The 144179-nt window shown below is 42.3% G+C and overlaps 1 non-coding gene across 1 annotated transcript; it reads right to left on the reverse strand.

The window, feature by feature from the left end:
- Positions 1–11601: 11601 nt before the first annotated feature.
- On the reverse strand, positions 11602–11676 carry Trnat-ugu (transfer RNA threonine (anticodon UGU)). The gene has a single exon. It is a non-coding gene; the product is annotated as a tRNA-Thr (tRNA).
- Positions 11677–144179: the final 132503 nt, after the last annotated feature.

Raw genomic sequence — 144179 nt, forward strand, 5'->3', positions numbered from 1 at the left:
GTGTGAATTTTGTAAACAGCCTCAAGAAAAGGATACGATTCATGAAAACTGTAGTTTGACAATAATACTCACTTTAAACTAAAAAAAATAACGAGCAAGCCAATATTTTCTGCATTTCGGATAATTTTATACGTTTTTGTAATCACTTGTATTTACCACCCCATTGTGACGCGTGCAAATGTTATAAATTTCTGTTTTTGAGTGAGAAAATATTGTTGTTTTATTTTATGGCAATGTTCTTGTATTTTTGTGATTAATACATCATAATGTGTTCATATAAAAAATTGTAACTCTCTTATTTATCAATTTTGTACATTTAATCAAAGTTTTCAACTGTGTACCCCATTATACCTTGGATTCCCCAACGTGTCGGATAAGAAAGATAAAAATACAATCACTACTCGTTTCTTCAACGACAATTTAAGCTGTGTTCTGTGGTTCCTCCCAGAGTTCATCACGATATATTCCGAAAAAAATCATAGTTAACGAACATTATAAATTGCTCTAGAAACGAAGGCAATCGCAGTTAACATTTAATAAGGCCACTGGTATCCTTCGAAATGCAACTAATCAACGTCATGCAGAACGTCGTGGGTCACAGCGGATGGGTGGAATCGAAATATGACATTTACCCACGATCGCTTCTTTTTGTCAATTTGTGCCATTAATTTCTCTGCTCCCTAATCTGATTTCGTATCTCCCCATCAGCTATTCGATCAAAACTTTTTTAGCATTCTTCTACACCACCACATTTCGGAAGTTTCTAGTCGTCTCCTGTTTGGGGAACCAGGCATGTTAACTACTGATTCGCAATATATTTATTCCGAAAGGCAAAAGGAACCCCGAAAACAATGAAAATAATTTTGTTTATTGGTGATTGTACCAGTTTTATTTACACTTAGTGTGAATATGAAAGTATTTTAGTCCAAATCCGTATTTGAAGGTTCTAAATGTCGGTTTAAATGGCAGCTTGCTATGTAAGACATGCCCACTTGTTTCTCTGTGCCATCTCTTCTTTGAGATGATAAGCCTAGGGACATTTTACCCGTAGCTTTGAGCTTTCACCTATTGAATACATTTTTTCTTGTCTCGTAGTCAGTTGTTTGCTAGAGTAATAACGTTTCTGAACAAAACAAATGCCAAGATCTACCCACAAAGTTTTCGAAAGAAGTTCTAAAAGACTTGCAAGAAATAAAAAAGTAAATATCATGAAACAAATGTTATGTTTATGTACAGCATGCGTACTATTGGAAAGTGAAAGAAACTATGAATTTAAATGAGTGCATGTACGACGGTAAGTGCAATACAACTTTAAATTTTCCGTAACTTTTCTAACTAAATGTACCTTTCCTCTCAAACCATTTATCCCAGAACCATGGAATTCTAACGACCAGTTTTCTTAATCGAGGGCATGAAGAGTCGAGGGATATGAAAGGGAAGCAGTGGTTGGGAAGAGAGTGAGACAGGGTTGTAGCCTATCCCCGATGTTATTCAATCTGTTTGCTGAGCAAGCAGTAAAGGAAACAAAAGAAAACTTCGGAGTAGGAATTAAAAACCATGGAGAAATTGTATTATAATGAACACTATGGTCTTTTAATTTTTGAAATTCGCCCGCAAAACCTGTCTTTCAAAATTTTTCTAAAAATTTCACTATTAATATATTATTCATGAAAAATTGTCAGCTTGTTGGAAAATAGTGGAAATGCATGTAAGAAATGTTTTGTGTTTTACCGTTAATATAACACAACTTAGGATAAGGATCATATAAGTAGATCAGTTAACATGGTGGAGATGGAAGATACGTTCTCCCCGAGAATATTGTGTTTAAAAACAAATGAATATTTTCAAATCAACAGCTCATTTCATGAAGTCATAACTAGAAGTGAATAATCTCCACAAAAATTGGTAAGTTAATTACTTTGGTGCAAGAAAGTCTCCATCATTAAGGAGAACGATGTTTTCAATAACTTGCCGGCAGCCATAAAAAGCTTTACTACTGACAGATTTCAGTTTACGAGGAGCCTAAAGGATTTCTTGCTAACCATCTCTTCCGACACCATTAATGAATTGAATTACTTAGTAGAACAAGCGCGCGCGCGCGATTGAGTGTGTGTGTGTGTGTGTGTGTGTGTGTGTGTGTGTGTGTGAGAGAGAGAGAGAGAGAGAGAGAGGTCAAATAATACGTGTACTATCAGAAGTGTGACCAAATTTTCATTCCTCGTTCATGATCAGTCCATTTGCGGTCTGTGGATAATAAATTAGCATATTATTTTCCCATTGAGTATCTCCCCATTATGGATCAATTTCAATGGAAAGTACATATAATCTAACCCTCTTGTCTGCCCCACTTCTGTTGAAGGTTACACATGAGACAAATACCTTGTTGTTGTTGTTGTTGTTGTTGTCTTCAGTCCACAAACTGGTTTGATGTAGCTCTCCATGCTACTGTATCGTGTGGAAGCTTCATCTCCCAGTACCAACTGCAACCTACATCCTTGTGAATCTGCTTAGTGTATTCATCTCCTGGTCTCCCTCCTCGATTTTTACCCTTCACGTTGCCCTCCAATATTAAATTGGTGATTCCTTAATGTCTCAGAACGTGTCCTACCATCCGACCCCATCTTCTAGTCAAGTTGTGCCACAAAGTTCTCTTCTCCAGTATCCTATTCAATACCTCCACATTAGTTATGTGATCTACCCATCTAATCTTCAGCATTCTTCTGTAGCACCACATTTCGAAAGCTTCTATTCTCTTCTTGTTCAAACTATTTATTGTCCATTATTCACTTCCATACGTGGCTACACTCCATACAAATACTCGGAGAAAAGACTTCCTGATACCTAAAGCTATACTCGATGTTAACAAATTTTTCTTCTTTAGAAACACTTTTCTTACCATTGACAGTCGACATTTTAAATCACTCCTAATGCGTACTCCCAGATAATTTATGGAATTAACTGCTTCCAGTTGCTGACCTGCTATTTTGTAGCTAAATGATAAGGGACCTATCGTTCTATGTATTCGCATCACATTACACTTGTCTACATTGAGATTCAATTGCCATTCCGTGCACCATGCGTAAATTCGCTGCAGATCCTCCTGCATATCAGTACAATTTTCCATTATTGCAACCTCTCGATACACCACAGCATCATCTGCAAAAAGCCTCAGAGACTTTCCGATGTCACTCACCAGGTCATTTATGAATATTGTGAATAGCAACGGCCCTATGACACTCCCGTGCGGCACACCTGAAATCACTCTTACTTCGGAAGATTTCTCTCCATTGAGAATGACATGCTGCGTTCTGTTATCTAGGAACTCCTCGATCCAAGCACACAACTGATCTGATAGTCCGTATGCTCCTACTTTGTTAATTAAACGACTGTGGGGTACTGTGTCAAACGCCTTGCGGAAGTCAAGAAACACGGCATCTACCTGTGAACACGTGTCTAAGACCCTCTGAGTCTCGTGGACGAATAGCGCGAGCTGGGTTTCACACGGCCGTCTTTTTCGAAACCCATGCTGATTCCTACAGAGTAGATTTCTAGTCTCCAGAAAAGTCATTATACTCGAACATAATACGTGTTCCAAAATTCTACAACTAATCGACGTTAGAGATATAGGTCTATAGTTCTGCACATCTGTTCGACGTCCCTTATTGAAAACGGGGATGACCTGTGCCCTTTTCCAATCCTTTGGAACGCTTCTCTATTCTAGAGACCTACGGTACACCGCTGCAAGAAAGGGGGCAAGATCCTTCGCGTACACTGTGTAAAACCGAACTGGTATCCCATCAGGACCAGCGGCCTTTCCTCTTTTGAGCGGTTTTAATTGTTTCTCTATTCCTCTGTCGTCTATTTCGATATCTACCATTTTGTCAACTATGCGACTTCAAGAGAAGGAAGCACAGTGCAGTCTTCCTCTGTGAAACAGCTTTGGAAGAAGACATTTAGTATTTCGGCCTTTAGTCTGTCATCCTCTGTTTCAGTACCATTTTGGCCACAGAGTGTCTGGACATTTTGTTTTGATCCACCTACCGCTTTGACATAGGACCAAAATTTCTTACGATTTTCTGCCAATTCAGTACATAGAACTTTACTTTCGAATTCGCTGAAAGCCTCTCGCATAGCCCTCCTCACACTACATTTCGCTTCGCGTAATTTTTGTTTGTCTGCAAGGCTTTGGCTATGTTTATGTTTGCTGTGAAGTTCCCTTTGCTTCCGCAGCAGTTTTCTAACTCGGTTGTTGTACCACGGTGGCTCTTTTCCATTTCTTACGATCTTGCTTGGCACATACTCATCTAACGCATATTGTACGATGGTTTTGAACTTTGTCCACTGATCCTCAACACTATCTGTACTTGAGACAAAACTTATGTGTTGAGCCGTCAGGTACTCTGTAATCTGCTTTTTGTCACTTTTGCTAAACAGAAAAATCTTATTACCTTTTTTAATATTTCTATTTACGGCTGAAATCGTCGTTGCAGTAACCGCTTTATGATCGCTGATTCCCTGTTCTGCATTAACTGATTCAAATAGTTCGGGTCTGTTTGTCACCAGAACGTCTAATATATTATCGCCACGAGTCGGTTCTCTGTTTAACTGCTCAAGGTAGTTTTCAGATAAAGCACTTAAAAATATTTCACTAGATTCTTTGTCCCTGCCACCCGTTATGAACGTTTGAGTCTCCCAGTCTATATCCAGCAAATTAAAATCTCCACCCAGAACTATAACTTGGTGGGGAAATCTACTCGAAATATTTTCCAAATTATTCTTCTGGTGCTGAGCCACAACAGCTGCTGAGCCTGGGGGCCTATACAGACATCCAATTACCATGTCTGAGCCTGCTTTAACCGTGACCTTCACCCAAATCATTTCACAATTAGAATCTCCGTCAATTTCCTTCGATACTATTGCACTTCTTATCGCTATAAACACGCCTCCCCCTTTACTGTCCAGCCTTTCTCTGCGATATACATTCTAATCGGAGTTTAGGATTTCATTACTGTTTACATGTGGTTTCAGCCAACTTTCTGTCCCTAGTACTATATGGGCGTTGTGACCGTTTATTAATGAGAGCAGTTCTGGGACCTTTCTATAGACGCTCCTGCAGTTTACTATTAGCACATTAATATTGTTATTCCCTGTCGCATTTTGCCTACTCCTGCCTTGCCGCGTCTCAGGAGGCGTCTTGTCGGGCCTAGGGAGGGAATTCTCTAACCTAATAAAAAGCCCATGTGCACTCCACACGTACTCCGCTACCCTCGTAGCCGCTTCCGGCGTGTAGTGCACGGCTGACCTATTCAGGGGGACCATACATTTCTCCACCCCATTGCGGAGGTCGAGAAATTTGCACCCCAGCTCTCCGAAGAATCGTCTGAGCCTCTGGTTTAAGCCTTCCTCTCGGATCCAAACCAGAGGACCGCGATCGGTTCTGGGAACGATACTACAAATAGTTAGCTCTGATTCCACCCCGCGAGCGAGGCTTTCCGCCTTCACCAACTCCGCCAACCGCCTGTACGAACTGAGGATGACCTCTGAACCCAGACGGCAGGAGTCATTGGTGCCGACATCAGCAACAATTTGCAGTCGGGTGCACCCAGTGCTCTCTATCGCCGCCGGTAGGGCCCCCTCCACATCTCGGATGAGACCCCCCGGCAAGCACACAGAGTGAACACTGGCCTTCTTCCCCGACCTTTCCGCTATTTCCCTAAGGGGCTCCATCACCAGCCTAACGTTGGAGCTCCCAATAACTAATAAACCCCTCCCCCCTGTGCCTGCTCGGACCTTGCTGAAGGAGCAGCCACATGTCCATTCACAGGCAGAGCGGGCGATGCCACACGGCCAGCCTCCACATTGACCCTCCGCCTCGTGCGCCGCGAACGCCGCTGAACCCGCCACTCCCCTTGGGGAGAGGGTGGCCAGCCGCGCCCGGTACCCGCGAAGATGTCTCGACAGCAGGGACAGTGGCTGAAGCATCTAACACCTGGGGTGCACCATGCGACGCACTAGACTCCCCACTGCCGCTACACTCCGAGGCAGCAAAAGCAAAAACACACGGAAGAAGAAGTGGCAAGTAAGAAAAATACAGTTAATACTTAAATTAAGGTAGCTCGCTGCACAGCAGACGTGAAGCAGACGGCGGTTAGGGCGACACATGAACTTACAACATAAAAGTAATAACAGATAAAAATACATGTTCATGAACCTGAGAGAAAATCAGTCCATAAGTTTAAGCAAACGCTATCAGCAGTACAATGAGAATCAGCTTAATTTTTCAATTAACTCCTCGACAGAATAGAAGGAGTGACCCATGAGGAAACACTCCAGTTTCGATTTGAAAGCGCGTGGATTACTGCTAAGATTTTTGAATTCGAGTGGCAGCAGTATACTGCACACATTTTTGCACAAGAGTTAAGGAAGTCCGATCCAAATGGAGGTTTGATTTCTCCCGAGTATTAACCGAGTGAAAGCTGCTTATTGTTGGAAATAAACTAATATTGGTAACAAGAAACGACAATAAGGAATATACATATTGAGAGGCCAATGTCAAAATACCCAGACTCCCTGAACAGAGGTCGACAAGAGGTTCGTGAACTCACACCACTTTTTGCCCGAACCTCTCGTTTCTGAGCCAAAAATATCCTTCTAGAATGGGAAGAGTTACCCAAAAACATAATACCATACGACATAAGTGAATGGAAATAAGCAAAGTAGACTAATTTACTTGGCGAAGTATCACTCACTTTCGGTACCGTTCGAATAGTGAAAATGGCAGTATTAAGTCTTTGAACAAGATCCTGAACGTGGGCTTTCCACAACACCTTACTATTTATTTGAACACCTAGGAATTTGAACCGTTCAGTTTCACTAATCATATGCCTATGCTGTGATATTAAAACGTCAGGTTTTGTTGAATTGTGTGTTAGAAACTGTAAAAACTGAATCTTACTGTGATTTAACGTTAGTTTATTTTCTACAAGCCATGGACTGAGGTCATGTACTGCACTACTTGAAACGGAGTCAATGTTGCACACAACATCCTTTACTACCAAGCTAGTGTCATCAGCAAACAAAAATATTTTAGAGTTACCCGTAATACTTGAGTGCATATCATTTATATAAATAAGGAACTATAGCGGCCCCAACACTGATCCCTGAGGAACCCCCTCCCCCTTGACAGTACACCACTCAGATCCCCATCACACTGTATTACGTTCCCCCATTCCTGTAGATCGTTCCCTAATGCTCTTCCTGAAACACTGTACAACTTCTGATTCTGTCAGTTCTTTCAGGTCCCATCTCCTTAAATTCCCACCTTTTTCCAGTTTCTTCAGTTTTAATCTACAGTTCATAATCAATATATTGTGATCAGAGTTCACATTTGCCCCTGGAAATGTCATACAATTTAAAATATGGTTCCTAAATCTCTGTCTTACCATTATATAATCTATATGAAATATTGCAGTATCTCCAGGTCTCTTCCACGTATACAACCTTCTTTCATGATTTTTGAACCAAGTGTTAGTTATGATTAAGTTATGCTCTGGGCAAAAGCCTACCAGGAGGCTTCCTCTAATTTTTTACCCCCATTCCATATTCACCTACTACGTTTCCTTTTCTTCCATTTCCTACTGTCGAATTCCAGTCACCCATTAATATTAAATTTTCATCTCCCATCACTATCTGAATGATTTCTTTTATCTCATCACACATTCCATCAATTTCTTCATCATCTGAGGACTACTTTTACGACTTTGGTAGGCGTGGGATTCGTGGCTATCTTGGCCACAACAATGCGTTCACTATGCTGTATGTAGTAGCTTACCCGCATTCCTATTTTTATTAATTATTAGACCTACTCATGCATTAGCTTCATATTAGCCTTCCTAATACTTAAATCTATATCCGATGTTAACAATGACGCCGGTGGATGGACTATCAGGAAATTACTGACCGTCGAGAAAGTCACAAATATAACCGACAAGCTAATGGGCCCTTCACAGGAAAAGGTTTTTTGCCATAAAACGGGGAAAACTGAAACCCAGCAAATGAGTAAAAAAGTGTATATTCACTAACAAAAAAAATAGTGTACGCACACAACTTACACAACAATAGTCTGGGATTACTCTATTACGTAATACAGTTTTTGTGATTGTATCTTGCAGCTTTAGTTATTTTTAATTAAAAGAGGCTTTAAAAGGACAGAAAGAACGTGTTGGACTACGCTAGAGATCGTTCTGTTAGCACAGTCTTTACTTTGTAATCACTTTCGTTGACTTCGGCAACTCTCAACTAAAATCTCCAACCTAACCGAGACAATGTGCTACGATACAGCCGAGATCATGACAAGAGAATGGGCTACATCACACTCGAAGTAAATGTATATAGGTAAGGATCCCCATGACCTGTATACGTCTGTTATAAAAAATCTCCAAGCCACTCTCCTCAAATAGACCGCAATCTTCTCTTGACCTTCAACTGTTACTATTTCAGAATTAAAAACCAGATTCAAAGAAAATTTGGCTACAAGGCACAAAACTAGAAAAATAAAAATAATAAAAGTGAGAACGTGAAACATGTTAGCAATAACCATAAACAGGAGATTTTACAGAAAATAAAATTGAGAATGGAAATTATTAATATTATCGACCGTTTAGGAACTCTAGGCTACGAAAGGGATGAAAACACATATCGAATAAGTGGTGGAAGAGTTAGTGTGTTTTAAGATTAAATCCAAACAAGAATTAGAGAAAAACATATCGACGGAAGGCCTCTATTACGAAAAATTGCTAAATCTCGAGACAAATTGTGTTCTTCTGTATTTGATGAAATGTTTTGGCCCCTAGTACGGATGAAACAGTATCTGCAATATCAACAGGAACTTCGGATATGTGTTTCATATTTCATCCAAGCCTGCAGTCTATAAATATTTAAACAAAATACCACTACAGGGGAATTACTTACGGAGTAGTTCTTGGTAAAGAAACACAGGACACAATTACGTATGTGGGCTTAATACGAACTACAACTGTGTTTATAAATCGCTATAGTTGCCTTGGACTAACGACGAGCAAATATCAATATAACCTGTACGCTTTTCAAAGCTGTTATCCATGAAAAAGCCAAACTACGTATCGTGAACAAAATACAATTTAACACCGAAACAATGACATTAGCTGACAATGGGCACAGACTTTAGTCAATGGGCACTGTTGAAAATTTGTGCCAGACCAGGATTAGCACCCGAGTCCCCTGGTTACTAGGGAGAGGCAATGATCACTGTGTCCGAATTACACAGTGGTCAACAGAATATCACGAACTGCCCGAGCATGCCGTTCGTTAGATCCAAATTCTCAATTTCTCCATAGACTGCTAATGCACTGCTCCTTGAACATAATCCTCCTCCCCCTAATTATACAGTACATGGCCAAAAAAACAGACACCGAATATATGCAAACTTGGCCTTACGAACATTGCAGACGTCGTCTATGTAACACACGTCAAACTTCAAAGAATTTACCAATTCGTTGCATTGTTTACTATAGACCACAAATCAAGTAACGTAAAAAAAGCACTGCGTCTATTGAGATCATGATTCAGAGTTTAAAAAAAACTAATAAGTCGCCTACATATTACAGTTGCTGCCAAAAGAGGAGAACCATTATTTTCCCACAAAAGGAAATATAGTTAAAATGACGCTTCTATTTCGGTTAGTTTATGCGGTTACTAAAATTTGCCGTGAAAGTTACATAGTGGACTCTACCCTCCCCCCACCAGAAACGTAGTTATCGTGGCTGTTGTGAGACTTTTGTACACAGTTAGAGAAAGTGTGTTAAATGTGGCGCGGACGGAAACACTAGGCTACGCTACAGGGCAATCTGCTCGCACAACGTTTAGTCGGCATTCATAATCGTTGGCGTAAACAACTCTCAATCAAATTAACACCTTCCAACCTAACTTAGATCTCGGGCTACACTACCAATCGGCCTGTCATCACAACCAAATATTCATTGAGTGGGGGTGGGGGGATATCCTGTATCTCTAGGAAAAACTGTCAGTTTTGTCAGACTCAACAGCAAGATTTACCAATGGTAAACACTTTTTAGACGGCTCGTAATTTTAGAATAGTCCTCTTCGTCTTACTTGGCATAAATTGTTCGCTGGCGTCCCAGCAGCTAGCTCCCTCAGTGTCTGCTTCTGCCATCGCACCACGCCAGTCTGCTGTTGTCCTAGCAGACCGAACGCACCGCACATCCGACACCTTCGGAACCACTCACTGGCCAGTTAGCAACTGAGCGGAACACTGTTTACATCGTGAAAGGAAAACTATGCAAAGATGTACACTTAAATGGCACGACTGAGTAGCACACACACAGTAATATCTGAGGAATGTCCTTCGACACGCGCAGAACGAAAGTCTTCTCGCGAACGTACAGCGTCTCTGAAAAAAAATCTAGTGACTATATTCCGGCGTTACGGCCAGGTTCTCATACAAATGAGCAAAAAAGGGTAAATTTGAAATTTTTTTTGAGACAATGAAAATACATTCGAACGATCTGTTTGGGAATTACGAGTGACAATACTATGAGCTTAATTTTAGATTTTCAATAAAAAATGGCGCCCGTAATTATGATTTGATCAAGGGCTTGCGAGACTGGAGTACGCAGAGTGCGTGCAGTGTGGCACCTCAGATGTTACCTGAATTCAATTTCTCTGAAATTGAAAATGGATTACATCAGTCGATAATACATAAAATTAATGGGAGCGCATACCTAACCGCAATGAAACAACCTTAAATTTAACGATACAGTGCTAATTCGAACTTTGAGTTCGATTTTGAGGGGTATGTTTCACTCCTTATGCCTACACAAAAATTAGTTAATATTAACAAATGTCATAATATAGCTATAAGTTCCTAAGAAAAGTGTTTACTTTTAGGGGTCAGAGGTAGAAGTTAAGAGATCGAACCACTTTTAATTTATGCTGCATGCCGTTCTGAGAAAATCGTTACTCGAAAAAAACAAGTGTTCAAAGTTTAGGGAAAACATTTAGTTATATTATTACTTCGATTTGCATGAACTGAGTGTTACACATATATTCTTAATGTCGCTGAAAACGAATCTGAAGTCAGATTTTCAATATTCAAAACAGCTAATCCAATACGGAGGGCAAACGATTATGTTTTGACCAATTTTTACCAAAAATGTATTTTCGTTATTTACGTTTAGTCTGCAATTCAAGGAGTATTTATCAGCCCTTCCTCTACCTCTGATTGTTCCTAGACAGCAACTTCCTGTTCTTCTTGGCAGGAAAAGCCGATCTGTCTAAGCTGGATATGCAGCACTCGGCAGCCTGCACTTGATATTCGTCCGTATTTTCGGTGAGTATGTTTGCATGCATTCTGCAGTATGAATCCTTTTGAGCACGTGCGACACGGGACGAGTTATCATCTACATCTATATGGATACCCTGCAAAACACATTTAAGTGCCTGGCAAAGGGTTCATCGAATCACCTACACAACTGATAATTAATTGAAACCCTCAGCTGCCGACAGGTGTTGTTGATATACTTCGATGGGGACAGCTGAAAAGTGTGCCGCTACTGGGACTCGAACCCAGGATCTCCTGCTTACAAGGCAGACGCTCAATCCATCTGAGCTATCGAGGGCACAAATGAACAGCACGACTGCAGGAATTTATCCCTCGCACGCTTCCCGTGAGACTCACACCCCGAACCGCCCACAATCCGATTACGTAATGTACTTAATAGGTATTTGTCCATCCACTCATTACTGGCTCACACTAAGGTGACGATTCCCGTAAGATTTCCGGTAGCCTGTGCGCATTCGCACAGACGAAGGTCAATGGCTGGGTGACGTTTAACCATAGATATGAAGATAGTAACTGTTCTAGAAAGAACAGGCGCCACTGACGACCGTGCAGCTCTTCTAGAATACATGATAGACCGGCCGATGTGGCCGAGCGGTTGTAGGCACTTCAGTCGGGAGCCACGCGACCGCTACGGTCGCAGGTTCAAATCCTGCCTCGAGCATGGATGTGTGTGATGTCCTTAATTTAGTTACGTTTAAGTCGTTCTAAGTTCTAGGAAACTGATGACCTCAGATGTTAAGTCCCAAAGTGCTCAGAGCCATTTGAACCATCAGTCCGTATGTTTGCACACTACTTACAGTAACTTATGCTAAGGACAACACACACACAACCATGCCCGAGGGAGGACTCGAACCTCCAACGGGGGGAGCCGCGCGAACCGTGACAAGGCGTTGGACACATGGCGGGTACCCCGCGCGGCTCATGGCAGCCGTGACACTGCTTCAAACAATGGACTGTAGAAACTTTTGTAAAGCACGAATTAAAAAAAAAACCTTTCCGTTTCAGGAGTCTAGACAAGTACACCTTTAAAAAATGCAACTACAAAGAAATTGAATTTTCGAACGGGGCAGGGCTTAAAACATTGAAGAGTTAAATTTTAATGGCCGTTCTCTTGTATGCAAATAGTTTCACAGTAGAAATTTCTCTAGTTTTATTTATTTATTTATTTTTTGCTGTAGGTAAAGAAGGATAGGATTGTGAGAAGGGGGAAGGGGGGGGGGAGGAATCTCGCCTCTCCCACCTTGGAATTCTCAGTACAGAATTTTTATTCATTACGAGATTCTCAGCCACTTGCAGAAGTGATTTCGCGTGATTCTGCAAAACTTTTCCTTTAGCCAATCGTAGCAACTATAGGATTCCGTTCCTGCTGCATGACATGTCTCGGAACTTAAACTGACCAACTTATTTGCATAAAGAGCTAGCTTATCATCCGCTTCTTTACTTACTTAGACCGTTCATGGTCTGCAAAGCATTTTTTCTTTAATCGTTTTTTTATGTCTTTTATAAACTGCAACACTTTCTAAACTTTTCTAAACTTAACGCCGTTGAAGCATGGTCTTTTGCTGAATGACCAAAAAGCAATGCTGACAGCTGGGGTCCAAGGTTTTTGTTAATCAAGCCGTTTGTATTCTTGTTTGTATAACGCATATTTCTTTATATCTAATTGAGAAGTGAAATACCGGTTTTCGTAGATGCAGATTTAAAATATTTTAATATAACGCAATAAATATTTCATTAAAATTTTCATCCCCTTATGCTCGAAGTTAAAAACCAGTGAAACACGTAGTTTTTAAAAATTGTAACAGATTAGCCGAATACGAATTGTCAGATATGCTTTCATAATGCTTTCATAATGAACCATTTTCAGAAACGTGGAGCCGGATCTGGGGGTGAATTTCCTTCTCTCCGAGACACCCGGCTTCTTCTTCGACTTAGCCGGCAAACAGGCCGAGGACGCCGGGTGGGGACCGAATATGCAGCAGTTTGTGGATGGCGACGTCGTCACTAGCTGTTGCCTTCGTGCGGGCCTCTTGTGTAAAGGGGGAGCCAACCGTGGCCAAGTGAAGGTCTGTATTCCACAGGAACGAGTTAGCATGGCACTGAGATATTTCCACGAGTCGGCGGACGGGGGTCATTTGGGGTTCTTCAAGACCTTGAACCGAGTTCAGGAATACATGTTTTGGCCCAACCTATATCGCGATGGCAGGCGATTTGTTGGCAACTGTGTCCAGTGTAAGCGTGGTAAGCCCGATGTTGGGCTGCACAGAGAACTACTACAGTCGCTTAGGGAGCAGTGTCCTCTGGACCGCGACTCAAAGATCGAAACAACGATCAACGGAAACTGGCGCCAGAAACGCACCAGCTCACTCTATTTCATCCCCTTAGGGGTTGAACTTCCAAAAACACCGAAACACGTATTTTCTTATTTGTAGCCTTGAAGTCAAATACCAATTTTCGTAGATGTAGCCTTAAAAATACTTTCATAGTTCTTCCATAATTATTTATCTCAAAATAAAATGTTCATCCACTATTTCACCTCATAGAGGTTAAATTCCCAAAGATACTGGAACACATATTTCTTTATTTCTGACCTAGAAACCAGATACAAATGTTCGTATGCCTAGCTTCAAAATTACCTTAATAGCTACATGATTCAGAAATCCTTTCATGTCCTGCGTCTCCCCCTTAGAGGTGGAATTTTGAAATATGCAGTATAAGCGGTATAAGATCAACACTCTTTCCAAATCTCAAGGTTTATTTTCATTGGCGGTCTGGACTGTGTGAGTTTCATAGTAATAGTCCTCCACACACACACACACACACACACACACACACACACACACACACACACACACACACACCACTACCAATGCCACCACCACCTCCTGGGGAAATTTCTGCAGACGCCCTTGTTCCACTGCAGTCATGTTTTGCCGACGACCTACATTTAGCAGCGTGGGAGGGATAGTGTCGTGCAACAGACAGTATACTCAGTAGACAACGAACTGTTCGTTGTGAAATCAGCGACATATTAACCGAGACTGACACAGAAGGTGCTGAAGGTGAAGCACACTAGACTCGTGTCTACCACGGCTTCAAATAGTATCGATTTACTATGAACGGAAGTTCCGAAAAGTGAGCAAGTAATTTTACAGTAAATTCAGTACCGATGGTGAGGATATACAACGAAAAACATTTCTATAAAATTTCAGAAATAATGAAATATTCCACTCAAGTCGCTTGACAGAAAACGCAATGGATATGCTTGCACTTAAGACGGAAGGCCCTACGTGCTTACGCAGGCTTACGACAGATCGCAAAATTCGGCAGTAGGCGTAAGGCAACCTCGTGTGCTGCCATCTGTTGTTGATGCCAGGCATCAAGGTCTCAGTAGTACGACCATCCACTGGAGAGTAGTTTGCTTTGTAAGCACTCCGTCTTCAGGCCACGAGTGACCTACTGGGACAGCACCATCCGACCGCCGTGTCATCATCCGTAGAGGATGCGAACAGGAGGGGCGGGGGTCAGCACACTGCTCTCCCGGTCGTTATGTTGGTATTTTTTGACCGGAGCCGCTACTATTGGGTCGAGTAGCTCCTCGATTGGCATCATGAGGCTGAGTGCACCCCGAGAAATGGCAAGAGCGCATGGCGGCCTGGATGATCACCCATCCAAGTGCCTTCAACGCCCGACAACGCACTTAACTTCGGTGATCCCACGTGAACCGATGCAACCTCCGCGGCAAGGCCGTTGCCGCAGATATTTTACAGTAGTTGCTTACGTTTCATAATTATCTAGTTTACGGGGAAAATGTAAAAAAGGCGATTGTCACCGAAGCTACAACTAATCTGAATTTCTGGTTAGTTATCAAGTGGTCTTGTGTGCGAGCCTGAATTTTTCATCCTTTGCGGTGGGAATGATTCAAACCCGTCATGTTCTTCTTATGAAGTGTTCTATTTATTTTGCACACAATGATCGTTTGTAGTTGTCTTGAGTTACTAGGTTGATAAATTTTTGTTTGGCGCACGTATCATAACTGAGATTTGCGCTTAATGGCTGAAGGTGAATTAGCGTAATGAGTAGTAGCGAATGTTACAGTAACATGTTTGTAAATTATTTCAGGTAAATTACGTTAGTCGTGTAATATTATCCGTATACCAGTACAGTATATGGGCCAATTACGTTAGTCATGGAATACTATCCGTATAAGACTATGTCACCTTGGTGTCCCGGAATTTGCTTCAATTTTGGAATCCACGAAAGAACTGGAAATTTTCCTTTACACAGCTTTCCATATAATTTCTATTACAGTGATTCAGTCTTGCCTGTCACTCGACTTTTCTGACTGTGAAATAAATTCTATCGCTCAGGTGCTTATTACCTCTTCGTGTTTCCATTTGCCGATATTGCGCATAAACACATATCTCAAAGTTGCTATGGACATTGATGGAGCGACACACTTTTCTATGGCGACACTGCAGTTTATAGATAGAAAAACCGATCAGTTAAAACGACATGGGTATTTTAGTTCTGAATAACCGATGTCTTTCAGTATTTGTTTGCTCTCGGTTATAACAAGTATCTTTTCATTTTTTCCTGATAACCACGTAAAAACAGATATATCAATTAGCCACAGATGTCGTAGTAAAATTTTTAGTTTTCAAATAAACCTTTTTAAAAAAAGACGAGTAATTTTTATTCGTAAGATTTCCATAGCACTGAAATACGGCGTTATTACAGAAAAAAATGGGAAAAGTTATGTATGCCACTTTAATAACACTGCTGATAGAAACGAGCAACAAATGGATTGGTCCAACATTGCCGAGACAATACTGTGCCTGTTATACAAGCAGAGCGCGAGACTGGACACAGTTTCTCGCTGTTGTCGAACGTCAGTTGTAACATAGAATGGCACCATCTGGAAGTCTGGAAGTATTTTACGATATGCGGTACGAGTGAAGAACAAAGTTAGATTTGGTCGACTTGCGACATCATACAAGGAAAAAAGTTAAAATTTAACAAATCATTCATAGTTCTGGATAAAAGTAGAAAGTGCCTGATCTGCTGCTGTGTCTACGTAGTATGCCGTTATCTGCTTTTAGCCCTTAAAAACAGAGAAATTAAAACGAAAAAGAGAGTTCTCCTGCCGCAGTTTTCACTCTTTATCGCTGGACTATACGTAATGCCTGCATAGTGCTGTGATAACCGATTACAATATAATTTTTGAGCAGAGCTTCTAAAAACTATAATCAGTAGGATAATATTGCCAGTTTTCTGTAGTATAGAAGCACTCGCCAGCAGCGAAGATCGGACAAAGTTTTATTTGACTATTTAATTTAAAGAAATTAGAATTATATTTTACCGTCAGTTGCTCGCGGGCGTTGATAACTATCAACGTGGACAAGTGAAAATGTGTGCCGCGACCGGGACTCGAACCCGGGATCTCTTGCTAAAATGACAGACGCTCTATCGATCTGAGGCACAGAGGACACAGTGTATGGTTCGACTGCAGGGACTATCTCGCGCACGCCTCCTGCGAGACTCACATTCTCACCTTGAATGTCCATACACTACAGTCGTAGAGTCCCACTCCAACACACTCATTCCTCGTGGAAGACATGTCCATATCAATATAAGTATATGGTTCTGGCAATACCAGCCATGACCTTCTTCTGTGAAGATGCACACGTATTCCCCGAACTGGACTTGGTAAGAATGTGTTCCACGAGTAATGAGTGTGTCGGTGTGGGACACTACGAATGTAGTGTGTGGACATGCAAGGTGAGAATGTGAGTCTCGCGGGAGGCGTGCGCGAGATAGTACCTGCAGTCACACTATCGTCTGTGCCCTCGGTGGCTCAGATGGGCAGAGCACCTGCCATGTAAGCAGGAGATCCCGGGTTCGAGTCCCAGACGTGCACACATTGTCACCTGTCGCCGTTGATATATATCGACACACGTGAGCAGCTGACGGTATTAATATAATTCTAATTTCGTTCTGAACGGCTGCAGGTCATCATAAGGGTATTTAATTTGACATTTTGGTGCCATTTATCAAGAAACTGAGAAAGTAAAAATTGTTTAATCTTTGTTTGATTTCTACGTTTACTAGAGAAAATAATGTAAATAAAAGACTGAAAATCGGTTATTACAAGAACTGGTATTGTGACGGGCTTTAACAATTAGCTTAAAGAAGGGTTGGGAAACTGATAAGAGCCGAAAACCAGTTATTTCAGCGATAACCAACATTCCCACTGGTGTTCTGAGTGGTAAGATTGACGCACAAGGACAACAAGAACAGTTTCTCAGAAAGGTTACTGGAGCTCTGATGTTCTCAAAATGAACGGGCCAGCCATTGGCGTCTGCGAGGGTGAAGGGGAGGGGGAGGGGAAGAGGTCGGGAGGGGAGGATAGGCAAAAGGGCACTTTCACCCATCGCCCCCAACCCTCCCTGGAATCTGGAGTAAAGAGTTTTTATTCGTTACAGTATACTCTTCCAGATAAGAATTCTCCACAATACTGATAAACCTTAGCTTTGGCCAGTTGTAGCGCTTATAGAGTTAGGGTCTTGTAGCTTGATGCACCTCGTAACTGACCAGCTGATTTGTACACAGAGTGCCAGTTTCAGAATCATGCACTCCAGCCCCGACGCGCCTTCCCCCCTCCCCACCACTGGAAATATTTCTGCAGACTCCAGTCTGCCACTGTGCATATATTTTGATAACATCCTGGTTTTAATAGCATCGAAGGAACAGCATTGTGCAGTAAAAGGGTAGACGTAGCACAGAACACACCATTCACAATGAAACGCATCACTTAGTAGATGGTGAAGTACTCTGAAGCTAGCCAGATAGAAACAGAACCTCCTGGCACTGCATCTAACCCAAATTCTAATCTTACACTAATCTCTTGTATGTACCTACCACGCCCTCAAAGAGCCAACGATTTACTATTATCAGAAGTTCCGAAAAATGAGGAAGAAATTGACCCACACTTTTTTGCGTTGTTTATTATTTCGATTACACCATAAAGGGAATGGACTTGTAGCCACAGGTTACACAAGCGATAGATGGTTTAAAATACATAAAAAGAGATGACAATAAGAAACGCTTTTTAAAAACACAATGATGCACGGCTTTTACGATTTTTACAGGAAAAAAATGGATGACAAAATAAAGGTTTTTCAAAAATACGCTGGTAGACAATATTGGGGATTTTTTATCTTTATAGATGACTAGCGGAAAAGCTTGGTGTTGACCAGGCATTTATTTAGAGCTGTGCGTCCACGTCCGTACTATGCAGCGTCTGGCCTTGTCCTGAGTTTTTATGACGTATCTCCCGAAATATGTGTCGTACAATGATATAATTTTGTAGGTACATTCAGCGTCATATGCGGATACTGTCTGCAAAATTTATTGCGAATATAGTAGCAAAGAAGTAACAAATTTAAATGTCACGAATGCTGTGATGCCCACACACTTGGGTGTAACTAATGTACACGGGATGCTTGGCACGATCATTATGGCTACCATCACCTGTGGTCGTAATTGGGCCAGCTGTGTCGACGTAGTGAAAATATAAATGTGCATAACATGGTAAACGTCCATTCTTCCCAGCCATCAGACCTGAACTACGATCAAAAATATCATAAAAAGTGGTAGAGGCAATGGCCTTGCCGCAGTGGATACACCGGTTCCCGTCAGATAACTGGAGTTTAGCACTTTCGGGCGTGGTCGGCACTTGGATGGGTGACCATATGGGCCGCTATGCGCTGTTGGCATTTCTCGGGTTGCACTCAGCCTTCCGATGCCAATTGAGGAACTACTCGTCCGAATAGTAGCGGCTCCAGTCAAAGGAAACTACCACAACGAGTGGGAGAGCCAGCTCCTCCTCCACCCTCAGTGAGAATGACGTGGCGGTCGGATGGTCCTGATTGGCCACTTGTGACCTGAACACGGAGTGCTTTTTTAAAGTAGTACTCCCTACATAAAACTGACAGTCTAGGCTCAGGGACTGTCCACGGTAAATGCTGCAATGGACCTACGAATACTATTAAAATAACGGTTTGAGTTCTCTTTAATTGTCCAATCATCTGAAGTGAGTCCTTATTGCAGTACGCTGAAAAATAGATTTTATGTTAATGGCGGATAAATTTTATGTGAATGGCGGCAAATTAACTTTACCCTAGTGACACACAAGGTCAATGCCGTACTATCACGTAAAGTATTCTCAGATCGAAATGTTTTGCATTACAAAATCTCCAATGTAGATTCATAATACCGCAATTATAATTCTCAAAATAATTTGGAGCTACGTTCAATGCATATTTAAATGCATCTTTCAAAACAATACCAGAATTCTCATTAGATCATCATTATCAATGGCTAGAGTATTCCTATTATTTCGTCTACCAAAAACCGCGTCTCACTATGGCTTCTTCAGTACGCTGTTTTGTTTTCCACTGTTGACAATAGAAACGATCTGGCAGATGTGACATTGTAGATGCGCAGTATGCGTGTCTTAATGCAAATAAACCGTCTGGAACATTTACCCTTGAACGTCCCTAGAATGGGATTTCATGGAACGTTATTACTTTCCTGTGTCCATTTCCATCACAAAAGCTGATCGCCACGACTGGGGAAGGGGAGGAGGGGGTGGGCTGAAAGTTGGCAGCAGTGGCAGAAAAACCGAAGAAAACCTCACGTTTTCGTCATTTGTTTTCATAATGAAGTAGTGCCAATTCATCACATCGCACGCTTTTCTCTCGGAAACGGTAAAATTCATCGTCTGGATATCAATGTCGCCTGCTGAGGTATGCAGTCGCACCACTCTGTCCGAAATAGGTTCTAAGCTGATGCAGTCGACAAGTAACATCGAAATATATCGTCACCTAGAAATACATCGACACCTCGAAATAAATCCACACCTCGAAATAAATCGCCACCTCGAAATAAATCGCCACCTCGAAATAAATCGCAACACTCGAAAAATCGCAACCTCGAAATAAATCGACACCGTGAAATAAATCGAAACCTCGAAATAAATCGACACCTCCAAACATCCGCTACACCGAAATGAGTCGATATCCCGAAGTATATCGACATCTAGACGCATTTCGGCTTACCATATAGACCGAAATCTCGATGCTAGTCGACATATCGAGATAAATTGAGGTACAGAAATAAATCGATATCTCGAAATATATTGGTACCACGTAATATAAAGATATCTCTCAAAATAGCGATATCTAGAAATTTATGGATTACTAGAGATATGGAGGTACCTTGAATTATATCGATATCTCGATAAAAATCGATATCTGTAGTACACCAATACATGGAAATATATCGATACCTGGAAATATATAGACAACCTTAATTGTGTCGGTATATCAAAATAAATCGATATCTCGATATAATCGTATACTCTAAATCAATCGATATCTCGAAATAAATAGACTCCTCAATATAGATAGATATCTCGAAATAAATCGATATCATGGTTTAATGTGCGCATCAACGTAAGTCGATATATCGAATTGAATCGATAATGGGAAAAGTATGGACGTCTCAAAATAAATCTGTACCCCTAAGAAAACGATTATCGAAATAAATAGATATAACGAAATATATCGCTATCTTGATAAATACCATTATCTAGTGGTCGGATAAATGTTTCAAGATGACATGACATAACAGTATAGTCTACATACATGAAAATACGTTGGATTTTCAATATATCGATAGATTTCTAGACCTCGGGAAAAAAAATCTTTGATCCGACCTCGGGGCAAAAACGCAGACCTCGGGAAAAAACGTCGACCTCGGGGAAAAACGCCGACCTTAGGGCAAAAACGCCGACCTCGGGGAAAAACGCCGCCCTCGGGGCAAAAACGCCGACCTCGGGGAAAAACGCCGACCTCGGGGGAAAACGCCGACCTCGGGGAAAAACGCCGACCTCGGGGAAAAACGCCTACCTTGGGAAAAACGACGACATCGTGGAAAAACGCCGACCTTGGGGAAAAACGACGACATCGTGGAAAAACGCCGACATCGGGGAAAAACGCCGACCTCGGGGAAAAACGCCGACCTTGGGAAAAACGACGACCTCGGGAAAAACGACGACCTCGGGAAAAACGACGACCTTCGGAAAACTGCTGACCTCAGGAAAAATCCAGTTCCATTAATTTACATAGACAATAATGTTAGTTACCATTAGGTTCTCAAAATGCAATCAAATTCCTGGTATTTATCACCTCACACAAAAAGTGGTCATGACAGAAAAGTCTCGTTCTTTAGAAAGTTTAGAATGAGATGTTCTAAATAATGCAGATAATCCATTTACAATAATCTACAAGCACTGCACAATGAGAAGAGACTGTCAACCAGAGCACTTTGAAATAGTGCACAGCCAGGAAGACAGAGGTTGCATTGCTGTTTATAATCCTCTGGTGCTTGAGATTCAGAATCCAGGATTGCCTCGAATGAGAACAGCACGAATGAATGTCCTGCACCAGTATAGAACTTACTCTGGAACTCCACAGAAAATCACAAGGCACAATTATATCACATCATTTTCAGCAAACTACAGAAGCCTCTAGTGGACATAACAACGTCGTCACCTCCTTCACTAGTGAAAGATCTTAGTAGCTATTGAGTCAAGAGTAGGTGGCCAATTAATAATTTGTTGTTCAAAGCTAACTTCAGTGTATATGGGAATACTCAGTGGACATCTTTAACCATCATATTTTACTGTCTAAGATATGTCAACTTCCCAGACTATAAGTATAAGCAGAGCTTGGTCTTTACCAATCCGAGATTGTTTAGAATAGGTATCAATGGAATCAGATCCACTGGGCATTTAGAGCAACCTGCTTTAAACAATATGAGCAGGCAATAGACACAGACACAGAATTTGAAATTTCTCTGTGAAGCGGTTACCTTCATCGTCTTCAAACTTACTTTGTGTGCTGCGGTATGCGGAGGCACTAATAGCAACACAGTAAAACACAGAAGAAACTTATAAGTTGATGTAATCAGCCAGTAAGAAGCAGTAAAATTCAAGTTTTAGTAATCGATTATTGACTTATTATCCGGCTTTGGTGCCTCAGACATGTCCGACGACCTTAAGATTTGGCATGAAACGAAGTCTGGAAGACACGTTACACGATAGAATTGGAAAAGTGTTCATGTGTTGTAAAAACCTAAGAAATCGTCCCGTTTTCGTCAATTGCCGTCGAATCGACGTAATGACATATCGTCACATTGGATGCTTTTCTCTATAAAACAGTTACATTTATCGTCTGGAAACTTATGTCCCTTGCTGCGGCATGCGGAGGCACTAATAGCAACTCCATAGAACACAGAAGAAGCTTCTAAGTTATTGGTTCAAATGGCTCTGAGCACTATGGGACTTAACATCTGTTTTCATCAGTCCCCTAGAGCGTAGAACTCCTTAAACCTAACTAACCTAAGGACATTAAACACATCCATGCCCGAGCAGGATTCGAACCTCCGAGCGTAGCAGTCCCGCGGTTCCGGACTGAGCGCCTGAACTTCTTGACCACCGCGGCCGGCTCTAAGTTGATGTAATCGGCCAGTAAGAAGCAGTACAATTCAAGTTTTAGCTATCGATTATTGACTTATTAGCCGCCTATGGCGCCAGGGATATGACTGACGACGTTACGATTTTGCATGAAAAGAGGTCTGGGAGCCACGTTACACGAGAATGTGTAAAAACTGATCATATGTAGTAAAAACTTAAGAAATCCTCCCGTTTTCGGCATCTACTATCGAATCGACGAAATACCAGATCGCCACACTGGCCGCTCTTCTCTCTGAAACGGTTACATTTATCGTGGGCAAAGCTATGTCGTGTGCTGCGATATGCGGAGACACTAAAAGCACCATAGTAGAACACAGAAGAAGCTTCTAAGTTGATGTAATAGCCAGTAAGAAGCAGTACAATTTAAGTTTATTTATCGATTTTTGACTTTTTAGCCTTCTTTGGTGCCTTGGATATCAGCTAGGTCCTTACCATTTTGCATGCAGGGACGACTAGCAGCCACGTTGCACGGGAGAATGTGAAAAGTGATCATATGTAGTAAAAACCTAAGAAGTCCGCCAGGTTTCGTCATTTGCTATCGAATCGACTTTATGTCAGTTCGTCACATTGGCCGCTCTACACTTTGAAACGGTTACATTTATCGTGTGGAAGGCTATGTCGCGTGCTGCGATATGCGGAGACACTAATAGCACCATAGTAGAACACAGAAGAAGCTACTAAGTAGATGTAATAGCCTGTATGCAGCAGTAAAATTCAAGTATAGTTATCGATTTTTTTACTTTTTAGCCTTCTCTGGAGCCTTGGACATGAGCTAGGACATTAAGATTTTGCATGCAGGGAGGTCTAGCAGCCACGTTGCAGGGGACAATGAGAAAAGAGTTCATATGTAGTAAAAACCTAACAAATCCGACCGTTTTCGTCATTTGCGATCGAATCGATTTAATGTCAGATGGTCACATTGGCCGCTCTTCTCTCTGAAACGGTTACATTTATCGAGTGCAAAGCTATGTCGCGTACTGCGATATGCGGAGACACTAAAAGCACCATAGTAGAACACAGAACAAGCTTCTAAGTTGATGTAATATCTAGTAAGAAGCAGTACAATTCAAGTTATCGATTTTGACTCTTTAGTCGGCTTTGGGGCTTGGACATGAACTACGAACTTAAGATTTTGCATGCAGGGAGGACTAGCAGCCACGTCGCACGGGAGTATTTGAAACCTATTTATATGTAGAAAAAACCTAAGAAATCCGCCCGTTTTCGTCATTTGCTATCGAATCGACTTAATGTCAGATGGTCACATTGGCCGCTCTTCTCTCTGAAACGGTTACATTTATCGAGTGCAAAGCTATGTCGCGTACTGCGATATGCGGAGACACTAAAAGCACCATAGTAGAACACAGAAGAAGCTTCTAAGTTGATGTAATATCCAGTAAGAAGCAGTACAATTCAAGTTATCGATTTTGACTCTTTAGTCGGCTTTGGGGCTTGGACATGAACTACGAACTCAAGATTTTGCATGCAGGGAGGACTAGCAGCCACGTCGCACGGGAGTATTTGAAACCTATTTATATGTAGAAAAAACCTAAGAAATCCGCCCGTTTTCGTCATATGCTATTGAATCGATTTAATGACACAACGTCACATTGGCAGCTCTACTCTCTGAAACGGTTACATTTATCGTGTAGAAGGCTATGACGCGTGCTGCGATATTCGGAGACACTAAAAGCACTATAGTAGAACACAAGAAGATTCTTAGTTGATGTAATAGCCAGTAAGAAGCAGGACAATTCTAGATTAGTTATCGATTTTTTACTTTTTAGCCTTCTTTGGAGCCTTGGACCTGAGCTAGGACCTTAAGATTTTGCATGCAGGGTCTAGCAGCCACGTTCCAGGGGACAATGAGAAAAGTGTTCATATGTAGTACAAACCTAACAAATCCGCCCCTTTTCGTCATTTGCTATCGAATCGACTTAATGTCAAATGGTCACATTGGCCGCTCTTCTCTCTGAAACGGTTACATTTATCGTGTGCAAAGCTATGTCGTGTACTGCGGAATGCGGGGACACTAAAAGCACCATAGTAGAACACAGAAGAAACTTCTAAGTTGATGTACTAGCCAGTAAGAAGCAGTGCAATTCAAGTTATCGATTTTGTACTTTTTAGCCGGCTTTGGGGCACTGGACATGAGCTAGGAACTTAAGATTTTGCATGCAGGGAGGACTAGCAGCCACGTTGCACGGTAGTATGTGAAAAATATTCATATGTAGTAAAAACATAAGAAATCGGCCCGTTTTCGTCATTTGCTATCGAATCGAGTTTATGTCAGATCGTCGCATTGGCTGCTCTACACTCTGAAACGGTTACATTTATCTTGTGCAACGCTATGTCGCGTGCTGCGATATGCGGAGACACAAAAAGCACCATAGTAGAATACAGAAGAAGATTCTACGTTGATGTAACAGCCAGTAAGGAGCAGTACAATTCAAATTTATTTATCGATTTTTGACTTTACGCGTTACATAACTTGTAGGAACATGAAAAGTATTGACCTTGACGCTCTAACAGCCGATTGCTCAGAAATCTCATGGCATCAAATAATCAGAGAACCTTCAATCGACGGCAAAATTAATGAACTTGGTGATAAACTCTTTGCCCTCTATGACAAACATGCACCTGCGCACACAGTCCGTGTAAGAAAATCTCCTGCTCCATGGCTGACAGCTGAATTACGTCAAAGGATGACTAATAATGATGCTGCCCACAGGCGTTTCAAGGCAGATCCGAAAACCGAGCGTTTCGAAGAATATAGAAAGCTACGGAACAGAGTGAAACAATGCATTCGCAATGCCAAAATCAGGCACGCTCGCTCCCTTGTATGCAGCGATCTGAAACCCACGACTCTATGGAAGAATCTCCGTAGCTTGGGGGTCGGAAAGGCAAAATCGGAAACTACTTTTCATGTGTCAGCTAACGAATTAAATGAATTCTTCTCTGCACCTCTGATTACCAGCACGGCTGATAATTACCGTCCACAAGAATCCCAAAACAGGATAACTAACAACGATGCCTTCCATCTAAAACATGTAACAACAAATACGGCAAGAATAGCAATAATGAGAATCTCTTCTGATGCAATAGGCAACGACATTATCGGTATAACCATGATTAAGAATGTTGCCGATATCTTAGTACCTGTCTTAACTGACATATTTAATTTTTCCCTCGTGAACAGAATATACCCCACTGCATGGAAAAGAAGCATAATTCGACCCATCCCTAAGATCGAAAACCCGCAACTGCCTTGTGATTACCGACCAATTAGCATACAGCGAGCTGTTTCCAAAGCACTTGAATATATTGTTCATGACCAAATCACTGAACACTTGCATGAATTCAGTCTATATGACAAATTTCAATCTGGTTTCCGTAAACATCACAGCACAAACACTGCTCTAATTAAAGTAACTGATGACCTGAAATATGCCATCGACAATCGAAAGGCAACAATATTGACGCTACTGGACTTCAGCAAAGCTTTTGACACTGTTAACTTTGACATATTACTCAGAAAAGTGCAACAGCTTAATTTCTCTGATAGTGCAATGAGATGGTTTGAAAGCTACTTAAAAGACAGACAGCAATGTGTTGTCTGCGCAAATGAAAAATCTTCCTCGAAACATGTTTCTTCGGGAGTGCCACAAGGATCAGTCTTAGGACCACTGTTGTTTTCGTCGGTTTTGTCCTCCTGTAAACATATGCCGACGACCTCCAGCTCTACCTAAGCGTCAGACCTGAAGACGTAAACACTGCAATCGCTCTGATGAATGATGATCTGTCTTCAGTAGTGACATGGGCGAAAAACCAGGGGCTTAAATTAAACGCAAAAAAGACGCAAGTAATCTTAATAGCCCATCAGAAATTAATAAGTTCAGATTTCCGCGAACGGCTACCTCCTATTCTGCTCGAAGGTACTCCAATACCATATCAGAAAACAGTGAAAAACTTGGGTGTAACTTTGGACGAGCATCTCAACTGGGCGGAGAATACAGTCGCAGTGTGCCGAAAGACGTCTGCTTCTCTCTATGCTCTCAAAAAGTTTCGGAACATATTCCCACAGAACTTGAAACGCCAGCTCGTGCAAGCACTCGTTCTACTGAACCTCCACTATTGTGATGTGATTCAACAAGGCATGAGTAGTGAAAACAAAAGACGGCTAGAGCTAACCATGAATGCCTGTGTGCGTTACACCTGCAACATTCGCCGATATGATCATGTTAGTGCTTCATACTCCGAGCTAGGGTGGCTGCGGCCGGACAAACTGCGTGACTACCACACTATATGTCTACTTCACCGACTCCTCGTCGCGCAAGCACCCCAGTACCTAGCTTCAGAGATTAAAAACGTGTAATGCCATCATAATCGAAACACGAGGTCACTCTTATCTGGTATCCTAGCTGTGCCCACTCACAAAACAAAAACTTTTGCAAACTCCTTCTCAGTTGCCGCTGTTCGCCTCTGGAACAAACTGCCCCTCACCTTGAGGAAAATTCAATCTCCTGTTGCTTTTAAGAAGAAGTTGAAGCATTTCCTACTATCATCCGCATGAAAATTCTCCACAAAATTAATGTGCAAGGCCAATCCTCTCATATGTCAAATAGCAAAGCTAGCGTCTCCTATCTTGCTTCTGAGATGCCTTCCTCTTCATCTATCTCTATTAGCCACGCAGTCTTCTTTTCCTTTATATTTTCCTTAATTATGTTTCATCATGTCCCTCTATTCCTCTCCTCCCTTCACCATGAGTTCCCCCCACACTCCCTGCTGCCAGCACTCCTATCTGAAACCTTTCTCTTCAATAATGTATTTTTCGAGGTGAACCTTTCTAATTGTTTATCTCACTTTTTGTATTAGATGTAGTTTAACATGCCTACTACAACATATGACTGTAAAATAAGTAGAATGCCTGGTTAGATGTAAGAGAGGGACTGATGGCCCTAATCTTGTCAGGTTAAATAAAAAAATAAATAAATAAATAAATAAATTTGCTATCGAATCGACTTAAAGTCAGATCGTCACATTGGCCGCTCTTCGCTCTGAAACGGTTACATTTATCTTGTGCAAAGCTATGTCGCGAGCTGCGAAATGCGGAGACACTAAAAGAACCATAGTAGAACAGAGAAGAAGCTTCTAAGTTGAAGTAATAGCCAGTATAAAGCAGTACAATTAAAGTTTAGTTTTCGATTTTTGGATTTTTAGCCGGCTTTGGCGCCTTGCAAATGAGGTAGGACCATAAGATTTTGCATGAAGGGAGGACTAGCACCAACGTTGCACGAAAGAATGTGAAAAGTGTTCATATGTAGAAAAACCTAAGAAATCCGCCCGTTTTCGTCATTTGTTATCGAATCAACTTAATGTCATATAGTCACATTGGCCGCTCTTCTCTGTGAAACGGTTACATTTATCGCGTGCAAAGCTATGTCGCGTGCTGCGATATACGGAGACACTAAAAGCACCATAGTAGAACACAGAAGAAGCTTCTAAGTTGATGTAATGGCCAGTAAGAAGCAGTACAAATAAAACTTAGTTATCGATTTTTGACTTTTTAGCCGGCTTCGGTGCCTTGGACATGAGCTAGGACCTTACGATTTTGCATGAAGGGAGGACTAGCAGAAACGTTGCACAGCAGAATGTGAAAATTGTTCATATGTAGTAAAAACCTGAGAAATCTGCCCGTTTTCGTCATTTGCTATCGAATCGACTTAATGTGAGATCGTCAAATTAGCAGCTTTTCTCTCTGAAACAGTTACATTTATCGTGTGCAAATCTTTGTCGCGTGCTGTGATATGCGGAGACACTAAAAGCACCTTAGTAGAGCACAGAAGAAGCTTCGAAGTTGATGTAATTGCCTGTAAGAAGCAGTACAATTAAAGTTTAGTTATCGATTTTTGCCTTTTTAGGGGGCTTTGGTGACTTTGACATGAGCTAGGACCTTAAGAATTTGCATGAAGGGAGGACTAGCTAACATCTTGCATGGGAGAATGTGGAGAGTGTTCATATGTAGTAAAAACCAAAGAAATCCGACCGTTTTCGTCATTTGCTTTCGAATCGAGTTAATGTCTGATCGTCACATTGGCCGCTCTTCTCTCTGAAACGGTTACATTTACCGTGTGCAAAGCTATGTCGCGTGCTTCCGAATGCGGAGACACTAAAAGCACCATAGTAGAACACAGAAGAAGCTTCTAAGTTGATGTAATAGCCAGTAAGAAGCAGTACCATTCAAGTTTACTTACCGATTTTTGACTTTTTAGCCGGCTTTGGTGCGTTGGACTTGAGCAAGGGCCTTAAGATTTTGCATGAAGCGAGGACTAGCCGCCACGTTGCATGGGAGAATTTGAAAAGATTTCATATGTAGTAAAAACCTAAGAAATCAGCCCGTTATCTTCATTTGCTATCGAGTCGACTTAATGTCAGATCGTCACATTGGCCGCTCTTCTCTCTGAAACGGTTACATTTAACGTGTGCAAAGCTATGTCTCTTGCTGCGAAATGCGGAGACACTAAAAGCACCATAATAGAACACAGAAGAATCTTCTAAGTTAATGTAATAGACAGTAAGAAGCAGTACAATTCAAGTTTTAGTTACAGGTTATAGAATATTTAGCCGTGTTCGGTGCCTTGGACATGAGCTAGTACCTTAAGATTTTGCATAAAGGGAGGACTAGCAACCCCGTTGCACGGGAGTATTTCATAAGTGTGCATATGTAGTAATAACCTAAGAAATCAGCTCGTTTTCGTCATTAGCTATCTATTCGGCTTCATGTTAGATGGTCACATTGGCCCCTCTTCTCTCTGAAACGGTCGCGTGCTGCGGAATGCGGAGACACTAAAAGCACCATAGTAGAACACAGAAGAAGCTTCTAAGTCGATGTAATAGCCAGTAAGACGCAGTAAAATATTAGTTTTAGCTACCGATTATTGACTTTTTAGCAGGCTTTGGTGCATTGGACATGAGCTAGGACGTTACGATTTTGCATGAAGTTAAGAATTACAGCCACGTTGCACGGGACAATGTGAAAAATGTTCATATGTAGTAAAAACCAAAGAAATCCGACCGTTTTCGTCATTTGCTTTCGAATCGAGTTAATGTCATATCGTCACATTAGCCGCACTTCTCCCTGAAACGGTTACATTTATCGTGTGCAAAGCTATGTCGCGTGCTGCGGAATGCGGAGACACCAAAAGCCCCGTAGTAGAACACAGAAGAAGCTTCTAAGTTGATGTAATAGCGAGTAAGAAGCAGTTTTATTTAAGTTTTAGTGATCGATTTTTAAATTTTTAGCCGTCTTTGGTGCCTTGGACATGACCTAGGACCTTACGATTTTGCAATTATGGAAGACTAGCTGCCACGTTGCACAGGAGAATGTGAAAAGTGTTCATATGTAATACAAACCACAGATATCCAACCGTTTTCGTCATTTGCTATCGAATCGACTTAATGTCAGATCGTCACATTGGCCGCTCTTCTCTCTGAAACGGATACATTTATCGTGTGCAAAACTATGTGGCGTGCTGCGATATGTGGAGACACTAAAAGCCCAATAGTAGTACACAGAATAAGCTTCTAAGTTGATGTAATAGCCAGTAAATAGCAGTACAATTTAAGTTTTAGTGATCGATTTTTTAATTTTTAGCCAGCTTTGGTGCCTTGGACATGAGCTAGGACCTTACGATTTTGCATGAAGGGAGGACTAGCAGCCACGTTGCACGGGAGAATGTGAAAAGTGTTCATATGTAGTAAAAACCTAAGAAATTCGTCCGTTCTCAACATTTGCTCTCGAATTGACTTAATGTCAGATCGTCACATTGGCCGCTCTTCTCTTTGAAACGGCTACATTTATCGTGTGCAAAGCTATGTCGCGTGATGCCATATGCGGGGACACTAAAGGCACCACAGTAGAACACAGAAGAAGCTTTTAAGTTGATGTAATAGCCAGTAAGCAGCAGTGCAATTCAAGTTCAGTTATCGATTTTTGACTTTTTAGCCGGCTTTGGTGATCTGGACTGAGCTAGGACTTTACGATTTTGCATGAAGGGAGCACTAGCAGCCACGTGGCGCAGGGGAATGTGAAAAGTGTTCATATGTAGTAAAAACCTAAGAAATCCGCACGTTTTCGTCATTTGCTATCGAATCGACTTAATGTCAGATCGTCACATTGGCCGCTCTTCACTCTGAAACGGATACATTTATCGTGTGCAAAGCTATGTTGCGAGCTGCGATATGCGGAGACACTAAAAGCACCATAGTAGAACACAGAAGTAGCTTCTAAGTTGATGTAATAACCAGTAAGAAGCAGTACCATTCAAGTTTTAGTTATCGATTTTTGACTTTTTAGCCGGCTTTGGTGCCTTGGACATGAGCTACGACTTTAAGATTTTGCATGAAGGGAGGACTAGCCGCCACGTTGCACGGGAGAATGTGAAAAGTGTTCATATGTAGTAAAAACCTAAGAAATCCGCCCGTTTTCGTCATTTGCTATCGATTCAACTTTATATCAGATCGTCAAATTGACCGCTCTTGTCTCTGAAACGGTTGCATTTATCGTGTGCAAAGCTATGTTGCGTGCTGCAATATGCAGAGACACAAAAAGCACCATAGTAGAACACAGTAAAGCTTCTAAGTTGATGTAATAGCCAGTAAGTCGCAGTAGAACTCAAATTTAGATATCGATTTTTGAATTTTTAGGCGGCTTTGGTGCCTTCGACATGAGGTAGGACCTTAAGAATTTGTATGAAGGGAGGACTAGCAGCCACGTTGCTCGGGAGAAGGTGAAATGTGTTCAAATGTAGTAAAAACATAAGAAATCCGCCCGTTTTCGTCAGTTGCTATCGAATCGACTTAATGTCAGATCGTCACATTGGAATCTCTTCTCTCTGAAACGGTTACATTTATCGTGTGCAAAGCTATGTCGCGTGCTGCGATATGCGGAAACACTACAAGCACCATAGTAGAACAAAGAAGAAGCTTCTAAGTTGAAGTAATAGCCAGTAAGAAGCGGTAAAATAATACACTCCTGGAAATTGAAATAAGAACACCGTGAAATCATTGTCCCAGGAAGGGGAAACTTTATTGACACATTACTGGGGGTCAGGTACATCACATGATCACACTGACAGAACCACAGGCACATAGACACAGGCAACAGATCATGCACAATGTCGGCACTAGTACATTGTATATCCACCTTTCGCAGCAATGCAGGCTGCTATTCTCCCATGGAGACGATCGTAGAGATGCTGGATGTAGTCCTGTGGAACGGCTTGCCATGCCATTTCCACCTGGCGCCTCAGTTGGACCAGCGTTCGTGCTGGACGTGCAGACCGCGTGAGACGACGCTTCATCCAGTCTCAAACATGCTCAATGGGGGACAGATCCGGAGATCTTGCTGGCCAGGGTAGTTGACTTACACCTTCTAGAGCACGTAGGGTGGTATGGGATTCATGCGGACGTGCATTGTCCTGTTGGAACAGCTGGTTCCCTTGCCGGTCTAGGAGTGGTAGAACGATGGGTTCGATGACGGTTTGGATGTAGCGTGCACTATTCAGTGTCCCCTCGACGATCACAGAGGTGTACGGCCAGTGTAGGAGATCGCTCCCCACACCATGTTGCCGGGTGTTGGCCCTGTGTGCCTCGGTCATATGCAGTCCTGATTGTGGCGCTCACCTGCACGGCGCCAAACACGTATACGACCATCATTGGCACCAAGGCAGAAGCGACTCTCATCGCTGTAGACGACACGTCTCCATTCGTCCCTCTATTCACGCCTGTCGCGACACCACTGGAGGCGGGCTGCACGATGTTGGGGCGTGAGCGGAAGACGGCCTAACGGTGTGCGGGACCGTAGCCCAGCTTCATGGAGACGGTTGCGAATGGTGCTCGCCGATACCCCAGGAGCAACAGTGTCCCTAATTTGCTGGGAATTTTCGGTGCGGTCCCCTACGGCACTGCGTAGGATCCTACGGTCTTGGCGTGCATCCGTGCGTCGCTGCGGTCCGGTCCCAGGTCGACGGGCACGTGCACCTTCCGCCGACCACTGGCGACAACATCGATGTACTGTGGAGACCTCACGCCCCACGTGTTGAGCAATTCGGCGGTACGGCCACCCGGCCTCCCTCATGCCCACTATACGCCCTCGCTCAAAGTCCGTCAACTGCACATACGGTTCACGTCCACGCTGTCGCGGCATGCTACCAGTGTTAAAGACTGCGATGGAGCTCCGTATGCCACGGCAAACTGGCTGACACTGACGGCGGCGGTGCACAAATGCTGCGCAGCTAGCGCCATTCGACGGCCAACACCGCAATTCCTGGTGTGTCCGCTGTGCCGTGCGTGTGATCATTGCTTGTACAGCCGTCTCGCAATGTCAGGAGCACGTATGGTGGGTCTGACACATTGGTGTCAATGTGTTCTTTTTTCCATTTCCAGGAATGTAGTTTTAGCTATCGATTATTAACTTTTTAGCCGGCTTTGGTGCCTTGGGCATGAGCTAGGACCTTAAGAATTTGTATAAAAGGAGGACTAGCAGCCACGTTGCACGTGAGAATGTGAAAAGTGTTCATATGCAGAAAAAACTTAAGAAATCCCCCCGTCTTCGTCATTTGCTGTCGATTTGTCTTAATGTCAGATCGTCACATTGGCAGCTCTTTTCTCTGAAACGGTTACATTTATCGTGTGCAAAGCTATGTTGCGTGCTGCGATATGCGGAGACACTAAAAGCCCCATAGTAGAACACAGAAGACCCTTCTAAGTTGGTGTAATAGCCAGTAAGGAGGAGTACAATTGAAGCTTTAGTGATAGATTTTTAAATTTTTAGGCGGCTTTGGTGCCTTGTGCATCAGCTAGGACCTTACGATTTTGCATGAAGGGAAGATTAGCAGCCACGTTGCACGAAAGTATGTGCAAAGTGTTCATATGTAGTAAAAACCTAAGAAATCCGCCCGTTTTCGTCGTTTGCTATGGATTCGACTTTATATCAGATCGTCACATTGGCCGCTATTCTCTCTGAAACGGTTACTTTTATCGTGTGCAAAGCTATATTGAGTGCTGCAAAATTCGGAGACACTAAAAGCACCATAGTAGAACACAGAAGGAGCTTCTAAGTTGACGTAATAACCAGTAAGAAGCAGTATAATTCAAGTTTTAGTTATCAATCTTTGACTTTTTATCCGGCTTTGGTGCCTTGGACATGAGCTAGGAGCTTAAGATTTTGCATGAAGGAAGGACTAGCAGCCACGTTGCACGGGAGAATGTGAAATGTGATCGAATATAGTAAAAACCTAAGAAATCCGCTCGTTTTCGTCATTTGATATCGAATCGACCTAGTGTCAGGTCGTCACATTGGACGCTCTTCTCAATGAAACGGTTACATTTATCGTGTTCAAAGCTATATCGCGTGCTGAGGAATGCGGAGACACAAAAAGCCCCATAGTAGAACACAGAAGACCCTTCTAAGTTGGTGTAATAGCCAGTAAGGAGGAGTACAATTGAAGCTTTAGTGATAGATTTTTAAATTTTTAGGCGGCTTTGGTGCCTTGTGCATCAGCTAGGACCTTACGATTTTGCATGAAGGGAAGATTAGCAGCCACGTTGCACGAAAGTATGTGCAAAGTGTTCATATGTAGTAAAAACCTAAGAAATCCGCCCGTTTTCGTCGTTTGCTATGGATTCGACTTTATATCAGATCGTCACATTGGCCGCTCTTCTCTCTGAAACGGTTACTTTTATCGTGTGCAAAGCTATATTGAGTGCTGCAAAATTCGGAGACACTAAAAGCACCATAGTAGAACACAGAAGAAGCTTCTAAGTTGACGTAATAGCCAGTAAGAAGACGTAAAATAATAGTTTTAGCTATCGATTAATGACTTTTTAGCCGGCTTTGGTGCCTTGAACATGAGCTAGGACCTTAAGAATGTCTATAAAGGGAGGACTAGCAGCCACGTTGCACGGGAGAATGTGGAAAGTTATCGAATGTAGTAAAAAACTAAGTAATCCGCTTGTTTTCGTCATTTGCCATCGATTCGACTTTATATCAGATCGTCACATTGGCCGCTCTTCTCTCTGAAACGGTTACATTTATCGTGTGCAAAGATATGTTGCGTGCTGCGATATGCGGAGACACTAAAAGCACCATAGTAGAACACAGAAAAAGCTTCTAAGTTGATGTAATAGCCAGTAAGAAGCAGAAGAACTCAAATTTAGCTATCGATTTTTGAATTTTTAGCCGGCTTTGGTGCCTTGGACATGAGGTAGGATCTTAATATTTCGCATGAAGGGAGGACTAACAGCCACGTTGCACTGGAGAATGTGAAAAGAGATCGCATGTAGTAAAAACCTAAGAAATCCGCTCGTTTTCGTCATTTGCTATCGAATCGACTTAATGTCAGATCGTCACACTGGCCACTCTTCTCTCTGAAACGGTTAAATTTAACGACTGCAAAGCTATGTCGCGTGCTGCGGAATGCGGAGACAGTACAAGAACCATAGTAGAACACAGAAGAAGCTTCTAAGTTGATGTAATAGGCAGAAAGAAGCAGTAAAATAATAGTTTTAGCTATCGATTATTGACTTTTTAGCCGTCTTTGGTGCCTTGGACATTAGCTAGGACCCTAAGATTTTGCATGAAGGGACGCCTAGCTGCCACGTTGCACGGGAGAATGTAAAAAGCGTTCATATGTAGTAAAAAACCTAAGAAATCCGCCTGTTTTCGTCATCTGCTATCAAATCGACTCAATGTCATATCGTCACGTTAACCGCTCTTCTCTCTGAGACGGTTACATTTATCGTGTGCAAAGCTATGTCGCGTGCTGCGGAATGGGGAGAATCTAAAAGCACCATAGTAGAACACAGAAGAAGCTTCTAAGTTGATGTAATAGGCAGAAAGAAGCAGTAAAATAATAGTTTTAGCTATCGATTATTGAATTTTTAGCCGGCTTTGGTTACTTGGACATGAGCTAGGACCTTTAGAATTTCTACGAACGGAGGACTAGCAGCTACGTTGCACGGGTGAATGTGAGAAGTTTTCATATGTAATAACAACCTAATAAATCCGCCCGTTTTCGTCATTTGCTATTGAATCAACTTAATGTCAGATGGTCACATTGGCCGCTCTTTTCTCTGAAACGGTTACATTTAACGTGTGCAAAGCTATGTCGCTTGCTGTGGAAAGCGGAGACACTAAAAGCACCATAGTAGACCACAGAAGAAGCTTCTATGTTGATGTAATAGCCAATAAGAAGCAGTACATTTCAAGTTTTAGTTAACGATTTTTGACTTTTTAGCCAGCTTTGGTGCCTTGGACATTAGCTAGGACCTTAAGATTTTGCATGAAGGGAGGACTAGCAGCCACGTTGCACGGGAGAATGTGGAGAGTGTTCATATGTAGTAAAAACCTAGGAAATCCGCCCGTTTTCGTCATTTGCTATCGAATCGTCTTAATGTCAGATGGTCACATTGGCCGCTCTTCTCTCTGATACGGTTACATTTATCGTGTGCAAAACTATGTGGCGTGATGCGGAATTCGGAGACACTAAGAGCACCATAGTAGAACACAGAATAAGATTATAAGTTGATGTAATAACCAATAAGAAACGGTACAATTCAAGTTTTATCTATCGATTTTTGACTTTTAAGCAGGCTTTGGTGCCTTGGACGTGAGCTAGGTCCTTACGATTTTGCATGAAGGGAGGACTAACAGCCACGTTGCACGGTAGAATCTGAAAAGTGTTCATATGTAGTAAAAACCTGAGAAATTCGTCCGTTTTCGTCATTTGCTATTGAATTGACTTAATGTCAGGTCGTCACATTGGCCGCTCCTCCCTGTGAAACAGTGACATTAATCATGTGCAAAGCTATGTCGCCTGCTGCGGTTGCGGAGACACTAAAATCCCCATAAAAGAACACAGATGAAGTTTCTAATTTGATGTAAATGCCAGTAAGAAGCAGTACAATTCAAGTTTAGTTATCGATTTTTGACTTTTGAGCTGGCTTTGGTGCCTTGGACATGAGCTAGGACCTTAAGATTTTGCATGAAGGGACACCTAGCTGCCACGTTGCACGGGAAAATGTGAAAAGTGTTCATATGTAGTAACAACCTAATAAATCTGCCTGTTTTCGTCATTTCCTATCGAATCGACTTAATGTCAGATGGCCACGTTGGCCGCTCTTATCTCTGAAACGGTTACATTTAACGTGTGCAAAGCTATGTCGCGTGCTACGGAATGCGGAGACGCTAAAGGCACCATACTAGACCACAAAAGAAGCTTCTAAGTTGATGTAATAGCCAATAAGAATCAGTACAATTCAAGTTTTAGTGAACGATTTTTGACTTTTTAGCCGGCTTTGGTGCCTTGGACATGAGCTAGGATCTTACGATTTTTCATGAAGGGAGGTCTAGCAGCCGCGTTGCATGGGAGAATGTGAAAAGTGTTAATATGTAGTGAAAACTTGTGAAATCCGCCCGTTTGCGTCATTTGCTATCGAATCGACTTAATGGCAGATGGTCACATTGGCCGCTATTCTCTCTAAAACGGTTACATTTAACGTGTGAAAAGCTATGTCGCGTGCTGCGGAATGCGGAGACACTAAAAGCACCATAGTAGAACACAGAAGAAGCTTCTACGTTGATGTAATAGCCAATATGAAGCTTTACAATTCAAGTTTTAGTTATTGATTTTTGACTTTTTAGCCGGCTTTGGTGCCTTGGACATTAGCTAGGACCTTAAAATTTTGTATGAATGGAGGAATAGCAGCCACGTTGCAAGGGAGAATGTGAAAGGTGTTCATATGTAGTAAAAACCTGAAAAATTTGCCAGTTTTCGTCATTAGCTTTCCAAACGACTTAATGTCACATCGTCACAGTGGCCGCTCTTCTCTCGGAAATGCGGAATGCGGAGACAATGAAAGCACCATAGTAGAACACAGAAGAAACTTCTAAGTTGATGTAATAGCCAGTAAGAAGCAGTAAAATACAAGTTTTAGTTATCGATTACTGACGTTTTTCCCTTCTTCGGTGCCTTGGAAATGAGCTAGGACCTTAAGATTTTGCATGAAGGGAGGACTAGCATCCGCGTTGCACGGGTGAATGTGAAATGTGTTCATATGTTGTAAAACCCACAGAAATCCTCCCGTTTTCTTCATTTGCTATCGAATCGACTTAATGAACGATCGAATCATTGGAGGCTCATATCTCTGAAACGGTTTCATTTATCGTCTTCCAAACTATTTAGCGTTTTGAAGTATGCGGAGACACTAAATGAATCATGGTCGTACACAGAAAAAGTTTCTAAGTTGATATAATCGGGTAGTAAGGAGTACTACAATTCTAGTTTTAGTTACCGATTATTGACTCACTAGCCTGGTTTGGTGACTTGGACATGAGTTAGTACCTTAAGATGTTGCATGAAGGGAGGACTAGCAGCCACGTTGCGCGTGGGAATGTGAAAAGTGTTCATATGTAGAAACAACCTAATAAATCTGCCCGTTTCGTCATTTGCTATCGAATCGAGTTAATGTCAGATGGTCACATTGGCCGCTATTCTCTCTGAAACGGTTACATTTATCGTGTGCAAAGCTATGTTGCGTGCTGCGATATGCGAAGACACTAAAAGCACCATAGTAGAACACAGAATAAGATTATAAGTTGATGTAATAGCAAGTAAGAAGCAGTACAACTCAAGTTTAGTTATCGATTTTTGACTTTTTAGCCGGCTTTATTGCCTTGGACATGAGCTTGGACATTAAGATTTTTCATGAATGGAGGACTAGCAGCCACGTTGCACGGGAGAATGTGAAACGTGTTCATATGTAGTAAAAACCTAAGAAATCCGAACGCTTTCGTCATTTGCTATCGAATCGACTTAATGTCAGATGGTCACATTGGAGGCTGTTCTATATGAAACGGTTACATTTATCGTGTGCAAAGCTACGTCGCGTGCTGCGATATGCGGAGACACTACAAGCACCATAGTAGAACACAGAAGAAGCTTCCAAGTTGACGTAATAGCCAGTAAGAAGCCGTAAAATAATCGTTTTAGTTATCGTTTATTAACTTTTTAGCCGGCTTTGGTGCCTTGAACATGAGCTAGGACCTTAAGAATGTCTATAAAGGGAGGACTAGCAGCCACGTTGCACGGGAGAATGTGAAAAGTGATCGAATGTAGTAAAAAACTAAGTAATCCGCTTGTTTTCGTCATTTGCCATCGATTCGACTTGATATCAGATCGTCACATTGGCCGCTCTTCTCTCTGAAACGGTTACATTTATCGTGTGCAAAGCTATGTTGCGTGCTGCAATATGCGGAGACACTAAAAGCACCATAGTAGAACACAGAAAAAGCTTCTAAGTTGATGTAATAGCCAGTAAGAAGCAGAAGAACTCAAATTTAGCTATCGATTTTTGAATTTTTAGCCGGCTTTGGTTCCTTGGACATGAGGTAGGATCTTAATATTTCGCATGAAGGGAGGACTAACAGCCACGTTGCACTGGAGAATGTGGAAAGAGATCGCATGTAGTAAAAACCTAAGAAATCCGCTCGTTTTCGTCATTTGCTATCGAATCGACTTAATGTCAGATCGTCACACTGGCCACTCTTCTCTCTGAAACGGTTAAATTTAACGACTGCAAAGCTATGTCGCGTGCTGCGGAATGCGGAGACACTACAAGAACCATAGTAGAACACAGAAGAAGCTTCTAAGTTTATGTAATAGCCAATAAGAAGCAGTACAATTATAAGTTTTAGTTAACGATTTTTGACTTTTTAGCCGGCTTTGGTGCCCTGGACATGAGCTAGGACCCTAAGACTTTGCATGAAGGTACGCCTAGCTGCCACGTTGCACGGGAGAATGTAAAAAGCGTTCATATGTAGTAAAAACCTAAGAAATCCGCCTGTTTTCGTCATCTGCTATCAAATCGACTCAATGTCATATCGTCACGTTAACCGCTCTTCTCTCTGAGACGGTTACATTTATCGTGTGCAAAGCTATGTCGCGTGCTGCGGAATGCGGAGAATCTAAAAGCACCATAGTAGAACACAGAAGAAGCTTCTAAGTTGATGTAATAGGCAGTAAGAAGCAGTAAAATAATAGTTTTAGCTATCGATTATTGAATTTTTAGCCGGCTTTGGTTACTTGGACATGAGCTAGGACCTTTAGAATTTCTACGAACGGAGGACTAGCAGCTACGTTGCACGGGTGAATGTGAAAAGTTTTCATATGTAATAACAACCTAATAAATCCGCCCGTTTTCGTCATTTGCTATTGAATCGACTTAATGTCAGATGGTCACATTGGCCGCTCTTTTCTCTGAAACGGTTACATTTAACGTGTGCAAAGCTATGTCGCTAGCTGTGGAAAGCGGAGACACTAAAAGCACCATAGTAGACCACAGAAGAAGCTTCTATTTTGATGTAATAGCCAATAAGAAGCAGTACATTTCAAGTTTTAGTTAACGATTTTTAACTTTTTAGCCAGGTTTGGTGCCTTGGACATTAGCTAGGACCTTAAGATTTTGCATGAAGGGAGGACTAGCAGCCACGTTGCACGGGAGAATGTGGAGAGTGTTCATATGTAGTAAAAACCTAGGAAATCCGCCCGTTTTCGTCATTTGCTATCGAATCGTCTTAATGTCAGATGGTCACATTGGCCGCTCTTCTCTCTGATACGGTTACATTTATCGTGTGCAAAACTATGTGGCGTGATGCGGAATTCGGAGACACTAAAAGCACCATAGTAGAACACAGAAGGAGCTCCTAAGTTGATGTAATGACCAGTAAGAAACGGTACAATTCAAGTTTTATTTATCGATTTTTGACTTTTAAGCAGGCTTTGGTGCCTTGGACGTGAGCTAGGTCCTTACGATTTTGCATGAAGGGAGGACTAGCAGCCACGTTGCACGGGAGAATCTGAAAAGTGTTCATATGTAGTAAAAACCTGAGAAATTCGTCCGTTTTCGTCATTTGCTATTGAATTGACTTAATGTCAGGTCGTCACATTGGCCGCTCTTCCCTGTGAAACAGTGACATTAATCATGTGTAAAGCTATGTCGCCTGCTGCGGTTGCGGAGACACTAAAATCCCCATAAAAGAACACAGATGAAGTTTCTAATTTGATGTAAATGCCAGTAAGAATCAGTACAATTCAAGTTTTAGTGAACGATTTTTGACTTTTTAGCCGGCTTTGGTGCCTTGGACATGAGCTAGGACCTTACGATTTATCATGAAGGGAGGTCTAGCAGCCGCGTTGCATGGGAGAATGTGAAAAGTGTTAATATGTAGTGAAAACTTGTGAAATCCGCCCGTTTTCGTCATTTGCCTTCGAATCGACTTAATGGCAAATGGTCACATTGGCCGCTATTCTCTCTAAAACGGTTACATTTAACGTGTGAAAAGCTATGTCGCGTGCTGCGGAATGCGGAGACACTAAAAGCACCATAGTAGACCGCAGAAGAAGCTTCTACGTTGATGTAATAGCCAATATGAAGCAGTACAATTCAAGTTTTAGTTAACGATTTTTTACTTTTAAGGCGGCTTTGGTGCCTTGGACATGAGCTAGGGCCTTAATATTATGCATGAAGGGAGGACCAGCAGCAACGTTGCACGGGAGAATGTGAAAATTGTTCATATGAAGTAAAAACCTAAGAAATCCGCCCGTTTTCTTCACTTGCTATCGAATCGTCTTAATGTCAGATCGTCACATTGGCTCCTCTTCTCCATGAAACGGTTACATTTATCGTGTGCAAAGCTATGTCGCGTGCTGCGGAATGCGGAGACACTAAAAGCCCCATAGTAGAACACAGAAGAAGCTTCTAAGATGATGTAATAGCCAGTAAGAAGCTTTACAATTCAAGTTTTAGTTATTGATTTTTGACTTTTTAGCCGGCTTTGGTGCCTTGGACATTAGCTAGGACCTTAAAATTTTGTATGAATGGAGGAATAGCAGCCACGTAGCAAGGGAGAATGTGAAAGGTGTTCATATGTAGTAAAAACCTGAAAAATTTGCCAGTTTTCGTCATTAGCTTTCCAAACGACTTAATGTCACATCGTCACAGTGGCCGCTCTTCTCTCGGAAATGCGGAATGCGGAGACAATGAAAGCACCATAGTAGAACACAGAAGAAACTTCTAAGTTGATGTAATAGCCAGTAAGAAGCAGTAAAATACAAGTTTTAGTTATCGATTACTGACGTTTTTCCCTTCTTCGGTGCCTTGGAAATGAGCTAGGACCTTAAGATTTTGCATGAAGGGAGGACTAGCATCCGCGTTGCACGGGTGAATGTGAAATGTGTTCATATGTTGTAAAACCCTCAGAAATCCTCCCGTTTTCTTCATTTGCTATCGAATCGACTTAATGAACGATCGAATCATTGGAGGCTCATATCTCTGAAACGGTTTCATTTATCGTTTTCCAAACTATGTAGCGTTTTGAAGTATGCGGAGACACTAAATGAATCATGGTCGTACACAGAAAAAGTTTCTAAGTTGATATAATTGGGTAGTAAGGAGTACTACAATTCTAGTTTTAGTTACCGATTATTGACTCACTAGCCTGGTTTGGTGACTTGGACATGAGTTAGTACCTTAAGATGTTGCATGAAGGGAGGACTAGCAGCCACGTTGCGCGTGGGAATGTGAAAAGTGTTCATATGTAGAAACAACCTAATAAATCTGCCCGTTTCGTCATTTGCTATCGAATCGAGTTAATGTCAGATGGTCACATTGGCCGCTATTCTCTCTGAAACGGTTACATTTATCGTGTGCAAAGCTATGTTGCGTGCTGCGATATGCGGAGACACTAAAAGCACCATAGTAGAACACAGAATAAGATTATAAGTTGATGTAATAGCAAGTAAGAAGCAGTACAACTCAAGTTTAGTTATCGATTTTTGACTTTTTAGCCGGCTTTGGTGCCTTGGACATGAGCTTGGACATTAAGATTTTTCATGAATGGAGGACTAGCAGCCACGTTGCACGGGACAATGTGAAGAGTGTTCATATGTAGTAAAAACCTGAGAAATCCGCCCGTTTTCGTCATTTGCTATTGAATCGACTTAATGTCAGATCCTTACTTTGGCCACACTTCTCTCTGAAACGGTTACATGTATCGTGTGCAAAGCTATGTCGCGTGCTGCGATATGCGGATACACTGAATGCACAGTAGTGGAACACAGAAGAAACTTCTAAGTTTATGTAATAGACAGTAAGAAGCAGTACAATTTAAGTTTTAGTTATCGATTTTGGATTTTTTAGCCGGTTTTGGTGCCTTGGACATGAGCAAGAACCTTAAGATGTTGCATGAAGGGAGGACTATCAGCCCGTTGTACGGGAGAATGTGAAAAGAATTCATATGTAGTAAAAACGTAAGAGATCCGCCCGTTTTCGTCATTTGCTATCGAATCGACTTAGTGTCAGATAGTCACATTTGCCGCTCTTCTGTATGAAACGGTTACATTTATCGTGTGCAAAACTATGTCGCGTGCTGCGGAATGCGGAGACACTAAAAGTACCATAGTAGAACACAGAAGAAGCTTTTAAGTTGAATTAATAACCAGTAAGAAGCAGTACGACTCAAAATCAGTTATCGACTTGTGATATTTTAGCCGGCTTTGGTGCCTTAGACATGAGCTAGAACTTTAAGATTTTGTATGAAGGGAGGACTAGCAGCCACGTTGCATGGGAGAATGTGAAGAGTGTTCATATGTAGTAAAAACCAGAGAAATTCGTTCGTTTTCGTCATTTGCTATCGAATCTACTTTATGCCAGATCGTCACATTGGCTGCTCTTCTCTCTGAAACGGTTACATTTATCGTGTGCAAAGCTATGTTGCGTTCTGAGGTATGCGGAGACACTAAAAGCACCATAGTAGAACACAGAAGAAGCTTCTAAGTTGATGTAGTAGCCGGCAAGAAGCAATACAATTCAAGTTTTAATTACCGAAAATTGAATATTTAGCCGACTTTGGTGCCTTGTACATGAGTTAGTACCTTAAGATTTTGCATGAGGGGAGGTCTAGCAGACGCGTTGCATATGAAAATGTGAAAAGTGTTCATATGTAGTAAAGACATTCATCGTCTGCAAAGATATGTCGCTTGCCGCAGTATGTGGAGACACAAAAGCAACATAGTATAATACAGAAGCACATTCTACGAAGATGTAATCGCCAATAAGAAGCAGCACTATTCAAGATTTAGTTGTCGGTTATTCACATATTTGCCACCTTTGGTACATTGGACATGACCGAAGACCTAAAGATTTTGCATGAAACGACGTCTGGAAACCACATTGCACGGGGGAATGTGGAAACTGTTCATATGTAGTAAAAACTAGAGAAAAATGCCTGCGTTCGTCATTTGCAACTGAATCTATTTTATTGCAACATCTTCACATTGGCCGCTTTTGTTTCTGAAACGGTTACATTTATCATCTGCAAAATTTTGACGTGTTTTCCGGTATGAGGAAAAAACTGAAAACATCATATTAGAACACAGTAAAAGCTTCTAAGAAGATGTAATCGCAAGTAAGAAGCAGTACTATTCAAGTTTTAGCTATCGGTTATTCACTTATTTTCCGCCTTTGGTACATTGGACATGACCGACGATCTAAAGTTTTGCATGAAACGACGTCTGGAAACCACTTTGCACGGGGGAATGTGGAAACTGTTCATATGTAGTAAAAACTACAGAAAACCGCCAGCTTTCGTCATTTGCTACCGAATCTATTATATTGCCACATCTTCACATTGGCAGCTTTTCTCTCTGACACAATTACATTTATCGTCTGGAAATGTATGTCGCGTATTGCAATATGAGGAAAAAACTGAAAAAATCATATTAGATCACGAAAAAAGCTTCTAAGAAGATGTAATCGAATGTAGGAAGCAGTACTATTCACGTTTTAGCTATCGGTTATTTACTAATTTGCCGGCTTTGGTGCATTGGACATCAGTTTAAATGGCTCTGAGCACAATGGGACTCAACTGCTGAGATCATTAGTCCCCTACAACTTACAACTACTTCAACCTAACGCACCTAAGGAGATCACACACATCCATGCCCCAGGCAGGATTCGAACCTGCGACCTTAGCAGTCGCACGGTTGGACATGAACTAGGACCTTAAGATTTTGCATGAAAGTACGTCTGTACGCCACGTTGCACGGGAGAATGTGGAAAGTGTTCATACGTAGTAATAACCTGAGGAATTCAATCGCTTTCGTCGTTTGCTATCGAATCGAAAGTATTACCAGATCTTCACATTGGCCGCTTTTCTCTCTGAAACAGTTACATTTATCGCCTGGAAATTTATGTCGCTTATTGCAATATGCGGAAAAAACTGAAAACATTATATTAGAACACAGAAAAAGCTTCAAAGAAGATGTAATCGAAAGTAGGAAGCAGTAATATACAAGCTTTAGTTATCGGTTATTCACTTATTTCCCGCCTTGGTGCATTGGACATGAGCAAGGACCTTAAGATTTTGCATGAGAGTACGTCTGTACGCCACGTTGCACGGGTGAATGTAAAAGATGTTCATATGTAGTAACAACATGAGAAATCCGACCGTTTTCGACATTATCCTTCGAATCGACTTAATGCCAGATCGTCACATTGGCCGCTATTCTCTTTAAAACTGTTACATTCATCGTCTGCAAAGTTACGTCGATTGCCGCGGTATGCGCAGACACTAAAGGCAAAATAGTAGAACACAGAGGATGCTTCTAAGAAAATGTAATCGGCCAGTAACAAGCAGTGTTATTCAAGTGTTAGTTATCAGTTATTCACATATTTGCCGGCTTTGGTACATTGGACATGACCGACGACCTAATGATTTTGCATGAAACGACGTCTGGAAACCACGATGCACAGGAGGATGTGAAAAGTGTTCACATGTAGTAACCACATGAAAAATCCGCCCGTTTTCGACATTTGCCATCGAATCGAATTAATGATAGAGCGTCATATTGGCCGCTTTTCTCACTGAAAAGGTTACATTTACCGTCTGGAAATTTATGTCGTGTGTTGCAATATGCGGAAAAGAACTGAAAACATCATATTAGAACACAGAAAAAGCTTCTAAGAAGATGTAATCGCCAATAAGAAGCAGTACTATTCAAGTTTTAGTTATCGGTTATTCACTTATTTGCCGCCTTTGGTACATTGGACATGACCGACGACGTAAAGATTTTGCATGAAACGACGTCTGGAAACCACATTGCACGGGGGAATGTGGAAACTGTTCATATGTAGTAAAAACTGGAGAAAACCGCCCGCTTTCTTCATTTGCTACCGAATCTATTTTATTGCAACATCTTCACATTGGCTGCTTTTCTCTCTGAAACAGTTACATTTATCGTCTGGAAATGTATGTCGCGTATTGCAATATGCGGAAAAAACTGAAAACATCTTATTAGAACACAAAAAAAGCTTCTAAGAAGATGTAATCGAAAGTAGGAAGCAGTACTATTCAAGTTTAAGCGATCGGTTATTCACTTATTTGCGGCTTTATTGCATTGGACATGAGCTAGGACCTTAGGATTTTGCATGAAAGTACGTCTGTACGCCACGTTGCACGGGAGAATGTAGAAAGTGTTCATATGTAGTAAAAACCTGAGAAATCCATCGCTTTCGTCATTTGCTAACGAATCGAATGTATTGCCAGATCGTCCCATTGGCCGCTTTTCTCTCTGAAACGGTTACATTTATCGTCTGGAAATTTCTGCCACGTGTTTGCAATATGTGGAAAAAACTGAAAACATCATATCAGAACACAAAAAAGCTTCTAAGAAGATGTAATCGAAAGTAGGAAGCAGTACTTTCAAGTTTTTGCTATCGGTTATTCACTTATTTGCAAGCTTTGGTGCATTGGACGTGAGCTATAACCTTAAGATTTTGCATGAAATTACGTCTGTACGCCACGTTGCACGGGAGAATGACAAAGTTGTACATAATAGTAACAACATGAGAAATCCGCCCGTTTTCGTCATTTGCGTTCGAATCGACTTAATGCCAGATCGTAACATTGGCCGCTTTTCTCTCTGAAACGGTTACATTTATCGTATGCAAAATTATGTCGCGTCTTGCGGTATGCGGAAAAAACTGAAAACATTATATTAGAATACAGAAAAAGCTTCAAAGAAGATGTAATTTCCAGTAAGAAGCAGTACTATTCAAGTTTCAGTTATCGGTTTATTCACTTATTTGCCAGCTTTGGTGCATTGGACATGAGCTACGACCTTAAGATTTTGCATGAAAGTACGTCTGTACGCCACGTTGCACGGGAGAATGAGAAAAGTTTTCATATGTAGTAACACCATGAGAAATCCGCCCGTTTTCGTCATTTGCCGTCGAATCGACTTAATGACAGATCGTCACACTGGTGGCTTTTCTCTCTGAAACGGTTACATTCATCGTATGCAAAGTTATGTCGCTTGCCGCGGTATGCGCAGATACTAAAATCACTATAGTAGTCACAGAAGAAGCTTCTAAGAAGATGTAATTGGCCAGTAACAAGCAGTACTAGTCAAGTTCTAGTTATCGGTTACTCACTTATTTTCCGGCTTTTGTGCATTGGACATGAGCTAGGACCTTAAGATTTTGCAAGAAAGTACGTCTGTGCGACATGTTGCACGGGAGAATGTGGAAAGCGTTCATATGTAGTAAAAACCTGAGAAACCCGATCGCTTTCGTCATTTGCTATAGAATCGAATGTATTGCCAGATCGTCCCATTGGCCGCTTTTCTCTCAGAACAGGTTACATCCATCGTCTGCAAAATTATGTCGCGTTTTGCGGTATGGAAAAAAACTGAAAACATTATATTAGAACACAGAAAAAGCTTCGAAGAAGATGTAATCGCCAATAAGAAGCAGTACTATTCTAGATTTAGTTATCGGTAATTCACTTATTTGCCGGGTTTGGTATATTGGACATGACCGACGACCTATAGATTTCGCATGAAACGACGTCTGGAAATCACATTGCGCGGGGGAATGTGAAAACTGTTCATATGTAGTAAAAATTTGAGAGATCCGCTCGCTTTCGTCATTTGCCATCGAATCGACTTGATGCCAGATCGTCACATTGGCCGCTTTTCTCTCTGAAACAGTTACATTTATCGTCTGGAAATGTATGTCGCGTATTGCAATATGCGGAAGAAACTGAAAACATCATATTAGAACACAAAAAAAGATTCTAAGAAGATGTAATCGAAAGTAGCAAGCAGAACTATACTATTGACTTATTTGCCGGCTTTGGTGCATTAAACATCAGTTCAAATGGCTCTGAGCACAATGGGACTCAACTGCTGAGGTCGTTAGTCCCCTAGAACTTAGAACTACTTAAACCTAACTCACCCAAGGAGATCACACACATCCATGCCCCAGGCAGGATTCGAACCTGCGACCTTAGCAGTCGCACGGTTGGACATGAGCTAGGAGCTTAAGATTTTGCATGAAAGTACGTATGTACGCCACGTTGCACGGGAGAATGTGAAAAGTGTTCATATGTACTAACAACATGAGAAATCCGCCCGTTTTCGACATTTGCCATTGAATCGCCTTATTGTCAGATCGTCAAATTGGCTACTTTTCTCTCTGAAACGGTTACATTTATCGTCTGTAAAGTTATGTCGCGTGTTGGGGTATGCGGAAAAAACTGAAAACATTATATTAGAACAAAGAAAAAGCTTCAAAGAAGATATAATCGAAAGTAGGAAGCAGTAATATACATGCTTTAGTTATCGGTTATTCACTTATTTGCCGCCTTGGTGCATTGGACATGAACTAGGACCTTAAGATTATGCATGAGAGTACGTCTGTACGCCACGTTGCACGGGAGAATGAGAAAAGCTTTCATATGTAGTAACACCATGAGAAATCCGCCCGTTTTCGTCATTTGCCAAAAGAATCGACTTAACGCCAGATCGTCATATTGGTCGATTTTCTCTCTGAATCGGTCACATACATCGTCTGCAAAGTTATGTCTCTTGCCGCTGTATGCGGAGACACTAAAAGCACCATAGTAGAACACAGAAGAAGCTTCTAAGAAAATGTTATCGGCCAGTAACAAGCAGTAGTAGTCAAGTTTTAGTTATTGGTTATTCACTTATTTGCCGGCTTTGGTACATTGCACATGACCGACGACCTAAAGATTCAGCATGAAACCACGTCTGGAAACCACGTTGCACGGGAGAATGTGGAAACTTTTCATACGTAGTAAAAACTTGAAATCCGCCCGCTTTCGTCATTTGCTATCGAATCGACTTTATTGCCACATCTTCACATTGGCCGCTTTTCTCTCTGAAACGGTTACATTTATCGTCTGCAAAATTATGTCGCGTGTTGCGGTATGCGGAGAAAACTGAAAACATCATATTATAACACAAAAATATCTTCTAAGAAGATATAGTAGCCAGTAAGAAGCAGTACTATTCAAGTTTTAGTTATCGGTTATTCCCTTATTTGTCGGCTTTGGTGCATTGGACAAGAGCTAGGACCTTACGATTTTGCATAAAAGTACGTCTGTACGCCAGAATACAGCATTTTCAGTTGTCAGACGGCTTCTAAAACCGAACTGTTCATTTGACAGCAAATTGTGTGATATCAAGTGATCAATTAACCTTACATGCACAGCCTTTTCGGTAACTTTTGCAAACACTGATGGCATAGAAGTAGGTCTAAAATTATCTATATTATCCCTTTCTCCCTTTTCATAAAGCGGCTTTACTGATGAGTACTTTAATCGGTCAGGAAACTGACCAACTCTAAAGGAAAAATTGCAAATATGGCTAAATACAGGGCTAACATGTGCAGCACAGTACTTTAATATGCTTCTAGGCACTCCATCATATCCATGAGAGTCCTTAGTCTTCAGTGATATAGTTATTGACTCAATCTCTCTCTTGTTTGTATCACAGAGGAGTATTTCAGACGTCAATCTCAGAAAGGTATTTGCGAAGAAATTTGTATGATTTCCTGTTGAAACTAAATTTTTATTTAGCTTGATTGTGACTACTTCTAACATTTTGATATAATTCGCCCTATGTTCTACATGAAATCATTATCCCACTAGTCAGCCAACTGTGCTGTCTATTACTGCTAGTACCCCATTCAGAATGTTCTAATGGAAAACAACTCTCAAAGAGCATGAGAAATGTGCCATGGAAAGCATTGTATTTATCATCTGTATTATTGGCACTATAAACATCTTGCCACTCTTGTTCCTTGACAAGTTTTAAAAACACTCTATTGCTGTTGGATTGACTTTCCTACGTTCTTTGTAACTAAATATGACATTGGGTTGAGTACAAAAACCTTTTAGTGTTAAAATTTGTGCATTATGGTCTGAAAGGCCATTCCCTTTTTTACTAACAGGATGCCCATCTAGTATTGAAGAACGAATAAAAATATTGTCTATAATTGTGCTACTATTCGCCTGCACCCTAGTTTGAAAAAAAAAACAAAACACAGTTGGCATCAGGTCATATGAATTTAGGAGATCTACCAACATCATTTTTCTTGGGACCGAGCGAGGTGGCGCAGTGGTTAAGGCACTGGACTCACATTCGGGAGGACGACGGTTCAGTCCCGCGTTCAGCCATCTTGATTCAGGTTTTCCGTGATTTCCCTAAATCACTCCCGGCAAATTCTGGGTTAGTTCCTCTCAAAGGGCATGGCCGACTTCCTTCCCCATCCTTCCCTAATCCGATGAGACCAATGACATCGCTTTCTGGTCTCCTTCCCCAAACAACCCAACCCCCCTTTTTCTTGCACAATCATATACAAAATTAATATTGAAGTCCCCACATATAACTACTTTCTGGTACTTCCTACAAAGTGAATCAAGAACCCTCTCTAGCTTAAGCAAAAATGCTCTGAAGTTTGAGTTAGAGGCCCTATAAACACCAGCAATTAGAAGTTGAGTTTCACTAAATTCAACAAATGCTGCACAACTTTCAAATATCTGTTCAGTGCAGTGTCGTGATAAGTCTATGGACTCAAATAACGTACTGTTTTTTATGTACGGAGACACCTCCCCACCCCGCAAGGAACTCCTTGAGAAACAGCCAGGTAATATGTAGCCTGGTAAAGGAAGCCTATAAATTATCAATTTATTGAAGTGGTGCTCTGATATACAAATAATTTCAGCGTTAACATCTGTTAGCAGTTCACTAACTTTATCTCTAATAACTCTTATATTCTGATGAAATATGCCAATTCCTTCTCTACTTGGAAACATTACATCCTCTGGAGGAGAGCCCTTAGAGGCACGCCGGCCGCGGTGGTCTTGCGGTTCTAAGCGCTCAGTTCGGAACCGCGCGACTGCTACGGTCGCAGGTTCGAATCCTGCCTCGGGCATGGATGTGTGTGACGTCCTTAGGTTAGTTAGGTTTAATTAGTTCTAAGTTCTAGGCGACTGATGACCCCATATGTTAATTTGCATAGTGCTCAGAGCCATTAGAACCATTTTTGAACCTTAGAGGCACTTCCTTTAAGCTGGTATACCAATCAGCTGACTTCAGTATTAAAAAGGTGCAGCTCTAACACCAAATACTACAGGAATTTTTCCATGAGTGACACCACTACCGCCACCACCACCCACTACACTGTCACCTATAAGCTTAGGTAGCCTCTCCTTCGCATACCTATTGAGGTGCAGGCCATGCCTAGTGAAACCCCATCTACTGATAGACCCAACTGGCACCACTGAGATGTGATCCATGCCCTCTCCCATCACTGCACTCCCCAGCCCCACAATTACGCCCCCAACAGCCGCATTAAGGTGTGGCCGATCATTATGCTGAAACAGTTGCACGAAAAGCACATTAGTGCCACCAGTTTGAGTAGCTATCTTAACCAAGTCACCACTGACATCATACCCCCTGTCCCTATTGCGACTGCTCCCAGCACCACCCACTATCACTACCTGATCCTCCTTTGTAAAATTCTTACATAACTCCCCTATGCTTTCAGCCACCTGAGCCAACCCTGCATTAGGCTTCACAATGCTTGTGACCTGGCACTCACTCCACAAAACTTCTTGCAAATGCTGGCCCACACCTCTACCCGGTAACTACCTAGCGGCAGAACCTAGGCCTCATAATTGCTGAGGACGGCTGCAAGTTACCTCCATATACAGCTACACGAGGCTCCTCTCCGCTCAACTTTGACAGTTTGTCGTATCTATTGCATGTATGCAAAGTAAAACTGTCTGACTACCTCCTTTTCCTATCTATCTTCTTGTCAACTACCAGTTCCCATTCCCCAGCACCCTTCTCCCTCCTCAACTTATCTAGTTCCTCCTTTGCGCATTGTAACTGCACCTGAAGGGCACAGATCTTACGCTCCTGCTCCTCTATTAACTTGTTTCTATTACAGATTCTACATTCCCAGGACAGGATCACCCTCAAATGACCACTGGCTTCCCCACCGCATTCCCCCCAATGAAAATACTTTGAACAAATCCCACAGCTTAATCCACTACTCACAAACCTACGACATAGCAATCACTTCTCACTCACGATAAAATTTTACAGTTACTAAAAAAAACTATACGTCTACGTTACCAAAGTTCAGTTACAAAAGCAGCACTATTTAAGAACTAACAACTATGGTCTCGAAATTCTCTGCCTACTAAGAAAGCAGCTACTTGTATTAATACTACTACAACACAGCCGATACCAATACCAGCAAAACTTCACAAAATTATTGGCTAAAACCAAAAAATTTAAACTAAACGCCAGTTGAAAACTAAAGCACGAAATTTACTAAACGACTTCAACACACTGAAAACTCTATAAAACACAGCGAGCGAACGATTACAAGAGTTTATTAAGTCATTATTTCGCCAAAAATGGCAAGCAACACCACTGCAATCTATTCAGTTTAATAACGTATTACAGAGCACAAACAAGTTCGTCAGTACTTAGCTTATAACCGCTGCAGATGCAGTGCACGCCGCAAAATGTAAACACGCTGATGAGGCGCGAGGCTTAGACGAACCATGGAAGCACACTTACACATAATAGACCACTCGAGTCAATACCACAGGAAGAAACACTGAGATAAATGAATATCCACTAATAATTTGCTTTTACGGCAAAAATAATAACACAAAAAAACTTTAAAATACGTAAATGAAGTCTAAAATTTATAAAACATTAACAAGCTATTTCAACAGCAGTGCAGCTCACGTGACGTCACACCCATGATGATCTGCCCCCCCCCCCCCCCCTGGGAAGGTGGCTATCTACCACACCTTCGAAATATGCCTATCTATCCCCCTCAGAAGATATCTACCGAGCTACCCATCCATGGAAGATCTCTGTCAACCTGCACCGCCCCACCCCCCTCAGATGATGTCTGTGTACCTACCCACACCCTTGGAATATGTCTGTCTACCTAAATCCCCCCCCCCCTTAGAATATGTATGACTACCTACCCCTCCCCACAGAATATGAATGTCTACCTACCCCACCCCTCGGGAGATGTCTGTGTACCTACCCCTCTCAGATGATATCTACCTACACCTCCCACATCGGAAGATTTCATACTACCTCTACCCCATCGAAAGCTGTCTGTCTCTCATCGCCCCACCACCTAATATGTAATTCTACCTACTTGCTCCTTATAAAATGTCAGTCTACGTAACTCTCCACAGGAGATGTCTGTCTACCTGCCCCCTCGTCAGATGTCTGCCTACCTCACCCCCTTAAGGAAGATGTTTGTCCACCTACCTCACCCTGTGAAGATGTCTATCCATACCCCCACAAAAACTCTCTCCCCACCTCGTAAGATGTCTATCACCCTGAAAGATGTCTCTCAACACCCCCCCCCCCCCACACTAAGGAGAAGTCTATCTACCTACCTGCCCTCTCGGAATTTGTCTGTCTACCTATCCCAACCCCTACTCAGCCCCCCCACTCGGAAGTTGTTTACCCCTGTCTCGGAAGATGTCTAGAGACCCCCAAACTTTGGAAGGTGTCTTCCAGCCCCTCAGGCGATGTCTGTCTACCCCCCCCCCCCCCTCAGAAGATGTCTGTCAGCATACCAACCACCCTGGAATTAGTCTGTCTACCTACCAACTGCCTCGGAATATATCTGTCTACCTCCCACCTCGGAAAATGTCTTCCAAACACAGTCTCAGAAAAGCCCAGTCTACCAAATGCCAAATTTCAACCCCCAGAAGATTTCTATCCAACCCCCCCCCCCCACTCGGAATATGTCTATCTACCTCCACTCTTGGTAGCTGTCTACACCTCCCTCTCAGAGAATCTCTAACCCCACTCTCATAGGATGTCTACCTACCCTCACCACCATTCGAAGATGTCTACCCCTTGGAGGATGTCTACTCCACCTGGAATATGTCTGTCTACCCACGTTGGATGATGTCTGTCTATCTACTCAGCCCCCCTGGGAAGATGTCTGTTAAACTACCACCCCTTGGAATTTGTTTATCTATCATTACCTGCACAAAATATGTCCATCAACCTACAATCTCCTTCTGAAGATGTCTGTCTACCTACAGCTCCCGCTTGGAAGATGTCTGTCTACCTACAACCCCTCAGAAGACGTCTGTCTACCTATCTCCACATCAGAAAATGTCTCTCATCTCCCCACCCTTAGAATATGTCTGTCTACCTACACTCCCCATCGGAAATGTTTGTCTACCTAAGCTCCCTCAAACCATGTCCGATTAGCTGTCCACCCCGGAAGATGTCTGTCTACCTACCCAACCATCAGAAGATGTCTGTCTACCTACCCCTCCCCCTCGGAAAATGTCTGTCTCTCATCCCCCTACCCTGAGTATATGTCTGTCTACTTACCTGCCCCCCCTTGTAAAGATCTCTGTATACCTAAACCCAGCCCTCAGAAGATGTATGACTACCTACCCCTTCCATTGGAAGATGTATGTTTTCCAACCCTCCCTTCGGAATATTTCTGCCTACCTACCATCTATCACAAAGGATGTCTGTCAGCCTACAATTCCTTACTGGTGTCTGTCTACATACCCACCCACACTCGGAAGAAGTTTGTCTACCTGCCACTCCTTAGGAAATGTTGGTCTACCAAACCCCTTAGAAGATGTCTGTCTACCTATACACCTCTGATAAGACTGTCTACCTAACCCCCTCTGTAGATGCCTGTCTACCTACCCCCTTGGAATATGTCCGTCCTCCTACAACTCTTCAGAATATGTCTGCCTAACTACCCCCCTCTCGTAAGATATCTGTCTACATATCCCCCCCCCCCCATGATCTGTCTACCTACCCCCTTCCCCTGTCATAAGATGAATGTCTACCTAAACCCCTCAGAAGATGTATGCCTATCTACCCCCTTCAAATGATTCGATTTTATCCCTCCTGTGGGAGATATCTGTCTCCCTACCCCTACCTCTGAGGATATCTGTCTGCCTACCCAACCCCCCCCTCTCGGAAGTTGTTAAACTACCACTCCTCTAGGAAGATATCTACTCCCACATCAGAGAATGTCCACACCCCTCTTGGAGGATGTCTGTATACCAAAACGCATACTTTGGAAGATGTCTCCCCCCCTTTGAAAGATGTCTGTCTACCATGAACACCCCTCAGAAGATGTCTGAGTACTGAACTCACCCTCAGAATATATCTCCTCCTTACCTACCCCCCCTCCCTTGGAATATGTCTGTCTACCTACCCATTTCCCATAAGAAGATGACTGTCTACCTTATTCCCCTCAGAAGGTGTATGTCTACATGCCACACCTCGGAACATGTCTGCCTACCTAAAACCCTCGGAAGAGGTCCATCTACCTAGCATCTTGGAAGATATTTATTTACACCCCTCTTGGAAGATATCTACCCCTGTGTTGGAGGATGACTACCTCCCTCTCGGATGATGTCTACCCTCTCTCTGAAATGTCTGTCTACATACCCTCCTCTCAAAAGATATTTCTCCTCCCTCAGATGATGTAAGTCTATCAACCCTCAAATGGAAAATGTCTGTCCTCCTAATCCCCCTCGGAAGATGTCTGTATACCTACCCACCTGTCTGTCTACGTACCCCCACTCCCTTGATGTCTGTCTACCTCCCCCTTAGGTATATGTCTGTATACCTACACCCGTTCGGAAGATGTCTGTATACCAAACACTCCTCCGAAGATGACTATCTACCTACCCTGCCTCAGAAGGTGTCAGTCTACCTAACCCCTCGTTGGAAGATGTCTGTCTACAAAACTTCACTGGGAAGATGTCTGCCTACCTACAAATCCCACAACAGAAGAGGTCTGTCTACCTACTTACACCCCTTGGAAGATGTCTCTCTACATCCCTCCAGTCATAAAGTATTGTCTACCAACCCATACTTCTGAATATATCTGTCAGCCTACCCCAGAAGATGATTGTCTAATTACCCCCTCATCTGAAGATGTCTGTCTACCTAGACCCCACGTGGAAAATGTATGTCTATGTACACCCCTTGGAAAATGTCTGTCTCCCTACACCCCCTCAGAAGATGTGTGTCTACCTACATGAACTTTTGTATGATATCTGTCTACGACGCCCGCACTTGGAAGATGTTTGTCTACCTACCGCACCCATTGGAATATGTCTGTCTATGTACCCACCAACCATCGGAAGATGTATGTCCACCTACACATCCCCCTCGGAAGATGTCTGTCTACCTACACTCATCAGAAGATGTTGTCTACTTTCCACCATCGGAAAATGTCTCTCTACCTACCCCTCTTGGCAAATGTCATTCTACGCCACCCCTCTGAAGAGGTCAGTTTACCTACAACCCCCCAGAAGAAGTCTGTCTAACTACCCCCCCTCTCGAAAAATGTCTATAGTCACCCTGCCTCGGACAATGTCTCTCTGCCTACGCCCCATCATGGAAGATGTCAGTCTACCCACCCACCCATCAGAAGAAGGCTGTCTAAACCATCCCCTCACATGATATGTCTGCCTACCAACCCCCTATTGGAAGATGTCTGGCTACCTACCCCACCTCACATCTGAAGATGTCTGTCTACCAACCCTCCACTTGGAAGATATCTGTCCTCCTACAACCCCTCAGAAGATGCCAGTCTACATAAACCCTCTCAGACATTATCTGCCTAAATACCCCTCCTCGGATGGTTTCTGTCTACCTACACCCACAACCCATCATAATATGAATGTTTACCTAAACCCCTCAGAATATGTATATTTATCTACCACACCTTGAATGATTTGTCTCTATCTTATCCCTATCTCGGAAGATGTCTGTCTCCCAACCCACCCCCTCTGAGGATGTCTGTATACCTACCCCCCTTCTCGAAAGTTGTCTGTGTACATTCACCACACATTTAAACATGTCTATCTATGTACCTCCTCTCGGAAGATATCTATCTATTGCCGCCATGGAAGAAAATTATCTCCCCCCTCTCGGAAGATGTCAATCTACCACTCCTCTCAGAAGATATACACTCCCCATCTGAGAATGTCTACATCCTCTCTCGTAGGATGTCTGTCTACCAAACTGCATCCTTTAGAAGGTGCTTCCCACCCCTTGGAAGATGTCTGGCTTCCAACACCCCCCTCCACCCCTTGGAAGATGTCTTTCTACCGCACCCAGGCTCAGAAGATGTCTCCATACCTAACACTCCTCGGAAGATGTCTTTCTACCTACCCCCCCCCCCCAATCAGAAGATGACTGTCGACGTTATCCCCCTCACAGAATGTCTAGACCCCTCTCGGAGGATACTGCTTACCAAACTGCATCCTTTAGAAGATGTTTCCCACCCCTTGAAAAATATCTGTCTTCCAACACCCCCCCTTGGAAGTTGCCTGTCTACCGAATCCAGCCTCAGAAGATGTCTCCATACCTACCACCACTCGGAAGATGTCTGTCTACCCACCCACCCCGATCAGAAGATGACTGTCGACGTTATCTTCCTCAGAAGATGTCTGTCTACATACCCTCCCTCAGAAGATGTCTGCCTAGCTAAGACCAGTGGAAGATGTACAACTGCCTCCCATCTCGGAAGACATCTACTCCCCCTCTCGGAGGATGACTATCTCCCTCTCCGAGGATGACTACCTCCTCTCTGAAGATGTCCGTCTATGTACCCTCCCCTCAAAAGATGTCTCTCCCCCCTCAGGTGATTTATGTCTACCAACCCCCACATGGAAAATGTCTGTCCTTCTAACCTCCTTGGATGATGTCTGTGTACCTACCCAACTGGAAGATGGCTGTCTACCTACCACCACTCGGGACATGTCTGTCTACCTTCCCCCTAGGTATATGTCTGTATACCTACACCCCTTCGGAAAATGTCTGTCTACCTACCCCATCACTTCAGAAGATGTAATTCTACTTACCACACATCGGAAAGTGTCAGTCTACCTATGCCCCACCCTCAGAAACTATATGTCTACCTTGCCCCTTTGGAAGATGTCAGTTTACCAACCCCACTCAAAAGATGTCTGCTTACCTACTCTCCCATCAAAAGATGTCTTTCTACCTACCCCCTCTCGGAAGATTTTGTCTACCCCCTCTCTGAGATGTCATTCTACACCCACTTGGAAGATGCCTATCTAAACCCCTGGGAAGAAATCCCTCCCTCTAAAAATGCCTACCTAAACCCTTCCACATCGGAAGATGCCAATCTAGCCCCCTTCAGCTGATGCCTACCAACACCCACCTCATAAGATTATCTATCCATACCTTCCTCGGAAGAGGTGTATCTACCCCCTCAGAAGATGTGTATCTGCCCCCATCCTTGGAAAATGTCTATCTACCCCCCTCAGAAGCTGTCTCTCTACCCCCCCTTGGAAGACGTCTACCCCCCTTCAGAAGATTATCTACCCAGCCCAGGCGGAAAATATCTGTATCCCTCCACTAGGAAGGTGACTATCAACCAACACCTCAGAAGATGTCTATCTACCCCACCCACAGATATCTACACCCACTGGAAGATACCTATCCCCACCTCAGAAGATGTCTATCCCCCAGGCGGATGTCTATAGCTCACCTCATGAAAGATGCCTGTCTATCAACCCCCTCCTCTCAGAATATGTCTGACTACCTACCTTACCCCTGTTAAGATTTCCATCTAGCCCCTCCTCTCAGAGAACATTTATCCTAGACTCAGAAGATTTCTACAGCCTCCCTTCATTTGGAATGTGTCTACTGCCCATTCTGAATATGTTTGTCTACCTCCAAATTCTAGGAAGATGTCTGTATGTCTGTCTACCTCACAAACTCGGGACAAGTCTATCTATCCCCGCTATGGAAGAAATCTATCTAACCCCCTCTCGGAATATGTCTATCTACCCTCCTTGCCAAAGACATCTACACCCCATCTTCGAGGAGCTCTATCCCCCCGTCATGAAAGATGCCTGTTTATCTACCCGAACCCATCAGAAGATGTAAGTGTACATACCATCACTTCCCACAGAAGATGTCTGTCTACTTACCGACATTTCTTGGAAGATGTCTGTCTACCGACACCCCCCCCCCCCCAACCTTTGAAGATGTCTGACAACTCACCTCCCCCCATGGAAGAATACTATCTCCCCCCTCCCAGAAGATGTCAATCTACTCTCCCCCTCGAAAATATCTCCCCCCCCCCCCCCGGAAAATGTCTACCTCCCTCTCAAAGGATATCTGTTTACCTATTTGGCCCCAATCGAAAAATGTCTCCCCCCTTGGAAACTGTCGGTCTACCAATCCTCCCCCTTGAAGATGTCTGACTAAGAAACAACCACTCAGAAGATGACTGTCTAACTACCCCTCCTTGGAATTGTTTGTCTACCATTATCACCACAGAAAATGTCTCCCCCCCCTCTTGGAGGATGTCTGTCTACCTACCACCCTTCAGAAGATGTCTGACCATGTACCCTGCTTTGGAATATGTCTGTCTACCTACCCCTCGCGGAAGATGTGTGTCTTCCTACCTCCCCACAGAAGATGTAGGTAAACAGATATCTTTCAAGAGGGAGTAGGTACACAGACATCTTGCAAGGGAGTGGTATGTAGACAGAAATTACCAAGGGGTGGGGAATAATTAGACAGACTTCTTCCGAGGGGGGGGGGGGGGGTAGGTATACATACATTTACTGAGTGTTCGTAGGTAGACAATCTTCTGAGGGGGTAGGCACAAAGGCACCTTTCGAGGGGGTTGGTAGACAGATATCTCCCATTGGTGGATTGGTAGACAGCCATCTTCTGAGGGGCGTACGTAGACAGACATCATCTAGAGGGGTAAGTAGACCAACATCTTCCAAGGGGGGTAGGTAGACAGACATCTTCTGAGGGTGTAGGAAGACAGACATCCTCGGAGGATGGGGGCAGGGGGTAGGTAGATAGACATCGTCTGTGGAGGTGTGGATAAACAGACATCTTCTGAGGGGTAGGTAGACAGACATTTACCGAGTTGTGTTGTAGGTAGACACATATCTCCCAAAGGGGGGGGGGAGGGATAGGTAGACAGAGACTTTCCTGGTGGGTGGTTTGAGAATCTCCTGAAGGGGGGTTGGTAAACAGACTTCTTCTTAAGGGGGTAGGTACACAGACATCTACTGTTGGTGCGGGACAAATAGACATAATTCTTCTGAGGCTGGGGATGATAGACATCTTCCGAAGGAGGGCACGTAGACAGACATTTTCCAAGTTGGGCAGACTGACAGACATCTTCCGGGGAGTAGAAAGACATAGATGTTCCAAGGGTGGTAGGTAGACAGACATCTTCTGTGGGGGAGTAGATTGCCAGACATCATCTTAGTTTGGGTATGTAGACAGACATCTTCCAAGGGGAGGGAGTATATAGGAAGATACCTTCTGAGGGGGATGATAGACATCTTATGGGAGTAGGTAAACAGACATAGTTGATAGACATATACATTCAGAGGGGGTAGTTAGACAGACATCTTCTGGGTGGTGGAAAATAGACCACTTCCAAGGGGGAGGTAGGCATCTTCCTAAGTGAGCGGGCAGGTTGCCTGACATCTTCCATGGGGTAGGTAGCCAATCATCTTCCAAAGATGGGTTGGGTAGGCAGATATATTCAATGGGGGGTAGGTAGACAGACATCTTCTGAGATGGTAGTAGATAGACATTTCTGAGTTGGGGTAGAAAGGCATTGTCCAAAGTGGGTAGATAGGAATCTTCCGTGTGTGGATGGGGTAGGTAGACAGACATTTTCTGAAAGGGGTGCATCTTCTGTATGGGGGTAGGTAGACAATCATCTTCTGAGGGGAAGATGGGTACAGAGACATTTTACTGGGGGTAGGTAGACAGACATCTTCAAGGGGGTAGGTAGACAGACAACTGGGGGGGGGGGGGTTGTTAGACAGACATGTTCTGAGGGGTTTTTAAGTAGACAGACATCTTCTGAGCAGGGGTAGTAGACATACAGCTTCAGAGGATGAGGGATATGTAGACAGATATCTTCTAAGGTAGCTTAGGTAGAGAGACAATTAGTGAGGGGGTAGGTAGACAGACATTATCCGAGGCTGGGTTGTAGGTAGACAGAAATAATCTGGGGGGTGTAGTTAGACAAGTATTTTCTGAGGCTAGGGGTATGTAGACAGACATTGTCCATGGGGATAGTTAGACACACCTTCTGAGGTATGGGGAGTAGGAAGACTGACATTTCCTGAGGATGGTAGGTAGGGTGTCACTTTCGAAGGGGGGGGGGGGGTAGTGAGAGAGACTTCATAAGAGGTGGGGGATGTTGGTAGATAGACATGTTCTGAGGGAGGTAGGTAGATAGACATGTTCAGAGGGAGGGGTGGTAGAAAGCAATATTCCGAATGAGTGTAGGTAGACATACATATTCCGAGGGGTGGTTGGTAGGCAGACATCTTTTGAGGTGGGGTAGGTAGGCAGTCGTTTTCTGAATTTGGGTCCGTTGACAGACATCTTCCAAGAGAAGTGGGTATGAAGGCAGATATCTTTGTGGGGGGGAGCTAGGTAGCCAGACGTCTTCCGAGGGTGTTGGGTATGTAGGCATACATCTTCAAGGGCAGTTGGTAGACCGATATTTTCCAATGGGGGTAGGTAGACACACATACTACGAGTGGTGGTAGGTAAACACATCTTCCATGGGGTAGGTAGACAAACATCTTCCGAGGTGGGGTTGGTAGACATTCATTATCTGGGGTGTAGGTAGACTAACATTTTCGAGAGGGGTAGGACAGATATCTTCTGAGGGTGGTGTATTGGACAGACATCTTCCGAGGGGGTGTAGATAGACAACTTATGTAGGTGGTGGACAGACAACTGCTGACTGGGAGGGGGGGGTAGGTAGACATGTTCCAAGGGTACGGTAGATAGATATACTACTTCTGAGGGGGTGGTAGGTAGACAGACATCTTCTGAGAGGGGGCTGGTAGACAGATATTTTCCGTGAGGTGTTATAGGTAGACAGAAATCTTCCAAGGGGGGGTAGGTCGACTGACATTTTCTGAGGGGGCAGGTAGACAGACAACTTCTGGGGGGTAGATAGACATACATGTTCAGTTTGTGTGCATAAACAGAGACCTTCTGAGGTGGGTTAGGTTGGCAGCTATCTTATTAGTTTTGGCATGTAGAGGGAAGAGTATTGGTAGACAGGTATCTTCCGAGGGGGGTATGTAGACTGACATTGTCTAAGGGAGTTAGGTAGACATACACATTCCACAGGCAGATAGATAGACAGACGTCTTCTGAGGGGGGTTAGGTAGCCATACATCTTCCGACAGGAGAGTTGGTGGACAGACACCTTCCGAGGATGGGGGGTAGGTAGACAGATATTTTCCAAGCGAGATTTAGGTAGACAGGCATTTTCCAAGGAGGGGTAGGTAGACAAACATCTTCCGAGGATGGTTGGGGTAGGAAGACAGACAGTGTGGGGTATGTAGACAGACATCTTATTAGAGGGTGTATGTAGACAGACAGTATCCGAGGGCAGGTTGTAGGTAGACAGATATCTTACAGGGGGTGGGGTAGGTAGGCACGTATTTTCCAAGGCTGAGAGTATGTAGATAGACATAGTCCCGGTGGGCAATTAGACCGATATCTCCTGAGGGAGGGTAGGTACACAGACATCTTCAGAGTGGGAGGACAGGTAGACAGACACCTTCTAAGAGTGGGATGATAGACATCTTTCCAACTGGGAAAGATAGACATTTTACGAGGGGGGGGGAGTAGACATACATCCTCCATGAGGTGGTAGACACACATATTATGAGGGGGGGGGGGGTAGGTAGAAAGATTTCTTATAAGGTGGGGTAGGTTGGTAGACATCTTCTGAGGTTGAGTATGTAGGCACCAAGGGTAGAGGATATGAAGACATATATCTTCCGAGGGGGGGGCAAGGTAGACAGAAATTCTCTAACAGAGGGATGATAGACTTCTTCCGAGGGGGGTAGGTATGCAGACATCGTATGAGGGGGTGTAGGAAGACATACATATACCAAGGCAGGGTAGGTAGACAAAAATCTTCTGAGGGGGGTTGGAAGATAGACCTCTTCTGAGGGGCGAATGGAATACATACATCTTCCGAGGGGGTAGGAAGACAAAGTCCTCCAAGGGGGGGGGGGGAAATGAACAGACATCCACCAAGGGGGTTAGATGGATGGTCATCTTCTGTTGTAGTGGGAGGGGGCAGGTAGGCTTCCATCTTCTGGGTGGTCAGTAGACAATCATCTTCTGAGTTGTGGTTCAGTAGGCAATCATGTTCAGAGGGGGGTAGGTAGACAGACATCTTCCGAGGTGGGATGATAGACATCTTCCAAAGGGGTGGAAAGTAGACAGGCATTTTACAAAGTGGGGTGCAGGTGGACTGACATCTCCCATGCATTAGGTGGAAAATCATATTCCGAGGTCGGGTTCGATATACAGACATATTCCGAGGGAGGTGGTAGGTAGACTGCCATCTTCCGAGTGGGGATAGGTAGACATACTTTTCCCGAGAGGGGGTTGGGTAGACAGGCATTTACCGAGGGGATGGGGGGTAGGTAGATAGACATCTTCTGAAGGGGGGTAGGTAGACAGACATCTCCCGAGGAGGGGTGGTAGACATATAACTTTCGAGGGGCGGTAGGTAGACAGACATTTTCTGTTGGAGGGGTTGATTGACAGGCATCTTTCAGAAGTGAGGGGGTGCAGGTAGACTGAAATCTTCCGGGGGTAGGTAGACAATCATCTTCTGAGGGGGTGTTGGGTAGACAGACATCCTCCGGGTTTTGGTAGACATAAATATTCCAAGGTGGGCAGGTAGACAGACATTTTCTGAGGGAGGGCCAGGTTGACAGACATCTTCAAATGGCGGGTTGGTAGACACACAACTTATGAGTGGGGGCGTAGGTAGAGAGACATGTCCGGAGGTGGGGTAGGTAGACATACATGTTCCGAGGGGAGTGGTGGCTAGTCATACATATTCCGAGTGTGTGTTTATGTGGGCAGACATCTTCCAAGAGGGGCTAGGTAGACAAACATCTTCCAAGGGGGGGGGGGGGGGGGGTAAGTAGACAGACATCTTCCATGTGGGGTATGTAGACAGACATATTCTGACAGGGTGAGGCAGGCATATACCGTGGTTCGGTAGATAGACAGGCATCTTCGAGGGGGTGCTAGGTAGACATACACCTTCCGAGGGTAGTGGTAGGAAGTCATACATCTTCCAAAGCGGTTTTTTCGGTTGTCAAATGTCTTCCAAGAGGGGGGTCTGCACACATACATCCTCCAGGGATGGGAGGAGGGTTTGACAGAGATCTTCGGAGGTGGGGTAGTCAGTTACACATCTTTTGAAGTGGGTGTAGGTAGGCAGACACCTTCTAAATGGCGGTACCTAGGAAAATATGCAGACATCTTCGGGGGGGGGGGGAGGTAGGTAGACAGACAGTTTCTGATTGTGAGAATGGTGGTGGTGGTGGTTAGTGTTTAATGTCTCGTCAACAACGAGGTCATTAGAGACGGAGCGCAAGCTCGGGTTAGGGAAGGATTGGGAAAGAAATTGGCCGTGCCCTTTCAGAGGAACCATCCTGGCATTTGCCTGAAACGATTTAGGGTAATCACGAAAAACCTAAATCAGGATGGCCGGAGACGGGATTGAACCGTCGTCCTCCCGAATGCGAGTCCAGTGTGCTAACCACTGTACCACCTCTCTCGATGTGTGAGAATGGTATACAGACAGATAGGGTGGGAGATCAGAGACAGTCATATTCTGAGGGTGGGGTATGTAGACAGCCATCTTCTGAGGGGGTAGATAAGAGTCTTCTGAAGGTGATGGAGAGATAGTCATCTTCCAAGTGCAGGTAGATAGGAATCTTCTGAGTTGGGGTAGCTTCCAAGCTAGGCGATAGATAGGCATCTTCACAGGGGGGGATGTTAGATTGGCATGTTATGGGGTGGGGGGGGGGGGCGAATAGACAAACATCACCCGATAGGTGGTATGTATAGAGACATCTTCCATGGAGTAGAAGGTAGGCAGACATCTTCTGAAGGGTGGGGTAGGGAGACAGACATCATCAGAGCAGTAGTAGGTAGACAGACATTTTCCGAAGGGGGTGTATGTAGACAAATATTTTCTTAGATGGAGGGTAGCTGGGCAGACATCTTCCAAGGGGTGGGGAGGGGGTAGGTAGACAGGCCTCTTCCAAAGGTGTGTAGGTAGACAGACATCTTCCAAGAAGGGGTATGTAGGCAAACATCTTCTGAAGGGTGGGTTAGGGAGACAGGCATCATCCACGTGCGGAGTAGGTAGAGAGTGATCTTCTGAGGGGGGTGGGGGATGTAGATAGAAAGACATATTTTGAGAGGCTGGTAGGTAGGCAGACATGCTCCAAACGAGGGGGGGGGGGTTAAGTAGACAGGTATCTTCCGAGGGTGTGTAGGTAGACAGTCATCTTCTGAGGGGGGAGGGGGTGGGAAAACTGACGTTTTCCGGTTGGGGGGATAAGTAGAGAGTCATCTTCTGAGGGGGAAGTGGGTAGACACACATTTTCAGAAGGCGTGAGTAGGTAGGCAGACATATTACGAGGGGGGGGGGGGTGGCGGGTGTACGTAGACAGTCATCTTACGAGGGGGGAGGGGGGTAAAAAGACAGGCATGTTCCAAGGTCCTCTATCAACTGCAAGACACCAGAACCGGCCTACAGTTGAATTTTCGATACCTAAAACTTGAGTAGTACTACTTCTTACCTGCCGATTGCATCAAATGAGAAGCTCCTATTTTGTTGTTTGTGGTGCGACCGCATACCTCAGCACATGACGTAAGTTTCCAGATGTATATGTAAACAGTTCCGTGAGCAAAGCTGCCACTGCGACGATCTGGCATTACGATTAGGCGCGTGAGTGCGTGTGAAATCGCTCTCTAAGTTTTCATACATTTATAGGTTTCAGATACATATTTTAACGGTTTTTGTGATAATATTTACTATATAAGATACTTATTAATGGTTTCTTCATTCACCTCCGCCTTTCTTGGGTTGTGACCTGATATTTGCGAGTGTTTCGTATCGAGCAACTTAACTTCTTACCTGTGTTTACATTCCGCGCTGACCAGTTGCAGCTGTAGCGGCGCATCCAAAGCTAAGTACTAATTAGTTGTTTGTGTATAGTGGTTTATTTTGGAACTTTAGTAGTCTTCAATCGGTGTTCTTGTTGTTTCCTGGTGAAATAATTTCAGAAGAAATTGTCGCGAACTGTTTTCAGTTTCGTTACTGTGCCATTAGACGTTTGATAATCTTTCTGTTTTACCTTTTGTTTTATTTGCTGTTGATAAATACTGTTAATAATAGTAGCTACTTCCCTTGTACAGCAAGATTATGATTATTGTAGTCAGTTTTTTAACAGATTCTTATTGTACTAAAGGAACTTAAATAAATGCGAAAGGTTTTCTTAGGTTTTTAATATATATTAACACGTTTCACATTTCCCCGTGCAACGTGACGTTCAGACCTCGTTTGATGCAAAAGCTTGAGGTCCTCGATCATGTCCAAGGCACCAAAGCCGGCTAATAAGTCAGTAATCTATAACTAAAACTTGAATTGTACTGCTTCTTACTGGCCGAATACATCTTCTTAACACCTTCTTCTGTCTTCTACTGTGGTGCTTTTAGTGTCTCCGCAAACCGCAGCAGGCGACATAAGTTTGCAGACTATAAATTTAACCGTCTCAGAGCGTAAAGCGGCCGATGTGACGATCTGCCAATAAGTCGATTCGACAGCAAATGAAGAAAACGGTCGGATTTGTCAGGTTTTTACTACAAATGGACACTTTTCACATCATCCCGTGCAACGTGGCGTCCAGACCGCGTTTCATGCAAAATCTTAAGGCCCTAGCTCATGTCCAAGGCACCAAAGCAGGCTAATAAGTCAATAAATGATAACTAAAATTTGAATTGTACAACTTATTACTGGTTCTTTCTCGCTGATTACACCAACAGAGAAGCTTCATCTGTGTTCTACTGTGATTCTTTGACTGTCTCCGCATAACGCAGCACGCGACATAAGCTTGCAGATCTGGCAATTAGTCGATTACATAGAAAATGACGAAAACGGGAGGATTTCTCAGGTTTTTACTACATATGAAAACTTTTCACATTCTCCCGCGCAACGTGGCAGACAGACCTCGTTTCATGAACAATCTCAAGGTCATAGCTCATGTACAAATAACCAAAGCCGGTTAATAAGTCAATAATAGATAAGTAAAATGTGAATTGTAATGCTTCGTACTGGCCGATTAAATCTTCTGAGAGTCTTCTTCTGTGTTCTACTATGGTTCTTTTAGTGTCTAAGCATAGCGAAGGACACGATATAGTTTAGCAGAAGATAAATATAACCATTGCAGAGAGAAAAGCGGCCAATATGACGATCTGGCATTAAGTCGATTCGATATCAAATGACGAAAACGGACGAATTTGTCAGGTTTTCACTACATATGAACACATTTCACATTCCCCCGTGCAACACGGCTGCTCGACCTCCCTTCATGCCAAATCTTAAGGTCCTAGCTCATGTCCAAGGCACCAAAGCCGGCTAAAAAGTCAATAATCGATAACTAAAACTTGAATTGTACTACTTCTTACTGGCTATTACATCAATTTAGAAGCCTCTTATGTGTTCTGCTATGCTGCATTTAGTGTCTCCGCATACCGCAGCACGCGACATAGATTTGCAGTCCATAAATGTAACCGTTTCAGAGAGAAGACCGGCCAATGTGACGATCTAGCTAAAAGCCGATTCGATAACAAATGACGAAAACGGACTGATTTCTCTGTTTTTTACTACAAATTAACACTTTTCACATTCTCTCGTGCAACGCGGCTGCTAGACCTCCCATCATGCAAAATCGTAAGGTCCTAGCTCATGTCAAAGGCACCAAAGGCTAAAAACACAATAATCGATATCTAAAACTTGTATTGTATTACTTCTTACTGGCTATTACATCAACTTAGAAGCTTCTTCAGTGTTCTACTATGGTGCATTTAGTGTCTCCGCGTACCGCAGCACGCGACATAGCTTTACAGACGATAAATGTAACCGTTTTAGAGAGAAGAGCGGCCAATGTGACGATTAGACTTTAACTCGAATCGATAACAAATGACGATAACGGACGGATTGCTCAGGTTTTTACTACATATGAACACTTTTCACATTCTCCCGTGCAATGCGGCTGCTAGGCCTCCTTTCATGCAAAATCTTGAGGTCCTAGCTCATTTCTAAGGCACCTAAGATGGGTAAAAAGTCAATAATCGATAGCTAAAACTTGAGTTGTACTGGTTCTTACTGGCTATTACATCATTTTAGAAGCTTCATCTGTGTTCTACTATGGTGCTTTTAGTATTTCCGCATACGCAGCACGCGCCATAGCTTTGCAGACGATAAATTTAACCGTATCAGAGAGAAGAGCGTCTAATCTGACGATCTGGCATAAGTCGATTCGATAGCAAATGACGAAAACGGGCGGGTTTCTCAGGTTTTCACTACATATGAACACTTTTGCACATTCCCCCGATCAACGCGGCTACTAGAGCTCCCTTCATGCAAAATCTGAAGGTCCTAGTTCATGCCCAACGCAACAAAGCCGTCTATAAAATCAATAATCGATAACTAAATTTGAATTGTACTGCTACATACTAGCTATCACATGAACTTAGAAGCTTCTTCTGTATTCTATTATGGTGCTTTTAGTTTCTCCGCATACCGCAGCACGCGACATATCTTTGCACACGATAAATGTAACGGTTTCAGAGAGAAAAGCGGGCTATATGACGATCTTGCATTAACCTGATTCGATAGCAAATGAAGCAAACGGGCGGATTTCTCATTTTTTCACTACATATGAACACTTTTCACATTCCCCAGTGCAACACAGCTCCTAGACCTCCCTTCATGCAATATCTTAAGATCCTAGCTCATGTCAAAGGCACCAAAGCCGTGTAAAAGGTCAATAATCGATAACTAAAACAAAAATTGTAATGCTTAGTACAGGCTATCACATCATCTTTGAAGCTTCTTCTGTGTCCTATTATGGCGCTTTTATTGTCTCCGCATACCTCAGCACGCGACATAGCTTTGCACACGATAATTGTAACCGTTTCATTGAGAAGAGCGGCCAATATGACGATCTGGCAAAAGTCGAATCGATAGCAAATGACGAAAACGAGCGGATTTCTCCGGTTTTCACTACATATGAACACTTTTCACATTCCCCCGTCCAACGCGGCTGCTAGACCTCCCTTCATGCAAAATCTTAAGGTCCTAGCTCATGTGCAAGGCACCAAAGCCGTCTAAAAAATCAATAATCGATAACTTAATCTAGAATTGTACTGCTTCGTTTTGGGTATCACACCAACTTAGAAACTTCTTCTGTGTTCTATTGTGGTGCTTTTAGTGTCTACGCATACCGCAGTACGCGACATAGCTTTGAACACGATACATGTAACCGTTTCAGAGAGAAGAGTGGCCAATATAACGATCTGGCAAAAGTCGATTCGATAGCAAATGACGAAATCGGCGGTTTTCTCAGGTTTTCACTAAATATGAACACTTGGCACTTTCCCCCGTGGAACGCGGCTGCTAGAACTCCCTCATGCAAAATCTTAAGGTCCTAGCTCATGTCCTAGGCACCAAAGCCGCCTAAAAAGTCAATAATCGATAACAAAAACTTGAATTGTACTGCTTCGTACTGGTTATCACATCAACTTAGAGGCTTATTCTCTGTTCTATTATGGTGCTTTTAGTGTCTACGCATACCGGAGCACGCAACTTAGCTTTGCACACGATAAATGTAACGGTTTCAGACAGAAATGCGGGTAATATGACGATCTGGCATTAAGTCGATTCGACAGCAAATGATGAAAACGGGCGGATTTCTCAGCTTTTCACTACATATGAACACTTTTCACATTCCCCAGTGCATGACGGCTGCTAGACCTCCCTTCATGCAAAATCTTATGGTCCTACCTCGCGTCAGAGGCAACAAAGAGGTCTAAAAAGTCAATAATCAAAAATTAAAACTTGAATTGTACTGCGTCGTAGTGGCTATCACATCAACTTAGAAGCTTCTTCTTTGATCTATTATGGTGCTTTTAGTGACTCTGCATACCGCACCACGTGACATAGCTTTGCACACTATAAATGTAACCGTTTCAGAGAGAAGTACGTCCAATATGACGATCTGGCATTAAGTCGATTCGATAGCAAATGAAGAAAACGGGCGGGTTTATCAGGTTTTCACTACATATGAACACTTTTCACATTACCCCGTGTAACGCGGCTGCTGGATCTCCCTTCATGCAAAATTTTAAGGTCCTAGCTCATGTCCAAGGCACCTAAGCCGTCTAAAAAGTCAATAATCGATAGCTAAAACTGGAATTGTACTGCATCTAACTGGCTATCACATCAACTTAGAAGCTTCTTCTGTGTTCTATTATGAAGGTTTTAGTGTCTCCGCATACCGCAGCACGCGACATAGCTTTGCACACGATAAATGTAACCGTTTCAGTGAGAAGAGCCGCCAATACGACGATCTTTCAAACGTCGATTCGATAGCAAATGAGGAGAACGGGCGGAATTCCCAGGTTTTCACTACATATGAACACTTCTCACATTCCCCCGTCAAACGCGGCTGCTAGACCTCCCTAATGCAAAATCTTAAGGACCTACCTCATGTCCAAGCCACGAAAGCCGTCTAAAAAGTCAATAATCGATAGTTAAAACTTGAATTGGACTGCTTCGAACTGGATATCACATCAACTTAGAAGCTTCTTCTTTGATCTATTATGGTGCTTTTAGTGACTCCGCATACCGCAGCACGTGACATAGCTTTCCTAACGATAAATGTAACCTTCTCAGGGTGAAAGCCGGCCAATATGACGATCTGGCAAAACTCGAATCGACAGCAAATGACGAAGACGGGCGGATTTCTCAGGTTTTCGCTACATAAGAACACTTTTCACATTCCCCCGTGCAACGCGGCTGCTAGATCTCCATTCATGCAAAATTTTAAGGTCCTAGCTCATGTCGAAGGCACCAACGCCGTCTAAAAAGTCAATAATCGATAGGTAAAACCTGAATTGTACTGCTTCTTTTTAGCTATCACATCCACTTAGAAGCTTAATCTGTGTTCTTTTATGGTGCTTTTAGTGTCTCCACATACCGCAGCACGCGATATAGCTTTGCACACGATATATGTAACGGTTTCAGAGAGAATAGCGGGCAATATGACGATCTGGCATTAAGTCGATTCGATTACAAATGACGAAAACGGGCGGATTTCTCAGGTTTTCACTACATATGAACACTTTTCACATTCCCCCGTGCAACGCGGTCGCTAGACCTCCCTTAATGCAAAATGGTAATGTCCTAGCTCATGTCCAAGGCACCGAAGCCGTCTAAAAAGTTAATAATCGATAACTAAAACTTGAATTGTACTGCATCGTACTGATTATCACATTAACTTTGAAGCTTCATCTGTGTTCTATTATGGTGCATTTAGTGTCTCCACATACCGCAGCACGCCATATAGCTTTGCACACGATAAATGTAACAGTTTCATAGCGATGAGCGGCCAATACGAAGATCTGGCATTAAGTCGATTCGATAGCAAATGACGAAAACGGGCGGATTTCTCCGGTTTCCACTACATATGAACACTTTTCAAATTCCGTCGTGCAACGCGGCTGCTAGACCTCCATTCATGCAAATTCTCAAGGTCCTAGCTCATGTCCAAGGCACCAAAGCTGTCTAAAATTCAATAATCGATAACTAAAACCTGAATTGTACCGCTTCGTACTGGCTATCACATCAACATAGAAGCTTCCTCTGTGTTCTATTATGGTGCTTTTAGTATCTACGCATACCGCAGCACGCAACTTAGCTTTGCACACCATAAATGTAACGGATTCAGAGTTAATTGCGGGTAATATGTCGATCTGGCTTTAAGTCGATTCGTTAACAAATGACGAAAACGGACGGATTTCTAGGTTTTTACTACATATGAACACTTTTCACATTGCCCCGTGCAACTCTGCTGCTAGTCCTCCTTTCATGCAGAATCTTAAGGTCCTAGCTCATGTCCAAGGCACCAAAGCCAGCTACAAAGTCAATAATTGATACCTAAAACTTGAATTGGACTACTTCTTACTGGCTATTACATCAACTTAGAACCTTCATCTGTGTTCTACTATGGTGCTTTTAGTGTCTCCGGATACCGCAGCACGTGACATAGCTTTGCAGTCGATAAGTACAATCGTTTCAGAGAGAAGAGCGACCAATGTGACGATCTGGCTTTAAGTCGATTCGGTAACAAATGACGAAAACGGACGGATTTCTAGGTTTTTACTACATATGAACACATTCCACATTCTCGCATGCAACTCGGCTGCTAGTCCTCCTTTCATGCAGAATCGGCCGGCCGCGGTGGTCTCGTGGTTCTAGGCGCGCAGTCCGGAACCGTGCGACAGCTACGGTCGCAGGTTCGAATCCTGCCTCGGGCATGGATGTGTGTGATTTCCTTAGGTTAGTTAGGTTTAAGTAGTTCTAAGTTCTAGGGGACTGATGACCACAGCAGTTGAGTCCCATAGTGCTCAGAGCCATTTGAACCATTTGAACCATGCAGAATCTTAAGGTCCTAGCTCATGTCCAAGGCACCAAAGCCAGCTAAAAAGTCAATAATCGAAACCTAAAACTTGAAATGTACTATATCTTACTGGCTATTACATCAACTTAGAAGCTTCATCTGTTTTCTACTATGGTGCTTTTAGTGTCTCCGCATACCGGAGCACGAGACATTGCTTTGCAGACGATAATTAGGACCGTTTCAGAGAGAAGAGCGGCCAATGTGAAGATCTGGCTTTAAGTCGAGTCGATAACAAATGACGAAAACGGACGGATTTCTCAGGTTTTTACTACATATGAACACTTTTCACATTCTCCCGTGCAACTCGGCAGCTAGTCCTCCTTTCATGCAGAGTCTTAAGGTCCTAGCTCATGTCCAAGGAACCAAAGCCAGCTAAAAAGTCAATAATCGATACCTAAAACTTGAATTGGTCTACTTCTTACTGGCTATTACATCAACTTAGAAGCTTCATCTGTTTTCTACTATGGTGCTGTTAGTGTCTCCGCATACTGGAGCACGAGACATAGCTTTGCAGACGATAATTACGACCGTTTCAGAGAGAAGAGCGGCCAATGTGATGATCTGGCTTTAAGTTGAGTCGATAACAAATGACGAATACGGACGGATTTCTCAGGTTTTTACTACATATGAACACTTTTCACATTCTCCCGTGCAACTCCGGTGCTAGTTCTCCTTTCATGCAGAATCTTAAGGTCCTAGCTCATGTCTAAGGCACCAAAGCCAGCTAGAAAGTCAATAATCGATACCTAAAACTTAAATTGTACTACTTCTTACTGGCTATTACATCAACTTAGAAGCTTCCTCTGTGTTCTACTATAGTGCTTTGAGAGTCTCCGCATACCGCAGCATGCGACATAGCTTTGCAGACGATAAGTACAACCGTTTCAGAGAGAAGAGCGGCCAATGTGACGATCTGGCTTTTAAGTCGATTCGATAACAAATGACGAAAACGGACGGATTACTCAGGTTTTTACTACATATGAACACTTTTCACATTGTCCCGTGCAACTCAGCTGCTAGTCCTCCTTTCATGCAGAATCTTAACGTCCTAGCTCATGTCCAAGGCACCAAAGCCAGATAAAAAGTCAATAATCACTACCTAAAACTTGAATTGTACTACTTCTTACTGGCTATTACATCAACTTAGAAGCTTCATCTGTGTTCTACTATGGTGCATTTAGTGTCTCCGCAAACCGCAGCACGCGACATAGCTTTGCAGACGATAAGTACAATCGTTTCAGAGAGAAGAGCGGCCAATGTGACGATCTGGCTTTAAGTCGATTCGGTAACAAATGACGAAAACGGACGGATTTCTAGGTTTTTACTACATATGAACACATTCCACATTCTCCCATGCAACTCGGCTGCTAGTCCTCCTTTCATGCAGAATCTTAAGGTCCTAGCTCATGTCCAAGGAACCAAAGCCAGCTAAAAAGTCAATAATCGATACCTAAAACTTGAATTGGTCTACTTCTTACTGGCTATTACATCAACTTAGAAGGTTCCTCTGTGTTCTACTATAGTGCTTTGAGAGTCTCCGCATACCGCAGCATGCGACAGAGCTTTGCAGTCGATAAGTACAATCGTTTCAGAGAGAAGAGCGACCAATGTGACGATCTGGCTTTAATTCGATTCGGTAACAAATGACGAATACGGACGGATTTCTCAGGTTTTTACTACATATGAACACTTTTCACATTCTCCCGTGCAACTCGGCTGCTAGTCCTCCTTTCATGCAGATTCTTAAGGTCCTAGCTCATGTCCAAGGCACCAAAGCCAGCTAAAAATCCATAATCGATACCTAAAACTTGAATTGTACTACTTCTTACTGGCTATTACATTAAATTAGATGCTTCATCTGTGTTTTACTATGGTGGTTTTAGTGTCTCCGCATACCGCAGCACACGTCATATCTTTGCAGACGATAAGTACAACCATTTCAGAGAGAAGAGCGGCCAATGTGACGATCTGGCCTTATGTCGATTCGATAAAAAAATGACGATAACGAACGTATTTTTCGGGTTTTTACTGCATATGAACACTTTTCACATTCTCCCGTGCAACTCGGCTGCTAGTCCTCCTTTCATGCAGACTCTTAAGGTCCTAGCTCAAGTCCAAGGCACCAAAGCCAGCTAAAAAGTCAATAATCGATACCTAAAACTTGTATTGTACTACTTCTTACTGGCTATTACATCAACTTAGAAGCTTCATCTGTGTTCTACTATGGTGCTTTTAGTGTCTCCACATACCGCAGCCCGCGACATAGCTTTGCAGACGATAAGTACAACCGTTTCAGAGAGAAGAGCGGCCAATGTGACGATCTGGCTTAAGTCGATTAGGTAACAAATGACGAAAACGGACGGATTTCTAGGTTTTTACTACATATGAACACAATCCACATTCTCCTGTGCAACTCGGTTGCTAGTCCTCCTTTCATGCAGAATCTTAAGGTCCTAGCTCATGTCCAAGGCACCAAAGCCAGCTAAAAAGTCAATAATCGAAACCTAAAACTTGAATTGTACTATATCTTACTGGCTATTACATCAACTTAGAAGCTTCATCTGTTTTCTACTATGGTGATTTTAGTGTCTCCGCATACCGCAGCACGCGACATAGCTTTGCAGACGATAAGTACAACCGTTTCAGAGAGAAGAGCGGCCAATGTGACGATCTGGCTTTATGTCGATTCGGTAACAAATGACGCAAACGGACGAATTCTAGGTTTTTACTACATATGAACACTTTTCACATTCTCCCGTGCAACTCTTCAGCTAGGCCTCCTTTCATGCAGAATCTTAAGGTCCTAGCTCATGTCCAAGGAACCAAAGCCAGCTAAAAAGTCAATAATCGATACCTAAAACTTGAATTGGACTACTTCTTACAGGCTATTACATCAACTTAGAAGCTTCATCTGTGTTCTATTATGGTGCTTTTAGTGTCTCCACATACCGCAGCACGCTACATAGCTTTGCAGACGATAAGTACAACCGGTTCAGAGAGAAGAGCGGCCAATGTAACGATCTGGCTTTAAGTCGATTCGATAACAAATGACGAAAACGGACGGATTTCTAATGTTTTTGCTACATGTGAACACTTTTCACATTCACGCGTGCAACTCGGCTGATAGTCCTCCTTTCATGCAGAATATCAAGGTCCTAGCTCATGTCCAAAGCACCAAAGCCAGCTAAAAAGTCAATTATCGATACCTAAAACTTGAGTTGTACTACTTCTTACTGGCTATTACTTCAACTTAGAAGCTTCATCTGTTTTCTACTATGGTGCTTTTAGTGTCTGCGCAAACCGCAGCACGCGACATAGCTTTGCAGACGATAAGTACAACCGTTTCAGAGAGAAGAGCGGCCAATGTGACGATCTGGCTTTAAGTCGATTCGATAACAAATGACGAAAACGGACGGATTTCTCAGGTTTTTACTACATATGAACACTTTTCACATTCTCCCGTGCAATTCGGCTGCTAGTCCTCCTTTCATGCAGATTCTTAAGGTCCTAGCTCATGTCCAAGGCAACAAAGCCAGCTAAAAAGTCCATAATCGATACCTAAAACTTGAATTGTACTACTTCTTACTGGCTATTACATTAAATTAGATGCTTCATCTGTGTTTTACTATGGTGGTTGTAGTGTCTCCGCATACCGCAGCACACGTCATATCTTTCCAGACGATAAGTACAACCATTTCAGAGAGAAGAGCGGCCAATGTGACGATCTGGCCTTATGTCGATTCGATATAAAATGACGATAACGAACGGATTTTTCGGGTTTTTACTGCATATGAACACTTTTCACATTCTCCCGTCCAACTCGGCTGCTAGTCCTCCTTTCATGCAGAATGTTAAGGTCCTAGCTCATGTCCAAGGCACCAAAGCCAGCTAAAAAGTCAATAATCGATACCTAAAACTTGAGTTGTACTACTTCTTACTGGCTATTACTTCAACTTAGAAGCTTCATCTGTTTTCTACTATGGTGCTTTTAGTGTCTGCGCATACCGCAGCACGCGACATAGCTTTGCAGACGATAAGTACAACCGTTTCAGAGAGAAGAGCGGCCAATGTGACGATCTGGCTTTATGTCGATTCGGTAACAAATGACGCAAACGGACGAATTCTAGGTTTTTACTACATATGAACACTTTTCACATTCTCCCGTGCAACTCTTCAGCTAGGCCTCCTTTCATGCAGAATCTTAAGGTCCTAGCTCATGTCCAAGGAACCAAAGCCAGCTAAAAAGTCAATAATCGATACCTAAAACTTGAATTGGACTACTTCTTACAGGCTATTACATCAACTTAGAAGCTTCATCTGTGTTCTATTATGGTGCTTTTAGTGTCTCCACATACCGCAGCACGCTACATAGCTTTGCAGACGATAAGTACAACCGGTTCAGAGAGAAGAGCGGCCAATGTAACGATCTGGCTTTAAGTCGATTCGATAACAAATGACGAAAACGGACGGATTTCTAATGTTTTTGCTACATGTGAACACTTTTCACATTCACGCGTGCAACTCGGCTGATAGTCCTCCTTTCATGCAGAATATCAAGGTCCTAGCTCATGTCCAAAGCACCAAAGCCAGCTAAAAAGTCAATTATCGATACCTAAAACTTGAGTTGTACTACTTCTTACTGGCTATTACTTCAACTTAGAAGCTTCATCTGTTTTCTACTATGGTGCTTTTAGTGTCTGCGCATACCGCAGCACGCGACATAGCTTTGCAGACGATAAGTACAACCGTTTCAGAGAGAAGAGCGGCCAATGTGACGATCTGGCTTTAAGTCGATTCGATAACAAATGACGAAAACGGACGGATTTCTCAGGTTTTTACTACATATGAACACTTTTCACATTCTCCCGTGCAATTCGGCTGCTAGTCCTCCTTTCATGCAGATTCTTAAGGTCCTAGCTCTTGCCCAATTCACCAAAGCCAGCTAAAAAGTCCATAATCGATACCTAAAACTTGAATTGTACTACTTCTTACTTTCTATTACATTAAATTAGATGCTTCATCTGTGTTTTACTATGGTGGTTTTAGTGTCTCCGCATACCGCAGCACGCGTCATAGCTTTGCAGACGATAAGTACAACCGTTTCAGAGAGAAGAGCGGCCAATGTAACGATCTGGCTATAAGTCGATTCGATAACAAATGACAAAAACGGACGGATTTCTAATGTTTTTGCTACATGTGAACACTTTTCACATTCTCCCGTGCAACTCGGCTGATAGTCCTCCTTTCATGCAGAATCTCAAGGTCCTAGCTCATGTCCAAGGCACCAAAGCCAGCTAAAAAGTCAATAATCGATACCTAAAACTTGAATTGTACTACATCATACTGGCAATTACATCATCTTAGAGGCTTCATCTGTGTTCTACTATGGTGCTTTTAGTGTCTCCGCATACCGCAGCACGCGACATAGCTTTGCAGACGATAAGTACAACCGTTTCAGAGAGAAGAGCGGCCAATGTGACGATCTGGCTTTAAGTCGATTCGATAACAAATGACGTAAACGGACGGATTTTTCGGGTTTTTACTGCAAATGAACACTTTTCACACTCTCCCGTGCAACTCGGCTGCTAGTCCTCCTTTCATGCAGAATCTCAAGGTCCTAGCTCATATCCAAGGCACCAAAGCCAGCTAAAAAGTCAATAATCGATACCTAAAACTTGAATTGTACTACATCATACTGGCAATTACATCATCTTAGAGGCTTCATCTGTGTTCTACTATGGTCCTTTTAGTGTCTCCGCATACCGCAGCACGCGACATAGCTTTGCAGACGATAAGTACAACCGTTTCAGAGAGAAGAGCGGCCAATGTGACGATCTGGCTTTAAGTCGATTCGATAACAAATGACGAAAACGGACGGATTTCTCAGGTTTTTACTACATATGAACACTTTTCACATTGTCTCGTGCAACTCTGCTGCTAGTCCTCCTTTCATGCAGAATCTTAAGGTCCTAGCTTATGTCCAAGGCACCAAAGCCAGCTAAAAAGTCAATAATCAGTACCAAAACATAGAATTGTACTACTTCTTACTTGCTATTACATCAACTTAGAAGCTTCATCTGTATTCTACTATGGTGCTTTTTGTGTCTCCGCATGCCGCAGCACGCGACATAGCTTGGCAGACGATAAGTACAATTGTTTCACAGAGAAGAGCGACCAATTTGACGATCTGGCTTTAAGTCGATTCGATAACAAATGACGAATACGGACGGATTTCTCAGGTTTTTACTACATATGAACACTTTTCACATTCTCCCGTGCAAATCAGCTGCTAGTCCTCCTTTCATGCAGAATCTTAAGGTCCTAGCTCATGTCCAAGGCACCAAAGATAGCTATAAAGTCAATAATCGATACCTAAAACTTGAATTGTGCTACTTCTTACTGGCTATTACATCAACTTTGAAGCTTCATCTGTGTTCTACTATGGATCTTTTAGTGTCTCCGCATACCGCAGCACGCGACGTAGCTTTGCAGACGATAAGTACAACCGTTTCAGAGAGAAGAGCGGCCAATGTGACGATCTGGCTTTAAGTCGATTCGATAACAAATGACGAAAACGGACGGATTTCTAGGTTTTTACTACATATGAACACATTCCACATTCTTCCGTGCAACTCGGCTGCTAGTCCTCCTTTCATGCAGCATCTTAAGGTCCTAGCTCATGTCCAAGGAACCAAAGCCAGCTAAAAAGTCAATAATCGATACCTAAAACTTGAATTGGACTACTTCTTACAGGCTATTACATCAACTTAGAAGCTTCATCTGTGTTCTATTATGGTGCTTTTAGTGTCTCCACATACCGCAGCACGCTACATAGCTTTGCAGACGATAAGTACAACCGTTTCAGAGAGAAGAGCGGCCAATGTAACGATCTGGCTTTAAGTCGATTCGATAACAAATGACGAAAACGGACGGATTTCTAATGTTTTTGCTACATGTGAACACTTTTCACATTCACCCGTGCAACTCGGCTGATAGTCCTCCTTTCATGCAGAATATCAAGGTCCTAGCTCATGTCCAAGGCACAAAAGCAAGCTAAAAAGTCAATTATCGATACCTAAAACTTGAGTTGTACTACTTCTTACTGGCTATTACATCAACTTAGAAGCTTCATCTGTTTTCTACTATGGTGCTTTTAGTGTCTGCGCATACTGGAGCACGAGACATAGCTTTGCAGACGATAATTACGACCGTTTCAGAGAGAAGAGCGGCCAGTGTGACGATCTGGCTTTAAGTCGATTCGATAACAAATGACGAAAACGGAAGGATTTCTAGGTTTTTACTACATATGAACACATTCCACATTCTCCCGTGCAACTCGGCAGCTAGTCCTTCTTTCATGCAGAACCTTAAGGTCCTAGCTTATGTCCAAGGCACCAAAGCCAGCTAAAAGGTCAATAATCGATACCTAAAACTTAAATTGTACTATATCTTACTGGCTATTACATCAACTTAGAAGCTTCATCTGTTTTCTACTATGGTGCTTTTAGTGTCTCCGCATACTGGAGCACGAGACATAGCTTTGCAAACGATAATTTCGACCGTTTCAGAGAGAAGAGCGGCCAATGTGATGATCTGGCTTTAAAATGAGTCGATAACAAATGACGAAAACGGACGGATTTCTCAGGTTTTTACTACATATGAACACTTTTCACATTCTCCCAGGCAACTCCGGTGCTAGTTCTCCTTTCATGCAGAATCTTAAGGTCCTAGCTCATGTCCAAGGCACCAAAGCCAGCTAAAAAGTCAATAATCGATACCTAAAACTTAAATTGTACTACTTCTTACTGGCTATTACATCAACTTAGAAGCTTCATCTGTGTTCTACTATAGTGCTTTGAGAGTCTCCGCATACCGCAGCACGCGACATAGCTTTGAAGACGATAAGTACAACCGTTTCAGAGAGAAGAGCGGCCAATGTGACGATCTGGCTTTAAGTCGATTCGGTAACAAATGACGAAAACGGACGGATTTCTAGGTTTTTACTACATATGAACACTTTTCAAATTGGCCCGTGCAACTCTGCTGCTAGTCCTCGTTTCATGCAGAATCTTAAGGTCCTAGCTCATGTCCAAGGCAACAAAGCCAGCTAAAAAGTCCATAATCGATACCTAAAACTTGAATTGTACTACTTCTTACTGGCTATTACATTAAATTAGATGCTTCATCTGTGTTTTACTATGGTGGTTGTAGTGTCTCCGCATACCGCAGCACACGTCATATCTTTCCAGACGATAAGTACAACCATTTCAGAGAGAAGAGCGGCCAATGTGACGATCTGGCCTTATGTCGATTCGATATAAAATGACGATAACGAACGGATTTTTCGGGTTTTTACTGCATATGAACACTTTTCACATTCTCCCGTCCAACTCGGCTGCTAGTCCTCCTTTCATGCAGAATGTTAAGGTCCTAGCTCATGTCCAAGGCACCAAAGCCAGCTAAAAAGTCAATAATCGATACCTAAAACTTAAATTGTACTACTTCTTCCTGGCTATTACATCAACTTAGAAGCTTCATCTGTTTTCTACTATGGTGCTTTTAGTGTCTGCGCATACCGCAGCACGCGACTTCGCTTTGCAGACGATAAGTACAACCGTTTCAGAGAGAAGAGCGGCCAATGTGTCGATCTGGCTTTAAGTTGAGTCGATAACAAATGACGAAAACGGCCGGATTTCTCAGGTTTTTACTACATATGAACACTTTTCACATTCTCCCGTGCAACTCGGCTGCTAGTCCTCCGTTATTGCAGATTCTTAAGGTCCTAGCTCTTGCCCAAGGCACCAAAGCCAGCTAAAAAGTATATAATCGATACCTCAAACTTGAATTGTACTACTTCTTACTTTCTATTACATTAAATTAGATGTTTCATCTGTGTTTTACTATGGTGGTTTTAGTGTCTCCGCATACCGCAGCACGCGTCATAGCTTTGCAGACGATAAGTACAGCCATTTCAGAGAGAAGAGCGGCCAATGTGGCGATCTGGCTTTAAGTCGATTCGATAACAAATGACGAAAACGGACGGATTCCTAAGGTTTTTACTACAAATGAACACTTTTCACATTCTCCCGTGCAACGCGGCTGCTAGTCCTCCTTTCATGCAGAATCTTAAGGTCCTAGCTCATGTCTAAGGCGCCAAAGCCAGCTAAAAAGCCAATAATCGATACCTAAAACTTGAATTGTACTACTTCTTACTGGCTATTACATCAACTTAGAAGCTTCATCTGTGTTCTACTATGGTGCTTTTAGTGTCTCCGCATACCGCAGCACGCGACATAGCTTTGCAGACGATAAGTACAACCGTTTCAGAGAGAAGAGCGGCCAATGTGACGATCTGGCTTTAAGTCGATTCGATAACAAATGACGTAAACGGACGGATTTTTCGGGTTTTTACTGCAAATGAACACTTTTCACACTCTCCCGTGCAACTCGGCTGCTAGTCCTCCTTTCATGCAGAATCTCAAGGTCCTAGCTCATGTCCAAGGCACCAAAGCCAGCTAAAAAGTCAATAATCGATACCTAAAACTTGAATTGTACTACATCATACTGGCAATTACATCATCTTAGAGGCTTCATCTGTGTTCTACTATGGTCCTTTTAGTGTCTCCGCATACCGCAGCACGCGACATAGCTTTGCAGACGATAAGTACAACCGTTTCAGAGAGAAGAGCGGCCAATGTGACGATCTGGCTTTAAGTCGATTCGATAACAAATGACGAAAACGGACGGATTTCTCAGGTTTTTACTACATATGAACACTTTTCACATTGTCCCGTGCAACTCTGCTGCTAGTCCTCCTTTCATGCACAATCTTAAGGTCCTAGCTTATGTCCAAGGCACCAAAGCCAGCTAAAAAGTCAATAATCAGTACCAAAACATAGAATTGTACTACTTCTTACTTGCTATTACATCAACTTAGAAGCTTCATCTGTATTCTACTATGGTGCTTTTTGTGTCTCCGCATGCCGCAGCACGCGACATAGCTTGGCAGACGATAAGTACAATTGTTTCACAGAGAAGAGCGACCAATTTGACGATCTGGCTTTAAGTCGATTCGATAACAAATGACGAATACGGACGGATTTCTCAGGTTTTTACTACATATGAACACTTTTCACATTCTCCCGTGCAAATCAGCTGCTAGTCCTCCTTTCATGCAGAATCTTAAGGTCCTAGCTCATGTCCAAGGCACCAAAGATAGCTATAAAGTCAATAATCGATACCTAAAACTTGAATTGTGCTACTTCTTACTGGCTATTACATCAACTTTGAAGCTTCATCTGTGTTCTACTATGGATCTTTTAGTGTCTCCGCATACCGCAGCACGCGACGTAGCTTTGCAGACGATAAGTACAACCGTTTCAGAGAGAAGAGCGGCCAATGTGACGATTTGGCTTTAAGTCGATTCGATAACAAATGACGAAAACGGACGGATTTCTAGGTTTTTACTACATATGAACACATTCCACATTCTTCCGTGCAACTCGGCTGCTAGTCCTCCTTTCATGCAGCATCTTAAGGTCCTAGCTCATGTCCAAGGAACCAAAGCCAGCTAAAAAGTCAATAATCGATACCTAAAACTTGAATTGGACTACTTCTTACAGGCTATTACATCAACTTAGAAGCTTCATCTGTGTTCTATTATGGTGCTTTTAGTGTCTCCACATACCGCAGCACGCTACATAGCTTTGCAGACGATAAGTACAACCGTTTCAGAGAGAAGAGCGGCCAATGTAACGATCTGGCTTTAAGTCGATTCGATAACAAATGACGAAAACGGACGGAATTCTAATGTTTTTGCTACATGTGAACACTTTTCACATTCACCCGTGCAACTCGGCTGATAGTCCTCCTTTCATGCAGAATATCAAGGTCCTAGCTCATGTCCAAGGCACAAAAGCAAGCTAAAAAGTCAATTATCGATACCTAAAACTTGAGTTGTACTACTTCTTACTGGCTATTACATCAACTTAGAAGCTTCATCTGTTTTCTACTATGGTGCTTTTAGTGTCTGCGCATACTGGAGCACGAGACATAGCTTTGCAGAAGATAATTACGACCGTTTCAGAGAGAAGAGCGGCCAGTGTGACGATCTGGCTTTAAGTCGATTCGATAACAAATGACGAAAACGGAAGGATTTCTAGGTTTTTACTACATATGAACACATTCCACATTCTCCCGTGCAACTCGGCAGCTAGTCCTTCTTTCATGCAGAACCTTAAGGTCCTAGCTTATGTCCAAGGCACCAAAGCCAGCTAAAAGGTCAATAATCGATACCTAAAACTTGAATTGTACTATATCTTACTGGCTATTACATCAACTTAGAAGCTTCATCTGTTTTCTACTATGGTGCTTTTAGTGTCTCCGCATACTGGAGCACGAGACATAGCTTTGCAAACGATAATTTCGACCGTTTCAGAGAGAAGAGCGGCCAATGTGATGATCTGGCTTTAAGATGAGTCGATAACAAATGACGAAAACGGACGGATTTCTCAGGTTTTTACTACATATGAACACTTTTCACATTCTCCCGTGCAACTCCGGTGCTAGTTCTCCTTTCATGCAGAATCTTAAGGTCCTAGCTCATGTCCAAGGCACCAAAGCCAGCTAAAAAGTCAATAATCGATACCTAAAACTTAAATTGTACTACTTCTTACTGGCTATTACATCAACTTAGAAGCTTCATCTGTGTTCTACTATAGTGCTTTGAGAGTCTCCGCATACCGCAGCACGCGACATAGCTTTGAAGACGATAAGTACAACCGTTTCAGAGAGAAGAGCGGCCAATGTGACGATCTGGCTTTAAGTCGATTCGGTAACAAATGACGAAAACGGACGGATTTCTAGGTTTTTACTACATATGAACACTTTTCACATTGGCCCGTGCAACTCTGCTGCTAGTCCTCGTTTCATGCAGAATCTTAAGGTCCTAGCTCATGTCCAAGGCAACAAAGCCAGCTAAAAAGTCCATAATCGATACCTAAAACTTGAATTGTACTACTTCTTACTGGCTATTACATTAAATTAGATGCTTCATCTGTGTTTTACTATGGTGGTTGTAGTGTCTCCGCATACCGCAGCACACGTCATATCTTTCCAGACGATAAGTACAACCATTTCAGAGAGAAGAGCGGCCAATGTGACGATCTGGCCTTATGTCGATTCGATATAAAATGACGATAACGAACGGATTTTTCGGGTTTTTACTGCATATGAACACTTTTCACATTCTCCCGTCCAACTCGGCTGCTAGTCCTCCTTTCATGCAGAATGTTAAGGTCCTAGCGCATGTCCAAGGCACCAAAGCCAGCTAAAAAGTCAATAATCGATACCTAAAACTTAAATTGTACTACTTCTTCCTGGCTATTACATCAACTTAGAAGCTTCATCTGTTTTCTACTATGGTGCTTTTAGTGTCTGCGCATACCGCAGCACGCGACTTCGCTTTGCAGACGATAAGTACAACCGTTTCAGAGAGAAGAGCGGCCAATGTGACGATCTGGCTTTAAGTCGATTCGATAACAAATGACGAATACGGACGGATTTCTCAGGTTTTTACTACATATGAACACTTTTCACATTCTCCCGTGCAAATGAGCTGCTAGTCCTCCTTTCATGCGGAATCTTAAGGTCCTACCTCATGTCCAAGGCACCAAAGATAGCTATAAAGTCAATAATCGATACCTAAAACTTGAATTGTGCTACTTCTTACTGGCTATTACATCAACTTTGAAGCTTCATCTGTGTTCTACTATGGATCTTTTAGTGTCTCCGCATACCGCAGCACGCGACGTAGCTTTGCAGACGATAAGTACAACCGTTTCAGAGAGAAGAGCGGCCAATGTGACGATCTGGCTTTAAGTCGATTCGATAACAAATGACGAAAACGGACGGATTTCTAGGTTTTTACTACATATGAACACATTCCACATTCTTCCGTGCAACTCGGCTGCTAGTCCTCCTTTCATGCAGCATCTTAAGGTCCTAGCTCATGTCCAAGGAACCAAAGCCAGCTAAAAAGTCAATAATCGATACCTAAAACTTGAATTGGACTATATCTTACTGGCTATTACATCAACTTAGAAGCTTCATCTGTGTTCTATTATGGTGCTTTTAGTGTCTCCACATACCGCAGCACGCTACATAGCTTTGCAGACGATAAGTAGAACCGTTTCAGAGAGAAGAGCGGCCAATGTAACGATCTGGCTTTAAGTCGATTCGATAACAAATGACGAAAACGGACGGATTTCTAATGTTTTTGCTACATGTGAACACTTTTCACATTCACCCGTGCAACTCGGCTGATAGTCCTCCTTTCATGCAGAATATCAAGGTCCTAGCTCATGTGCAAGGCACAAAAGCAAGCTAAAAAGTCAATAATCGATACCTAAAACTTGAATTGGACTATATCTTACTGGCTATTACATCAACTTAGAAGCTTCATCTGTTTTCTACTATGGTGCTTTTAGTGTCTCCGCATACTGGAGCACGAGACATAGCTTTGCAAACGATAATTTCGACCGTTTCAGAGAGAAGAGCGGCCAATGTGATGATCTGGCTTTAAGTTGAGTCGATAACAAATGAAGAAAACGGACGGATTTCTCAGGTTTTTACTACATATGAACACTTTTCACATTCTCCCGTGCAACGCCGGTGCTAGTTCTCCTTTCATGCAGAATCTTAAGGTCCTAGCTCATGTCCAAGGCACCAAAGCCAGCTAAAAAGTCAATAATCGATACCTAAAACTTAAATTGTACTACTTCTTACTGGCTATTACATCAACTTAGAAGCTTCATCTGTGTTCTACTATAGTGCTTTGAGAGTCTCCGCATACCGCAGCACGCGACATAGCTTTGAAGACGATAAGTACAACCGTTTCAGAGAGAAGAGCGGCCAATGTGACGATCTGGCTTTAAGTCGATTCGGTAACAAATGACGAAAACGGACGGATTTCTAGGTTTTTACTACATATGAACACTTTTCACATTGGCCCGTGCAAATCTGCTGCTAGTCCTCCTGTCATGCAGAATCTTAAGGTCCTAGCTCATGTCCAAGGCACCAAAGCCAGCTAAAAAGTCAATAATCGATACCTAAAACTTGAATTGTACTACTTCTTACTGGCTATTAAATCAACTTAGAAGCTTCATCTGTGTTCTACTATGGTGCTTTTAGTGTCTCCGCATACCGCAGCACGCGACATAGCTTTGCAGACGATAAGTACAACCGTTTCAGAGAGAAGAGCGGCCAATGTGACGATCTGGCTTTAAGTCGATTCGATAACAAATGACGTAAACGGACGGATTTTTCGGGTTTTTACTGCAAATGAACACTTTTCACACTCTCCCGTGCAACTCGGCTGCTAGTCCTCCTTTCATGCAGAATCTCAAGGTCCTAGCTCATGTCCAAGGCACCAAAGCCAGCTAAAAAGTCAATAATCGATACCTAAAACTTGAATTGTACTACATCTTACTGGCAATTACATCATCTTAGAGGCTTCATCTGTGTTCTACTATGGTCCTTTTAGTGTCTCCGCATACCGCAGCACGCGACATAGCTTTGCAGACGATAAGTACAACCGTTTCAGAGAGAAGAGCGGCCAATGTGACGATCTGGCTTTAAGTCGATTCGATAACAAATGACGAAAACGGACGGATTTCTCAGGTTTTTACTACATATGAACACTTTTCACATTGTCCCGTGCAACTCTGCTGCTAGTCCTCCTTTCATGCAGAATCTTAAGGTCCTAGCTTACGTCCAAGGCACCAAAGCCAGCTAAAAAGTCAATAATCAGTACCAAAACATAGAATTGTACTACTTCTTACTTGCTATTACATCAACTTAGAAGCTTCATCTGTATTCTACTATGGTGCTTTTAGTGTCTGCGCATACTGGAACACGAGACATAGCTTTGCAGACGATAATTACGACCGTTTCAGAGAGAAGAGCGGCCAGTGTGACGATCTGGCTTTAAGTCGATTCGATAACAAATGACGAAAACGGAAGGATTTCTAGGTTTTTACTACATATGAACACATTCCACATTCTCCCGTGCAATTCGGCTGCTAGTCCTCCTTTCATGCAGATTCTTAAGGTCCTAGCTCATGTCCAAGCCAACAAAGCCAGCTAAAAAGTGTATAATCGATACCTAAAACTTGAATTGTACTACTTCTTACTGGCTATTACATTAAATTAGATGCTTCATCTGTGTTTTACTACGGTGGTTGTAGTGTCTCCGCATACCGCAGCACACGTCATATCTTTCCAGACGATAAGTACAACCATTTCAGAGAGAAGAGCGGCCAATGTGACGATCTGGCCTTATGTCGATTCGATAAAAAATGACGATAACGAACGGATTTTTCGGGTTTTTACTGCATATGAACACTTTTCACATTCTCCCGTCCAACTCGGCTGCTAGTCCTCCTTTCATGCAGAATGTTAAGGTCCTAGCTCATGTCCAAGGCACCAAAGCCAGCTAAAAAGTCAATAATCGATACCTAAAACTTGAATTGTACTATATCTTACTGGCTATTACATCAAATTAGAAGCTTCATCTGTTTTCTACTATGGTGCTTATAGTGTCTCCGCATACAGGAGAACGAGACATAGCTTTGCAGACGATAATTACGACCGTTTCAGAGAGAAGAGCGGCCAATGCGATGATCTGGCTTTAAGTTGAGTCGATAACAAATGACGAAAACGGACGGATATCTCAGGTTTTTACTACATATGAACACTTTTCACATTCTCCCGTCTAACTCCGGTGCTAGTTCTCCTTTCATGCAGAATCTTAAGGTCCTAGCTCATGTCCAAGGCACCAAAGCCAGCTAAAAAGTCAATAATCGATACCTAAAACTTAAATTGTACTACTTCTTACTGGCTATTACATCAACTTAGAAGCTTCATCTGTTTTCTACTATGGTGCTTTTAGTGTCTGCGCATACCGCAGCACGCGACATCGCTTTGCAGACGATAAGTACAACCGTTTCAGAGAGAAGAGCGGCCAATGTGACGATCTGGCCTTAAGTCGATTCGATAACAAATGACGAAAACGGACGGATTTCTCAGGTTTTTACTACATATGAACACTTTTCACATTCTCCCGTGCAACTCGGCTGCTAGTCCTCCTTTCATGCAGATTCTTAAGGTCCTAGCTCTTGCCCAAGGCACCAAAGCCAGCTAAAAAGTCCATAATCGATACCTAAAACTTGAATTGTACTACTTCTTACTTTCTATTACATTAAAGTAGATGCTTCATCTGTGTTTTACTATGGTGGTTTTAGTGTCTCCGCATACCGCGGCACGCGTCATAGCTTTGCAGACGATAAGTACAACCGTTTCAGAGAGAAGAGCGGCCAATGTAACGATCTGGCTATAAGTCGATTCGATAACAAATGACGAAAACGGACGGATTTCTAATGTTTTTGCTACATGTGAACACTTTTCACATTCTCCCGTGCAACTCGGCTGATAGTCCTCCTTTCATGCAGAATATCAAGGTCCTAGCTCATGTCCAAGGCACAAAAGCAAGCTAAAAAGTCAATAATCGATACCTAAAACTTGAGTTGTACTACTTCTTACTGGCTATTACATTAACTTAGAAGCTTCATCTGTTTTCTACTATGGTGCTTTTAGTGTCTGCGCATACCGCAGCACGCGACATCGCTTTGCTGACGATGAGTACAACCGTTTCAGAGAGAAGAGCGGCCAATGTGACGTTTTGGCTTTAAGTCGATTCGATAACAAATGACGAAAACGGAAGGATTTCTAGGTTTTTACTACATATGAACACATTCCACATTCTCCCGTGCAACTCGGCTGCTAGTCCTCCTTTCATGCAGAATCTTAAGGTCCTAGCTCATGTCCAAGGCACCAAAGCCAGCTAAAAAGTCAATAATCGATACCTAAAACTTGAATTGTACTATATCTTACTGGCTATTACATCAACTTAGAAGCTTCATCTGTTTTCTACTATGGTGCTTTTAGTGTCTCCGCATACTGGAGCACGAGACATAGCTTTGCAGACGATAATTACGACCGTTTCAGAGAGAAGAGCGGCCAATGTGATAATCTGGCTTTAAGTTGAGTCGATAACAAATGACGAAAACGGCCGGATTTCTCAGGTTTTTACTACATATGAACACTTTTCACATTCTCCCGTGCAACTCCGGTGCTAGTTCACCTTTCATGCAGAATCTTAAGGTCCTAGCTCATGTCCAAGGCACCAAAGCCAGCTAAAAAGTCAATAATCGATACCTAAAACTTAAATTGTACTACTTCTTACTGGCTATTACATCAACTTAGAAGCTTCATCTGTTTTCTACTATGGTGCTTTTAGTGTCTGCGCATACCGCAGCACGCGACATCGCTTTGCTGACGATAAGTACAACCGTTTCAGAGAGAAGAGCGGCCAATGTGACGTTTTGGCTTTAAGTCGATTCGATAACAAATGACGAAAACGGAAGGATTTCTAGGTTTTTACTACATATGAACACATTCCACATTCTCCCGTGCAACTCGGCTGCTAGTCCTCCTTTCATGCAGAATCTTAAGGTCCTAGCTCATGTCCAAGGCACCAAAGCCAGCTAAAAAGTCAATAATCGATACCTAAAACTTGAATTGTACTATATCTTACTGGCTATTACATCAACTTAGAAGCTTCATCTGTTTTCTACTATGGTGCTTTTAGTGTCTCCGCATACTGGAGCACGAGACATAGCTTTGCAGACGATAATTACGACCGTTTCAGAGAGAAGAGCGGCCAATGTGATAATCTGGCTTTAAGTTGAGTCGATAACAAATGACGAAAACGGCCGGATTTCTCAGGTTTTTACTACATATGAACACTTTTCACATTCTCCCGTGCAACTCCGGTGCTAGTTCTCCTTTCATGCAGAATCTTAAGGTCCTAGCTCATGTCCAAGGCACCAAAGCCAGCTAAAAAGTCAATAATCGATACCTAAAACTTAAATTGTACTACTTCTTACTGGCTATTACATCAACTTAGAAGCTTCATCTGTTTTCTACTATGGTGCTTTTAGTGTCTGCGCATACCGCAGCACGCGACATCGCTTTGCAGACGATAAGTACAACCGTTTCAGAGAGAAGAGCGGCCAATGTGACGATCTGGCTTTAAGTCGATTCGATAACAAATGACGAAAACGGACGGATTTCTCAGGTTTTTACTACATATGAACACTTTTCACATTCTCCCGTGCAACTCGGCTGCTAGTCCTCCTTTCATGCAGATTCTTAAGGTCCTAGCTCTTGCCCAAGGCACCAAAGCCAGCTAATAAGTATATAATCGATACCTAAAACTTGAATTGTACTACTTCTTACTTTCTATTACATTAAATTAGATGCTTCATCTGTGTTTTACTATGGTGGTTTTAGTGTCTCCGCATACCGCAGCACGCGTCATAGCTTTGCAGACGATAAGTACAACCGTTTCAGAGAGAAGAGCGGCCAATGTGACGATCTGGCTTTAAGTCGATTCGATAACAAATGACGAAAACGGACGGATTTCTCAGGTTTTTACTACATATGAACACTTTTCACATTGTCCCGTGCAACTCTGCTGCTAGTCCTCCTTTCATGCAGAATCTTAAGGTCCTAGCTTATGTCCAAGGCACCAAAGCCAGCTAAAAAGTCAATAATCAGTACCAAAACATAGAATTGTACTACTTCTTACTTGCTATTAAATCAACTTAGAAGCTTCATCTGTATTCTACTATGGTGCTTTTTGTGTCTCCGCATGCCGCAGCACGCGACATAGCTTGGCAGACGATAAGTACAATTGTTTCAGAGAGAAGAGCGACCAATTTGACGATCTGGCTTTAAGTCGATTCGATAACAAATGAAGAATACGGACGGATTTCTCAGGTTTTTACTACATATGAACACTTTTCACATTCTCCCGTGCAACTCGGCTGCTAGTCCTCCTTTCATGCAGAATCTTAAGGTCCTAGCTATGTCCAAGTCTCCAGAGCCAGCTATAAAGTCAATAATCGATACCTGAAACTTGAATTGTACTATATCTTACTGGCTATTACATCAACTTAGAAGCTTCATATGTGTTCTACTATGGTGTTTTTAGTGTCTCCACATACCGCAGCAAGCAACATAGCTTTGCAGACGATACGTACAAACGTTTTAGACAGAAATGCGGTCAATGTGAAGATCTGGCTTTAAGTCGAGTCGATAACAAATGACGAAAACGGACGAATTTCTCAGGTTTTTACTACATATGAACACTTTTCACATTCTCCCGTGCAAATCAGCTGCTAGTCCTCCTTTCATGCAGAATCTTAAGGTCCTAGCTCATGTCCAAGGCACCAAAGATAGCTATAAAGTCAATAATCGATACCTAAAACTTGAATTGTGCTACTTCTTACTGGCTATTACATCAACTTAGAAGCTTCATCTGTGTTCTACTATGGATCTTTAAGTGTCTCCGCATACCGCAGCACGCGACGTAGCTTTGCAGACGATAAGTACAACCGTTTCAGAGAGAAGAGAGGCCAATGTGACGATCTGGCTTAAGTCGATTCGATAACAAATGACGAAAACGGACGGATTTCTAGGTTTTTACTACATATGAACACATTCCTCATTCTTCCGTGCAACTCGGCTGCTAGTCCTCCTTTCATGCAGAATCTTAAGGTCCTAGCTCATGTCCAAGGCACCAAAGCCAGCTAAAAGGTCAATAATCGATACCTAAAACTTGAATTGTACTATATCTTACTGGCTATTACATCAACTTAGAAGCTTCATCTGTTTTCTACTATGGTGCTTTTAGTGTCTCCGCATACCGGAGCACGAGACATAGCTTTGCAGACGATAATTAGGACCGTTTCAGAGAGAAGAGCGGACAATGTGATGCTCTGGCTTTAAGTCGAGTCGATAACAAATGACGACAACGGACGGATTTCTCAGGTTTTTACTACATATGAACACTTTTGACATTCTCCAGTGCAACTCTGCAGCTAGGCCTCCTTTCATGCAGAATCTTAAGGTCCTAGCTCATGTCCAAGGAACCAAAGCCAGCCAAAAAGTAAATAATCGATACATAAAACTTGTATTGTACTACTTCTTACTGGCTATTACATCAACTTAGAACCTTTATCTGTGTTCTACTATAGTGCTTTTAGTGTCTCCGCATACCGCAGCACGCGACATAGCTTTGCAGACGATAAGTACAACCGTTTCAGAGAGAAGAGCGGCCAGTGTGACATTCTGGCTTTAAGTCGATTCGATAACAAATGACGAAAACAGACGGATTTCTCAGGTTTTTACTACATATGAACACTTCTCACTTTCTCCCGTGCAACGCGGCTGCTAGTCCTCCTTTCATGCAGAATCTTAAGGTCCTAGTGAAGCAAAGCAAGCGCTGTATCATGTATAAGATACAGAGGCGAGCGAGTGCACGGGACTTACCCTAGTTCACTGCTAGTAGCGTCAAGTCATCGTAACGCGCCTGCATATAGTATTGCACCACATTTAACATAAAAGTTTAGTGTGTAAAACTTTGTTAAAGTATAGTTCTATGTAATAATGTTTCAGGTAACAAATCTTAATGTTATAAAATTAGTAGTTTACGTAAAATTCACGTTTTGAAAGAAAAATAGGAGGCGCTAAATAATGACGCTAGGAAGCCAAAATTTGGTGAGAAGGTGCAGTAAGAAGTCATTCATGAGTGGTGCTGGTTTCCAAAACCATAAAACTAAAATTGACTCCAGAATCCGCGTTTTTCGGAAAAATCAGAGGCGCGAAATAATAGAGCTACAATATTGAAAATTGGTAGGATGCTTCAGTTCACCCTAATAATAATAATGGAAATACCACAATCAGTTACCTCTTCTAGTTTTTTAGTAATTTAGTAAAAACTACTTTTGTGAGTAAAATGTACATAAGCATTATAGATTAAGTACTTTAAATTTTAATGATAAAACAAATTCTTTAAGACCAATGATCAGATAGGACAATTAACAAAGCTACACCAAGTTTTAGTCTTGTAGCATAATTAACAGCTGATACAAGTCTTGATAAAGCTATGGTTCAGAGGTAACAATCTACCGTTAGTTCCATTGCAAAAATTCTAGAGAGTAAAGTTTTAATTTTAGCGGGCTGAGATTTTCTACGTGCTTCTGTACTGATCAGATGTATGTATACAAAAATTGAGAAGTTTGTAAAGCTATTATTAAATGTGATATTTAAGATTATGTGCCTGAGATAGCGATCATTTGGAGGCTGCAGGCATCTGCATAGTAACGGAAAGAACAGATGCTCTCTTGGCGGTACGCGCCGGAGCTATATAAAAAGAGCGGCAGAGGCAGTAGTAAGCTCACTCCGCATTAGACCAACGCCTAGTCCACGCGAGCTTAACGTCCGATCGCGCCTCGCCTCGGGTGACGTCATAGCGGGCTGTGACATGCGCGTACTTAGCAATGTAAACGGACATTGAAAATCGCGAGGACTGTACACCGTCCTGGATCGTTTAGACTTCGGTAACAAACTGTTATTGTGCCGTCCGTGTGAAGTATAATTCCGCGTGGCAAGTGGTGACTAACTCCACTTTTAAGGCGAGCATTAATTTTTTTTAACATTATTGCGAATTATTAATAGAGCACCGTTAGTTAGAGTAATGAACTATTCGGGAGGAACTTGCTGTAGAAGTCGCCTCTGAACTATTAAACGATTGGCTGAATTAACAATATTTAATGTCTTTAGCATTTTCAGAAGTTTCGAGTAATTTGTGTGAGCCTTTAAGATAATAAAATCTTGTTTGGAACTTTAAATTTTATTGAAGCAGCCCTAATCCCGTGAAAAACTATGGATATTTTTCGTTTAGCTGGGCTGTACAGGAATGTGGCCGTGCAGACTGGGAACTAAGGCCAGTAAGTTTCCCTTCGCTTTCTGACTGGCCACCAAATTAGTTGCCAGGCTCGCGTGATTTAAGGTGGCAATGTTCAACTTTCATTCAACATTAAACAACGACTTCTTCGCCGTCCCACATATGTTGCATCGGCAATAGTCTGTTACGTGAAATGAACATTCAAACAACTCATTCGACAACTTCTTCGCCGCCCCACATATGGTGCTTATCGGCCGGGAAAACTGAATTAAAAGCAAATAAAAGTGCTCGATGTGTGAAAGCGATTGGTATAAATTAACGAACTCGGTAGGCAATAACAGGACACTGAATTGAACTAGTGTGGGAACAGTGTTACCAGTAAAGGCGGGTGTAGTGTATAAACAATAAGTGTCTACCGCTGTACGTTGGTTAGTGACGATGGTGAGGAAGGCGACGATGCTGGATCGCGGCTGCCGACGGCGCTGAGACTAAAGGAAGACGGTGCGTCATCGCGGAGCTGCGCTGATCTGCGAGACAGCTGCCGGCTGCGCCGAACGGTCAACGGTGCCTTGCTGCCCCCCTGGAGCTATTGCAGTAGGCGATTCCTGTGGCGGTACTCGACGCAACAGCTGCTGCTGCTGCCTTCAATACGTCGCGACGCGTCGCATCACGATTGCTGGTACACCGCGACGACATCATTCGTCGAAATCAAGCATTTAAGTTAAGTCAAAGACTTTTAAAATATTTATTAACTGCTGCTAACAAACTAAAAGATATGGAAAGTAGTGTACATTTCAGAAGGTAACCGGTCTCTGACCAAGAATCCTCAGGATCAGGAATTGAGTTTAATGAGGATGGTTCCATTAATCCCTCAAATATTGAACTAGAACGTAATTTGTCACCAGTAAATTATGACTTTAATTTAAATGAGAGTGCAGGGATGCAATCAATAAGTGAAATAGAAGTCAAAAGGGAGCCAGTAGAGTTGCTAACTTTGTCAGGTAGTGAAACTGAGCTCAATATATCTCCAGCTCAGTCAAGTCAGGAGATACAAAGTATCAAGGTAGAAGCTCCGGATTGGATGCAAATACTGTTTGCCAAACTCGAATCAAACCAAAATAAAATTGAGGCTAAAATTGAAAATAGTAATAAAGAGTTGGAGAATAAAATTGAGGCTAAAATTGAGGATAGTAATAAAGAACTAAAAGAAGAACTGCAATCAAAATGGAATAGTTTGAATTATAAGATAGATGCTATTCATCATGACATTCAAGAAAAAGTAGGGCAACAGTTAACTAAAATGCATAGTACTTTCAAATGTGAAATAGGTCAAATTCAAAAAAAATATCAAGAGGCAAATGAACTTTTGGAAGTGAGGTTGTCCGAAAGATTGAGCAACGAGTCCAAACTTTGCTCTGACAAAGTTAAAGAGGTACAAATTAAAGTAGATACTTGTAAGAAAAACATTGAGAAAGTAAAAGAAACCTGTACCGAAATTCGTGGTGCAGTGGAACAAAGATGTTCTGCCAGGATAGAAGCAGTAGAGTCACAAGTAGAGGAATTAAATACTAACATTGCTAACCTAGAAAATAGAGTAACCTCTGTTAATTCTAGTCATTCTACTGTACAGCATGTGACTTCAGTTGACGCCGCTTTTATAGGGTGTCGACAGTTTTTGCGCTTTGATCCTGATAAGTACATTCACCCTCTTGAATTTTGGAATGACTTTGAGGATGTTCTCCCCAACACTTGGTCAGAAAGAGAAAAAATTTCATTTATAAGAAGTCATTTGTCAGGTGATGCTTTGCGATGGTCAGCGGATGTAATGATCAAATGTAAAACTTTATCTGAATTTAAGTCTGCATTTCTCAACGAATACTGGTCACATAACATACAAAATGATGTGTTAAGGGAATTCTGGAGTGGTAAGAAGTTTTTCCCAGGGCGTGAATCAGTAAAGGATTTCGCTAGGAAGTGGGTTTCAAGACTGTCACATTTGACAGAAAAGATGAAGCCAGATATGATCATTATGGGTTTAGAAGGTAAGCTGCCGTGGTACTGGCAGAAGAGGATCATTTCCGCCGCTAGAGATAATATAGGCAACTTTATTGAATATCTGGAAAGAGTGGAAAGAGTAGCTGCTGCTGAGGAGCAGGTGCAGCAGAATAACAAATCTTCTAACAATCACGTACAAAATAATGGAAACGTGAACGTTAGAAATATGGAAGTTAGGCACACCAAAACAAACTATCGAAACCAAAGCCGTGGCAGAGGAAGAGGGGGTAGATACTCACCACGCTTTCGTAACAACTACTATGACGAAAGTGGAGAAGTAAATACTATGCCATTAAGACAAGAAGGGAGTCATGATGCTACTATATCTAGTGGTGTCACAGATGAACATAACAGGCCGCGTGTGGGAAACTAAATCCCGTCTATGAGGAAACTGGCGCTCACCAGGCGGTAACAGTAACACAGCCAGTAACGGAAACACAGACAATCAGCCAACATACACAGACAGACAACATGGATGACGAAATAAATACAGATAATACCAGTGATGTGTTAAGCCACTCTCACAAAATAGTGGATAGTATTTTGGATACACTAGAAAAATGGGTCAAGGAAGAACAGGAACTCAAGGTAGATAATGGGGAAGAAATAGATAATGGGTTTGAGTCTGATGGGAATAATGATGAAGTAAAAGCTTACATCTTCGATGAAAATGGCAATCTAAATGCTGAAGTAGAAGTAGCAGAAGTAGAATCAGTACTGCAAAACTTTAGAGAGGAGGAAATGATGAATGAAGGGGGTAGAAATAGTAACGAGGTGAAAGAATCTTGTAGCTGTGTAAACGTGCCACAAATGGTTGAAGGTGACGACATTCTTATGAACAGCAATATTGCGCAGGGACGCAGTTGCTCAGAGGTAGAGGATAGTTTGGCTGATGTGCAGCAAACAAAAGTAGAAAAAGTCGTCAGATGCTTCGATTTAAAGTTAGTGGACAGATTAGAGAAAGCAGCTAAGATTATAGAGCATGATGAGCCCCAGGATGTAAATGTAAATGTAATTGCAACTGATCAGAATTACTTTAGCTCGAAGAACATAGAACGAGATTTATTAGACGAGGTGTGTGAGCAACCTGTTCAATGTAAAATAACTCACCCTGTTATCAAAGTAAACATATCAGGAGTCACTGTGCGTTGTCTGCTTGACAGTGGCAGTGAAGCAAGTGCTTTATCACAAACATTTTTTGACACCATACCCAATAAAGAGAAGTTAACAGTTATGAAAGTAAGTGGCTTAAAGATTATAGGCGCTACTGGAAAAGTCTCTAGACCAGTTCAACACGAAGCTTTGATACCCATTGGTATAAATGACGTAGTAATAGATCATCCTTGTTTGATTGTGCTAGGCTTAAGTGTTGATATGTTGATTGGTACTGATTTCTTATCAAAGTACCAGGGAAAGATCAATTTTGATCAGAACAACTTAATTTTAACTTTACCTGACTCTAAAGTGATAAGAGAGTCTTTTATAGGAAGTCATATAGGCGGTAGTAATGAAACTTGGGAACTGCCTATTAGAGTAATAAAGAATAAAGGATACTTGCAGGAAAATTTGGTTTTCAGTGAGAATGAGGAAAGTGCTAAGGTTGAAGAGAGACACATCCTAAAGGAATTTAAAATTAACAGTAATTAATTACTGTAGGGAGTCTGCCACTCTTTGGCGGATACACGGTTTGGCGTACCGTGCAGTCCCAGCTGGGTGAAACTTTATTTCCTTTTCAAGTTTCATTCCCTTCTTCTGGTCTATCATAACAGGTAAGAATCACATATGTCTTCATGTTGTATGTATGCTATTAGGTTTTAAGTATTCTTAGTAAGGATCTACCTAGTGAATGGCAAAACAAAAGTCTGAGTACCAATAAGAGGCAAACATGGCTAAAATAAATAAATTAAAATATTTCATGTAATTGTAAAGGGTTAGAAAATACAACTAAGAGAGACACTTTGCAGTATACGAAGTACGGTATGAATATGAATAATCCCTGAGATTATGCAGAAGGTAGTATGTTGCTAGAAATAAGGTTGTCTGAAGGAAAACAGCGTAAGAAGGTAATGCTCATAGAGGCAAGCAATGGCGTTTTAGAATTAAATAAATGGAGATGTGTGGAAGTGGTGTGAGGATCGCACCAAATATATAGAAACAGGACGTCAATAGGCTGACAAAAGGAAAAGGGAGAAATGAAGTATTTTGAATCTGGAAGAAAAGGGAGAAAATGAATAGGTGAAGAAGTGAAGTAAGTAAATTGAAGTAAATGATGTAGGATTAAAGAATAATTCCCTCACGTCTCGTGAAATGGTGAAAAACGCTAAATCTTGCTTGAGGCAAATAAATAGTTAAACAGACAACAGAAACACACAAATATTGGAAAATGCAGAAATTTGGAATCGGTATACTGAAAATAACTAATTTCTTTAGTAATTCATACAATAAAGCAAAGTGCTGGTCAGCAAATGACTTCTTTGATGAACTAATCCATACGATAATTAAGCCAGAGTACATTAAAACTAAAAGGTTACTCAATTTTCTAAGTTGAAGCAAGATCTTAATATATTAATTTGCTAAAAGAATTTTCACTATTTAGGAACCTAAAAGATTATTTATGAAAGAAGAAAGTAGGAGCTATTGTATCAGATACGACTTAGTGCTAAATGTCTTTCTGACAACTTCACAATTAGTAAAATAATGCCAGAATATAAACTATAAAATGTACTTTGTCCTACCTTAGATATAAGTTGAAAACAGAAACTTAGACTGTATTGTCTGTTTCTCAGGGACATGCAGGCTGCATGAATGACTGACAACAAGCGGTAGGGAGCTTGGAAGTAGAGACGCAAACCACAGTGAATACAATTTCCTCCCACAATTTTGTCAATCAGTGAAATTAAATGAGTGTTACAATAGGACACCCACCACAGTGCCGAGTATTATAGTAAAAGAAAAATGTGAGTGCGTTGCAGTGATAAAAGTCGTGTGTATTTTCGTTTTCAGGAAGAGACTGATTTAAAAAAAAATAACTATTTTGTAACCATTGAAAAATTTATATTTCCATGTAAATGTATGTAAATAATTTGTGAATGTCTTCTGTACTAGGTTTTCTATGTGTATATGAGTATGGTTATTTTGTGTATGTAGTAATAAGGAATTTCCTAAGAAGAAGCAACTTAAGTTGAAAGAGGTATACTAAAGTAATTCATCGCTTGTTTGTTCTTTTAGAAATTTAATTTTGTTCAAAAATAGATTTTCACGAAAATTAAAAAGGGGGTGATGAAGCAAAGCAAGCGCTGTATCATGTGCGAGTGCACGGGACTTACCCTAGTTCACTGCTAGTAGCGTCACGTCATCGTAACGCGCCTGCATATAGTATTGCACCACATTTAACATAAAAGTTTTGTGTGTAAAACTTTGTTAAAGTATAGTTCTATGTAATAATGTTTCAGGTAACAAATCTTAATGTTATAAAATTAGTAGTTTACGTAAAATTCACGTTTTGAAAGAAAAATAGGAGGCGCTAAATAATGACGCTAGGAAGCCAAAATTTGGTGAGAAGGTGCAGTAAGAAGTCATTCATGAGTGGTGCTGGTTTCCAAAACCATAAAACTAAAATTGACTCCAGAATCCGCGTTTTTCGGAAAAATCAGAGGCGCGAAATAATAGAGCTACAATATTGAAAATTGGTAGGATGCTTCAGTTCACCCTAATAATAATAATGGAAATACCACAATCAGTTACCTCTTCTAGTTTTTTAGTAATTTAGTAAAAACTACTTTTGTGAGTAAAATGTACATAAGCATTATAGATTAAGTACTTTAAATTTTAATGATAAAACAAATTCTTTAAGACCAATGATCAGATAGGACAATTAACAAAGCTACACCAAGTTTTAGTCTTGTAGCATAATTAACAGCTGATACAAGTCTTGATAAAGCTATGGTTCAGAGGTAACAATCTACCGTTAGTTCCATTGTAAAAATTCTAGAGAGTAAAGTTTTAATTTTAGCGGGCTGAGATTTTCTACGTGCTTCTGTACTGCTCAGATGTATGTATACAAAAATTGAGAAGTTTGTAAAGCTATTATTAAATGTGATATTTAAGATTATGTGCCTGAGATAGCGATCATTTGGAGGCTGCAGGCATCTGCATAGTAACGGAAAGAACAGATGCTCTCTTGGCGGTACGCGCCGGAGCTATATAAAAAGAGCGGCAGAGGCAGTAGTAAGCTCACTCCGCATTAGACCAACGCCTAGTCCACGCGAGCTTAACGTCCGATCGCGCCTCGCCTCGGGTGACGTCATAGCGGGCTGTGACATGCGCGTACTTAGCAATGTAAACGGACATTGAAAATCGCGAGGACTGTACACCGTCCTGGATCGTTTAGACTTCGGTAACAAACTGTTATTGTGCCGTCCGTGTGAAGTATAATTCCGCGTGGCAAGTGGTGACTAACTCCACTTTTAAGGCGAGCATTAATTTTTTTTTAACATTATTGCGAACTATTAATAGAGCACCGTTAGTTAGAGTAATGAACTATTCGGGAGGAACTTGCTGTAGAAGTCGCCTCTGAACTATTAAACGATTGGCTGAATTAACAATATTTAATGTCTTTAGCATTTTCAGAAGTTTCGAGTAATTTGTGTGAGCCTTTAAGATAATAAAATCTTGTTTGGAACTTTAAATTTTATTGAAGCAGCCCTAATCCCGTGAAAAACTATGGATATTTTTCGTTTAGCTGGGCTGTACAGGAATGTGGCCGTGCAGACTGGGAACTAAGGCCAGTAAGTTTCCCTTCGCTTTCTGACTGGCCACCAAATTAGTTGCCAGGCTCGCGTGATTTAAGGTGGCAATGTTCAACTTTCATTCAACATTAAACAACGACTTCTTCGCCGTCCCACATATGTTGCATCGGCAATAGTCTGTTACGTGAAATGAACATTCAAACAACTCATTCGACAACTTCTTCGCCGCCCCACACTAGCTCATGTCCAAGGCACCGAAGCCAGCTAATAAGTCAATAATCGATACCTAAAACTAGAATTGTACTATATCTTACTGGCTATTACATCAACTTAGAAGCTTCATCTGTGTTCTACTATGGTGCTTTTAGTGTCTCCGCATACCGCAGCACACGTCATATCTTTGCAGACGATAAGTACAACCATTTCAGAGAGAAGAGCGGCCAATGTGACGATCTGGCCTTATGTCGATTCGAAAAAAAAATGACGATAACGAACGGATTTTACGTGTTTTTACTGCATATGAACACTTTTCACATTCTCCCGTGCAACTCAGCTGCTAGTCCTCCTTTCATGCAGAATCTTAAGGTCCTAGCTCAAGTCCAAGGCACCAAAGCCACCTAAAAAGTCAATAATCGATACCTAAAACTTGAATTGTACTACTTCTTACTGGCTATTACATCAACTTAGAAGCTTCATCTGTGTTCTACTATGGTGCTTTTAGTGTCTCCGCATACCGCAGCACGCGACATAGCTTTGCAGACGATAAGTACAACCATTTCAGAGAGAAGAGCGGCCAACGTGACGATCTGGCTTTAAGTCGATTCGGTAACAAATGACGAAAACGGACGGATTCCTAGGTTTTAACTACATATGAACACATTCCACATTCTCCCGTGCAACTCAGCTGCTAGTCCTCCTTTCATGCAGAATCTTAAGGTCCTAGCTCATGTCTAAGGCACCAAAGCCAGCTAAAAAGTCAATAATCGAAACCTAAAAGTTGAATTGTACTATATCTTACTGGCTATTACATCAACTTAGAAGCTTCATCTGTGTTTTACTATCGTGGTTTTAGTGTCTCCGCATACCGCAGCACAGGTCATAGCTTTGCAGACGATAAGTAAAACCGTTTCAGAGAGAAGAGCGGCCAATGTGAAGATCTGGCTTTAAGTCGAGTCGATAACAAATAACGAAAACGGACGTATTTCTCAGGTTTTTACTACATATGAACACTTTTCACATTCTCCCGTGCTAATCAGCTGCTAGTCCTCCTTTTATGCAGAATCTTAAGGTCCTAGCTCATGTCCAAGGCACCAAAGATAGCTATAAAGTCAATAATCGATACCTAAAACTTGAATTGGACTACTTCTTACTGTCTATTACATCAACTTAGAAGCTTCATCTGTGTTCTACTATGATGCTTTTAGTGTCCCCGCGTACCGCAGCACGCGACATAGCTTTGCAGTCGATAAGTACAACCGTTTTAGACATAAATGCGGCCAATATAATGATCTGGCTTTAAGTCGAGTCGATAACAAATGACGAAAACGGACGGATTTATCAGGTTTTTACTACATATGAACACTTTTTACATTCTCCCGTGCAACTCTGCAGCTAGGCCTCCTTTCATGCAGAATCTTAAGGTCCTAGCTCATGTCCAAGGAACCAAAGCCAGCCAAAAAGTCAATAATCGATACATAAAACTTGAATTGTACTACTTCTTACTGGCTATTACATCAACTTAGAACCTTCATCTGTATTCTACTATGGTGCTTTTAGTGTCTCCGCATACCGCAGCACGCGACATAGCTTTGCAGACGAGAAGTACAACCGTTTCAGAGAGAAGAGCGGCCAGTGTGACATTCTGGCTTTAAGTCGATTCGATAACAAATGACGAAAACAGACGGATTTCTCAGGTTTTTACTACATATGAACACTTCTCACTTTCTCCCGTGCAACGCGGCTGCTAGTCCTCCCTTCATGCAGAATCTTAAGGTCCTAGCTCATGTCCAAGGCACCGAAGGCAGCTAATAAGTCAATAATCGATACCTAAAACTAGAATTGTACTATATCTTACTGGCTATTACATCAACTTAGAAGCTTCATCTGTGTTCTACTATGGTGCTTTTAGTGTCTCCGCATACCGCAGCACACGTCATATCTTTGCAGACGATAAGTACAACCATTTCAGAGAGAAGAGCGGCCAGTGTGACGATCTGGCCTTATGTCGATTCGAAAAAAAATGACGATAACGAACGGATTTTTCGTGTTTTTACTGCATATGAACACTTTTCACATTCTCCCGTGCAACTCAGCTGCTAGTCCTCCTTTCATGCAGAATCTTAAGGTCCTAGCTCAAGTCCAAGGCACGAAAGCCACCTAAAAAGTCAATAATCGATACCTAAAACTTGAATTGTACTACTTCTTACTGGCTATTACATCAACTTAGAAGCTTCATCTGTGTTCTACTATGGTGCTTTTAGTGTCTCCGCATACCGCAGCACGCGACATAGCTTTGCTGACGATAAGTACAACCGTTTCAGAGAGAAGAGCGGCCAATGTGACGATCTGGCTATAAGTCGATTCGGTAACAAATGACGAAAACGGACGGATTCCTAGGTTTTAACTACATATGAACACATTCCACATTCTCCCGTGCAACTCGGCTGCTAGTCCTCCTTTCATGCAGAATCTTAAGGTCCTAGCTCATGTCCAAGGCACCAAAGCCAGCTAAAAAGTCAATAATCGAAACCTAAAACTTGAATTGTACTATATCTTACTGGCTATTACATCAACTTAGAAGCTTCATCTGTTTTCTACTATGGTGCTTTTAGTGTCTCCGTATACCGGAGCACGAGACATAGCTTTGCAGAGGATTATTAGGACCGTTTCAGAGAGAAGAGCGGCCAATGTGATGATCTGGCTTTAAGTCGAGTCGATAACAAATGACGAAAACGGACCGATTTCTCAGGTTTTTACTACATATGAACAGTTTTCACATTCTCCCGTGCAACTCTGCAGCTAGGCCTCCTTTCATGCAGAATCTTAAGGTCCTAGCTCATGTCCAAGGAACCAAAGCCAGCTAAAAAGTCAATAATCGATACCTAAAACTTGAATTGTACTACTTCTTACTGGCTATTACATCAACTTAGAACCTTCGTCTGTGTTCTACTATGGTGCTTTTAGTGTCTCCGCATACCGCAGCACGCGACATAGCTTTGCAGTCGATAAGTACAACCGTTTCAGATAGAAGAGCGGCCAGTGTGACATTCTGGCTTTAAGTCGATTCCATAACAAATGACGAAAACGGACGGATTTCTCAGGTTTTTACTACATATGAACACTTCTCACATTCTCCCGTGCAACTCTGCAGCTAGGCCTCCTTTCATGCAGAATCTTAAGGTCCTAGCTCATGTGCAAGGCACCAAAGCCAGCTAATAAGTCAATAATCGATACTTAAAACTAGAATTTTACTATTTCTTACTGGCTATTACATCAACTTAGAAGCTTCATCTGTGTTCTACTACGGTGCTTTTAGTGTCTCCGCATTCCGGAGAACGAGACATAGCTTTGCAGACGATAATTACGACGATTTCAGAGAGAAGAGCGGCCAATGTGATGATCTGGCTTTAAGTCGAGTCGATAACAAATGACGAAAACGGACGGATTTCTCAGGTTTTTACTACATATGAACACTTTTCATATTCTCCCGTGCAACTCGGCTGCTAGTCCTCCTTTCGTGCAGAATCTTAAGGTCCTAGCTCATGTCCAAGGCACCAAAGATAGCTATAAAGTCAATAATCGATACCTAAAACTTGAATTGGACTACTTCTTACTGGCTATTACATCAACTTAGAACCTTCATCTGTGTTCTACTGTCGTGCTTGTTTGTGTCCCCGCATACCGCAGCACGCGACATAGCTTAGTAGACGATAAGTACAATCGCTTCAGAGAGTAGAGCGGCCAATGTGACGATCTGGCTTTAAGTCGAGTCGATAACAAATGACGAAAACGGAAGGATTTCTCAGGTTTTTACTACATATGAACACTTTTCACATTCTCCCGTGCAACTCGGCAGCTAGGCCTCCTTTCATGCAGAATCTTAAGGTCCTAGCTCATGTCCAAGGAACCAAAGCCAGCTAAAAAGTCCATAATCGATACCTAAAACTTTAATTGTACTACTTCTTACTGGCTATTACATTAAATTAGATGCTTCATCTGTCTTTTACTATGGTGGTTTTAGTGTCTCCGCATACCGCAGCACACGTCATAGCTTTGCAGACGATAAGTACAACCATTTCAGAGAGAAGAGCGGCCAATGTGACGATCTGGCTTTATGTCGATTCGATAAAAAAAGATAACGACCGGATTTTTCGGGTTTTTACTGCATATGAACACTTTTCACATTCTCCCGTGCAACTCAGCTGCTAGTCCTCCTTTCATGCAGAATCTTAAGGTCCTAGCTCATGTCCAAGGAACCAAAGCCAGCTAAAAAGTCAATAATCTATACCTAAAACTTGAATTGGTCTACCTCTTACTGGCTATTACATCAACTTAGAACCTTCATCTGTGTTCTACTATGGTGCTTTTAGTGTCTCCGCATACCGCAGCACGCGACATAGCTTTGCAGACGATAAGTACAATCGTTTCAGAGAGACGAGCGACCAATGTGACGATCTGGCTTTAAGTCGATTCGATAACAAATGACGAAAACTGTCGGATTTCTAGGTTTTTACTACATATGAACACTTTTCACATTCTCCCGTGCAACTCGGCAGCTAGTCTTCCTTTCATGCAGAATCTTAAGGTCCTAGCTGATGTCCAAGGCTCCAGAGCCAGCTATAAAGTCAATAATCGATACCTGAAACTTGAATTGTACTATATATTACTGGCTATTACATCAACTTAGAAGCTTCATCTGTTTTCTACTATGGTGCTTTTAGTGTCTCCGCATTCCGGAGCACGAGACATAGCTTTGCAGACGATAATTACGACGATTTCAGAGAGAAGAGCGGCCAATGTGATGATCTGGCTTTAAGTCGAGTCGATAACAAATGACGAAAACGGACGGATTTCTCAAGTTTTTACTACATATGAACACTTTTCACATTCTCCCGTGCAACTCGGCTGCTAGTCCTCCTTTCATGCAGAATCTTAAGGTCCTAGCACATGTCCAAGGCACCAAAGCCCGCTAAAAAGTCAATTATCGATACCTAAAACTTGAATTGGACTACTTCTTACTGGCTATTACATCAACTTAGAACTTTCATCTGTGTTCTACTATGGTGCTTTTAGTGTCTCCGCATACCGCAGCACGCGACATAGCTTTGCAGACGATAAGTACAACCGTTTCAGAGAGAAGAGCGGCCAATGTGACGATCTGGCTTTAAGTCGATTCGATAACAAATGACGAAAACGGACGGATTTTTCGGGTTTTTACTGCATATGAACACTTTTCACATTCTCCCGTGCAACTCGGCTGCTAGTCCTCCTTTCATGCAGAATCTTAAGATCCTAGCTCATGTCCAAGGCAACAAAGCCAGCTAAAAAGTCAATAATCGATACCTAAAACTTGAATTGTACTACTTCTTACTGGCTATTACATCAACTTAGAAGCTTCATCTGTGTTCTACTGTGGTGCTTTTAGTGTCTCCGAATACCGCAGCACGTGACATAGCTTTGCAGACGATAAGTACATCCGTTTCAGAGAGAAGAGCGGCAAATGTGACGATCTGGCTTTAAGTCGATTCGATAACAAATGACGAAAACGGACGGATTTCTCAGGTTTTTACTCCATGTGAACACTTTTCACACTCTCCCGTGCAACTCGGCTGCTAGTCCTCCTTTCATGCAGAATCTTAAGGTCCTAGCTCATGTCCAAGGCACCAAAGCCAGCTAAAAATTCAATAATCGATACCTAAAACTTGAATTGTACTACTTCTTACTGGCAATTACATCATCTTAGAGGCTTCATCTGTGCTCTACTATGGTCCTTTTAGTGTCTCCGCATACCGCAGCACGCGACATAGCTTTGCAGACGATAAGTACAACCGTTTCAGAGAGAAGAGCGGCCAATGTGACGATCTGGCTTTAAGTCGATTCGATAACAAATGACGAAAACGGACGGATTTCTCAGGTTTTTACTACATATGAACACTTTTCACATTGTCCCGTGCAACTCTGCTGCTAGTCCTCCTTTCATGCAGAATCTTAAGGTCCTAGCTCATGTCCAAGGCACCAAAGCCAGCTAAAAAGTCAATAATCAGTACCAAAACATAGAATTGTACTACTTCTTACTTGCTATTACATCAACTTAGAAGCTTCATCTGTGTTCTACTATGGTGCTTTTTGTGTCTCCGCATACCGCAGCACGCGACATAGCTTTGCAGACGATAAGTACAACCGTTTCAGAGAGAAGAGCGGCCAATGTGACGATCTGGCTTTAAGTCGATTCGATAACAAATGACGAAAACGGACGGATTTCTCAGGTTTTTACTACATATGAACACTTTCACATTCTCCCGTGCAACTCGGCTGCTAGTCCTCCTTTCATGCAGAATCTTAAGGTCCTAGCTCATGTCCAATGCACTAAATCCAGCTAAAAAGTCAATAATCACTAATTAAAACTTGAATTGTATTACTTCTTACTGGCTATTACATCAACATAGAAGCTTCATCTGTGTTCTACTATGGTGCATTTAGTGCCTCCGCATACCGCAGCACGCGACATAGCTTTGCAGACGATAAGTACAACCGTTCCAGAGAGAAGAGCGGCCAATGTGACGATCTGGCTTTAAATCGATTCGATAACAAATGACGAAAACGGACGGATTTCTCAGGTTTTTACTACATATGAACACTTTTCACATTCTGCCGTGCAACTCGGCTGCTAGTCCTCCTTTCATGCAGAATCTTAAGGTCCTAGCTCATGTCCAAGGCACCAAAGCCATCTAAAAAGTCAATAATCGATACCTAATACTTGAATTGTACTACTTCTTACTGGCTATTACATCGACTTAGAAGCTTCATCTGTGTTCTACTATGGTGATTTTATTGTCTCCGCATACCGTAGCACGCGACATAGCTTTGCAGACGATAAGTATAACCGTTTCAGAGTGAAGAGCGGCAAATGTGACGATCTGGCTTTAAGTCGATTCGATAACAAATGACGAAAAAGGACGGATTTCTCAGGTTTTTACTACATGTGAACACTTTTCACACTCTCCCGTGCAACTCGGCTGCTAGTCCTCCTTTCATGCAGAATCTTAAGGTCCTAGCTCAAGTCCAAGGCACCAAAGCCAGCTAAAAAGTCAATAATCGATACCTAAAACTTGAATTGTACTACTTCTTACTGGCAATTACATCATCTTAGAGGCTTCATCTGTGTTCTACTATGGTCCTTTTAGTGTCTCCGCATACCGCAGCACGCGACATAGCTTTGGAGACGATAAGTACAACCGTTTAAGAGAGAAGAGCGGCCAATGTGACGATCTGGCTTTAAGTCGAGTCGATAACAAATGACGAAAACGGACCGATTTCTCAGGTTTTTACTACATATGAACAGTTTTCACATTCTCCCGTGCAACTCTGCAGCTAGGCCTCCTTTCATGCAGAATCTTAAGGTCCTAGCTCATGTCCAAGGAACCAAAGCCAGCTAAAAAGTCAATAATCGATACCTAAAACTTGAATTGTACTACTTCTTACTGGCTATTACATCAACTTAGAACCTTCGTCTGTGTTCTACTATGGTGCTTTTAGTGTCTCCGCATACCGCAGCACGCGACATAGCTTTGCAGTCGATAAGTACAACCGTTTCAGATAGAAGAGCGGCCAGTGTGACATTCTGGCTTTAAGTCGATTCCATAACAAATGACGAAAACGGACGGATTTCTCAGGTTTTTACTACATATGAACACTTCTCACATTCTCCCGTGCAACTCTGCAGCTAGGCCTCCTTTCATGCAGAATCTTAAGGTCCTAGCTCATGTGCAAGGCACCAAAGCCAGCTAATAAGTCAATAATCGATACTTAAAACTAGAATTTTACTATTTCTTACTGGCTATTACATCAACTTAGAAGCTTCATCTGTGTTCTACTACGGTGCTTTTAGTGTCTCCGCATTCCGGAGAACGAGACATAGCTTTGCAGACGATAATTACGACGATTTCAGAGAGAAGAGCGGCCAATGTGATGATCTGGCTTTAAGTCGAGTCGATAACAAATGACGAAAACGGACGGATTTCTCAGGTTTTTACTACATATGAACACTTTTCATATTCTCCCGTGCAACTCGGCTGCTAGTCCTCCTTTCGTGCAGAATCTTAAGGTCCTAGCTCATGTCCAAGGCACCAAAGATAGCTATAAAGTCAATAATCGATACCTAAAACTTGAATTGGACTACTTCTTACTGGCTATTACATCAACTTAGAACCTTCATCTGTGTTCTACTGTCGTGCTTGTTTGTGTCCCCGCATACCGCAGCACGCGACATAGCTTAGTAGACGATAAGTACAATCGCTTCAGAGAGTAGAGCGGCCAATGTGACGATCTGGCTTTAAGTCGAGTCGATAACAAATGACGAAAACGGAAGGATTTCTCAGGTTTTTACTACATATGAACACTTTTCACATTCTCCCGTGCAACTCGGCAGCTAGGCCTCCTTTCATGCAGAATCTTAAGGTCCTAGCTCATGTCCAAGGAACCAAAGCCAGCTAAAAAGTCCATAATCGATACCTAAAACTTTAATTGTACTACTTCTTACTGGCTATTACATTAAATTAGATGCTTCATCTGTCTTTTACTATGGTGGTTTTAGTGTCTCCGCATACCGCAGCACACGTCATAGCTTTGCAGACGATAAGTACAACCATTTCAGAGAGAAGAGCGGCCAATGTGACGATCTGGCTTTATGTCGATTCGATAAAAAAAGATAACGACCGGATTTTTCGGGTTTTTACTGCATATGAACACTTTTCACATTCTCCCGTGCAACTCAGCTGCTAGTCCTCCTTTCATGCAGAATCTTAAGGTCCTAGCTCATGTCCAAGGAACCAAAGCCAGCTAAAAAGTCAATAATCTATACCTAAAACTTGAATTGGTCTACCTCTTACTGGCTATTACATCAACTTAGAACCTTCATCTGTGTTCTACTATGGTGCTTTTAGTGTCTCCGCATACCGCAGCACGCGACATAGCTTTGCAGACGATAAGTACAATCGTTTCAGAGAGACGAGCGACCAATGTGACGATCTGGCTTTAAGTCGATTCGATAACAAATGACGAAAACTGTCGGATTTCTAGGTTTTTACTACATATGAACACTTTTCACATTCTCCCGTGCAACTCGGCAGCTAGTCTTCCTTTCATGCAGAATCTTAAGGTCCTAGCTGATGTCCAAGGCTCCAGAGCCAGCTATAAAGTCAATAATCGATACCTGAAACTTGAATTGTACTATATATTACTGGCTATTACATCAACTTAGAAGCTTCATCTGTTTTCTACTATGGTGCTTTTAGTGTCTCCGCATTCCGGAGCACGAGACATAGCTTTGCAGACGATAATTACGACGATTTCAGAGAGAAGAGCGGCCAATGTGATGATCTGGCTTTAAGTCGAGTCGATAACAAATGACGAAAACGGACGGATTTCTCAAGTTTTTACTACATATGAACACTTTTCACATTCTCCCGTGCAACTCGGCTGCTAGTCCTCCTTTCATGCAGAATCTTAAGGTCCTAGCAAATGTCCAAGGCACCAAAGCCCGCTAAAAAGTCAATTATCGATACCTAAAACTTGAATTGGACTACTTCTTACTGGCTATTACATCAACTTAGAACTTTCATCTGTGTTCTACTATGGTGCTTTTAGTGTCTCCGCATACCGCAGCACGCGACATAGCTTTGCAGACGATAAGTACAACCGTTTCAGAGAGAAGAGCGGCCAATGTGACGATCTGGCTTTAAGTCGATTCGATAACAAATGACGAAAACGGACGGATTTTTCGGGTTTTTACTGCATATGAACACTTTTCACATTCTCCCGTGCAACTCGGCTGCTAGTCCTCCTTTCATGCAGAATCTTAAGATCCTAGCTCATGTCCAAGGCAACAAAGCCAGCTAAAAAGTCAATAATCGATACCTCAAACTTGAATTGTACTACTTCTTACTGGCTATTACATCAACTTAGAAGCTTCATCTGTGTTCTACTGTGGTGCTTTTAGTGTCTCCGAATACCGCAGCACGTGACATAGCTTTGCAGACGATAAGTACATCCGTTTCAGAGAGAAGAGCGGCAAATGTGACGATCTGGCTTTAAGTCGATTCGATAACAAATGACGAAAACGGACGGATTTCTCAGGTTTTTACTCCATGTGAACACTTTTCACACTCTCCCGTGCAACTCGGCTGCTAGTCCTCCTTTCATGCAGAATCTTAAGGTCCTAGCTCATGTCCAAGGCACCAAAGCCAGCTAAAAATTCAATAATCAATACCTAAAACTTGAATTGTACTACTTCTTACTGGCAATTACATCATCTTAGAGGCTTCATCTGTGCTCTACTATGGTCCTTTTAGTGTCTCCGCATACCGCAGCACGCGACATAGCTTTGCAGACGATAAGTACAACCGTTTCAGAGAGAAGAGCGGCCAATGTGACGATCTGGCTTTAAGTCGATTCGATAACAAATGACGAAAACGGACGGATTTCTCAGGTTTTTACTACATATGAACACTTTTCACATTGTCCCGTGCAACTCTGCTGCTAGTCCTCCTTTCATGCAGAATCTTAAGGTCCTAGCTCATGTCCAAGGCACCAAAGCCAGCTAAAAAGTCAATAATCAGTACCAAAACATAGAATTGTACTACTTCTTACTTGCTATTACATCAACTTAGAAGCTTCATCTGTGTTCTACTATGGTGCTTTTTGTGTCTCCGCATACCGCAGCACGCGACATAGCTTTGCAGACGATAAGTACAACCGTTTCAGAGAGAAGAGCGGCCAATGTGACGATCTGGCTTTAAGTCGATTCGATAACAAATGACGAAAACGGACGGATTTCTCAGGTTTTTACTACATATGAACACTTTCACATTCTCCCGTGCAACTCGGCTGCTAGTCCTCCTTTCATGCAGAATCTTAAGGTCCTAGCTCATGTCCAATGCACTAAATCCAGCTAAAAAGTCAATAATCACTAATTAAAACTTGAATTGTATTACTTCTTACTGGCTATTACATCAACATAGAAGCTTCATCTGTGTTCTACTATGGTGCATTTAGTGCCTCCGCATACCGCAGCACGCGACATAGCTTTGCAGACGATAAGTACAACCGTTCCAGAGAGAAGAGCGGCCAATGTGACGATCTGGCTTTAAATCGATTCGATAACAAATGACGAAAACGGACGGATTTCTCAGGTTTTTACTACATATGAACACTTTTCACATTCTGCCGTGCAACTCGGCTGCTAGTCCTCCTTTCATGCAGAATCTTAAGGTCCTAGCTCATGTCCAAGGCACCAAAGCCATCTAAAAAGTCAATAATCGATACCTAAAACTTGAATTGTACTACTTCTTACTGGCTATTACATCGACTTAGAAGCTTCATCTGTGTTCTACTATGGTGATTTTATTGTCTCCGCATACCGTAGCACGCGACATAGCTTTGCAGACGATAAGTATAACCGTTTCAGAGTGAAGAGCGGCAAATGTGACGATCTGGCTTTAAGTCGATTCGATAACAAATGACGAAAAAGGACGGATTTCTCAGGTTTTTACTACATGTGAACACTTTTCACACTCTCCCGTGCAACTCGGCTGCTAGTCCTCCTTTCATGCAGAATCTTAAGGTCCTAGCTCAAGTCCAAGGCACCAAAGCCAGCTAAAAAGTCAATAATCGATACCTAAAACTTGAATTGTACTACTTCTTACTGGCAATTACATCATCTTAGAGGCTTCATCTGTGTTCTACTATGGTCCTTTTAGTGTCTCCGCATACCGCAGCACGCGACATAGCTTTGGAGACGATAAGTACAACCGTTTAAGAGAGAAGAGCGGCCAATGTGACGATCTGGCTTTAAATCGATTCGATAACAAATGACGAAAACGGACGGATTTCTTGGTTTTTACTACATATGAACACATTCCACATTCTCCCGTGCAACTCGGCTGCTAGTCCTCCTTTCATGCAGAATCTTAACGTCCTAGCTCTTGTAAAAGGCACCAAAGCCAGATAAAAAGTCAAAAATCACTACCTAAAACTTGAATTGTACTACTTCTTACTGGCTATTACATCAACTTAGAAGCTTCATCTGTGTTCTACTATGGTGCATTTAGTGTCTCCGCATACCGCAGCTCGCGACATAGCTTTGCAGACGATAAGTACAACCGTTCCAGAGAGAAGAGCGGCCAAGTGACGATCTGGCTTTAAGTCGATTCGATAACAAATGACGAAAACGGACGGATTTCTCAGGTTTTTACAACATATGAACACTTTTCACATTCTCCCGTGCAACTCGGCTGCTAGTCCTATTTTCATGCAGATTCTTAAGGTCCTTGCTCATGTCGAAGTCACCAAAGAAGGGTAAAAGTCAATAATCGATACCTAAAACTTGAACTGTACTATATCCTACTGGCTATTACATCAACTTAGAAGCTTCATCTGTTTTCTACTATGGTGCTTTTAGTGTCTCTGCATTCCGGAGTACGAGACATAGTTTTGCAGACGATAATTACGACGAATTCAGAGAGAAGAGCGGCCAATGTCATGATCTGGCTTTAAGTCGATTCGATAACAAATGACGAAAACGGACGGATTTGTCTGGTTTTTACTACATATGAACACTTTTCACATTCTCCCGTGCAACTCGGCTGCTAGTCCTCCTTTCATGCAGAATCTTAAGGTCGTAGCTCATGTCCAAGGCACCAAAGCCAGCTAAAAAGTCAATAATCGATACCTAAAACTTGAATTGTACTACTTCTCAATGGCTATCACATCAACTTAGGAGCTTCATCTGTGTTCTACTATGGTGCTTTTAGTGACTCCGCATACCGCAGCACGCGACATAGCTTTGCAGACGATAAGTACAACCGTTTCAGAGAGAAGAGGGGCCAATGTGACGATCTGGCTTTAAGTCGATTCGATAACAAATTACGAAAACGGACGGATTTCTCAGGTTTTTACTACATATGAACACTTTTCACATTCTCCCGTGCAACTCGGCTGCTAGTCCTCCTTTCATGCAGATTCTTAAGGTCCTAGCTCATGCCCAAGGCACCAAAGCCAGCTAAAAAGTCCATAATCGATACCTAAAACTTGAATTGTACTACTTCTTACTGTCTATTACATTAAATTAGATGCTTCATCTGTGTTTTACTATGGTGGTTTTAGTGTCTCCGCATACCGCAGCACACGTCATAGCTTTGCAGACGATAAGTACAGCCATTTCAGAGAGAAGAGCGGCCAAGGTGGCGATCTGGCTTTAAGTCGATTCGATAACAAATGACGAAAACGGATGGATTTCTAAGGTTTTTACTACATATGAACACTTTTCACATTCTCCCGTGCAACGCGGCTGCTAGTCCTCCTTTCATGCAGAATCTTAAGGTCCTAACTCATGTCCAAGGCGCCAAAGCCAGCTAAATAGCCAATAATCGATACCTAAAACTTGAATTGTACTACTTCTTACTGGCTATTACATCAACTTAGAAGCTTCATCTGTGTTCTACTATGGTGCTTTTAGTGTCTCCAAATACCGCAGCAAGCGACATAGCTTTGCAGACGATAAGTACAACCGTTTCAGAGAGAAGAGCGGCAAATGTGACGATCTGGCTTTAAGTCGATTCGATAACAAATGACGAAAACGGACGGATTTCTCAGGTTTTTACTCCATGTGAACACTTTTCACACTCTCCCGTGCAACTCGGCTGCTAGTCCTCCTTTCATGCAGAATCTTAAGTTCCTAGCTCATGTCCAAGGCACCAAAGCCAGCTAAAAACTCAATAATCGATACCAAAAACTTGAATTGTACTACTTCTTACTGGCTATTACATCAACTTAGAAGCTTCATCTGTGTTCTACTATGGTGCATTTAGTGTCTCCGCATACCGCAGCACGCGACATAGCTTTGTAGACGATAAGTACAACCGTTCCAGAGAGAAGAGCGGCCAATGTGACGATCTGGCTTTAAGTCGATTCGATAACAAATGACGAAAACGGACGGATTTTTCCGGTTTTTACTGCATATGAACACTTTTCACATTCTCCCGTGTAACTCGGCTGATAGTCCTCCTTTCATGCAGAATCTTAAGGTCCTAGCTCATGTCCAAGGCACCAAAGCCAGCTAAAAGTCAATAATCAGTAACTAAAACTTGAATTGTACTACTTCTTACTGGCAATTACATCATCTTAGAAGCTTCATCTGTGTTCTACTATGGTCCTTTTAGTGTCTCCGCATACCGCAGCACACGTCATAGCTTTGCAGACGATAAGAACAACCGTTTCAGAGAGAAGAACGGCCAATGTGAAGATCTGGCTTTAAGTCGATTCGATAACAAATGACGATAACGGGCGAATATCTAGGTTTTTACTACATATGAATACATTCCACATTCTCCCGTGCAACTCAACTGCTAGTCCTCCTTTCATGCAGAATCTTAAGGTCCTAGCTCATGTCCAAGGCACCAAAGCCATCTAAAAAGTCTATAATCGATACCTAAAACTTGAATTGTACTACTTCTTACTGGTTTATACATCAACTTAGAAGCTACATCTGTGTTCTACTATGGTGCTTTTAGTGTCTCCACATACCGCAGCACGGGACATAGCTTTGCAGACGATAAGTACAACCGTTTCAGAGATAAGAGCGGCCAATGTGACAATTTGGCTTTAAGTCGATTCAATAACAAATGTCGAAAACGGACGGATTTCTCAGGTTTTTACTACATATGAACACTTTTCACATTCTCCCGTGCAACTCGGCTGCTAGTTCTCCTTTCATGCAGAATGTTAAGGTCCTAGCTCATGTCCAAGGAACCAAAGTAAGCTAAAATATCAATAATCAATACCTAAAACTTGAATTGTACTACTTCTTACTGGCTATTACATCAACTTAGAAGCTTCATCTGTGTTCTACTATGGTGCTTTTAGTGTCTCCACATACCGCAGCACGCGACATAGCTTTGCAGACGATACGTACAACCCTTTCAGAGAGAAGAGCGGCCAACGTGACGATCTGGCTTGAAGTCGATTCGATAACTAATGACGAAATCGGGCGGATTTCTCAGGTGTTTACTACATATGAACACTTTTCACATTCTCCCGTGCAACTCGGCTGCTAGACCTCCTTTCATGAAGATTCTTAAGGTCCTAGCTCATGTCCAAGGCACCAAAGCCAGCTAAAAAGTCAATAATCAATACCTAAAACTTGAATTGTACTACTTCTTACTGGCTATTACATCTACTTAGAAGCTTCATCTGTGTTCCACTATGGTGCTTTTAGTGTCTCCGCATACCGCAGCACGCGACATAGCTTTGCAGACAATAAGTACAATGGTTCCAGAGAGAAGAGCGGCCAATGTGACGATCTGGCTTTAAGTCGATTCGATAACAAATGACGAAAACGGACGGATTTCTCAGGTTTTTACTACATATGAACACTTTTCACATTCTTCCGTGCAACTCGGCTGCTAGTCCTCCTTTCTTGCAGAATCTTAAGGTCCTAGCTCATGTCCAAGGCACCAAAGCCAGTTATAAAGTAAATAATCAGTTCCTTAAAATTTTATTTATACTACTTCTTACTTGCTATTACATCAACTTAGAAGCTTCATCTGTGTTCTACTATGGTGCTTTTTGTGTCTCCGCATACCGCAGCACGCGACATAGCTTTGCAGACGATAAGTACAACCGTTTCAGAGAGAAGAGCGGCCAATGTGACGATCTGGCATTAAGTCGATTCGATAACAAATGACGAAAACGGACGGATTTCTCAGGTTTTTACTACATATGAACACTTTCACATTCTCCCGTGCAACTCGGCTGCTAGTCCTCCTTTCATGCAGAATCTTAAGGTCCTAGCTCATGTCCAAGGAACCAAAGCCAGCTAAAAAGTCAATAATCGATACCTAAAACTTGAATTGGACTACTTCTTACTGGCTATTACATCAACTTAGAACCTTCATCTGTGTTCTACTATGGTGCTTTTAGTGTCTCCGCATACCGCAGCACGCGACATAGCTTTGCAGTCGATAAGTACAACCGTTTCAGATAGAAGAGCGGCCAGTGTGACATTCTGGCTTTAAGTCGATTCCATAACAAATGACGAAAACGGACGGATTTCTCAGGTTTTTACTACATATGAACACTTCTCACATTCTCCCGTGCAACTCTGCAGCTAGGCCTCCTTTCATGCAGAATCTTAAGGTCCTAGCTCATGTGCAAGGCACCAAAGCCAGCTAATAAGTCAATAATCGATACTTAAAACTAGATTTGTACTATTTCTTACTGGCTATTACATCAACTTAGAAGCTTCATCTGTGTTCTACTACGGTGCTTTTAGTGTCTCCGCATTCCGGAGCACGAGACATAGCTTTGCAGACGATAATTACGACGATTTCAGAGAGAAGAGCGGCCAATGTGATGATCTGGCTTTAAGTCGAGTCGATAACAAATGACGAAAACGGACGGATTTCTCAGGTTTTTACTACATATGAACACTTTTCACATTCTCCCGTGCAACTCGGCAGCTAGGCCTCCTTACATGCAGAATCTTAAGGTCCTAGCTCATGTCCAAGGAACCAAAGCCAGCTAAAAAGTCCATAATCGATACCTAAAACTTTAATTGTACTACTTCTTACTGGCTATTACATTAAATTAGATGCTTCATCTGTCTTTTACTATGGTGGTTTTAGTGTCTCCGCATACCGCAGCACACGTCATAGCTTTGCAGACGACAAGTACAACCATTTCAGAGAGAAGAGCGGCCAATGTGACGATCTGGCTTTATGTCGATTCGATAAAAAAAGATAACGACCGGATTTTTCTGGTTTTTACTGCATATGAACACTTTTCACATTCTCCCGTGCAACTCAGCTGCTAGTCCTCCTTTCATGCAGAATCTTAAGGTCCTAGCTCATGTCCAAGGAACCAAAGCCAGCTAAAAAGTCAATAATCGATACCTAAAACTAGAATTGTACTATATCTTATTGGCTATTACATCAACTTAGAAGCTTCATCTGTGTTTTACTATGGTGGTTTTAGTGTCTCCGCATACCGCAGCACACGTCATAGCTTAGCAGACGATAAGTACTACCGTTTCAGAGAGAAGAGCGGCCAATGTGACGATCTGGCTTTAAGTCGAGTCGATAACAAATGACAAAAACGGACGGATTTCTCAGGTTTTTACTACATATGAACACTTTTCACATTAACCCGTGCAACTCGGCAGCCAGTCCTCCTTTCATGCAGAATCTTAAATTCCTAGCTCATGTCCAAGGAACCAAAGCCAGCTAAAAAGTCAATAATCTATACCTAAAACTTGAATTGGTCTACCTCTTACTGGCTATTACATCAACTTAGAACCTTCATCTGTGTTCTACTATGGTGCTTTTAGTGTCTCCGCATACCGCAGCACGCGACATAGCTTTGCAGACGATAAGTACAATCGTTTCAGAGAGACGAGCGACCAATGTGACGATCTGGCTTTAAGTCGATTCGATAACAAATGACGAAAACGGTCGGATTTCTAGGTTTTTACTACATATGAACACTTTTCACATTCTCCCGTGCAACTCGGCAGCTAGTCTTCCTTTCATGCAGAATCTTAAGGTCCTAGCTCATGTCCAAGGCTCCAGAGCCAGCTATAAAGTCAATAATCGATACCTGAAACTTGAATTGTACTATATATTACTGGCTATTACATCAACTTAGAAGCTTCATCTGTTTTCTACTATGGTGCTTTTAGTGTCTCCGCATTCCGGAGCACGAGACATAGCTTTGCAGACGATAATTACGACGATTTCAGAGAGAAGAGCGGCCAATGTGATGATCTGGCTTTAAGTCGAGTCGATAACAAATGACGAAAACGGACGGATTTCTCAAGTTTTTACTACATATGAACACTTTTCACATTCTCCCGTGCAACTCGGCTGCTAGTCCTCCTTTCATGCAGAATCTTAAAGTCCTAGCACATGTCCAAGGCACCAAAGCCCGCTAAAAAGTCAATTATCGATACCTAAAACTTGAATTGGACTACTTCTTACTGGCTATTACATCAACTTAGAACCTTCATCTGTGTTCTACTATGGTGCTTTTAGTGTCTCCGCATACCGCAGCACGCGACATAGCTTTGCAGACGATAAGTACAACCGTTTCAGAGAGAAGAGCGGCCAATGTGACGATCTGGCTTTAAGTCGATTCGATAACAAATGACGAAAACGGACGGATTTTTCGGGTTTTTACTGCATATGAACACTTTTCACATTCTCCCGTGCAACTCGGCTGCTAGTCCTCCTTTCATGCAGAATCTTAAGATCCTAGCTCATGTCCAAGGCAACAAAGCCAGCTAAAAAGTCAATAATAGATACCTAAAACTTGAATTGTACTACTTCTTACTGGCTATTACATCAACTTAGAAGCTTCATCTGTGTTCTACTGTGGTGCTTTTAGTGTCTCCGAATACCGCAGCACGTGACATAGCTTTGCAGACGATAAGTACATCCGTTTCAGAGAGAAGAGCGGCAAATGTGACGATCTGGCTTTAAGTCGATTCGATAACAAATGACGAAAACGGACGGATTTCTCAGGTTTTTACTCCATGTGAACACTTTTCACACTCTCCCGTGCAACTCGGCTGCTAGTCCTCCTTTCATGCAGAATCTTAAGGTCCTAACTCATGTCCAAGGCGCCAAAGCCAGCTAAATAGCCAATAATCGATACCTAAAACTTGAATTGTACTACTTCTTACTGGCTATTACATCAACTTAGAAGCTTCATCTGTGTTCTACTATGGTGCTTTTAGTGTCTCCAAATACCGCAGCAAGCGACATAGCTTTGCAGACGATAAGTACAACCGTTTCAGAGAGAAGAGCGGCAAATGTGACGATCTGGCTTTAAGTCGATTCGATAACAAATGACGAAAACGGACGGATTTCTCAGGTTTTTACTCCATGTGAACACTTTTCACACTCTCCCGTGCAACTCGGCTGCTAGTCCTCCTTTCATGCAGAATCTTAAGTTCCTAGCTCATGTCCAAGGCACCAAAGCCAGCTAAAAACTCAATAATCGATACCAAAAACTTGAATTGTACTACTTCTTACTGGCTATTACATCAACTTAGAAGCTTCATCTGTGTTCTACTATGGTGCATTTAGTGTCTCCGCATACCGCAGCACGCGACATAGCTTTGTAGACGATAAGTACAACCGTTCCAGAGAGAAGAGCGGCCAATGTGACGATCTGGCTTTAAGTCGATTCGATAACAAATGACGAAAACGGACGGATTTTTCCGGTTTTTACTGCATATGAACACTTTTCACATTCTCCCGTGTAACTCGGCTGATAGTCCTCCTTTCATGCAGAATCTTAAGGTCCTAGCTCATGTCCAAGGCACCAAAGCCAGCTAAAAGTCAATAATCAGTAACTAAAACTTGAATTGTACTACTTCTTACTGGCAATTACATCATCTTAGAAGCTTCATCTGTGTTCTACTATGGTCCTTTTAGTGTCTCCGCATACCGCAGCACACGTCATAGCTTTGCAGACGATAAGAACAACCGTTTCAGAGAGAAGAACGGCCAATGTGAAGATCTGGCTTTAAGTCGATTCGATAACAAATGACGATAACGGGCGAATATCTAGGTTTTTACTACATATGAATACATTCCACATTCTCCCGTGCAACTCAACTGCTAGTCCTCCTTTCATGCAGAATCTTAAGGTCCTAGCTCATGTCCAAGGCACCAAAGCCATCTAAAAAGTCTATAATCGATACCTAAAACTTGAATTGTACTACTTCTTACTGGTTTATACATCAACTTAGAAGCTACATCTGTGTTCTACTATGGTGCTTTTAGTGTCTCCACATACCGCAGCACGGGACATAGCTTTGCAGACGATAAGTACAACCGTTTCAGAGATAAGAGCGGCCAATGTGACAATTTGGCTTTAAGTCGATTCAATAACAAATGTCGAAAACGGACGGATTTCTCAGGTTTTTACTACATATGAACACTTTTCACATTCTCCCGTGCAACTCGGCTGCTAGTTCTCCTTTCATGCAGAATGTTAAGGTCCTAGCTCATGTCCAAGGAACCAAAGTAAGCTAAAATATCAATAATCAATACCTAAAACTTGAATTGTACTACTTCTTACTGGCTATTACATCAACTTAGAAGCTTCATCTGTGTTCTACTATGGTGCTTTTAGTGTCTCCACATACCGCAGCACGCGACATAGCTTTGCAGACGATACGTACAACCCTTTCAGAGAGAAGAGCGGCCAACGTGACGATCTGGCTTGAAGTCGATTCGATAACTAATGACGAAATCGGGCGGATTTCTCAGGTGTTTACTACATATGAACACTTTTCACATTCTCCCGTGCAACTCGGCTGCTAGACCTCCTTTCATGAAGATTCTTAAGGTCCTAGCTCATGTCCAAGGCACCAAAGCCAGCTAAAAAGTCAATAATCAATACCTAAAACTTGAATTGTACTACTTCTTACTGGCTATTACATCTACTTAGAAGCTTCATCTGTGTTCCACTATGGTGCTTTTAGTGTCTCCGCATACCGCAGCACGCGACATAGCTTTGCAGACAATAAGTACAATGGTTCCAGAGAGAAGAGCGGCCAATGTGACGATCTGGCTTTAAGTCGATTCGATAACAAATGACGAAAACGGACGGATTTCTCAGGTTTTTACTACATATGAACACTTTTCACATTCTTCCGTGCAACTCGGCTGCTAGTCCTCCTTTCTTGCAGAATCTTAAGGTCCTAGCTCATGTCCAAGGCACCAAAGCCAGTTATAAAGTAAATAATCAGTTCCTTAAAATTTTATTTATACTACTTCTTACTTGCTATTACATCAACTTAGAAGCTTCATCTGTGTTCTACTATGGTGCTTTTTGTGTCTCCGCATACCGCAGCACGCGACATAGCTTTGCAGACGATAAGTACAACCGTTTCAGAGAGAAGAGCGGCCAATGTGACGATCTGGCATTAAGTCGATTCGATAACAAATGACGAAAACGGACGGATTTCTCAGGTTTTTACTACATATGAACACTTTCACATTCTCCCGTGCAACTCGGCTGCTAGTCCTCCTTTCATGCAGAATCTTAAGGTCCTAGCTCATGTCCAAGGAACCAAAGCCAGCTAAAAAGTCAATAATCGATACCTAAAACTTGAATTGGACTACTTCTTACTGGCTATTACATCAACTTAGAACCTTCATCTGTGTTCTACTATGGTGCTTTTAGTGTCTCCGCATACCGCAGCACGCGACATAGCTTTGCAGTCGATAAGTACAACCGTTTCAGATAGAAGAGCGGCCAGTGTGACATTCTGGCTTTAAGTCGATTCCATAACAAATGACGAAAACGGACGGATTTCTCAGGTTTTTACTACATATGAACACTTCTCACATTCTCCCGTGCAACTCTGCAGCTAGGCCTCCTTTCATGCAGAATCTTAAGGTCCTAGCTCATGTGCAAGGCACCAAAGCCAGCTAATAAGTCAATAATCGATACTTAAAACTAGATTTGTACTATTTCTTACTGGCTATTACATCAACTTAGAAGCTTCATCTGTGTTCTACTACGGTGCTTTTAGTGTCTCCGCATTCCGGAGCACGAGACATAGCTTTGCAGACGATAATTACGACGATTTCAGAGAGAAGAGCGGCCAATGTGATGATCTGGCTTTAAGTCGAGTCGATAACAAATGACGAAAACGGACGGATTTCTCAGGTTTTTACTACATATGAACACTTTTCACATTCTCCCGTGCAACTCGGCAGCTAGGCCTCCTTACATGCAGAATCTTAAGGTCCTAGCTCATGTCCAAGGAACCAAAGCCAGCTAAAAAGTCCATAATCGATACCTAAAACTTTAATTGTACTACTTCTTACTGGCTATTACATTAAATTAGATGCTTCATCTGTCTTTTACTATGGTGGTTTTAGTGTCTCCGCATACCGCAGCACACGTCATAGCTTTGCAGACGACAAGTACAACCATTTCAGAGAGAAGAGCGGCCAATGTGACGATCTGGCTTTATGTCGATTCGATAAAAAAAGATAACGACCGGATTTTTCTGGTTTTTACTGCATATGAACACTTTTCACATTCTCCCGTGCAACTCAGCTGCTAGTCCTCCTTTCATGCAGAATCTTAAGGTCCTAGCTCATGTCCAAGGAACCAAAGCCAGCTAAAAAGTCAATAATCGATACCTAAAACTAGAATTGTACTATATCTTATTGGCTATTACATCAACTTAGAAGCTTCATCTGTGTTTTACTATGGTGGTTTTAGTGTCTCCGCATACCGCAGCACACGTCATAGCTTAGCAGACGATAAGTACTACCGTTTCAGAGAGAAGAGCGGCCAATGTGACGATCTGGCTTTAAGTCGAGTCGATAACAAATGACAAAAACGGACGGATTTCTCAGGTTTTTACTACATATGAACACTTTTCACATTAACCCGTGCAACTCGGCAGCCAGTCCTCCTTTCATGCAGAATCTTAAATTCCTAGCTCATGTCCAAGGAACCAAAGCCAGCTAAAAAGTCAATAATCTATACCTAAAACTTGAATTGGTCTACCTCTTACTGGCTATTACATCAACTTAGAACCTTCATCTGTGTTCTACTATGGTGCTTTTAGTGTCTCCGCATACCGCAGCACGCGACATAGCTTTGCAGACGATAAGTACAATCGTTTCAGAGAGACGAGCGACCAATGTGACGATCTGGCTTTAAGTCGATTCGATAACAAATGACGAAAACGGTCGGATTTCTAGGTTTTTACTACATATGAACACTTTTCACATTCTCCCGTGCAACTCGGCAGCTAGTCTTCCTTTCATGCAGAATCTTAAGGTCCTAGCTCATGTCCAAGGCTCCAGAGCCAGCTATAAAGTCAATAATCGATACCTGAAACTTGAATTGTACTATATATTACTGGCTATTACATCAACTTAGAAGCTTCATCTGTTTTCTACTATGGTGCTTTTAGTGTCTCCGCATTCCGGAGCACGAGACATAGCTTTGCAGACGATAATTACGACGATTTCAGAGAGAAGAGCGGCCAATGTGATGATCTGGCTTTAAGTCGAGTCGATAACAAATGACGAAAACGGACGGATTTCTCAAGTTTTTACTACATATGAACACTTTTCACATTCTCCCGTGCAACTCGGCTGCTAGTCCTCCTTTCATGCAGAATCTTAAAGTCCTAGCACATGTCCAAGGCACCAAAGCCCGCTAAAAAGTCAATTATCGATACCTAAAACTTGAATTGGACTACTTCTTACTGGCTATTACATCAACTTAGAACCTTCATCTGTGTTCTACTATGGTGCTTTTAGTGTCTCCGCATACCGCAGCACGCGACATAGCTTTGCAGACGATAAGTACAACCGTTTCAGAGAGAAGAGCGGCCAATGTGACGATCTGGCTTTAAGTCGATTCGATAACAAATGACGAAAACGGACGGATTTTTCGGGTTTTTACTGCATATGAACACTTTTCACATTCTCCCGTGCAACTCGGCTGCTAGTCCTCCTTTCATGCAGAATCTTAAGATCCTAGCTCATGTCCAAGGCAACAAAGCCAGCTAAAAAGTCAATAATAGATACCTAAAACTTGAATTGTACTACTTCTTACTGGCTATTACATCAACTTAGAAGCTTCATCTGTGTTCTACTGTGGTGCTTTTAGTGTCTCCGAATACCGCAGCACGTGACATAGCTTTGCAGACGATAAGTACATCCGTTTCAGAGAGAAGAGCGGCAAATGTGACGATCTGGCTTTAAGTCGATTCGATAACAAATGACGAAAACGGACGGATTTCTCAGGTTTTTACTCCATGTGAACACTTTTCACACTCTCCCGTGCAACTCGGCTGCTAGTCCTCCTTTCATGCAGAATCTTAAGGTCCTATCTCATGTCCAAGGCACCAAAGCCAGCTAAAAATTCAATAATCGATACCTAAAACTTGAATTGTACTACTTCTTACTGGCAATTACATCATCTTAGAGGCTTCATCTGTGCTCTACTATGGTGCTTTTAGTGTCTCCGCATACCGCAGCACGCGACATAGCTTTGCAGACGATACGTACAACCCTTTCAGAGAGAAGAGCGGCCAACGTGACGATCTGGCTTTAAGTCGATTCGATAACAAATGACAACAACGGACGGATTTCTCAGGTTTTTACTGCATATAAACACTTTTCACACTCTCCCGTGCAACTCGGCTGCTCGTTCTCCTTTCATGCAGAATCTTAAGGTCCTAGCTCATGTCCAAGGCACCAAAGCCAGCTAAAAAGTCAATAATCGATACCTAAAACTTGAATTGTACTACTTCTTAGTGGCTATTACGTCAACTTAGAATCTTCATCTGTGTTCTACTGTGGTGCTTTTAGTGTCTCCGCATACCGCAGCACGCGACATAGCTCTGCAGACGATAAGTACAACCGTTTCAGAGAGAAGAGCGGCCAATGTGACGATCTGGCTTTAAGTCGATTCGATAACAAATGACGAAATCGGGCGGATTTCTCAGGTGTTTACTACATATGAACACTTTTCACATTCTCCCGTGCAACTTGGCTGCTAGACCTCCTTTCATGAAGATTCTTAAGGTCCTAGCTCATGTCCAAGGCACCAAAGCCAGCTAAAAAGTCAATAATCAATACCAAAAACTTGAATTGTACTACTTCTTAGTGGCTATTACGTCAACTTAGAATCTTCATCTGTGTTCTACTGTGGTGCTTTTAGTGTCTCCGCATACCGCAGCACGCGACATAGCTCTGCAGACGATAAGTACAACCGTTTCAGAGAGAAGAGCGGCCAATGTGACGATCTGGCTTTAAGTCGATTCGATAACAAATGACGAAATCGGGCGGATTTCTCAGGTGTTTACTACATATGAACACTTTTCACATTCTCCCGTGCAACTCGGCTGCTAGACCTCCTTTCATGAAGATTCTTAAGGTCCTAGCTCATGTCCAAGGCACCAAAGCCAGCTAAAAAGTCAATAATCAATACCTAAAACTTGAATTGTACTACTTCTTACTGGCTATTACATCTACTTAGAAGCTTTATCTGTGTTCCACTATGGTGCTTTTAGTGTCTCCGCATACCGCAGCACGCGACATAGCTTTGCAGACGATAAGTACAATGGTTCCAGAGAGAAGAGCGGCCAATGTGACGATCTGGTTTTAAGTCGATTCGATAACAAATGACGAAAACGGACGGATTTCTCAGGTTTTTACTACATATGAACACTTTTCACATTCTTCCGTGCAACTCGGCTGCTAGTCCTCCTTTCTTGCAGAATCTTAAGGTCCTAGCTCATGTCCAAGCACCAAAGCCAGCTATAAAGTAAATAATCAGTACCTAAAATTTTATTTATACTACTTCTTACTTGCTATTACATCAACTTAGAAGCTTCATCTGTGTTCTACTATGGTGCTTTTTGTGTCTCCGCATACCGCAGCACGCGACATAGCTTTGCAGACGATAAGTACAACCGTTTCAGAGAGAAGAGCGGCCAATGTGACGATCTGGCATTAAGTCGATTCGATAACAAATGACGAAAACGGACGGATTTCTCAGGTTTTTACTACATATGAACACTTTCACATTCTCCCGTGCAACTCGGCTGCTAGTCCTCCTTTCATGCAGAATCTTAAGGTCCTAGCTCATGTCCAAGGAACCAAAGCCAGCTAAAAAGTCAATAATCGATACCTAAAACTTGAATTGGACTACTTCTTACTGGCTATTACATCAACTTAGAACCTTCATCTGTGTTCTACTATGGTGCTTTTAGTGTCTCCGCATACCGCAGCACACGACATAGCTTTGCAGTCGATAAGTACAACCGTTTCAGATAGAAGAGCGGCCAGTGTGACATTCTGGCTTTAAGTCGATTCCATAACAAATGACGAAAACGGACGGATTTCTCAGGTTTTTACTACATATGAACACTTCTCACATTCTCCCGTGCAACTCTGCAGCTAGGCCTCCTTTCATGCAGAATCTTAAGGTCCTAGCTCATGTGCAAGGCACCAAAGCCAGCTAATAAGTCAATAATCGATACTTAAAACTAGATTTGTACTATTTCTTACTGGCTATTACATCAACTTAGAAGCTTCATCTGTGTTCTACTACGGTGCTTTTAGTGTCTCCGCATTCCGGAGCACGAGACATAGCTTTGCAGACGATAATTACGACGATTTCAGAGAGAAGAGCGGCCAATGTGATGATCTGGCTTTAAGTCGAGTCGATAACAAATGACGAAAACGGACGGATTTCTCAGGTTTTTACTACATATGCACGCTTTTCACATTCTCCCGTGCAACTCGGCAGCTAGGCCTCCTTTCATGCAGAATCTTAAGGTCCTAGCTCATGTCCAAGGAACCAAAGTCAGCTAAAAAGTCCATAATCGATTCCTAAAACTTTAATTGTACTACTTCTTACTGGCTATTACATTAAATTAGATGCTTCATCTGTCTTTTACTATGGTGGTTTTAGTGTCTCCGCATACCGCAGCACACGTCATAGCTTTGCAGACGATAAGTACAACCATTTCAGAGAGAAGAGCGGCCAATGTGACGATCTGGCTTTATGTCGATTCGATAAAAAAAGATAACGACCGGATTTTTCGGGTTTTTACTGCATATGAACACTTTTCACATTCTCCCGTGCAACTCAGCTGCTAGTCCTCCTTTCATGCAGAATCTTAAGGTCCTAGCTCATGTCCAAGGAACCAAAGCCAGCTAAAAAGTCAATAATCGATACCTAAAACTAGAATTGTACTATATCTTATTGGCTATTACATCAACTTAGAAGCTTCCTCTGTGTTCTACTATAGTGCTTTGAGAGTCTCCGCATACCGCAGCACACGTCATAGCTTAGCAGACGATAAGTACTACCGTTTCAGAGAGAAGAGCGGCCAATGTGACGATCTGGCTTTAAGTCGAGTCGATAACAAATGACGAAAACGGACGGATTTCTCAGGTTTTTACTACATATGAACACTTTTCACATTAAACCGTGCAACTCGGCTGCTAGTCCTCCTTTCATGCAGAATCTTAAATTCCTAGCTCATGTCCAAGGAACCAAAGCCAGCTAAAAAGTCAATAATCTATACCTAAAACTTGAATTGGTCTACCTCTTACTGGCTATTACATCAACTTAGAACCTTCATCTGTGTTCTACTATGGTGCTTTTAGTGTCTCCGCATACCGCAGCACGCGACATAGCTTTGCAGACGATAAGTACAATCGTTTCAGAGAGACGAGCGACCAATGTGACGATCTGGCTTTAAGTCGATTCGATAACAAATGACGAAAACGGTCGGATTTCTAGGTTTTTACTACATATGAACACTTTTCACATTCTCCCGTGCAACTCGGCAGCTAGTCTTCCTTTCATGCAGAATCTTAAGGTCCTAGCTGATGTCCAAGGCTCCAGAGCCAGCTATAAAGTCAATAATCGATACCTGAAACTTGAATTGTACTATATATTACTGGCTATTACATCAACTTAGAAGCTTCATCTGTTTTCTACTATGGTGCTTTTAGTGTCTCCGCATTCCGGAGCACGAGACATAGCTTTGCAGACGATAATTACGACGATTTCAGAGAGAAGAGCGGCCAATGTGATGATCTGGCTTTAAGTCGAGTCGATAACAAATGACGAAAACGGACGGATTTCTCAAGTTTTTACTACATATGAACACTTTTCACATTCTCCCGTGCAACTCGGCTGCTAGTTCTCCTTTCATGCAGAATCTTAAGGTCCTAGCACATGTCCAGGGCACCAAAGCCCGCTAAAAAGTCAATTATCGATACCTAAAACTTGAATTGGACTACTTCTTACTGGCTATTACATCAACTTAGAACCTTCATCTGTGTTCTACTATGGTGCTTTTAGTGTCTCCGCATACCGCAGCACGCGACATAGCTTTGCAGACGATAAGTACAACCGTTTCAGAGAGAAGAGCGGCCAATGTGACGATCTGGCTTTAAGTCGATTCGATAACAAATGACGAAAACGGACGGATTTTTCGGGTTTTTACTGCATATGAACACTTTTCACATTCTCCCGTGCAACTCGGCTGCTAGTCCTCCTTTCATGCAGAATCTTAAGATCCTAGCTCATGTCCAAGGCAACAAAGCCAGCTAAAAAGTCAATAATCGATACCTAAAACTTGAATTGTACTACTTCTTACTGGCTATTACATCAACTTAGAAGCTTCATCTGTGTTCTACTGTGGTGCTTTTAGTGTCTCCCAATACCGCAGCACGTGACATAGCTTTGCAGACGATAAGTACATCCGTTTCAGAGAGAAGAGCGGCAAATGTGACGATCTGGCTTTAAGTCGATTCGATAACAAATGACGAAAACGGACGGATTTTTCAGGTTTTTACTCCATGTGAACACTTTTCACACTCTCCCGTGCAACTCGGCTGCTAGTCCTCCTTTCATGCAGAATCTTAAGGTCGTAGCTCATGTCCAAGGCACCAAAGCCAGCTAAAAATTCAATAATCGATACCTAAAACTTGAATTGTACTACTTCTTACTGGCAATTACATCATCTTAGAGGCTTCATCTGTGCTCTAGTATGGTCCTTTTAGTGTCTCCGCATACCGCAGCACGCGACATAGCTTTGCAGACGATAAGTACAACCGTTTCAGAGAGAAGAGCGGACAATGTGACGATCTGGCTTTAAGTCGATTCGATAACAAATGACGAAAACGGACGGATTTCTCAGGTTTTTACTACATATGAACACTTTTCACATTGTCCCATGCAACTCTGCTGCTAATCCTCCTTTCATGCAGAATCTTAAGGTCCTAGCTCATGTCCAAGGCACCAAAGCCAGCTAAAAAGTCAATAATCAGTACCAAAACATAGAATTGTACTACTTCTTACTTGCTATTACATCAACTTAGAAGCTTCATCTGTGTTCTACTATGGTGCTTTTTGTGTCTCCGCATACCGCAGCACGCGACATAGCTTTGCAGACGATAAGTACAACCGTTTAAGAGAGAAGGGCGGCCAATGTGACGATCTGGCTTTAAATCGATTCGATAACAAATGACGAAAACGGACGGATTTCTAGGTTTTTACTACATATGAACACATTCCACATTCTCCCGTGCAACTCGGCTGCTAGTCCTCCTTTCATGCAGAATCTTAACGTCCTAGCTCTTGTAAAAGGCACCAAAGCCAGATAAAAAGTCAAAAATCACTACCTAAAACTTGAATTGTACTACTTCTTACTGGCTATTACATCAACTTAGAAGCTTCATCTGTGTTCTACTATGGTGCATTTAGTGTCTCCGCATACCGCAGCTCGCGACATAGCTTTGCAGACGATAATTACAACCGTTTCTGAGTGAAGAGCGGCAAATGTGACGATCTGGCTTTAAGTCGATTCGATAACAAATGACGAAAACGGACGGATTTCTCAGGTTTTTACTACATATGAACACTTTTCACATTCTCCCGTGCAACTCGGCTGCTAGTTCTCCTTTCATGCAGAATCTTAAGGTCCTAGCTCATGTCCAAGGCACCAAAGCCAGCTAAAAAGTCAATAATCAGTAACTAAAACTTGAATTGTACTACTTCTTACTGGCAATTACATCATCTTAGAAGCTTCATCTGTGTTCTACTATGGTCCTTTTAGTGTCTCCGCATACCGCAGCACACGTCATAGCTTTGCAGACGATAAGAACAACCGTTTCAGAGAGAAGAACGGCCAATGTGAAGCTCTGGCTTTAAGTCGATTCGATAACAAATGACGATAACGGGCGAATATCTAGGTTTTTACTACATATGAATACATTCCACATTCTCCCGTGTAACTCAACTGCTAGTCCTCCTTTCATGCAGAATCTTAAGGTCCTAGCTCATGTCGAAGGCACCAAAGCCATCTAAAAAGTCTATAATCGATACCTAAAACTTGAATTGTACTACTTCTTACTGGTTTATACATCAACTTAGAAGCTACATCTGTGTTCTACTATGGTGCTTTTAGTGTCTCCACATACCGCAGCACGGGACATAACTTTGCAGACGATAAGTACAACCGTTTCAGAGATAAGAGCGGCCAATGTGACAATTTGGCTTTAAGTCGATTCAATAACAAATGTCGAAAACGGACGGATTTCTCAGGTTTTTACTACATATGAACACTTTTCACATTCTCCCGTGCAACTCGGCTGCTAGTTCTCCTTTCATGCAGAATGTTAAGGTCCTAGCTCATGTCCAAGGAACCAAAGTAAGCTAAAATGTCAATAATCAATACCTAAAACTTGAATTGTACTACTTCTTACTGGCTATTACATCAACTTAGAAGCTTCATCTGTGTTCTACTATGGTGCTTTTAGTGTCTCCACATACCGCAGCACGCGACATAGCTTTGCAGACGATACGTACAACCCTTTCAGAGAGAAGAGCGGCCAACGTGACGATCTGGCTTTAAGTCGATTCGATAACAAATGACAACAACGGACGGATTTCTCAGGTTTTTACTACATATAAACACTTTTCACACTCTCCCGTGCAACTCGGCTGCTAGTTCTCCTTTCTTGCAGAATCTTAAGGTCCTAGCTCATGTCCAAGGCACCAAAGCCAGCTAAAAAGTCAATAATCGATACCTAAAACTTGAATTGTACTACTTCTTAGTGGCTATTACGTCAACTTAGAATCTTCATCTGTGTTCTACTGTGGTGCTTTTAGTGTCTCCGCATACCGCAGCACGCGACATAGCTCTGCAGACGATAAGTACAACCGTTTCAGAGAGAAGAGCGGCCAATGTGACGATCTGGCTTTAAGTCGATTCGATAACAAATGACGAAATCGGGCGGATTTCTCAGGTGTTTACTACATATGAACACTTTTCACATTCTCCCGTGCAACTCGGCTGCTAGACCTCCTTTCATGCAGATTCTTAAGGTCCTAGCTCATGTCCAAGGCACCAAAGCCAGCTAAAAAGTCAATAATCAATACCTAAAACTTGAATTGTACTACTTCTTACTGGCTATTACATCTACTTAGAAGCTTCATCTGTGTTCCACTATGGTGCTTTTAGTGTCTCCGCATACCGCAGCACGCGACATAGCTTTGCAGACGATAAGTACAATGGTTCCAGAGAGAAGAGCGGCCAATGTGACGATCTGGCTTTAAGTCGATTCGATAACAAATGACGAAAACGGACGGATTTCTCAGGTTTTTACTACATATGAACACTTTTCACATTCTTCCGTGCAACTCGGCTGCTAGTCCTCCTTTCTTGCAGAATCTTAAGGTCCTAGCTCATGTCCAAGGCACCAAAGCCAGCTATAAAGTAAATAATCAGTACCTAAAATTTGATTTATACTACTTCTTACTGGCTATTACATCAACTTAGAAGCTTCATCTGTGTTCTACTATGGTGCTTTTAGGGTCTCCGCATACCGCAGCACGCGACATAGCTTTGCAGACGATAAGTACAACCGTTTCAGAGAGAAGAGCGGCCAATGTGACGATCTGGCTTTAAGTCGATTCGATAACAAATGACGAAAACGGACGGATTATACAGGTTTTTACTACATATAAACACTTTTCACACTCTCCCGTGCAACTCGGCTGCTAGTCCTCCTTTTATGCAGAATCTTACGGTCCTAGCTCATGTCCAAGGCACCAAAGCCAGCTAAAAAGTCAATAATCAGTACCAAAACATAGAATTGCACTTCTTCTTACTTGCTATTACATCAACTTAGAAGCTTCATCTGTGTTCTACTATGGTGCTTTTTGTGTCTCCGCATACCGCAGCACGCGACATAGCTTTGCAGACGATAAGTACAACCGTTTCAGAGATAAGAGCGGCCAATGTGACAATTTGGCTTTAAGTCGATTCAATAACAAATGTCGAAAACGGACGGATTTTTCAGGTTTTTACTACATATGAACACTTTTCACATTCTCCCGTGCAACTCGGCTGCTAGTTCTCCTTTCATGCAGAATGTTAAGGTCCTAGCTCATGTCCAAGGAACCAAAGTAAGCTAAAATGTCAATAATCAATACCTAAAACTTGAATTGTACTACTTCTTACTGGCTATTACATCAACTTAGAAGCTTCATCTGTGTTCTACTATGGTGCTTTTAGTGTCTCCACATACCGCAGCACGCGACATAGCTTTGCAGACGATACGTACAACCCTTTCAGAGAGAAGAGCGGCCAACGTGACGATCTGGCTTTAAGTCGATTCGATAACAAATGACAACAACGGACGGATTTCTCAGGTTTTTACTACATATAAACACTTTTCACACTCTCCCGTGCAACTCGGCTGCTAGTTCTCCTTTCATGCAGAATCTTAAGGTCCTAGCTCATGTCCAAGGCACCAAAGCCAGCTAAAAAGTCAATAATCGATACCTAAAACTTGAATTGTACTACTTCTTAGTGGCTATTACGTCAACTTAGAATCTTCATCTGTGTTCTACTGTGGTGCTTTTAGTGTCTCCGCATACCGCAGCACGCGACATAGCTCTGCAGACGATAAGTACAACCGTTTCAGAGAGAAGAGCGGCCAATGTGACGATCTGGCTTTAAGTCGATTCGATAACAAATGACGAAATCGGGCGGATTTCTCAGGTGTTTACTACATATGAACACTTTTCACATTCTCCCGTGCAACTCGGCTGCTAGACCTCCTTTCATGCAGATTCTTAAGGTCCTAGCTCATGTCCAAGGCACCAAAGCCAGCTAAAAAGTCAATAATCAATACCTAAAACTTGAATTGTACTACTTCTTACTGGCTATTACATCTACTTAGAAGCTTCATCTGTGTTCCACTATGGTGCTTTTAGTGTCTCCGCAAACCGCAGCACGCGACATAGCTTTGCAGACGATAAGTACAATGGTTCCAGAGAGAAGAGCGGCCAATGTGACGATCTGGCTTTAAGTCGATTCGGTAACAAATGACGAAAACGGACGGATTTCTCAGGTTTTTACTACATATGAACACTTTTCACATTCTTCCGTGCAACTCGGCTGCTAGTCCTCCTCTCTTCCAGAATCTTAAGGTCCTAGCTCATGTCCAAGGCACCAAAGCCAGCTATAAAGTAAATAATCAGTACCTAAAATTTGATTTATACTACTTCTTACTGGCTATTACATCAACTTAGAAGCTTCATCTGTGTTCTACTATGGTGCTTTTAGGGTCTCCGCATACCGCAGCACGCGACATAGCTTTGCAGACGATAAGTACAACCGTTTCAGAGAGAAGAGCGACCAAGTACGATCTGGCTTTAAGTCGATTCGATAACAAATGACGAAAACGGACGGATTTCACAGGTTTTTACTACATATGAAAACTTTTCACATTCTCCCGTGCAACTCGGCTGCTAGTCCTCCTTTCATGCAGAATCTTAAGGTCCTAGCTCATTTCCAAGGCACCATAGCCAGCTAAGAAGTCAATAATCGATACCTAAAACTTGAATTGCGCTACTTCCTACTGGCTATTACATCAACTTAAAAGCTTCATCTATGTTCTACTATGGTGCTTTTAGTGTCTCCAAGTACCGCAGCACGCGACATAGCTTTGCAGACGATAAGTACAACCGTTTCAGAGAGAAGAGCGGCCAATGTGACGATCTGGCTTTAAGACGATTCGATAACAAATGACGAAAACGGACGGATTATACAGGTTTTTACTACATATAAACACTTTTCACACTCTCCCGTGCAACTCGGCTGCTAGTCCTCCTTTTATGCAGAATCTTACGGTCCTAGCTCATGTCCAAGGCACCAAAGCCAGCTAAAAAGTCAATAATCAGTACCAAAACATAGAATTGCACTTCTTCTTACTTGCTATTACATCAACTTAGAAGCTTCATCTGTGTTCTACTATGGTGCTTTTTGTGTCTCCGCATACCGCAGCACGCGACATAGCTTTGCAGACGATAAGTACAACCGTTTCAGAGAGAAGAGCGGCCAATGTGACGATCTGGCTTTAAGTCGATTCGATAACAAATGTCGAAAACGGACGGATTTCTCAGGTTTTTACTACATATGAACACTTTTCACATTCTCCCGTGCAACTCGGCTGCTAGTTCTCCTTTCATGCAGAATCTTAAGGTCCTAGCTCATGTCCAAGGAACCAAAGCCAGCTAAAATGTCAATAATCAATACCTAAAACTTGAATTGTACTACTTCTTACTGGCTATTACATCAACTTAGAAGCTTCATCTGTGTTCTACTATGGTGCTTTTAGTGTCTCCACATACCGCAGCACGCGACATAGCTTTGCAGACGATAAGTACAACCGTTTCAGAGAGAAGAGCGGCCAATGTGACGATCTGGCTTTAAGACGATTCGATAACAAATGACGAAAACGGACGGATTATACAGGTTTTTACTACATATAAACACTTTTCACACTCTCCCGTGCAACTCGGCTGCTAGTCCTCCTTTTATGCAGAATCTTACGGTCCTAGCTCATGTCCAAGGCACCAAAGCCAGCTAAAAAGTCAATAATCAGTACCAAAACATAGAATTGCACTTCTTCTTACTTGCTATTACATCAACTTAGAAGCTTCATCTGTGTTCTACTATGGTGCTTTTTGTGTCTCCGCATACCGCAGCACGCGACATAGCTTTGCAGACGATAAGTACAACCGTTTCAGAGAGAAGAGCGGCCAATGTGACGATCTGGCATTAAGTCGATTCGATAACAAATGACGAAAACGGACGGATTTCTCAGGTTTTTACTACATATGAACGCTTTCACATTCTCCCGTGCAACTCGGCTGCTAGTCCTCCTTTCATGCAGAATCTTAAGGTCCTAGCTCATGTCCAATGAACCAAATCCAGCTAAAAAGTCAATAATCACTAATTAAACTTGAATTGTACTACTTCTTACTGGCTATTACATCAACTTAGAAGCTTCATCTGTGTTCTACTATGGTGCATTTAGTGCCTCCGCATACCGCAGCACGCGACATAGCTTTGCAGACGATAAGTACAACCGTTCCAGAGAGAAGAGCGGCCAATGTGACGATCTAGCTTTAAATCGATTCGATAACAAATGACGAAAACGGACGGATTTCTCAGGTTTTTACTACATATGAACACTTTTCACATTCTGCCGTGCAACTCGGCTGCTAGTCCTCCTTTCATGCAGAATCTTAAGGTCCTAGCTCATGTCCAAGGCACCAAAGCCATCTAAAAAGTCAATAATCGATACCTAAAACTTGAATTGTACTACTTCTTACTGGCTATTACATCGACTTAGAAGCTTCATCTGTGTTCTACTATGGTGATTTTATTGTCTCCGCATACCGTAGCACGCGACATAGCTTTGCAGACGATAAGTATAACCGTTTCAGAGTGAAGAGCGGCAAATGTGACGATCTGGCTTTAAATCGATTCGATAACAAATGACGAAAACGGACGGATTTCTAGGTTTTTACTACATATGAACACATTCCACATTCTCCCGTGCAACTCGGCTGCTAGTCCTCCTTTCATGCAGAATCTTAACGTCCTAGCTCTTGTAAAAGGCACCAAAGCCAGATAAAAAGTCAAAAATCACTACCTAAAACTTGAATTGTACTACTTCTTACTGGCTATTACATCAACTTAGAAGCTTCATCTGTGTTCTACTATGGTGCATTTAGTGTCTCCGCATACCGCAGCTCGCGACATAGCTTTGCAGACGATAAGTACAACCGTTCCAGAGAGAAGAGCGGCCAAGTGACGATCTGGCTTTAAGTCGATTCGATAACAAATGACGAAAACGGACGGATTTCTCAGGTTTTTACAACATATGAACACTTTTCACATTCTCCCGTGCAACTCGGCTGCTAGTCCTATTTTCATGCAGATTCTTAAGGTCCTTGCTCATGTCCAAGTCACCAAAGAAGGGTAAAAGTCAATAATCGATACCTAAAACTTGAACTGTACTATATCCTACTGGCTATTACATCAACTTAGAAGCTTCATCTGTTTTCTACTATGGTGCTTTTAGTGTCTCCGCATTCCGGAGTACGAGACATAGCTTTGCAGACGATAATTACGACGATTTCAGAGAGAAGAGCGGCCAATGTCATGATCTGGCTTTAAGTCGATTCGATAACAAATGACGAAAACGGACGGATTTGTCTGGTTTTTACTACATATGAACACTTTTCACATTCTCCCGTGCAACTCGGCTGCTAGTCTTCCTTTCATGCAGAATCTTGAGGTCGTAGCTCATGTCCAAGGCACCAAAGCCAGCTAAATAGTCAATAATCGATACCTAAAACTTGAATTGTACTACTTCTCACTGGCTATCACATCAACTTAGGAGCTTCATCTGTGTTTTACTATGGTGGTTTTAGTGTCTCCGCATACCGCAGCACACGTCATAGCTTTGCAGACGATAAGTACAGCCATTTCAGAGAGAAGAGCGGCAAATGTGACGATCTGGCTTTAAGTCGATTCGATAACAAATGACGAAAACGGACGGATTTCTCAGGTTTTTACTCCATGTGAACACTTTTCACACTCTCCCGTGCAACTCGGCTGCTAGTCCTCCTTTCATGCAGAATCTTAAGGTCCTAGCTCATGTCCAAGGCACCAAAGCCAGCTAAAAACTCAATAATCGATACCAAAAACTTGAATTGTACTACTTCTTACTGGCTATTACATCAACTTAGAAGCTTCATCTGTGTTCTACTATGGTGCATTTAGTGTCTCCGCATACCGCAGCACGCGACATAGCTTTGTAGACGATAAGTACAACCGTTCCAGAGAGAAGAGCGGCCAATGTGACGATCTGGCTTTAAGTCGATTCGATAACAAATGACGAAAACGGACGGATTTTTCCGGTTTTTACTGCATATGAACACTTTTCACATTCTCCCGTGTAACTCGGCTGCTAGTCCTCCTTTCATGCAGAATCTTAAGGTCCTAGCTCATGTCCAAGGCACCAAAGCCAGCTAAAATGTCAAAAATCGATACCTAAAACTTGAATTGTACTACTTCTTACTGGCTATTACATCAACTTAGAAGCTTCATCTGTGTTCTACTACGGTGCTTTTAGTGTCTCCGCATACCGCAGCACGCGACCTAGCTTTGCAGACGATAATTACAACCGTTTCTGAGTGAAGAGCGGCAAATGTGACTATCTGGCTTTAAGTCGATTCGATAACAAATGACGAAAACGGACGGATTTCTCAGGTTTTTACTACATATGAACCCTTTTCAAATTCTCCCATGCAACTCGGCTGCTAGTTCTCCTTTCATGCAGAATCTTAAGGTCCTAGCTCATGTCCAAGGCACCAAAGCCAGCTAAAAAGTCAATAATCAGTAACTAAAACTTGAATTGTACTACTTCTTACTGGCAATTACATCATCTTAGAAGCTTCATCTGTGTTCTACTATGGTCCTTTTAGTGTCTCCGCATACCGCAGCACACGTCATAGCTTTGCAGACGATAAGAACAACCGTTTCAGAGAGAAGAACGGCCAATGTGAAGATCTGGCTTTAAGTCGATTCGATAACAAATGACGATAACGGGCGAATATCTAGGTTTTTACTACATATGAATACATTCCACATTCTCCCGTGCAACTCAACTGCTAGTCCTCCTTTCATGCAGAATCTTAAGGTCCTAGCTCATGTCCAAGGCACCAAAGCCATCTAAAAAGTCTATAATCGATACCTAAAACTTGAATTGTACTACTTCTTACTGGTTTATACATCAACTTAGAAGCTACATCTGTGTTCTACTATGGTGCTTTTAGTGTCTCCACATATCGCAGCACGCGACATAGCTTTGCAGACGATACGTACAACCCTTTCAGAGAGAAGAGCGGCCAACGTGACGATCTGGCTTTAAGTCGATTCGATAACAAATGACAACAACGGACGGATTTCTCAGGTTTTTACTACATATAAACACTTTTCACACTCTCCCGTGCAACTCGGCTGCTAGTTCTCCTTTCATGCAGAATCTTAAGGTCCTAGCTCATGTCCAAGGCACCAAAGCCAGCTAAAAAGTCAATAATCGATACCTAAAACTTGAATTGTACTACTTCTTAGTGGCTATTACGTCAACTTAGAATCTTCATCTGTGTTCTACTGTGGTGCTTTTAGTGTCTCCGCATACCGCAGCACGCGACATAGCTCTGCAGACGATAAGTACAACCGTTTCAGAGAGAAGAGCGGCCAATGTGACGATCTGGCTTTAAGTCGATTCGATAACAAATGACGAAATCGGGCGGATTTCTCAGGTGTTTACTACATATGAACACTTTTCACATTCTCCCGTGCAACTCGGCTGCTAGACCTCCTTTCATGCAGATTCTTAAGGTCCTAGCTCATGTCCAAGGCACCAAAGCCAGCTAAAAAGTCAATAATCAATACCTAAAACTTAAATTGTACTACTTCTTACTGGCTATTACATCAACTTAGAAGCTTCATCTGTGTTCCACTATGGTGCTTTTAGTGTCTCCGCATACCGCAGCACGCGACATAGCTTTGCAGACGATAAGTACAATGGTTCCAGAGAGAAGAGCGGCCAATGTGACGATCTGGCTTTAAGTCGATTCGATAACAAATGACGAAAACGGACAGATTTCTCAGGTTTTTACTACATATGAACACTTTTCACATTCTTCCGTGCAACTCGGCTGCTAGTCCTCCTTTCTTGCAGAATCTTAAGGTCCTAGCTCATGTCCAAGGCACCAAAGCCAGCTATAAAGTAAATAATCAGTACCTAAAATTTGATTTATACTACTTCTTACTGGCTATTACATCAACTTAGAAGCTTCATCTGTGTTCTACTATGGTGCTTTTAGGGTCTCCGCATACCGCAGCACGCGACATAGCTTTGCAGACGATAAGTACAACCGTTTCAGAGAGAAGAGCGGCCAAGTACGATCTGGCTTTAAGTCGATTCGATAACAAATGACGAAAACGGACGGATTTCACAGGTTTTTACTACATATGAACACTTTTCACATTCTCCTTTGCAACTCGGCTGCTAGTCCTCCTTTCATGCAGAATCTTAAGGTCCTAGCTCATTTCCAAAGCACCATAGCCAGCTAAGAAGTCAATAATCGATACCTAAAACTTGAATTGCGCTACTTCCTACTGGCTATTACATCAACTTAGAAGCTTCATCTGTGTTCTACTATGGTGCTTTTAGTGTCTCCAAATACCGCAGCACGCGACATAGCTTTGCAGACGATAAGTACAACCGTTTCAGAGAGAAGAGCGGCCAATGTGACGATTTGGCTTTAAGTCGATTCGATAACAAATGTCGAAAACGGGCGGATTTCTCAGGTTTTTACTACATATGAACACTTTTCACATTCTCCCGTGCAACTCGGCTGCTAGTTCTCCTTTCATGCAGAATCTTAAGGTCCTAGCTCATGTCCAAGGAACCAAAGCCAGATAAAAAGTCAAAAATCACTACCTAAAACTTGAATTGTACTACTTCTTACTGGCTATTACATCAACTTAGAAGCTTCATCTGTGTTCTACTATGGTGTATTTAGTGTGTCCGCATACCGCAGCTCGCGACATAGCTTTGCAGACGATAAGTACAACCGTTCCAGAGAGAAGAGCGGCCAAGTGACGATCTGGCTTTAAGTCGATTCGATAACAAATGACGAAAACGGACGGATTTCTCAGGTTTTTACAACATATGAACACTTTTCGCATTCTCCCGTGCAACTCGGCTGCTAGTCCTATTTTCATGCAGATTCTTAAGGTCCTTGCTCATGTCCAAGTCACCAAAGAAGGGTAAAAGTCAATAATCGATACCTAAAACTTGAACTGTACTATATCCTACTGGCTATTACATCAACTTAGAAGCTTCATCTGTTTTCTACTATGGTGCTTTTAGTGTCTCCGCATTCCGGAGTACGAGACATAGCTTTGCAGACGATAATTACGACGATTGCAGAGAGAAGAGCGGCCAATGTCATGATCTGGCTTTAAGTCGATTCGATAACAAATGACGAAAACGGACGGATTTGTCTGGTTTTTACTACATATGAACACTTTTCACATTCTCCCGTGCAACTCGGCTGCTAGTCCTCCTTTCATGCAGAATCTTAAGGTCGTAGCTCATGTCCAAGGCACCAAAGCCAGCTAAAAAGTCAATAATCGATACCTAAAACTTGAATTGTACTACTTCTCACTGGCTATCACATCAACTTAGGAGCTTCATCTGTGTTTTACTATGGTGGTTTTAGTGTCTCCGCATACCGCAGCACACGTCATAGCTTTGCAGACGATAAGTACAGCCATTTCAGAGAGAAGAGCGGCAAATGTGACGATCTGGCTTTAAGTCGATTCGATAACAAATGACGAAAACGGACGGATTTCTCAGGTTTTTACTCCATGTGAACACTTTTCACACTCTCCCGTGCAACTCGGCTGCTAGTCCTCCTTTCATGCAGAATCTTAAGGTCCTAGCTCATGTCCAAGGCACCAAAGCCAGCTAAAAACTCAATAATCGATACCAAAAACTTGAATTGTACTACTTCTTACTGGCTATTACATCAACTTAGAAGCTTCATCTGTGTTCTACTATGGTGCATTTAGTGTCTCCGCATACCGCAGCACGCGACATAGCTTTGTAGACGATAAGTACAACCGTTCCAGAGAGAAGAGCGGCCAATGTGACGATCTGGCTTTAAGTCGATTCGATAACAAATGACGAAAACGGACGGATTTTTCCGGTTTTTACTGCATATGAACACTTTTCACATTCTCCCGTGTAACTCGGCTGCTAGTCCTCCTTTCATGCAGAATCTTAAGGTCCTAGCTCATGTCCAAGGCACCAAAGCCAGCTAAAATGTCAAAAATCGATACCTAAAACTTGAATTGTACTACTTCTTACTGGCTATTACATCAACTTAGAAGCTTCATCTGTGTTCTACTACGGTGCTTTTAGTGTCTCCGCATACCGCAGCACGCGACCTAGCTTTGCAGACGATAATTACAACCGTTTCTGAGTGAAGAGCGGCAAATGTGACGATCTGGCTTTAAGTCGATTCGATAACAAATGACGAAAACGGACGGATTTCTCAGGTTTTTACTACATATGAACCCTTTTCAAATTCTCCCATGCAACTCGGCTGCTAGTTCTCCTTTCATGCAGAATCTTAAGGTCCTAGCTCATGTCCAAGGCACCAAAGCCAGCTAAAAAGTCAATAATCAGTAACTAAGACTTGAATTGTACTACTTCTTACTGGCAATTACATCATCTTAGAAGCTTCATCTGTGTTATACTATGGTCCTTTTAGTGTCTCCGCATACCGCAGCACACGTCATAGCTTTGCAGACGATAAGAACAACCGTTTCAGAGAGAAGAACGGCCAATGTGAAGATCTGGCTTTAAGTCGATTCGATAACAAATGACGATAACGGGCGAATATCTAGGTTTTTACTACATATGAATACATTCCACATTCTCCCGTGCAACTCAACTGCTAGTCCTCCTTTCATGCAGAATCTTAAGGTCCTAGCTCATGTCCAAGGCACCAAAGCCATCTAAAAAGTCTATAATCGATACCTAAAACTTGAATTGTACTACTTCTTACTGGTTTATACATCAACTTAGAAGCTACATCTGTGTTCTACTATGGTGCTTTTAGTGTCTCCACATATCGCAGCACGGGACATAGCTTTGCAGACGATAAGTACAACCGTTTCAGAGATAAGAGCGGCCAATGTGACAATTTGGCTTTAAGTCGATTCAATAACAAATGTCGAAAACGGACGGATTTCTCAGATTTTTACTACATATGAACACTTTTCACATTCTCCCGTGCAACTTGGCTGCTAGTTCTCCTTTCATGCAGAATGTTAAGGTCCTAGCTCATGTCCAAGGAACCAAAGTAAGCTAAAATGTCAATAATCAATACCTAAAACTTGAATTGTACTACTTCTTACTGGCTATTACATCAACTTAGAAGCTTCATCTGTGTTCTACTAGGGTGCTTTTAGTGTCTCCACATACCGCAGCACGCGACATAGCTTTGCAGACGATACGTACAACCCTTTCAGAGAGAAGAGCGGCCAACGTGACGATCTGGCTTTAAGTCGATTCGATAACAAATGACAACAACGGACGGATTTCTCAGGTTTTTACTACATATAAACACTTTTCACACTCTCCCGTGCAACTCGGCTGCTAGTTCTCCTTTCATGC

The sequence above is a fragment of the Schistocerca gregaria genome, unplaced genomic scaffold, assembly GCF_023897955.1.
Source record: "Schistocerca gregaria isolate iqSchGreg1 unplaced genomic scaffold, iqSchGreg1.2 ptg000378l, whole genome shotgun sequence".
NCBI classification, from domain to species: domain Eukaryota; kingdom Metazoa; phylum Arthropoda; class Insecta; order Orthoptera; family Acrididae; genus Schistocerca; species Schistocerca gregaria.